This window comes from Sciurus carolinensis, chromosome 9 (genome assembly GCF_902686445.1).
Source record: "Sciurus carolinensis chromosome 9, mSciCar1.2, whole genome shotgun sequence".
In the NCBI taxonomy this organism is placed as follows: domain Eukaryota; kingdom Metazoa; phylum Chordata; class Mammalia; order Rodentia; family Sciuridae; genus Sciurus; species Sciurus carolinensis.
The window spans coordinates 4,980,259-5,117,439 of NC_062221.1; the positions used below are offsets into that span (position 1 = coordinate 4,980,259).

At 42.0% G+C, this 137,181-nt stretch overlaps 3 protein-coding genes and 1 non-coding gene across 10 annotated transcripts; 2 read left to right on the forward strand and 2 right to left on the reverse strand.

The window, feature by feature from the left end:
• Positions 1–11,212: 11,212 nt before the first annotated feature.
• Positions 11,213–27,999, reverse strand: C9H3orf33 (chromosome 9 C3orf33 homolog). 5 transcript variants are annotated; one of them, XM_047565334.1, is made up of 6 exons: positions 27,861–27,979; positions 27,377–27,456; positions 26,135–26,194; positions 18,574–18,721; positions 15,637–15,797; positions 11,213–12,654 (listed from the first exon to the last, which is right to left on the reverse strand). In XM_047565334.1, the coding sequence occupies exons 3-6, from the start codon at positions 26,177–26,179 to the stop codon at positions 12,253–12,255; spliced, it is 756 nt and encodes a 251-aa protein (XP_047421290.1). In that variant the 5' UTR covers positions 26,180–26,194; positions 27,377–27,456; positions 27,861–27,979; the 3' UTR covers positions 11,213–12,252. The 5 variants fall into 5 exon arrangements, with proteins under 5 accessions (XP_047421290.1, XP_047421289.1, XP_047421287.1 ...); XM_047565333.1 differs by lacking the exon at positions 27,377–27,456 and having other exon boundaries at positions 27,892–27,999; XM_047565331.1 differs by lacking the exon at positions 27,377–27,456 and having other exon boundaries at positions 27,861–27,993.
• Positions 28,000–31,735: 3,736 nt separating this feature from the next.
• Positions 31,736–52,595, reverse strand: Slc33a1 (solute carrier family 33 member 1). 3 transcript variants are annotated; one of them, XM_047563988.1, is made up of 7 exons: positions 51,412–52,593; positions 42,551–42,741; positions 39,580–39,764; positions 39,222–39,339; positions 36,871–37,086; positions 35,462–35,656; positions 31,736–34,147 (listed from the first exon to the last, which is right to left on the reverse strand). In XM_047563988.1, the coding sequence occupies exons 1-6, from the start codon at positions 52,184–52,186 to the stop codon at positions 35,489–35,491; spliced, it is 1,653 nt and encodes a 550-aa protein (XP_047419944.1). In that variant the 5' UTR covers positions 52,187–52,593; the 3' UTR covers positions 31,736–34,147; positions 35,462–35,488. The 3 variants fall into 3 exon arrangements, with proteins under 3 accessions (XP_047419944.1, XP_047419943.1, XP_047419945.1); XM_047563987.1 differs by having other exon boundaries at positions 31,736–35,656; XM_047563989.1 differs by lacking the exons at positions 39,222–39,339; positions 42,551–42,741 and having other exon boundaries at positions 31,736–35,656; positions 51,412–52,595.
• On the forward strand, positions 50,555–50,627 carry Trnaa-cgc (transfer RNA alanine (anticodon CGC)). Its single transcript has one exon. It is a non-coding gene; the product is annotated as a tRNA-Ala (tRNA).
• A 26,892-nt stretch (positions 52,596–79,487) lies between the features above and the next one.
• On the forward strand, positions 79,488–118,634 carry Gmps (guanine monophosphate synthase). The gene is made up of 16 exons (XM_047564997.1): positions 79,488–79,671; positions 87,419–87,600; positions 89,911–90,025; positions 94,651–94,748; positions 96,371–96,474; positions 98,844–99,037; positions 99,836–100,001; positions 101,802–101,953; positions 102,406–102,579; positions 104,353–104,458; positions 106,642–106,757; positions 111,734–111,859; positions 112,735–112,850; positions 116,344–116,474; positions 117,351–117,523; positions 118,512–118,634. Exons 1-16 carry the CDS (start codon positions 79,645–79,647, stop codon positions 118,611–118,613), a joined length of 2,082 nt encoding a protein of 693 aa, XP_047420953.1. The 5' UTR covers positions 79,488–79,644; the 3' UTR covers positions 118,614–118,634.
• The last annotated feature ends 18,547 nt before the right edge of the window (positions 118,635–137,181 follow it).

Below are 137,181 nucleotides of genomic sequence, written 5' to 3' on the forward strand. Positions count from 1 at the left end.
CTATCACCTTTGCCTTGATACAGAATGTACACTGACATCAGGATCACAGAAGATCCTGTACCACTTGCCTGATACACAGAAAGATGATTGATGTGCCTCATGGTGAGCCTACTGCGGAGGTGAGGGGGAGGTAAGAAAACTGCACTAGGGGTCACAGTGTTGGAATGAGATTGGTCTAGCTGTGCAAAAATGATGCTTTTTGTTGCAAAAATAGCCATGTTTAAGATACTCTGATTTCGCCAGCAATAATCTTCAGTTATATCCACGAGCAATAAAGTGGAGAAGATAAGTAACATCCCTATTTTAACCAATGCAAGAGAAAGTGGGGAAATCATGACCAAAGAGCTTGTTGAGGAGAAGCCACCCCTGTCCCAACACATATTTCCTGAGTGCTTGCCATGCCAGGCTCTGCTGAGGTAGTCAGTGTTAGGGTAACTGGTGCAAATATCCACTAGAGACACAGCTCTGAGTTCAAGCAAATGTTTGTTGACGGAGTCTGCCAGGCTGCCCCACTGCAAGAAGCAGCAGCCTGCAGCAAAAACTTCTAAACTACACAGTCATGTACAATGGAGTAGTTAAAAAATAACTGGTCTGGCCCTGTGACTGTTACTTGACATCTTTGCTGCAGTTTCAGTTATTGGGAGTCTTTTTTGGGGGTTGGGGGGCTACCGGAGAGGTTATGCCTGGGTGGGCAGGTGCCGTTTTTCAAAATGGAGTTACTTTGGCCTAAAGACAGTCAGTCTTGGCTGGAATGTAGAAAGCACTTTTGCTGCAGAGAGCAGACCTGTCCTTGTGGTTCTACTCTCCATGTTGGTTAAGACTTCTAAATGCAAATAAGAAAATTCCAAATCAAACTAGCTAAAAAATCAACAGATTGACCACTACCTTAAGTAGGGGAAAGGAAGCCAGGCATGGTGACCCAGACCTGTAATCCCAGCAACTCAGCAGGCTGAGGCAGGTGGAGGGCAAGTTCAAGGCCAGCCTGGGCAACTTAGTGAGACTCTGTCTCAAAATAAAAAATATAAAGGATTTGGAATGTGTCTCAGTGGTAGAGTGCCTCTGGGTTCAATCCCCAGTACCAAATTTTTTTTTTTAAAGGTGGGAGTGGTGATGAAGGGTGTGAAGAGCATTATTTGCCTCCTGGTAAGGAACAAATCATTCACCGACACCTATTAAGCATAGTAAGGAAGACTAATTTCAAGACCATGGCAGTAAGTGCGAGGACCACAATACCAGGGTCTTACAGTAGGGAAGAGCGATTGGCTCGACCTCACTCCAGCAGCAAGGGAAAATTCACAACCAAGGAGCAGTTGGGGGTCAGTGGACAGAAAATCATGAGGAGGAACAATCAAAAGTGAGAGGGACTCTGGCTAAACCTGGAAACAAGGCCAGGGCAATCAGACATCAAGGGATCCCAGTGGAGAGCAAGTATCCTGATCAGATATGGAGCACGATCAGATATTATTCAAGGTGGCAATTCTTACAGAACAAACTTGGGTTTTACAAGAAAGTGCAAAGATGGACCTGGGAGAAGGTTCAGAAACCTGACCAAAGTTTGGGCAGGCGCAGAATTTTTGTCAGTCTCATCCTTCCGACTCCTCCAATACGGGATTAAACCCCATAGCACTCTACCACTGAATGACATCCCCAGCTCTTTTTATTTTTTTATTTCAAAACAGGCCTCTATAAGTTGCCCAGACTGGCCTTGAACTTACGATCCTCCTGCCTCAGCCTCCTGAGTTGCCCTGATTTCAGGAGTGCAGCACCGGGCCTATCTCACTTTCATCTTCGCTCCTACTTCCTCTGCTTTTCTCAGTGTTTTGATCCTGTCTCTGCTGTACATTATGATCCTCCTCTGGAGGCTGACAGGGCCTGGGGGCCCATGACCAGGGACAGCTCCAGGTTCCCGGCATCTCAACTTGCGCCCTGGCCCTGGGGCCAGAGGTGGAGGGGAATCATTTTGCTTTAACCATCAGTAATTAAGATTGTAGGAAAGGATTTTAATTGACCTGGCTCCGATCAAGATCAATTGCTACCCTACAGAGAGTGCATGGGGGGCCAGACCTGGGTTATACACTGTGGCCACAGAAGTGGGTACTTTGAGTGGCAGTCCCGCCAGAACCACTTGGTCCGGAGTAAGGAAGTTGCTCTCACTCAGTGATGGTAGAAGGGAACTCTGCCAAAAGAAAAGACCAGAAGTGCACCTCCAGTGCTCCTTCCTCAGACACAAACACCTTTGTACATTTCATACGCATATATAACAGAGGTTTTTTAAAATGAGGTCAGGAGAGACATTTCCTGAGTCCATCAGGAAGTACCAGGGAGGGGATGGGGGCGGGCAGTGACCGAGAGTAAGGGACCCAATCCCTCCCTCCCATCAGGAGAGGCATGCTTCTCCCCATGTGGTCACCTGTCCTGCTGAGCTGGAGGCAGCAAGCCACCGGAGCATAAGCAGGAAAGGCCATCTCTGGAAGAGTCGTTTTGTTTTGGGTTTTGCACTGTTTATCAAAGCAGTTTTCATACATCCAGAAAAGTAGAATATGATAAGGAAGCCCTGCCCGTCTCCAGCCTCAACCATCATCAGTGTGTTGACAGCTTTATCCAGGAATGTGGAGAATTCACTGAGACCCATACATTTATATATTAACACTTTTTTTTGCAGTACTTTGATCTTGGTTATTGAAAGAAACGATGTCTCCAAAGCAACTCATTTAAATAAGGCCGCTGTACCTGATGATGACCTGGGCAAAATGCCTGGTATAAAAGGAGCTTCAAAATGTCAATTATTTTCACTGTTTTGTTGGCAACCCAGTTAAAGCTTTCAAACACTAACAAAGTCTTTATGTTGAACCACACTTGACAGACAAAGGAAAGGCATTTTTTCAAGGCTGCGCTCTGACTCTTCTTTCCTTACCAGCAGGCTACGACATCTTTAATCTTTAATTGATCCATTCTGAAATGGGCTATTCATATTTTTTCTAAAAAGAACCTATATGATTATTTTCCCTTTTCACATGGAAATGTCGAAATGTTACAAGCTAATACGACATTTCACCTTACAAATAAGGAGAAAATGCAGGTTAACTTGTCTCATGTAGAAATGAGTCCAGAGCATTCTGAACTCGGTGCTTTCCATTTTTGTATCTTGACAAAATATTTCATCCTGTGAATGCTGAATGAAGGTAAAATAGTGGAGCTGTGCCTCAGTTAAGTGCCATCAGTTCAACTCATATTCTCTTAACCCCACTTATACTTCTCAGAAAGTTTTCCTTTCTGGTACACAGTGAGTAGTTTTTAAAAGGCTGAAATTATGCTCAGTAAAGGGAACTTTTCCCGTCTTCTATTTTTCTCCAACGTGTTTCATTGCCTCCCACCCCCACGGAGGGAATAAGTATTTTAGAAGAAACAATAGAGTCAGAGAAGAACAGAGCCCCTTTTCCTTCCCGGAGAGCTTTGCGGTTCAGCTCTGAGCTTTTTGTTTCCAGAAAGACCTCCCACAACGTCAGTATCTGCAGCGATCTCGACGCTCACAGCTCCCTCACCCCAATGGGCAAGGTGTTTAATTGAACTGCTTTATATAGACAGGAAATAATGTGGGAAGTCGGAGACCCCAAGTTTCCTCCAGGAGCGCGCGGGACCCCTGCTCCAGTACTTCCGCAAACGCTCCTGCAGAATGCAGTACTGTAATTAAAAGAAAAACGAATCATCATCATCTGTTCAGTTGGGGACCACTCACCTAATAAAGCAAACCTTTTTCTAGACACTGAACAGAAACGTAGAAAGAGGAGCAGATTGTACTGTAGAGAGAAAATGAAGAAACTAGCGAACAGTTGGAATACAAATTCTAAAGCTTTGAAAAGTTAAAAAAAAAAAAAAAAAAAAAAAAAACCGCAATTTACAGCACAAGGAAAATTAGTCTCTTCCCCACTATTTGGAATTCTAAGGGCGTGTGCATTCCCTACTAACCCCTGTTGGCTTAATCAGAAAACAAATGATAGGATTTCCCCAACATAGTAAAAGGAAAATTTGCATTTAAAAAAAAACCCGTATGCTACTTTTTTGTTTTATTTGCTTATATATTAAAATGAAATCTGAATTTAGAGAGTTTGATGTATTCAAAATAAATGTTTTTAAATTTGACTAGCTTATAAAATGTTCTTTCAGATCATTTAAGGAAAACTAATCTTCATGGTACAGTGTTATGGAAATCATGGGGGGGAAATTAGATAAGAAAGATAGGTTCCGACCAAAATGAAAAGGCTTCTTTCATTCATTGATTTAACAAATATATATTTGGTTCACAGTAAGAAACTGGGCTAACTGCTGTGGAGGGAGTAAACATGATCCAAAATTTACACTATTTACAAAAAGTACTGTGTGATTTACAATTACTCCCTGTAACTTGGAGGAGAGAGAAGAGACAGATAAACACCACTACTTGGGCAGTGCCAAAACGGGTGTGAGTGCAGCCGTAGAACAGAAGAGGGCGCTAACCGCTTGGGTTCGGGGCAGGTACAAGGTTTTAAGACATTTACAAGCTGGGTTTTGATAAACAAAATAAAGCAGAAAACAGAAATGATCTTAGTATCTCAATTAAAAAAAACTTTATATCTGTCTTGATTACTCAACCTCCTCACTGTACAGATAGAAAATTATATTAAGGCTTTTTCATAAGAGTGTATTAGAAAAATCTAAAGAAACTTTCAGGAGCCTATGATATGATATTTTGAGTCAGGCACAGTGTGGGTGCCTGTAGCCCCAGATCCTAGGAAGGCTGAGGCAGGTGGTCACTTGGGCACTCAAGGCCAGTCTGGGCAACACAGCAGGACCCCACCTCTAAACATCTCAAAAAAAATTTTTTTGTTGTTTTTTGATTACTAGCCAGTACACACAAATTCAAATACTCTTAAAACAAAAAACAATTTTAACAAAATAACATGTATCTTGGCTGTGTGCAGTGCACTCGCAGGTATTTTATTCTTTTCATTCTTTTCTTCTTAAATTGCTGGCGGAACCCATTAAGCTGATTTCACATCTCACTGATAGATCACAGCCTACGGTTGAAAAATGATGTTCTACTGTGTCCTTTAAGAATGAAAAAGAATTCGTAGTTCCAGGACAGAACTAAAGGAGGACAGTAGTAGCCCAAAGGCACACATCCTGCCCACTAACCTGGTGGGCATGAGATTAAATCTCTGCCAGAAGAAAGGCCCAACCCTCTACCATCCCACACTTCCCAATCACATCAACAGAAAGGCCTCCCACATTGTCCAGAGCCCGGAGGGTGGATCTGCCCCCAGGCCTGTGTTTGAAGAGACCTTGCAGCATAAGGGCAACCTTGCAGCGGACAAAATAGGGCACTGCTATGGTTTGGAAAATGTCCCCAAAGGCCCAAGTGTGGAAGGGTTGGTCACCAGGTTGTGGAACTTTTAAGAGGTGGGCCTAGTGTCAGGAAGTTAGGTTACGGGGACGTGCCCTTGAAGGGGTTACTGGGGCCCCTGCTCCTTCCTGTCTTTCTGTGCTTCCCTGCCTTCATGAGGCCGTTTCCTCTGCCATGGGCTCCTGCTGCCACAGGCCAAAAGCAATAAGGTCAAGTGACCATGGTCTGAAACTTTTGAAACTGGAGCCAAAATAAATCTTTCCTTTAAAGTTCATTATCTCAGGCATTTTGTTACAGTAATGACAAGCTGACTAATACAGGCACCCAAATTGACTGACCAAGAAACACTGCCAGTACTGGGAGTTATAATAATTCCTGTCCCGCAAGTCAATGCATTCCTAGGACCTAATGATAGCCTATCTTCCCCATTATATACTGGAAACACTGGCCTTTAGCTTAGTCTTCCTGATGATGAGGATGACCTCTAGAACTGACCAAAAGGAATTCACATCACTCTGGGACCCCAAATCAGAGGATGAACTTTGGAGAACTTTATTGGGTAACCCAACCCCCTTAATTCTAGAATCATTAATATCTCAGTTCAAGTCCACTTCATCATATTGTCAAAACTAATTAATTAACGGTTGAATGTTCACCACATGTTCCGCCACTGATAGAAAGACAGTCACCCCTCAGTATCCTCAGGGAACCTGTTCTAGGACCCCAAGGATACCCAAGTCTGTGGAAGTTCCAGTCTCTCACATAAAATGGGGTGGCATTTGCATATGACCTGTGCACGGAATCTATACACTTTCTTTTTAAAGTTTTTAGTTGTAGATGGGCACAACATTTATGTGGTGCTGAGGATTGAACCCAGTGCCCCATGTACACGAGGCAAGTACTCTACCACTGAACCACAACCCCAGCCCGCTATATACTTTAAATCATCTCGAGATGACTTTTAACACCTAACACTATGTAACTAGTTGTTGTTGTTTAGGGAATAATGACAAGGAAAATATCTGTTCATGTTCCATGCAGACACCAATTTCTTTCTGGATAATTTTGATCTGCAGTTAGTTGAGTCTACAGGTGCAGAACCCATGGATATGGAGGGGGATCAAATGTACAATGCTGGGTGTGGTGGTGCATGCTTGTAATCCCAGCACCTCAGGAGGCTGAGGCAGGAGGATCAGAAGTTCAAAGCCAGCCTCAGCAAAAGTGAGGCACTAGCAACTCAGTGAGACCCTGTATCTAAGTAAAATACTAAAAAGACCAGGTTTGTGGCTCAGTGGTTAAGTGCCCCTGAGTTCAATCCCTGGTGTGAAAAAAAAAAAAAAAAAAAAAAAAAAAAAAAAACTGTACAATAGATTTTTTTTTTTTTATTTATCTTTGCAGTGCCGGGGATTGAATTCAGTGCCTTGTGCCTTGTGCATGCTAGGCAAGTGCACTACCAGTGAGCTGCATCCTCAGTTCTTTTTTATTTTATTCAGAGACAGGGTCTCCCTAAGTTGCTGCAGCTGGCCTGGAAATTGCCATCCTCCTGCCTCAACTTCCAAAGTAGCTGGGATTCTGATGTGCCACCACACCTACTAATTTTAAATATTTTTCATAGCCCTGCTTGGTGGTGCATGCCTATAATCCCAGCTACTCAGAAGGCTGAGGATCACAAGTTTGGGACCCGCCTGGTCAATTTAGCAAGACCCTGTCTCAAACTACAAATTTTAAAAAGGCCCGGGAATGTGGCTGAATGGGAGAGTTCTCACCTAGCATGTGCAAGACTCTGGGTTCAATCACCAGTACTCAATAAAAAAGTCTTTTTCATTATTTTACTTTTAAATTTCTGTTCTTGTCCATTTTAATTCTTAATCTCGAGTCTTCCATTTTCCTTAGTCCTTTCATCAATTGCATCACTTTCTCCCTGTGACTTGCCTTCACTGAAATAACTGCCTTGGTGGTGGCAGTGGAGAGGCTCCACACCACGGAGATGGGAACTCTTTCCCCCAGCAGGGCAGCAGCAGTAGCTGCTCACCCAGCGCATGCGCCACCCACTTTACAAGGGGTTAAACTATAAGGATTCTGCTGGCGCTCTGAACTTCTCAAATTCTTCTGCCATTTCTTGGCTTCTTAACCCAGTATTCAACTTATAAAAAGCCACTGGATTGGGACAGACTGTCGATATGCCCCTTGATAGCACAGGGGCTAGATTACCCCGAGGGAGGATTCGTATCTCAAAGGTGTAGTCCTATCTGTTGTGGAATCAAATGGTGCTGGAAAATGTTAGAAGAAAACTCTTGGCACACCATTTGCTTGCCTCAAATGCAGTTAATTCTCTGAAGTCAGTTTTTGCAGGTGTTAGGCCTGGAGTTAGGCAGTGCAGGAGCTCTCTCTACCAGACTTGGGAGTTGCCAGTGAGAGCAGAAGGAACAGGTATGCAGCCCTGCTGGGATCCAGGGCCCGGGTGTTCTACCACCTTCTAGCCAAGGTGTAAGAAAATGGCATTTCAGGCAGCAGACTTCCCAATCCTCCCCAGTGGTGGGAAAATCAAGCAGATCCAGGTTTCACAAGCACCTGGTGTAAGGAGATCTGGGAGTGAGAAGGAGGAGGATACAGTCTGTGAGCAGCAACAACCCTGCCTCCCCCATCCACATGGTGGAGGAGGAAGACTGGACTACTCTGCACTCCTTGTTTTAATCAGCTTTGCTAACTACGAAAGGTTAATTCTGATTCACAGTTGCAGAGATTCTGTTCATAGATGGCCAACTCCATTGCTCTGGGCCCAAGGTGAGGCTGAACATCATGGCGGAAAGATGTGGCAGAGGGAAGCTGCTCCCCTCAGGGCAGCTAAGGAGGGCCAGGGTGAGGGGAAGAGGCACAGGAAAGAACCACCCATCCAGGGAGCTCCCAGTGACCCATGCTCTAGCCACGCCCACCTGCCTTCAGTTACCACCACACAATTCATTCAAACTATGAGGGACTGCTTGGTGCCAGCTCTCACGATCACCATTTCACCTCCCAACATTCCTGCATTGACACAAGAGCTCTAGGGACATCTCACATCCAAACCACAACATTCCTCTTTTTATAAACTCAGGGGGCCTAGTATCTCACCAAGGTAACAAATAGTGATTGTCTCTTTTCTGAAACTTGCTAAGCCACTAGACCTGCCAGTACTTTGTTTTCCTGAGACCAGGAAAAAAGGCATTATGAAAAGAGTGAAGCAAAGAGAAGCCACCATTCCATCACTTAGCGAATACTATGGAAACCAGCAAGACTTAGGTAGAACTGCTCCACGACCCTCCCCTCTTGCGGATGCAATGATCCATCCAGCCATTTTCCCGAGCAGACTCCGGTGCCTTCTCACCCGGATTGTAGGCAGCCAGCATGTAGGGGCTGCAGGCTAGCCTGCTGTGGGAGCTGAGCAGAAGTGATGAGAAAGACAGAGGTGAGACTCCCCTGTGTGACCGGGAGCCACAGGAGGGCCCCCAGAGCTAGAACTGAATGTGCCCAAGAAGAGCCAACCCTGGAGGACTGTCAGGCATGGAGCCGACAGGGTCATCAAGCAGAGGTGGCTTTTCTGCTTCATCCTCTGGGTGTTGGCTGGAGCCTGGTTCTGTTTACTTTAGTTTTTAAATTAATTTTTAATTAATTTGCATTAAAATCGCACACAATAGAGGCTACATTGTGGCATCTTGGAATACGCTTTCAGCAGCCGAAGAGCAGGCGTGGAGCGCTGGCTGTGTGGGGGCAGTCCTCACTCTTCTCCTATTTTTTCCCCATTAATTACGATCGCACTGGTGATGCTGTCAATATGTCATGCGTAAGAATGCAATTGGAAGCCAGGTGCAATGGCGCATGCCTGTAATCCTGGGGCTTTGGACTGAGGCAAGGATCCCAGTTCAAAGCCAGCCTCAGCAACTTAGAGAGGCCCTAAGCGACCTAGTGAGACCATCTCTAAATAAAATATTAAAAAGTGCTGGGGATGTGGCTCAATGGTCAAGTGTCCCTGGGAGGGAGGGAGGAAAGTGGAAAATGAATGTCCCCCCAAAGGAAACATAAATCAAAAAGAAAATAGATTATGAAGGGCCAAAAAAATCCAGTCCATTAGAAATAAGAAAGCACTAAATTCATTTGATAAAACTACATTTAAGTAAGGCAAGTGGAATGAGCCTGTGGTCCTAGTACTGAGGAGGCTGAGGCAGGAGGATCACTCAAGCCGTGGAGTTCCAGGCCAGCCTGGGCAACATAGCTGTTGTGCCCAGATCACGAATCCCCAGAGACCTCCAGGGAGCTGTCTCTGATGCAAAAGCAAAAGGGTCTTTATTGCAAGCTCAAGCTCGGACTCACAGCGTTCACTGACTTCACTGACACAGCAGGTACTGGCTGAGAGTCCTGAGTCTCGATTCAGCAGGATTTTTATGAGCTCCACAGTACAGCGGGAAATTTGAACAAAGCAAAGTGCACGATTGGCTGATCTTTCAGCATGTGTGGTTTGGCATGTTTCCATTGGCTTGGGGTACCCAGGTCTTAACATATTGACATATATGGTTTGGAACGTTAGGCATTGGCTCCTTAGCTCCCGATAGAAACTTAGGCCTGAAATCTTTCATGCCCTAAATGGAGCCTGTCATGGCCGCAGTTCAGCTCCCTCTTCAATAGCAAGATCTCATCTCAAAAAAGAAAAAAGAAGAAGGTGGTGATCTGGGTACTGAGATCTATAAAAAGAAGGCCAAGAGGGAAAGAGTGGCCACGGGCCTGTTGTTTCAGACAGAAATCACAGGGAGGAAAGTGACCTTCTCCTTGCCCTTCACAAGGCCCACGGCACACCTGCCAGGACAAGGAATGTGAGCAAGAGCGCAGTGCCACCCACTTTATGTGCGTGTCACACGGGAGCCTCAGTAATGGGGCCCCAAGTCCAGGGGAAGGCGCACTTGGGTGGACAGTCACGAGACGAGCATCTGCGGGCAGGCAGCCTTGATCTGACCATGACAAATGAGGCCCAGCAAGGCCTGGTGGTACAGATTCTGCCCGGCCTGTGGCTGCAGGGCAGGAACCCCCCACCCACTCCAGGCAAGGCAGCTCAGAGAACTCTTTTTTTTTTTTTTTTTTTTTTTTTTTTTTTGCAGTGCTAGGGCTTAAACCCAGGGCCTTGTGCTTACAAGGCAAGCACTCTATCAACTGAGTTATATCCCCAGCCCTCAGAGAACTCTTTTATGGACCCTTCAGGGCAAAGGTGGGAGACGTCCCAGAGTGACTTCCTGTTTCTGCAGTCTTCTCAATTTCCTTTGACTTAAAATACTGGGTACACCAATGTGACATATTTTGGGTAATATGTTTTGAATCCCAAAAGGACTAAGAAGTAGTAAATCCTATCTTTGAAAAAGGCAAAGAACCTGAGCTTTGGTCAGAAATCTGGCCTCAAAGGGACTTTTTCACTTTTTCAAATGGCTGTTATGACCATGTCCTGTGACAAAGAGCCACCTTCTCTGCAGTCACCCAGCTAATCTTGCCCTCGGTCCATCAGACAAGCTGGTCTACAGTGTGGACAGTGATGAAGCCAAAAAGCAATGTCCTGAGCCCCAGCAAGGGCTGCCAATCGGTGGGTCTGACCGTCAGAGATCACCTGGCCTTCACAAAGGTGTCAACGCCACTGTCATTGGGACAGGCATCCCAAAGAGGTCCCCAGGAGGGAGATGGAACCCCACTCAGGCTGTGATGTCCTTGCGTAAAGTTAAGGATGGGTCAAAGGGAGACCCAGATGGAATCTACTAAGATAAAAATGTGGGGAGTGTAGCACAAAAAGGACAGGAAGCAGACTCAAAGGATCCCGGGAAGCTTTATTTATTCACGGACTCGGACACTTCCAGATGCAAACAATGGCCATCAGTTACAGAGGGGATTTAGTTTTATAGGGCACAGTTGGGATGATGTCATCACTGGAAGCCCCCACGAGCAGTTTTGACTGTCTGGAGCTAGCTAGCTGCACAGGTTAAAACCAGACCGGAGGGATGAGTACTCATGCCCATTGTTATTTGCTGTGCTTCTGTTTAGGACTAATTTGCCATGCGGGAGATCAAGGTCAGTATCCACCCCTTTCCTTTAGGGCCCTTTGTTATCAGGAAAGGGTGCACTGGGAGAGGTTTAATGCTTGGCCAAGTTCCCCTCCCTCCTCTGAGCCGAACCATCCCCCCATTTTTCTTGGGGCGCTGTCTTATAGGAATATTATTTCCCATCACCCCTAAGGGGGCCTTGCGGGAAGGAGGGCAGTTTGAGCATTGTGACTTCAGGAAGCAGCAATATCCTGAGGCATCTGGTTCGGTTCTTTCCATTCAGCACCTGGTTTCTTGTCCTCGTCCTCGGGATGTCCCTGCTTCTAACAGGGAGGAATGAGTCCCCCTTTATTACCAGAGTGGTCTCAGTGACCTCTCCTAGCACTGCCCCAAGTTCACAAGCAGCTAGAAAGCAGCTGGGAGGAGAGCAGCCTTGGACACAGGTGTGAAGAGCTCCTTTGTTACCTCATCATGAAAGCTGATAAAACTGGAAAAGTGTGCACAGACCCTTCAACAAAAATCACGTGTGGCTGCCCCAGACAACGCAACAGCCCGTAGTTAACTTTTTCTTTCTTTTCAAGCATTATATACAGCCTTCACCTTGGGAACCTTTTACAATGTTTTGTTTCCTGCGCATATTATAGTAATCATAACTTATTTAAATCAATTCTGAGAGCACACTTACAGCAGCAATGTTTTAATGTGTCAATGCCAAGAGACCCAACTTGGCTCATCTGGGGAAATTCCCATTCACTCAGAGAAGGGCCATATCTACACGTCTGCGTCCTCGCAGGTCACCTCTGGACCTCGTGGGAATTTGTTTCACCCTTTTCTCCGAAAGCGAATGCAACTGAGAAGTTCTCTGAGTTTGAGCACTACGGAGTGGTTGTTCACGCGGTCCTTCCACGTTTCACAGGTCCTTCTAAATCTGTCATGATAACTTTCTCTTTTCAAGTTGAAATCTGCTCCAGTTGTTTCCAAATAACTGTCTTTTTTCCATATTTCTCTCCAAGAGTCTTTGAATTTTTCCAAGTAACTTTTTTTTTCGGATTCTTCCTTCCATATTCCTTCTCCTTTTTTTAAGGCTGTTAATTCAGCTTTAAGTAAGTTTCTGTGAATTTTCCAATAGGTTTTGGTGTTATAATTTAACCCTTTAACAGGAACAGTTTTGCCCAGGCCTCTTCTCAAAATTTCTTCATTCAGATTCACACTAAAATAGCCACCCTTGAATTAAAAAAAAAAAGTACCAATTATTTAAGAAAATTGTTATCATACCCATAGTATCATATTTACATTAAAATCATTCATCAATTTTAGTCCTCCAGAAAAAAAGTCAAAATATTAAACAAAAGGGTCAAGAGCTTAAAATACCTATTGCTAAATTCAGGAACTGTATTACAGAAGAAAACCTTGCTTAAAGTCAACTGACTCCTTTAAAAGAGAATTCTCTGCGACTCCTTGGTCTCTAACCCAAATCGGTGCAGAGACAGCAAATTTAAAAAACACGCTTTCTTGGCTCAATGGTGCTCTTTGTTGGGAGAGTTGGGCAGGAGGCAGGCGCCTCAGTGAAAGAGAGTAAATGAAACTAAATACAGGCCAGGCTCAGTGATGCACACCTGTAATCCCAGCTGCTTGGGAGGCTGAGGCAGGAGGATCAAAGCCAGCCTCAGCAACTTAATGAGGAGACCCTATCTCAAAATAAAAACTAAGAAAGGGCTGGGGGTATGGTGGTTAAGCATCCCAGGGTTCAATCCTCAGTACAAAAAAAGAAATTTAAAAAGACAAATTGAAAATGCACTGAATCACTGTTAAATTAGATCCAGAATTCCAATGTTCAGGAGGGCGCTGGTATGTAAATACATTTTTAAAAGACCTCCCTCAAAATAATTAACATAAAAATGGTACTGCCTTTGAATCTTTATCCTTCAGGAAATTTCATCCCTCACTTCCTAAAGTAACCAGGTAAATGGATTTCCCCCTCAGTAATTCACAGTAATTTTTACAGTTCTTGTGGGATTTTAATCTAATAAAATAATCTTCACATTAGACAAGTAATTCACAGTTAAATTCTAAAAATGTAAAAATTCCATATTTTAAACTACGAAACATTTTCTAAGACCATATTAAAGAAATAAAGTAATATTTTCATTCATTCATTCATTCATTTAGTCTTACTGGGGATAGAACCCAAGAGTGCTCTACCACTGAGCTACATCCTCAGGGTTTTTATTTTTCATTTGGAAGCAGGTTCTCCCCAAACTGCTGAGGCTGGCCTTGAATTGGAGATCCTCCTGCCTCAGCCTCCCAAGTAGCTGGGATTATAGGTGTGTACCACCACAAGGGGTTTAAAATCGGAATCACTTTCCTATTTCCTTGTTCTAGATTATTTCCTGTTCTAGTTCGTTATACAACAACATCATGTCATATGATAGGGGATGTGACGACTAAGAAGCCCTGCTCTCTCCTGCCTCAGCACTCGGACCCCTTCATCTCTCCACATTCCCTTTTCATGAACACCCACATGCGCAGGCTCTGAAGACAGTCAGAAATCAGTCTGGGTACAATTCTGTATCCTGCTTTAAAAAAACAAATAAGCCATAAAATTTTCTGCATCACTGTGTTACTGGAATCGAAGGCTGTGCTGCTTGCAGCTCAGCCAAAGCTGGGGAGGCAGGGGCCACGCTTTCCTGGCTCAGATCTGCATCTGCAGGGGGCCCAGGGACGGTGGCCTTTAGAGGAGGAGGGGTACAGCAGGACACAGGCAGGAAAGCTCCTGTGCTGGGAGCTGGGCTGTGCCGCCCGGCAGGTCTGTCGCAGTCCCACTTTGCCGCTCGGCCCAGCAACCCAGTTCCTGGGTTCCCATTCTCAGCATGAGGAAACTCAGCTGCGGAAAAGCAATCCTCAGGGAGCTGGGGAGACAGGGCCGTGCTTTAAAGGGGTTCTCTGGTAGTCGCGATCTTCACGACTGTAATTTTTTTCAATTAGATAATCATAATTCTAATTCAACACCTGAATGTCACTGAAGTGATCAAGGAGTAAAAGCTAGCTTTTGCCCATCAAAAGAGAGCATGTCCCAGACCCTGGGACTGTGGTTCGGCAGAGAGGAGGCTAGGGAGCCCAGTCCCACAGGGCTGCCACCTGTCACACGGGTGAGAAAGCTCTGAGGCACCTCCTCAGGGGACTGGCCTCGGACCAGAAGCAGGCCTTACGAATGCTGGCTCTAGGGTCAAAAGGCACGGGTACCAGGTCATCTCTGCCAACTGTGACATCAAAAGGAAACCCACAGTAGAAGCCATGCTGAAAGACTGGAATCTGGAGGCTGTGGAGGTTGGAGTCTGGAGGTCATGGAGGCAGGGCCTACACAGGACCTGGCCACTGCCTGGGACCCCAGAGGCTCCAGAACACACTGAGGCTGTGCCAGAGGCAGCCTGCCCGCCCGTGGCCACGGCACCCTCTGCGGGCCCTGCTCTGTCTTCCGTGGTCACGCGGTCTCTGCCACAGGACCTGTCCTCAACCCAACAGAAGCTTCCCCTGGACAGGGTGCTCCTGCCTTGCAATAAACCACTCTCTGGGCTCAACACAAGCTCCCGCTTTCCCTGCCTTCCCCGGAAGGCTGATTTAGAGCTGACCGCGTCTGTTTCCAAACTGCCACGCCGAAGACCCACAGGAAGCCGTTTTCACTTGGGCAGTTTCTGGGTTTCCACTGGGGGACACAGCGGAGCACTGGACCGACTGAGCACTGCTGACCTGCAGAAGCACCCGTGCTGCTCCCAGCTGCCCGGACGCGCTCTGCAGGCTTTCCGATAGCACAGTGACATGACACACCTGTCTACGGAGGCCCGAGTACTTCCAATCACCAAGGCCCAAAGTCACTCATAACTAAAGGGGTTCGTAAACAAGTTTTCATTTTTTCAATCATGAGCATATTAGACAGGTAACACAAGTTTATAACATTTATATGTGAAACACCTGGCTCTTTACACACTATTTTTTTTTGCGGTGCTGGGGATTGAACCCAGGGCCTTGTGTTTGCAAGGCAAGCACTCTACCAACTGAGCTATCTCCCCAGCCCTCTTTACACACTATTAACCGCAGTTTGAAAAACCAAAATGTTCAGAGTCCCACACATACTGAAAGTTAGAGTTAATTACTTACGTACAAGTAATAACAGAAGACGGTCAATCACTGCTCACACTTCTTACTCACCTTATTCACCAGGAGGTAGCAGAAGAGTGTGGCGTTCTCCCTCCCCAGCAGCTGGAACCAGAGCAGCTGGGAAGGCCGCAGCTCCTCCTGCAGCCACTGCCTCCCTGGCCCAGTGAGGGCCACACCGGCCAGCCTCACCAGCAAGACGCCCTGGGGCTCCTCTGAGCAGGCCAGCAGAGGAGAGTCAGGGTTAGGAGCAGCTGCGAAAGCAAATCCCGCAGCCGCCCGCCCACCCCCAGGCGGGCACCACGCACTGTGCCGACCTATAAATACGGTTCGCCTATTTCTATATTCAAGTTTTCTTTTAGAATAAAACAAGTTATAATAACAGATGCAGGAATTTCAAAAACCCATTCCAGAAAGCTCCAGGGCTAGGAAGAGATTTAAATCACTTAACCTGGTCTTCAACCTTCCCAGGCATGCCTACAAATGTGTACATAAAGCTAGAGAAGGCTGTGCAGTTGAGGAACTTAGGAAGGGTTTCCCCAAACCCTTCATAAACTTCTAAGGAATGTAACTTTAATAACAAGATGCATTTATTTATTTATTTTTAGGTGACAGTGTCTCACTGGTGTCCTGGCTAGCCTGGAGCTCTGAGCTCAAGAGACGCTCCTGACTCAGCGTCCTCAGTGCTGGGAATATAGGTGTGTACCACCATGTCCTGTTCAGAGTTTTATTTTAGGAAAAAAATTTACAAATTTCCAAAAAGGAAATTAAAAATTGAGTGTCTTAAAAAAAAAAAACAAGAAATAATATAGTTAACATTTGTAGAGCACTTACCAAGTGATTGAAAGTAGAAAGTTATGCTCATCTAATCTCTAAGGAAAAAATAATATTTGCATTCAAGAAGATGTCCTAGAACCCTGTTATATGACACTGGAAATACATTTTCCTTCAAACATGGACTTCTTAAAATCTGTCCCTTTGGATTTTTGCAAAAGCCTTTGATACAGTAATACACCAATTAGATTAAGGCAGGACATGCAATGAAAAATTAGATGGCCCTCTATGCGCGAGGGAAATCCAAATATTCCCAGGTCTTCTCCAACTCCTAATGCAGCCACCACCACCAGCCACCTTCCCATAAAAGACCTCACAGTGGGAGACCAGAGACGTGAAGTGGATGGTCTGAATCAAATTTAACACTAGACCTTGGGTCCTCATGCCTAAGCCCTCCCGTGGTAAGGGTCACTGGGTTCCCTTTAACAGGGAAAGTCCCTATTGAGTATTTAAAATATGAAGTGGTCAGTAAGAACCGAACAATAAATCTTCCAGAAATAAATCTACTGAATAAGGCAAGACAGACCCATAATGTAGTTAACCCAAAATATTATATAAAGTTTTTTGGGAAAAGCAAATGTTACTTTTAAAAGTCTATGATTTCTGCGGGGTGTGGTGGCACACGCCTGTAATCCCAGTGGCTCAGAGGCTGAAACAGGAGGATGGAGAGTTCAAAACCAGCCTCAGCAACAGTGAGACACTAAGTAACTCAGTGAGACCCTATCTCTAAATAAAATACAAAACAGGGCTGGGGATGTGGCTCAGTGGCTGAGTTTAATCCGTGGTACCCCCACAAAAAAAAAAAAAAAACAAAACAAAAAAAAAAAAAAAACACCTATGATTTCTAATCATGACTTTTGAGGTTTTTTTTTTTTTTTTTTTAAGCATATTAAACAGGTTTTATTTAAAAGTAGTAATATTTGTGATGGGAACCCTTCTGTTTTCCCAGCCCTTCAACAAATCTTTTCTGCAAGCATCTTTCTAAAATTTTTTTTAGTTGTTGATGGACCTTTATTTTATTCATTTATTTATATGTGGTGCTGAGAATCAAACCCAGTACTTCACACATGTGAGGCAAGTGCTCCACCACTGAGCCACAACCCCAGACCCTCTGCAAGCATTTTTTTAAAAACCCAGTGCATCCTGGGTGGGCTGACACAGAAGATGCTGGAAGTTCAAGGGGAGAGCGATGTGGCTCCCGCAGAGCAGGCCAAGGGTGGGACCTGGGTCTTGTGAGTGAACAGAGGCAGGGCAGGAGCACGCAGTAGGTCAGGCAAAGGAAAGACCAGAGAGAAGCTGCCACCAAGGATCCACTACACTTCTGCTTCTGGAGGTGGGTAAGACTAGATCAGTTGGTAGAGCCCTTGCCTCTCAGGCACAAGGCCCTGGGTTCAATCCCCAGCACCACAAAAAAAAAAAAAAAAAAGAAAGAAAGAAAGAAACTGTGACTAAATATTTTTTAGATTTTTGGAAAAACAGCACCTGATATAAAAATGGATTTGTTGTAAACAACCTCAGCTGCTATAATTGTCATGACAGTATAAACGAATTCATGACGACAGACAGCTTCACGAGACGGGAGTTTCGTGCCAGTGCCATGTACTCAAGTCAATTTTTTTTAAACACCAATGCTAAGAGAAGCTTCGGGTAGCTTCCTTACAGCACTGCAGGTTGGGGAGGAGGCTGCCCACCACACACTGTGACTACACAGGAAAGGAGGCAAGCACCAGACGTCTGCCAAAGAGACCAAGTGTCCCAACGTTCAGGTCATGAAATATTATATTATTATATTATATTTGCTTGTTAAAATGATAATATTGGTGCATGTCAACTGCACAGCAGGCCGGGTTTTGTTGGACAATTTCACAGATGCACAGAACGTACTCTGGTCCCGTGGGTCCTTCTGTTTTTCTTTGCCTTCCTCCCTGCCCCGGCTCCCTTCCTTCCCTAGGGTCTCCCTTCTGCTTTGCTTCGAAGATCCTAAGCTGTGAGTGTGTTCGCACCTCAGGTCAGGGTTTCCACTTTCCCTCATGAACAATGGAGGGTAATCAGGAATTAAAATGACCTTTTTTGCTCTTTTCTAAATACCATCTAGTTATTTAACCTAATAGCAATAACTATAATAGTTACTTGGTCTTGTTCTCGCTTCTTACTTACTTTTCCATGAAGATATAAGAGGCAAAGTAATAGGAATATGTTCAATTTCCAAACCCTCCTCAGTTATCCGGTGTAATCGTCCACGGAGTTTAACATTCTTTCTTATAAATTCTACTGGGATATCTGAAGAGCGTGTAAATTTTGATGTCTGTTGATTTAGAAAGAAAGAAACACAACTTTTTATTATCATTTTAATTTAAAATCAAAACTCTGAAACTGTCATCTAAACATTTAACAAGAAGGCACATTGAAAAATTTAAATTTCATTCTTAATTTTATACTAATACTTTGGCATGATTTAGTCAAAAGTGTGCACAGGAACATCAGAACTCCGTATTCACTATTTTTCTCTTTCAAACTACTATATAAGAGACTTTACACCTAAAACCTAAACAAAGCTGGGTCAAATTAAATTAGAGCCTCAACCAACAAGATTTCTCACTTAAAAGCCAAAGTTTTCAAAAGAGAAAGGGAACAAAGGCCAACACTAGGAACCCACCTCCATCCCTACCACCAGGGAAAGCCCGGGGGCGGTGACACCTCTATGTTCCCAGTGTAACAGCCTCATCCACCTTCATGAGGAGTTAGGAACCTCCCCTGACAGAAAGGCAAGTTAGAACCCAGTTTCCTAAGACAGAGTCGCAGAACCAGCATCTTTGTAAAAATAAGAATGCAGCAGACAAGTCCAGAGTGTAGAGCAGCCTCAAGGATGAATGAGGTGTTTTCCCCACGAAATCAATGGCTTGAGGGAAATGGGGTTGTGTGTGTGTGTGTGTGTGTGTGTGTGTGTGTGTTATAAACAAACAAAGGAGACTTAAGAAATGCAATACAATAGATGGAACCCTGGGATCCTGATTTGGACAGATCGTCCTTTCTTATTTTATTTATTTATTTATTTTTGGTACCAGGTATCAGGGGCACTTAACCACTGAGTCACATTCCCTTTTTTTTTGCCTAAAAATCTTATATTTAATGACAGCACTTTACTGATTACAAAATTTTTTTCCATAATAGTGGAATAATAACCTTATTTGACCCTGCCAACAACTCTGTAATGTAAAAAGAGTAGGCGTCTTCAACCCTATTCTACAGACTAGGAACTTAAAGATTAGAAAATTGATGTGAATGTTTTCCAATTAACACACCAGGAGGTGAACTTGAAATTCAGAATGCAGAAATATTCAGAATCTAGCCTTCTTTCCAGTTAATGTGATACTTCCTGGGACCTAGATCATTTGTTTTAATAAACTGTTGACCAACATCTAAATCCAGTGAATAAAAGGAAAACTTCAGGGACAAAACAAAAAGTTAGATTTTTTTTTAAATGTATGAATCTTTTGCTAACCATCATTTTCACCCTTGCAGAAATTTAGTTGGTTGTTTTAGTTATTTTTCCATCACTCTGACAAAAGTGCCAGGAGTAAAGATTTATCTTGGCTCATGGTTTTATACCCTGGACACTTGGCCCCATTGCTATGGATCAATGGCGAGGCAGATCATCCTGTTGGAGAGAATATGACAGAGCAGACCTGATCATTTCATGGCAGCTGGGGAAGTCAGAGATCTTCTCTTATATTTAGCCTGATCAAAACTTAAAAAATCATACTGACCGGAGCAGCAGCCTCTGAGTCCGAATAGGCTTTTGAGATGCTCTACTATAAAATCCTGCCCTGGTGGCTTCACAACCCAAGGCTCCATGTCGCACCGTGGCCTCAGCCCCCAGCCCTTTTTATTTTTTATTTTGAAACAAGGTCTCGTTAAGTTGCTGAGGCTGGCCTTGAACTTGCAATCCTCCTGCCTCAGCTTCCCAAGCTGCTGGGATTACAGGCGCACATCACCATGCCTGGCTAGATCATCTATTTTACAAAGATGCCATGTGACAAGGAAATCTGGAATGTGCTGGGCTAGGTATTGGATACTGTTAATTACTGTTAATTTTATTAGGTCACAATATTATAGGACAAACTGGTGTTATGAATCTTGATGCAATAAAATAGAAAGTAATCACAACCTTCTTGGCAAAGTGTACACACTGAATTTAACAAGGAAACAGACAAATCCAGAACACGAGACATTCTACAAGACAACTGGCGTGGACTCCGTCAGTGTCGTGAGACAAAAACTGAAGGAAAAGCGAGCAGGAGCAATGTCCTAGAATCAGAGACCAATGAGACAGAATTGGTTACAAAGAATGATTCTCGATTGAATTTTGGAGTGAGGAAAAAGCAATAATAAAAGAAATTTTCGAGAAAATCAGAACGTGAACTGTATTTTAGAAAATATCACGACAAGAATGTTCCGCGTCTGAGCTGTGATGTGTCCACGTGCACACAGGGGAACATCCTTGCCCTTAGGAAGGACATGTGAAGAGGTCACGGGCAGACTTTCACGACATCCGCGCTTGTTTCCAAACGCTTTTGTGGAGGGACAGGGAACAAGTCTGGAACAGCATTAGTAAGAGGCAAATCTGGATCAAACGTCAATGAATGTTACAAAACCTATCAGAAGTTGGGAGGAAACATATTCTAGATCTACTGTCAACATTCACTTGAGAAAGTGGAATAAAACTGTAAATCTTATGTTTATAAAGGAAATCACTGTATGAGGAATGTGCAATGACTTATGTAAATAAAAGCCATCTTTAAAACAAAAAAAAAAAGAAGGTGGCATATGCAGAGTAAAATAAGAGGGAAGTATTAAATCAGACCCCAGAGTCCGGTCTCCCCACACAGGTGCTTAAGGCAGGCATGGGGACACCAGTGTGGGTCAGAGGTCGCCTGTCAGACGGCTCTGAGGCTGGGACATCACTCAGGGACTGCCATGAACAAACCACGGAATTCTAGCGAGGGTCTTTTCCAGTCTGACATGGTCACTAACCACCTGAGTGCTGCGTCAGGACCCAGCACCAGGGTGGGGGCTGGTGCGTGCAGGGACATGAACACCAGGCGCCTGGCCAGTGCTCAGGGGGTCCCAGCAACCAGAACCGCAGCCCGAATATGAATGACGGCCCTGTGCTCCCCAGGCTAGTGAAGAAGGAATGAGGGTTAATTAGGGTAGCAAATGGGGAAAGCTTCAGAGGCTTCGGAAACTGGAACTCAAAATGAGCAAGTGTGATAAAGACGCCAAGACAGAAAACAGCAAAAACAAACAAACGAAACGTGCAACCCCTCTCCTCTTCCAAAAGGAAGACCTTCCGCCTGGGGCGGCATCATCAGGAGCAGGATCCTGAGGGAGAGAAGTGACAGTGGACTCTGGGAACCAGCCCTCTGCTCCTCTCCCAGGATTCCGGTGCACAAAGGCTTTCACCAAGCAGAACAAGGTGGAGAGGAGGGACAGAGCTGGAAGCCACATCACTAGAGAGCCACGAGCATCCACCCAAGGCCACTAAGACGTTGGCTCACCAGCCGCACCTTAACTCTGAGGTGTCGCTGGTTCAGGACGTACAACTACAGTCCAAGGTGCCTTCATGTTTGGAGTCATCGCTATGGAGCTGAGGAGGGGACAGAAATAGAGCCCCATGTCCCCACTCTCAAGGAGCTCACGTCTATGTGAGAAAGACCTTCTGCCTCCGCTCCTCTGGGTCCCCCAGCAGCAGCAAGTTCAAGGTTGCGCTGCTGTGACAGGCCCACACAGAACAGCCAGGGAACAGCCGGGGAGCAGGAGATAAGCAGGTTTCAGACAAAGGACACGTGCGAAGGGGCCAAAAAGGGAAAGACCCAAAGGACAGGAACACAGGAGTATGCCCTGAAAGGAAGTGAGTCGCGAACTTGTGGTACACACTACCACTCTCCTGAAGACTCAGAAAGAGAAGCCACCACCAGCAGGCCGAGTCTGAGCTTCAGAGGGTGAAGGAGGTGTCCTAAGGACAAATGGATAAAGCTGGAAGCATCCCAGAGGGAGCAACTTAAGGGTTTCAAGGTCAAGAAGACACACATCTGAAATCCAGCCATGCGGGACGATCTTCCCTAAGCATCCACATAGCTTCTCATCTACACTGGCACCGGGTACAAGAATACCTTGTTCACAGGATTATTATAAGCATTAAATGAAACCATGTATACAAAACGTCAGAAGTTCTAGCCAGAGCAAACAGGCAAGATAAAGAAACATGCCAAATAGAAGCAGCGAGAGTGGGCCTCCTGGCCCGATGTAGGAGGAAAAGCTCTCAGTCTTTCACCACTATGTTGACATTCACTGTATGGCTTTTTTTATGTTTTCTATTCCTAGTTGTTGGGTGCTTTTTACCATGAGAGGGTGTTGAATTTTGCCAACTGCTATCCCTGCATCAACTGAGTTTTCCCCCCACAGTCTACATATGTGGTGTATTATACTGATTGATATTTGTATGCTGAACCATCTTTGCATTCCAGGAATAAATCCCACTTGTTTATGATGCACAATACTTTTAGTATGGGGTTGAATTTGGTTTGCTAGTACTCAGTTGAGGATATTTTTGCATAAGGTAAGGGACACAAGGAATATTAGTCTGTGGTTTTAACTCGTATTTTTCTTTGGTTTTTGGATCAGGGGAATGCTGGCTTCATAGAATGATTTAGGAAGTATTTATCCTCTTCAATTTTGAGGAAGAGTTTGAGAAGAATTGGTTAGTTCTTTAAATGCCTGATAGGATTCATGAGTGAAGACAACAAGTCCTTGCTTTTCTTTCTTGGAAGATTTGTGATTACTGATTTAACCTCCCTACTAGTTATAGGTCTATTTGGATTTTCTATTTATTCATGATTCAGTCTTAGAAGGCTTTGAGTTTTTAGAAATTTATCCATTTCATGTACATTACCCAATATGATGTATCATATTTGTGTGTGTGTGTGTGTGTGTGTGTGTGTGTGTGTGTGTTTGTGGGGACTGAACCCAGGGCCTTGTGCATGCTAGGTAAGCACTCTACCACTGAACCACATCCCCAGCTCCCTAGTGCTCTCTTATTTCTGTAGAATTGGTAGTAATACACTCACTTTCACTTCTGACTTTCATCCTTTGAGTCTGTTCTCTTTTTTCTTAGTTCATTTATCTACAAAAATTAATTAAAATGGATCAAAGATCTAAACAGAATACCTAAAACTTCAAAACTCTTAAAACAAAATATAGGGCCAAAAGCTTCGTGATATTGGATCGGCAATGATTTACCTCAGATGTGACTCCAAAGGCACAGGCGATACAGAAAAAAACAGACACATCAGATTGCATAGAAATGTTAGAACTGCCCCTGGCTGGAAGCTATCCACAGAGTGAAAAAGCAGCCTACAAAGCGGGGAACATCTGCAAACACCAGATGAGGGATGGATATTCAGAACACAGGCAAAACTCCTAAAACTCAGCGACAACAGAAACCAAGCACCCGGACTAGGAATGGGCAAAAATCCTACACACTTCTTCAAAGAAGATATATGAAAGACCAAAAATCCCACGGAAAGGCCTTCAACACACTAGGGAAACGCAAAAATTACCAGGGAAAGGCAAGTGCAAGTCGAAATCACAATGGAAAAAAATCACTGGTACCCACTAGGGTGGCTCCTATCAAAACAGCAGAAGATCACAAGTGCTGATGAGAATGTGCAGGAACGGGAAGTTCACTGCTGCTGGAGGGATCGCAGAGTGGCACAGCCACTACAGGAAACAGAACAACAGTTCTGTAACACACGATCCAGCACATTCACTACTGTGTACAGACCCGGAAGAACCAAAAGCAGGAGCACAAAGAGGTATTTGTCCCTGACTGATCAGAGCAGCGTTATTCACAATAGCTAACATGCTGAAGCAATCTGGTGCCATCAAGATTGCTTGATTGTGGCTAAACAAACGCGGTACACACATATGACCAGGATGACCAGTCTTAGAAAGGACAGAAATTTCAACATATGCTACCATATGGATGAACACAGAGAGCATCAGGCGAAGTAAATTAAGTCAATCTCAAAAAAAAAAAAAAAAAAGAAAGAAAGAAAGAAAAAAAAAAAAAACCAAATACAGTCTGGATCCATTTGAGGTCCTAGGGTAGTAAAGTCACAGACACAGAAAGAGGAATGACAGTCACCAGGGGCTGGGGGGAAGGGAATGAGAGTTACTGTTTAATGGGTGCAAGTTTCAGTTCTGCAAGATGAAGAGAGTTCTAAGTAGGGAAGCTGATGACCACCACACAACAATAGGAACGCACTTAATACCCCTAAATTTTTTGTACATTTAGAAGTGGTTAAGATGCCACAATTAAAAAAAAAAAAAAAAAACTGAAAAACAAAATATACTTGTAAAACTTGACTGATGTTATGATCTGGATGTGAGGTGTCCCCCAAAAGCTCCTGTGTTACTGCAGGAATGTTCGGCAGTGAAATGATTAGACTGTGAGAGCTGTAACGGAATCAGCCCATCCTAATCTGAATGGCCTGACTGGGTGGTGAGTGCAGGCAGGTGGGCTGTGGCAGGAGGAGGTGGGTCACTAGGGCCTGCCCTGGACGCTGCATCCTCCCCATGGCCCCGGCCCTCACTCTGCTTCCCAGTCACCATGAACAGAGCAGCTCCCCTCCACCACGCCCTTCCACCATGATGTTCTGCTTCACCTTGGGACCAGAGCAATGGTGTTGGCCTACCATGGACTGAACCTCTGAAACCATGAGCCAAACTAAACTTGTTCTTGTCAGATATTTTGGTCACAGAGATGAAAAGCTGACCAACACAACTTATCAAATGGATTTACACTATGTCTATGATTAAAGCATTGTCAAAAGGACCAAAATGACAACAAAATAAACACAAAAACAAAAAAAAATCAACTGAAAGCAAAAATTATTCAGTGCAAAGGGACATAATTAAACTAAAAATCACTTTTTAAGATATCTGAGTGTTTTCTGGGCATGGTGGTGCATGTCTGTAATTCCAGAAATATGGGAGGCTGAGGCAGGAGGACCACAAATTCAAAGCCAGTAGCAGCAAGTTGGTGAAGCCTAGGCAACTCAGCAAGACCCTGGCTCAAAATAAAATATAAAAAGTCTGGGGATGGGGTTCAGTGGTTAAGCACCCCTGGTTCAATCCTGTTCTAAAAAAAAGATATTTCAGTGTTTTGGAATATAAACTTAGTAATTAAAATATTTTAACAAATTAATCCTTTTTTCTCTCTTTTTTTTTTTGGATCCTGGGGATTGAACCCACAGGTGCTCTATCACTGAATTACATTCCCAGGCCTTTTTATTCTTTTTACTTTGAGACAGGGTCTTGCTAAGATGCTCAGGGCCTCAAAAAATTACTGAGGTTGGCCTCAAACTTGCAATCTCCTGCCTCAGTCTCCCGAGTCACTGAGATTAGAAGTGTGTGCCAAAACACCCAGCTCAGATTCATATGTAAATGAGAAAGAAGTGATTAAGTAAATATAGGCATACAATTACTTTTTGCAAAATCCTGTGCACGTTACTTTTGAACCAAGATCTTAACATATACCCACTGTTGTAAAATACTGAAGCTTCCAATGTAAATAACAAAATGATACACGATTTGAGATGAAAACTATTTAAAGTGACAATAAATTGCCTATTGCCTTTTTCTTTTTTTAACTCACCAGTCGAACACTTCTCACAAATAATATTATCCCAGCTATGGCCATTCCAGTGCTGACGTGCTACAGAAAAGAGATTTAATGATTAATTCTCAGTAGTTATCAGTCACAATAGTGAAAGTGCTAATTAGGAGGGGAAAGAGAAGACTCTCCTCCCTGTATCAAACAGTGTGGATAATACACACTCTCCCCACGACCACCCATTTCTTCCCAAAACTCTCCACCCATTACTCTCCGTCTTTTCCAGCAATCTCGCTTACACAATAACTAAACGGTATTACTTCACCGATGAATTCCTTGAACTGTGAAGAGTTCAACACTTCTGTTCTATGCCTGTAGTCCTAAGCATAACTTTGCATCCACGGTGAGAATTTAACTATTTGGTGGAAAACCTTAACACTAAAACCTTAAAATACAGCACCTTGGTAAAGATCTAGGGGTAAATGATTGGGGAAAACTTAATGATGCTTTTAAGTTAATTCATTTAAACTGAAGTAGACCTAAAGGACTTTAATGAAAAAAATAGAAATATGGCAACTCCCTCAAAAAGAGTAAGAATCTAACATACTTTCTCCAATAAAGGCAACTAGGTGCATAAGGAAAGAATGGAGATATTCACAGGGGTACATTTGGTCCTATGATTGAGTTACCTGGAGTAATCTACCTACATGCTAACTTAAACACTGCTTCCTCCCAAGATCCTTCTGAAGACAATTTGTGAGAGTGTGTGTGTGTACGCGCGTGTGTGCACACACTGGGGACTGAGACCAGGACCTTGCACATGCTAAGCACACACAATCCCTGAGCCTCATCCCCTCAGCCCTGAGGCCAATTTTTAGTTTGAAATAACTCACGCATCTATTCCCACTGAACCGCAAGAGACAAGGCCTCATCCACTCGGATCCACGTCAGATCCATTCACGAAAGCTAGGTCCACTTATCTAGCACTTAACAAGGGGCAGTCGAAGGACAGGGCTGCCCAGCAGTGTAGGCAGACACGGCCTGGGCGGCTCAGCTGCAGAGCCATCCAGCTTGACAACAGGGTTTTAGAGTTCACCATCCTTCCACAACCAGTTCTCACTCCTTCACTGGCCTTCTTGGTGCCGGCTCCTCCTCATCTTTCCCGGCCTCCTTCCCCTCCCCAGGTCAGGGCCCCGGTCTCAGTTCTGCAGCTGCGACCCCGGCTCCAGGATGCCCCTCAGGGGCACAGTAACCGCTTAGGTCCCATCGTCCAGACGGGGACACCTGTGAGGCTTGAACGGAGCCACAAACATCCCACGTAGGGCGACTTTTTAAGAAAGGCTGCTTTTGGAAAGGTCTGTTCTCTGGAGAAAAGTAACATGAATAATCAGAGCGTGTGAAACACTATACTTCGTATATACAAGAAAAATCAGAAAGGCTGTCCTGACTGGCTGGCTGCCATCCTGCTCCAGCGACCCCGCGTCGGTTCCCCACCGCGCCGGCCGCGCCGGGGCGCCGCAGGGAGGGCGCGGGTCTGCGCTCGCCGCGCGGGGTCCCGCCCAGCCCGGTCCCTGCACGCCCGGCCTGGGCGCCGCCGCTCCCGGGCCCCGCAGGGCTCGCCCCGCCCCGCGCCCGGCCTCCCGCGCGCCCGGCCGACGGCTGCCTCTGCCCGTGTCCCCGTCCCCGCCTCCCCGCTCCCGGGCGACATCGCGGAGCCCGGCCCAGCCCTCCCCGCGCAGGCCCCGCGCTCCCGACAGTGCCGCGGCACCTGGACGAGGCGCAGGTGGTCGTCCGCCCACCGAGAGACCCGCGCCACCGCGTTGGGCGCCGCCGCGCCGGGCTCGGGCGGCCGCGACGCGGGATCCGCGGGCCGCCCCGCCATGTCGCCCGCGGTGCTCCCGGGTGGCGGCAGGGGGCGCGCGCGGGCAATTCCTTCCGGGGCCGCGGTGCTCCTGGGAGGCGGCAGGGGGCGCGGGCGGGCGGGTCCCTCCGGGGCCGCGGTGCTCCTGGGCGGCGGCAGGGGGCGCGCGAGGGCTGGCCGCTCCTGCGGGCCTCGAGCGGGGTCAGCGTTTTCCCAAGGCCCAGGCTGCAGCGCTGAGAGCACTCCTGGTCACGCCCGGAAGGTGATCGGTTTGTGACCTCAGTTAAACCAGCCGCGGGGTGGTTTCCGCAGGTACCAGCAAGAAAGGAAACTGAAGCACTTAATTCCTTCCACCGCCTCCAAACATAACCACAGGCATGTATTTGAATTGTGCTTGACCCCAGACATGACCCATAAACGAAAATTGATGTTAGTTTTCACCAAAATGTAAAACTTTAGCTTCGTGAAAGACCCTGATAAGAGGCATGATTAAAACTATACACTGGGAGAAAACAGGCAAACCACATTTCTAATAAAGGACTCATATTTAGAATATAGAAAGTACACCTAAACCCAATAGTAAAAGAGCAGAAATGCAATTAGAATAAGAACAAGAGATGTGGTCAGTTCACCAAAGAGGTATGTACATATGCTATGACCGTACAGGGTGTCAGCATCACTGGCCATTAGGGAAATGCAAATTAAACTACACACCACTACCAACATCCGCGTCTTCTGTTAGGGTTCACTTTTGGTATTGCACAAATGTATACTGACCTTTCCATGCTTATAGTGCCACACAGAATATTTGCACTGCCCTAAAAATCCTCTGCCCCACCTAATTCATCCCTCCTTGCCTCCCTGTAATCTCTAGCAATGACTGATCTCTTCACCGTCTCCTTTGTTTCGACTTTTCTGGAATGTCATCTAGCTGGAATCACATGGTATGCGTCCTTCTCAGGTTGGCTGCTTTCACTTGGGAATATATATGTTACATGTCCACGTCATTGTGGCTTGATAACTCACTTTTTATTGCCTAATACTTTTCCATCGTATGACTGTGCCAGTTTGTTAGCATCTCCTTAAGGACTCTTGGTGGCTCTCAAGTCTTAATTACGGGTAAAGCTGCTCTCCACTCTGCGAGTTTTCACGTGGACATGGATTTTCAGTTCGTTTGGTGAGTACCAAGCAGTCCCAGTACAGGCTTTCCCCTGACCTGCTTTGTGCCATGGGAAAACAGCACTGACCTCTTCGCCGTCAGAGGACACAGCAGAAAGGCCCTCACGAGACCACGCATGCCAGCACCTTGATATTGGGCTTCCAGTATTGTGAGAAATAAATTTTGTTTATACATTTTCCCAGCTATAGAATTTTATTGCAGCAGCACAACTGGACCAAGATATCATTTCTTCCACGGATTGTGTTCAAGTTGTATCTCAAGAGTCATCACCTGACCCAAGGCCACCTATTGTCTTCCTCTTACATTCCAGGAGTTTTATAGTTTTGTGTTCACATGTGTTTAAGGTCCATTTTGAATCAATTTTGGTAAGAAGTTTAAGAACTGTGTCCACATTTTTCCTTTGAGGCTGTCCAGATGTTCCAGCAATGTTTATTGTAAAGACTGTTTTTCTCCATTGTATTGCTTTTCTTTTTTGTCAAAGACCAACTGACCACATTTGTGTGGGTTTAGTTTTGTTTTGTGTTTTTTCCAGTGATTTTTGTGGTCCTGGGGATTGGAGTCAGGGGCACTCTACCGCTGAGCTACACCCACAGCCTTTTGTATTTTTTGAGACAGGGTCTCACTAAGTTGTGAAGCCTAGCATTGAACTTGATTCTCCCGTACCAGGTCCCATCACGCTGTACATGGAGATGAGGCCCCTCAGGGGTGATTAGTGCGGGGCTCTAATTTGACAGGACTGTTATAAGAAGACACCAGAAATGCAAACACACAGAGGAAAGGTTACGTGAGGACACTGAAAAGGTGGCCGTCTCCAAACCATGGAGAGGGCTCAGGAGAAACCCAACCTTCTGACACCATGATCTTGGATTTCCAGCTCCAGAACTGTGAGGGGGAAAAAAAAAAATTTCCATAGTTTAAGCCACCAAGTCCGTGGTATTTTGTTTTGGCAGCCTACAAATGAATTTGTTCGTGATTGTTTCTATTTATGCAGTTATAATCTAACTTCAAAGACTTCTTTTTCAGCAAAGATTCCAAATTTAAGTAAAATTTGCTCCAATAGCACCAACTTGTACTGAAATATTTTTCTATGCATTTCCACTTTCCTTTAAAATTGTAATCAATGAAATAGCCAATATCCAAATACAAGTGTCTCAAAAATGAGATTTTGTAATAAAATGCCTCAGTGAAATTTTTTATGATCTCAAATTACCTATGTATCATCTCCTCTTAAAGGAAAGTATCATATACCTATCTGCCCTCCATTTTCTCAGGTTATAAATGACAGATAACTAGAGCCGAGGATGGCTTCATAAGAAAAAAAGAAATGTTTGGTGGTAAGCACATCACTTGAAATTACTGTAGTTGGTTCTAATTAAATAATGCCAATCTACTGTAATTTTAACAATAATATTAAGGTTAATTTAGCTATTAATTAAAATAAAAACAAGATATTTCATTAATGTTTTATTTTTTAGAGATTGATTGTATAACAATCATTTTAAACATTTAAATAATCCTTCATGTAAAAATCTGGATTTATAATTTATTCCAAATCCTAAAATACTGCATAAATATCAAAGTTTAATGCACGTTTTTTATTAAATTAACCAAACATAACTGAACATTTCACATACACTTGAAACACTTGAAACAACGCAAAATTATCAAGACTAATGCTAGCTCTTCCAAAAACGGTAATACAAATGGTTGTATGCTACACATTTGATTCAAAGTACTACATGGGTGCAACAACTTTGTAAAGGTTTCAATAATGACAGCTTTCGATATATATATATATTTCTTAATACTTTCATACATTTTTTTGGTGTGTGTGTATGCTACTGGGGACCAAATCCAGGGCCTTGAGCATGCTAGGCAAATGCAATACTCCTGAGCTACACCCACTACCCTTACATTAACTCTTGCAAGGCAATATCTGAGGACAATACATATAGAAATTTATCAAATATGTCAAATTAACTTTTAAAAATATCTAATTTTAATTTTACATTTTCCTAATTTTGTAGGTATATGTAATAAACTTTTATTTCAATAACTGTGACTATAAAACTTTCTCAACATTTTCACTTTAAGGAAAATAATAGCCCTTAATATTTATATTCTGTATTAGTGACTGATTCACTATAACTGAGAAGGGTATCAAAATTTAGAGATCTATGACAATTCCCTATGAAATGTACTAATACCTTATTCATGTCAATGATTATTCTTCACAAAAAAACTGTTATAAAGTTGTATTGTCAATATTGACAATAAAAAGCTATCCAAATGTAGCAGCCAGTCTTTTTTCTTCTTTTTAATGTACTGGGGATTGAACTGACTTACACCCTTGGCCTTTTTGTATATATGTTTATTTATTTATTTGTTGTAGATGGGCAGAACACTTTCATTTTATTTACTTTGTCAAACCCAGTGCTTCACATGTGCCAGGCAAGCGCCTCTACCACTGAACTACAGCCCCAGCCCCTTATTTTGTATTTTGAGACAGGGTCTTACTAAGTTGCCCAGGCTGACCTTAAAGTTGTGATCCTCCTGTCTTAGTCTCCCAAGTAGCTGGGACTACAGGTATGTGCCAAGGAACCTTTTTCTTTTTTTTTTTTTTTTTCTTTTTTTTTTTTTGGGTGCTGGGGATCGAACCCAGGGCCTTGTGCTTACAAGACAAGCACTCTACCGACTGAGCTATCTCCCCAGCCCCAGGAACCTTTTTCTAAATGATTCAAAACATCATGAGTCATGCAAATTAATTGCTAATATTTTAACATTATCTCTTTAATTATATACTTGGGTAAAAACTTTTTAAAGATTGAATATAATTATTATAAAATTTTCATTCTATGTAAAACTATTTTCTCCTACACACTATTTACTCCCCTCCCATACAATAAAACAAACCTCCTAAAGACAATTTTTATAACCCAATTATCAAAGAAACATTCCTATTTGATTAAGGAAGAGTTCTGCACATAAGTCTGTCCTGATACAGAACCTGCCTCCATCAGAACAGAATTCTAGGAACAAAAATGCACTCTCTTTGCCTATTCTATCTTTGCTAACAAATCAGTGAGGTAAAATGAACACCCTAACATCAGTTTTTACTTGTATGAATTCGAAGTCCCAAATCAAACAGTAATTACATTAAAAATTTAGCACTGTCAATTCAGCAGATACAAACTGAAATGGAACAGAATACTATGGTCTATCATAATATCTCACATCTTCTAAGAAAATAGAAAAATTATACCTTATCTAATAAAGGCATGGGTTAAAAAAGTCTCAGTAGCTATAATGCACAATATCACCTTTTCTAAAACTAAAATGTTTTTTATTAAATGTTAATCCTATCTATATTGAAACGATTTTTAAAGTTTATTTTCTTTCTCTAATACTATGGTAAAATATACTTTGGAAACCTGCATGGGACATTCCCAAGAGGTTGTTTCTTCATTTGTTAGCAGGCCTGTGCTTCACAGCTTCACTCACTCTTCTAACTACTTGGGAAAACATGATTCCCCAAAATGCAAAAACAAATCTGATCATCTGTTATGTGTAACAATGATCTCAATCATTTAATACACAGCAACATGCAAAAATAAAGGCCATGCATAGGGGAGATGGCTAGGAGATGACTTTTGTAGGACACAATCCACCACTGTGTCCTCTCTTCTATTAACAGTGCCTCATCTGCTCTCATTCTTTCAAGGTTCAAGTTCAGAACTATCCACGCAGCCATCTTCATGGTTCATCACAGATTCTTCTCTACATATTCTTTCCAAGATGCTTTGAACACATCTATAGCTATTACTTCAATTTTATGATTGTAATTCACAGTGCAGTCCACAATCAAGGCCAAGGCTATTACATGTTTTTGAACAGCAGCCTGTTCAAGATTTTAACAAAAGTTCTATCCAGAAATATAAAAAATTACACATTCAGACTTTTCTAAGCAATTCAAGGGTTTCAGGATCCCACTGACATCTGGTTAGGCTACAAACCCTTGAAACAAATGGATAAAATCCAACAATAGTTTTAGATTGAAGATTAGATTTCAAAAGTTTATTACAAAAAAGTTCTAGAGAAATCTGCTGAGGTGTTAAACTTTTTGCAACTGATAAGGAAATATTCATAAATGGACGGATTTTTCAGTTTTAGTCTTAGCTTATCTTGAATTCTTCAAATTGAGCTGTATTCAGATTGTAAACCATATGGAGATACTGACAAAAAGAGAGATATATTCAATCCATGATTAGCCAGTCAACATATATGCATTAGCTGGAAGACTTAATGCCCAGATTTGAAGGCAGAACCTGATTTATCAGGATCAACCAATCAAAAAACACACATAAAAATAAGGTAGCATTTTTCAGTACTATTAATTTACAATGAGATTCGGGTAAATCATTTTAAAATGCCATTCATGATCAATGTATGCAATACAGTTGCACATCACTATTAACAAGTCATTTTTTAGTATACATTAATGTTCCCAAATTACCAGAGACTGTAACTGAAAATAATTTTTGGTTCATTTCTAGAACAAATGCAATCAATGGCTTTCACCTTATAAAGGCTTAATATATGTTTTAAAACTTCAAGATATTAAAAACATATGGACTTAAAATTATGAAAGTGTGTTATGTGAAACATAAATATAAAGAAATCTGAGCTTAATCCAAAAATTAAAAATCAAAATTCATTTCACATGTGATAGTTAAGTGGATTTTCTTTATTCAAGTAAACATTTTGATTATAATACATAATAAGAGACAACCATGTCACAAAGTACTGCAGTCCCCGGCTTTGTGTAGCCTCCTTCCTTGACTCCAGGTGAGTATTTTTCCGGGTGATTCTTCAGGATCTGACTCTGACGCCCGACACAGGCTCCCCAACGGCAGTGCATGCATGCTAGAGGCCACCGCCCACCTTTCTTCAGGGTGCTGTTTATCCCACCCATTCATCCTCCATTACTTACAAAGACCCCTCTCTAAAAGTCAACCTATGTTATAAAATTAACAAAGTCAGGAGTTAGTATATATTTTCCCACAAAGATAAAACTACTAAGATTCATAACTCAATCTCTTTCCCCTAGCCTTTGAAGAAATTTTGTAATTTCTAAAGAGTCAGAGTAACAACCCAACATGTAATATGGAAAGAGCCGTATCCCTGGGTGCACATTATAGACTGGAAATCACTAGTGTACTCAGAGCTTAATTCTTCTGAATAGCAACTCTCCACTAGAAACTACAGTTCACAAATACAGTTTTAATAAATGAAAATACAGTACCTGATTTGGCATAAAGGAATCATGAGATATTTTCATTAGTAAAGTGCTTAAGAAACATTCAACTTTCTCCTACCACATTAATTTGTCAAAGGCACAAAATGTCTGTCTCTTTAAATATAATTTTAAAATATATTAAATTTCACTTAATTGGAAAGTTTTACTGTTTTTCCCCTTTCGATAATTAAAAAAAGAACTACTTGATTAATAACATTTAATTTTTTATTTTCAAACTTTGCCACAAACATACAAACAAGACTAAACTTGATCCCTTCTTTAGCCGTCTGTGTGCCACGAAGCACTTGTGACAAACTAAAACATATGTAAGCTTCAGAGTTAACAAGGAATCAAAATATTTTCCCCAAAATAGGAGCAGGAGAAATCAATAAATTAAAAACAGAATCATTTTATAAAAAATAGTTTGAATAATCTTATAAACCTTCAATGCTTACAAAAGCAGGAAATACATTTTAAAATAGTCTTTTTAACACAGATCCATTTGAAAAATGTGGATATGGTAAAAAAAAAAAAAAACAACTAAATGATGTTTCAGTAGTCTACATTCTCTTCTCAGCAAATTCCACATAAAACTTAACAAATTTATAATTCCGAATAAGACTTTAACTGCAACAAGGTCAGATTAGTTGTAGTTAGAACCTGAATACCAAGCTGTCTTCCTTCTAATATACTATACCAAGGTTTCAGCTCAATGACAGGTACTGATAATACTTGACTGTGTGGTTTCCACCAATGACTACTGCATTGCAGCTTAAAATATGCTTTGGTCAGTAAATTAAAAAGACATACATCAAAAAAAAGGCCAGAAGAGTTGTTTCAGAATCAATATCCTAGCCTTAAGAAAACTTTAAATACATTGAAAAGACAAGGAAAAAATATGATCATACATAAAGGTTACTACTTTTCAACATTTGGCATTTTATATTAATAATTCCCTTGCTTAAAATAATATTTTATACTCCTGTGCACTGATTATCATAGCTCTCTGAATTAAAACTAAACTATGGTTACCTTCTAGAATATCCAATAGTGTGTGCATTAATTGCCTCTTTTGCACTTCCATGAAGATGGTCCTTCATCCTGTAACTTTTTAAATTTGGGACCAAGAAAGAACCACCAACCAAATCCAATAAGAACACAAATAATGGATTCCACATAATAACCATCCAGTGCTGTAACACATGAGCCACCAAGTTTTTTGCAAAGCTGTTAAAAAAGAAATAATAAGAAGTATTCCACAATTTCAAAATGGAAGGTATCCAGTAAAGTTTCCACTTTTTAATTAAAAGGATTAATCAAAATACATTTTGTTAAAACATTTTAATATTTCACTCACTTCAAATGACAAAATATGCTAATGTATCTTAACCTAATACTACTAACAAGTAAAAATAATTTTCAGTTCTTGCTGTGAGCAATACTCATTTTCAAAATGAAGTTTTTCATATTTGGAAATGCAAATAAGTTTTCAATGAACTTACTCTAGAAGACGACTAATGTTACTTTGAAATAGTTTATCAACAAACTACTCACCATTCAGTTTTAGCTACGATTGTTATATGAATAGCCAGTGCAATTTTCCCTCTTTCCTATTATTATAAAACTTGGCTATTATTTATGTATTAGGACAGTTACCCTCATGGTGGAATGAGGGAGAAAGAGTTTCCCTTCTTTGCTTGTCTGATTGACAGACATTGTTACAACTCTCAGCTGTGACAGATAAACAACAGGCAAATTTCCATTTGCATTTTTTTTCTTTCTTTCTTTTTTGGTACCAAGGATTGAACCCAGGGCACTTAAGCACTGAGTCACATCCCCAGCCCATTTTTTATTTTTTATTTTATTATTATTTTTTTTTTTGGCGGTGCTGGGGAATCGAACCCAGGGTCTTGTGCTTGCAAGGTAAGCACTCTACCAACTGAGCTATCTCCCCAGTCCTTATTTTTTATTTTGAGACAGAGTTTAAGTTGCTTAGGGCCTCACTATGTTGCTGAGGCTGGCTTTGAACTTGCCTCAGTCTCCCAAGCCTCTGGGATTACAGGCATGCTCCAACATGCCTGGCTCCATTTGCATTTGCTAGAAACTACAGGCAAATATGATTTAAAAAAAAAAAAGATATGGGGGCCGGGGAGATAGCTCAGTCAGTAGAGTGCTTGCCTTGCAAGCACAAGGCCCTGGGTTCGATCCCCAGCACCGCAAAAAAAAAAAAAAAAAAAAAAAAAAAGATATGGTACATACTACTCCTAGAGGCAAACAAGAAAGTTATGTCTTAATATTCATTTTTTTTTTTTTTTTTTTTTAATGTGGTCTGGGGATTGAATCCAGGGCCTTGTGCATGCAAGGAAGGCACTCTACCCTCTACCAACTGAGCTATATCCCCAGCCCTGGTTTAATATTTTCTAATATTAAAACACACTTACCTCAACAGCATCAGGTGTTCGACAATTCTGGTTTGATGCTCCTACACACTCTTTCACTGTGAGGGGATCCACCAACCAAAGAGCAACTGTAGAGGGCCAGTTTCCTCCCAAATTGGATACAGTGTTTAAAAGGGTCATGTATGTTCCTCCAATAAGGGGATCACTGACCTTTGCATTGAAAGCCATTATAGAAACATACATGCTGTACAAAGTAATCTACAGGAAAAATGTAAAATTTTCAGTATGATTAGATATTTTCTTCTTTGATGTCAGGGATTGAGCCTGGAGCCTCACACATGCTGAGCACATGCTCTACCACTACACAACACCCCCACTCCTATGATTTTACCTATAAAGCTAAGAACATCAAAATTGGGCTAGGAATATAACTCAGTGGTAGCAGGCTTGGCCAGCATGTGTAAGGCCCCAACTTCCATCCCCAGTGCCACACACACACCAAAACAAGACAAACAAAACAAAAACATCAAAGTCATAATCCTGAAAACCAATTTTCATTATCTTACTGAACTCAATTAAAAAAACATTTATTGGGCACATAGTATAAGCAGGCTTTAAGATCATGGCAACACAAAGACAAATAAGAAACAGTCCTTTTGTGCCTGCAGAATGTGTGACAGATGAGGAACAAGGAATAAACAGCTGTGGTGAGTACAGTGTTGCACAGAAAAGTGCACTCGGGTTGCCCGGGGCTCAGACACCAGATATCAACTCCACCATGAGTAGTCAGGGAGCTCAACAGAGAAAGCGGCGGGTGCACTAAAGGGTGCAGACGGCAAAACGCAAAACGTCATTTCTATACCTAAATACATACTGTGTATGTGATTGTGTGTATATATGTGAGATTTATATGCATACCTGTGTTATACATGTAAACATCCAAAGAAACATAAAAATAGAACTTTTTTATCCTATACATACACATAAGGAAAATAACTTTTCAAAATTTATGTAACAAACTAAAGGGAAAAACCTTTGTCAGAGCAAAAAGAACTTAAAAGTCCTAAATTAACCCTCCATTTAGGAAGATGGAAACAGTGTTTCTAGGAGTACTCCTTCAAACACTGAGAGACAATAAGTTATTCACTCACTCATTCATTCACTTATCTGTACTTTAACCCCCAGTGTGCTTTGCCACTGAGCTATATCCCTAGCCCTGTTTATTTTTTGTTTTGAGACAGGGTCTCACTAAGTTTCTGAGGCTGGCCTCCAACTGTGATGCTCTTGCCTCAATCTCCCAAATCACTGGGATTACAGGCATGTGCCACCACACGTAGGCTAAAACACTTCTTTTAAGTTCCATTATGTGCCTAGCATTAACTAAGTACGGGCAAAACAGGGGGAAAAAGTCTAGCCTGGCCTCAATGATTTTGCAAACGATCTAACATGTTCCACTATTGGAATTCTCCTAAATGATTTAACTGTATGCAAACAACAACAACAAAACACCTTCAGATTAGTTGGTAGCCATATCTTTAGGTTTCCATGAAAAACTATATTAGGAAGTTAGTAAATATAACTTTCAAAAGGTTTAGGCTAGGTTTCATAGAAAAATCCAAAGTGACTTTGAAATATATGTTAGCAATAACTGCAGTTGAGTTCAAAGTTACTGCTAGGTGGGGCTCTGCCATTTACTCAAATCACTTGCATCCAAAACAAAAATACCTCATTTTGCAACAGTAGCTTAGGTGAAGCTAGAGCAAAGTGGAAATAGCTGCTTTTAGGGATTACAAACACAAGTAACAAAGCAAACCCAGCTCAACACACAGCTTCTGAAATCAGAGAGTAAACTGTAACTTTCAATACAGAAGCTAAATCATATCCTAGTGCCTTTAATCCAGTGGCCATCATTAGTTTTCAATACTTTGAGAAAGAAAAGATATTAGAAAATGAAGAAAGAAAGAACCCAAATCTAGGGACAGAGAGGAATACTTAACAAGAGTAAAATTAACTGGCTTTGGAATCAGTTCTAAATGTCATGGATTAGTTCCCAAATTTACTTGTCCTTATACCATTTTTCCCACAAAGTGTCTGGGTATCTGAATTTCTTTAATACACTTTAGAAACTCTCTAGTGAAATCTAAAGTCAAACAACACCTTTCTTAAAAGATGAATGAATCAATCAATGAAAAAATAAAAAGCTCCCTTTCCAGGAATAGAACTCATTAAATCAAAAGTTCTAAGTTTTAAAGTTCACCATTAGCTAATTTCTTCAGTGTGAGAACCATGCTGAAATATTAACATGCATTATTGTTTTAAGATAGCTGAAGAAAAACACCTTCGTGATTTGGCACAGAACAGCTCACTTCCTGGGAAAACCACAGCAAGCTCACCTGGTGTAAGGCATAACTCAGCAGCACTATGAAGTAGTAATACGGAGGGAATCCTCCCTGGTGCTCTACTTTAGGAGTCCACCAAACCAGGAGTGCATACTCCAATCCAAGCAGTAATCTACAAAAAAGGAGCACTAAGTTGATTTCCATTTGAGAATAAACAACCAAAAGAGAAATTCGTGTGCCTATCACATGAAAGAAGCCTGTAATCTAAAACCAGTTGAAGAGATGAAAGTGCATACAAATGACATTGACATTGAAGATGCTTTTCAAGCCTTTTCCCACACATGCTAAACTCAGATATCAGTGCTACTGATGAATGCTCCACTTTAACCTGTGGTTAAGTTTTCATTTTTACCTGTAAGGCATGGCCTTGTAAAATATATTTAATGGTTGTGGACCTGCAGTGTATTTGCTGATAATCAGAGGCAATATTATCTGTAAAGGAACCATTGGAACTGCCAGTAGGGCTAAATGTTCTTTGGGTACGCCCTCTTCTACCAATTTCAGTCCCGTTACTGCATCTGCTGCTGAAAAACCAATCTGGGGGGAAAAAAAAAGTATTTTAATTTGTCACTCATGAAATACTTTCTTTCACGCGCAGATTTTTTTAAGAACCCTCAATTTCATTATTGACCCATGACAGTTACAAGTAAGTATCATGTTATTATGTTTGGTACAATCAATTTATATAAGGTACACTTTACTCTATGTTTTACTAATGATATTTAATAAACAACAGAAAATTTAGTATCTGTAATAGTTATATAGGCTTTGATTACAATTAAATCTCTACTTCAAAAAAGTTCAATCTGTTGGAATGAACAGTATGAAAAATCCACACTTACTGAATTGTATATTTTAAGTTTAAAAGAAAAACTTTTAAATAACTACAAATAAGTCCGGTTGAAATGAGGTGTTGCTACTGCATGTATATATTTTTTATGATTTCTAACAATCACAATAAAGCTCCTGAGGTCATCTAATGTTTCACTGTAGTATAACAGAGAGTGAATAAAAATGGCAGTGGCGGTGGGCGGGGAGTGCAGTTAATTCTTAAAAACAACTAAAAGATAGGCACAGAGGTGCACACCTGTAATCCCAGTGATTTGGGAGGCTGAGGCAGGATGATCGCAAGTTCAAGGACAGCCTGGGCAATTTAGTGAGATCCTGTCTCAAAATAAAAGATAAAAGGGGCTGGAAATAGGTCAGTGGTAAAGTACCCTTGTTTAATTCCCAGTACCAAAAACAAATAAATATTAATGAGTAAACTGCACATACTGCACTATTGTGTTGAGTTGAAGAATACAAGCATCAGATTTTAGGATACACATTGTATAGTCCATTTATATATAAAACTTAAAAGCACGGAAAATAAATGTATAGTTTTAATTAATACTGGGAGAGATGTTACTTCTGGCGAGGTTTACCTTAAAAGGAGAATATAGGATGATTGCTTCTATAATTGAAGCAACTCCTTACACATAGCTAGGGACAGTAAAAATTAGTACAACCTTCTGAAAAGCAGTTTAGTAATCACATTCTCTGACCTACTAATTGCCCATTGCACAATCTATTAGAAAAAATAGTCAGAACACCAAATAAAGAGAAGCACAAAAATGGTGCATTTTATCATTAAAAAACATAAGCAAATTGAATACAAAACAAAAAAATGACTGAGTGGATTAGGGCAAATTGATACTACTATAGCCATTTTGTATCTATTAAAAAGTATGCTTTCGGGCTGGGGATATAGCTCAGTTGGTCGAGTGCCTGCCTCGCAAGCACAAGGCCCTGGGTTCAATCCCTAGCACCGGAGGAAAAAAAAAAAAAAAAAAAGGCATGCTTTCAATCATCACTTAATGATACAGGAATATATTATAAGATTAAAAGATTACATACCATACAATCCAATTCTACTTTTAAAGTATATTTGTAAATATACATTTGAAACATATTTATACATATATATATACATGTATACACATATAGAGAAAGAAAAAAAGGGTGCTAGAAGAAAAGATGCCAAAAATGCCAATAACTTTTATTTATTTATTTAGGTATTAGAAATTAAACCCAGGGGCGTTTAACCACTGAGCCACATCCCCAGTCCTTTTTTGTATTTTATTTAGAGACAGGGTCTTGCTAAATTGCTGAGGCTGACTATGAACTCGTGATCCTACTGCCTCAGCCTCCCAAGCCAGTAAGATTACAAGCATGTGCAATAAAATTCTAAATGATGTACCTAGGTAATGCTATCTTGCTTGAACTTTTCAGCATTTTTTCTTTTTTTTCACTTTTTAAAATGTGTTCTAATTAGTCTTTTCAGCATTTTCTAAACTTACTTTCTCTATCATCAAAGAGGAGGAAAAACTCACTATTTAAAATGAAAGCAAACCCAGACACATGGTGGTGCACCACGTAATCCCAGCTACTCTGGAGGTTTAGGCAGAAGGATCACAAGTTCAAGGCCAGCCTCAGCAACTTAGTGAGACCCTGTCTCAAAATGAAACTTTTAAAAAAGGCCGGGGATGTAGCTCAGTGGAAAAGCACTTGCCTAGTGGGAAGCCCTGGGTTCAATCCTAAGTACGGTGGAAAACAAAACAAAACAACAACAACAACAAAAAAAAAAAAAGAAGACAGCAATGAAGTTGTACTAATTCCTCTAGGGGAATCAAAAGATAGCAGTAAAGTGTTTGTGTGGATAGGTTTACATAGATAAAATATAAATTCTATAAGATTCCAGATTTAAGGAATATGAATCCCTCCAGTAGCAAAGCTCCCTCTAACAAACTACACTTACCTTTCTTTTAACATGATGTTGTAAATGTTCCAGAACTATAAAATGGAGACATCTTAATACAGAGTAAAAGTCACCAGTAATCTCATGTGTTTTATGGTTATTTCAATATTTTAAAAAACAATTCAATGGATTTTTAAAAAGATTTCTAATACTCATACACTTCCATACCTTTGTAAAACACATTCTCAGTAAATAATTTCACTACCCGAGAATTAATGGTATACTTGTTATAACAGTACAGAAAACTATTGCTTTTTTAAGGCATTCATTTCTACTCCCAGCATTAATGTCGTTAATTAAATAAATTAGTTCTTCACATTGATATAACTCTTTTCAAGATCCCCATTTAGCTTACTTTGAAATTATATTTGATATCATCACATGCTTTAAAATACATTTAATAAACAAATTTTTTATTGTTAAATTATAATGGTGGTAGAAAGGGACTATGAAAAGTTATTGAAACTATTCCATGATATTGGTAATTACATAATAGAATGGTACATTTGCTGTATCAGTTTCTTACCTTTGAAGTTAGAATCAGAAGGCAAAATGTCAGAACTGCTGGCATTTTTATAATTGCAAAAAGCAGCTTGTAAGTATCTGTGATTCCTTGTGTTTCTTCTTTTACTACCGATACTTCTTTGTTTTCTTTTTTCAGAAAGGCAACTAATGTTGTTGTTATTAAAAATATAGTTCCCCAGAAAAAAAGAAAATCTGAAATTAAGAATGTTTTAAATCTATAATTAACTTTTGAAATGACATAACTTCATTGATGCTAAATAATTCCATTTACAATTTTTCCTCAACTAAAAAAAAAAAAAAAAAAAATCAACTGACATTTACGTGTCTATCAGGCCTTCCACGAGGCACAGCAGGTAACAACAGTGCTATTTCTACTAAACCTGCATTAATTACACAGACCCAGAATAGACATTCAAGACTTAACATGGAAAAAGTGTAACTGAATTGAACAGATACAAGGATAGGGATAGGGGTAGATGACTTTCATATCCCAGAAGGTTCATCAGTAACATTTACACACACCATTTCAGCTCTTTATTACATTAATACAATGCAGACAATAATCAACAGATGATTATTATTTATATTAGATTTTCCATTTTTAAACTTTCCAATGTTTTTAATGTTTAAGAATAATCTCGGGGTTGGGGATATAGCTCAGTCGGTAGAGTGCTTGCCTTGCAAGCACAAGGCCCTGGGTTCAATCCCTGGCACCGCAAATAAAATAATAATAATAAAAAAATAAAAGAATAATCTCTATTATTATATTGTATGCACGTATGAATATTTAACAATAAATCCCATCACTGTGTACAACTGTAATACATCATCAAAACATGTGGAAAAAATAAATTAAAAAAAATTTTTTTAAATCTTCTTGCAAGGCATGATGGTGCATGACTACAATCCCAGAGAAAGAAGAATCATAAATTCAAAGCAAATCCAGGTAACTTAGTGAAACCCTGTTTCAAAATAAAAAATTAGCCAGGCACAGTGGTGCATACCTGTAATCCCAGCAACTCAGGAGCCCTGAAAAATATATATATTACTTTCACTGTGACCAGAAATTCCAATTAGTGGTTTCTATGTAAATCTTTAAAAATGTTTTCCAGTTATATACTACTTCAAGAGTTCTATTTCTCTAGGAACAAAACAAAACTGCTGCATCTATTTCCTGCCACTCTGACATTTGACACAGCTCTGTTGGAGTAGAGGATCCGACACTTGACATGGTCTGTTGGAATAGAGGACTCAACACTTGACACGGTTCTGTTGATCGCCCTCCCTCTTGGGGGCCATAGGCTTGGCATGTCTTCATGTGTGGTTGCTTTTTAATATTAATAATCAATATGTCATTTAGAAACTTATTGGACTGTATTGGGACACAAAATAGTGCACAATGAAAATTTAGCAGTAATACATAAATAAAATATATGAAAATAAACAATTGTAGCAGTGTTCAAGTTAAAAGGAGCCTGTGATTGCTTTAGTATAATAGATGGATAAAGAGACATTCCTCTGAGCTTGGATGCGGTGTTTAACCTTTGTTGCTTTCCTAGTTTTAATAGTTGATTCTAGAGATACTTTACATAATAAAAACATTTAGGTTAGTCATAAATATAAATTGTACTTTTCCTATGTTTAGTCTAATTCTTTGAGAATCAGAATAAGATTGTAGTCCGTCATTATATGAAATTAGAATAGACTAAATATTAATTATAAGTTGATTTCTTTGCCCTTTAATAACAGTAAAAGCTTTTCACTGTTAAACACTGGAGTTCATGGTGGGGGTGGTTTCTCAGACAATCTGGTGACATGTTTGTTCTGAAGGTTGAAGGCGGGCAGATCATGTGAGGCAGATCAGCCCTCAGTTTAGCTGGGAGACAAGGTTGTTTTAATCTAGCTGGCTGGGAAATAAGGTTGTTTTGGTCTGGGCTGTCATACAGAGAGAATGTGTACTTTGAGAAGCATAGATTATACTTTTGAAGGTTTTTCTTGTTTTAAACTAACCAAAAATGATATAATCATTACTAAAGAAAAATATCTATAAAAAGGCTGGCAGAAAAAATAAAGACAGATTCAGCCTCAGAACACTTGATGTCTCTGTCTCTGTGTGCTGTTTCTCCACAGTGCCGAGGCCTCCCATCCACCTAGGACTCCCGACCCCTGCTAGGGCTGGACTCAGGCACAAAACAAACAAATCCTCCCCACTCCTCAAAAAAAAGAAAAAAAAACCACCATGTTAATTTCTTTAGTATATTTTCCTTCCTCCTCACTTCCTGTTTCTTTCCTTTTTTCTTTTTTTGGTAGCGCTATGAACTAATCCATGGTCTCACATATACTAGGCAAGCACTCACTGTATCACTGAGCTACATCCTCAACCCTCTTTCATTTTGAGACAAGATCTTGCTAAATTGCCCAGGTTGGCTTTAAACTTGTGATCTTCCTGCTTCTGCCTCTGCCTCACAAGTATCTTGGATTACAAGTGTGGAACAAGAACAATCAAACAGATTTCAGTAATGCTTGCAGCTAAGATCATTTTTAATTTCTTTGTGCTATGAGGAAAAAAATAACAGTACACTGGAAAGGAAGTACAGACAATGGGTCCCTTAGAGCCTACTTCGAGGCTTTCCATACCTCACATAAACAAAAGAGTAAAAAACCAATAGCCAAGAAACAATTTGGACTCTCCCAGAAGTTTACAAATACTATTAGATTATTTATTTTAAAATAAATAATAATAAATAATGAATACAAATACTGACCATTAGATTATTTATTTTAAAAATTCATTTATTCATCCATTCATTTTGTGGTGCTGGGGATGGAATCCAGGGCCTCCCACATGCTAGGCAAGTGCTCTACCACTGAACTCTTTTTTTTTGACTTGGGGTTTCACTAAGTTGCCCAGGCTGCCTGGAACTTGTGACCCTCTTCCCAAGTGGCTGGGATTAAAAACATGCATCATTATGCCCAGCAAATCATTACTTACTAATCTTACTTTGATGTTAGAGAATATCCACAGCATGATATGCCAATCACTGCAAAAATATGTCATTACCAAAATATGTAAATACTGCATTAACAATTTGATTAATTCTGATACATGTGTTTTATCTACAAAAGTATTGATATATAAACATACGCTCCCGATGTCTAAGTTGATGTTCAAGTTTCATAAACATGATTTTTAAACAAACACCTTAAAAAGACTAAATATTGTAAAGTAGCTATAAGATCTTATCCAGCGTAACACCAATGCAAAAATTAAGGGCACGTAACAATTCATCAGAGACCAAAAACATACAAAAACTAGCACCTATTCTAAGCACAGGGAAAAAACACAGGATATCTCATTTAAATTTCAAAAACCTCTGACCAAGACAGGTATTATTATTCTTACTTTGTATGCAAACAAGATCATGAACCAGTACGTGCCAATGGTGGGATTCAAACTCAGGTCTAGTCTCAAAACGTGAGATCTAGGCTGGGGATGTAGCTCAGTAGTAGAGCACTTGCCTAGCATGTGTGAGGCACTGAGTTTGATCCTCAGCACAACATAAAAATAAATAAAATAAAGGTATTGTGTCTATCTATACCTCAAAAAAAAAAAAACAGATCCTCCTGCTTCAGCCTCCACAGAATACAGGCTTGAGCTACCAAACCCACTCCCAGCTTTCTTGATAATTTATAGGGAAATACTTCAATAAAAATATGTTGGAGAAAGCAAAACTACCAAGAGTTATGATAAAACATTAGACTTTGAAAAAACTTTACGCTTTAAGGGCTTCATTGAGGCCCTTGGGCCTTTGCAGTGTAGACGGACTCTTCCAGCCTCAGGAGAGAGAAGAATCCAGCAGACCTGACTGACAAACCTGCCTCCGGCTCAGCAACCCTCCCTGCAGCTCTCTCAAACAGTGCAGAGAGGAACGCCAGTCCTTCAGAAGCCTGTGGTGGGAAAGCAGAATGACACCTGCTGATCTAGTATCTGTTAGGTCTTCCTTTCCCCTTCTTGGTTTTGGCAAAGCTCTACTCTACCAGTCAGGGTATGAAGGGTTCTGAATATCCACCTTCTAGTTCGAGGCTCTCAATTTCACAGCAGAGGAAACTGAAGCAATAATATTATGGCCTGGCCCTGAGTCCCCACCTGAATTTTAGCAGAAATAAACCTTTCTTTTATTCCACAAATCTCTCCCTTAAGCTTTGCTAAAATACCCAAGCCACCGAAGAGAACTCACAGAAAACACCTGTGCTTATACATCACAGTCATGTCTTCCTAGGAGTTCAGTTTCTAAAAGATAGCATGTAATGCAAATATAGGGTAAATACAAGGTTAATTTAGAAATCTTCCTAATTTCTTATATTTCATAACCCAGTAGGAAGATGCCACTTATGCAATCACATATCATTTCATTAACTCCAAGAATGTCAGGTTTTCCTCCAGGGGTAGAAGAGATTGCTATTTCACTAGCCAAGCACCAGTTGAAGCAGCCAGCTTGCGATTAAGGGGCATGTTATTCCAAAATACTAGACTCAAACTAAGCCCAGTACACAAGACTGAGGTTAAGGGGCCAACATATTCAGTGCTTCCGAGTCATGTTAACTCTGGTGCTTTTATTACTGAATATATGCCAGTAAATCACTATTCTCGCCAGATACAAAATTCACAAAAACTAAAAACATACACCTCCATTCTGAAGCTTATGATACGAGGTTCTTGCATCAACTTTTGTACAACCTTTGTACAATGTGATATCCCTCAATCTTTTGGGCTGAATTCATATTTATAAAACTGTTGGCACTGCTTAAGAGTTTTTCAGCACTCATATCACATGAAGATGGGAGGTTGGAATCAGTAGTTGCAGTTCAGCAACTTAATTGTCTTCAGACAGTAATTATTCCATGTTATTTTATTACAACTTACACTATGCTATAAAATTAACAGACTATACAACTATCAGACCAACTAAAATAAAAAGCAGCAAGAGCACTAATGCTGGCAAGGATGGAGAGAAGCTGGATCGCTCATTCATTGCTGGCAGGAAGATTAAATGATACGGCTACTATGGAAAATAGTTTGGCAGGGCCTTTCAAAACTAAAAATGAACTTTCCATACAACCTACCATCTGTTATCTTAGACATTTATTCCAGGGAAAGGAAGACTTATCTTCAGACAGTAGAATCAAAAACTAGAAACTAACTAAACTCCTTCGTGGATCTATGGTGGAAAAGCCTGTGGTATGTCTAACAAATATTTTTGCAGGACACGGTCGTACATTCCTGTAATACCAGTTACGTGGGAGGCTGAGGTAGGAGGATCATGAGTTCAAGGCCAGCCTGGACAATTTAGTGAGACACTCTGTCTCAAAAAAAAAAAAAACAAAACAAAAAAAAAAAACAATTAAAAAGGGGCTGGAGATATAGCTCAGTTGGTAGAGTGCTTGCCTTGCAAGCCCGAGGCCCTGGGTTCAATCCCCAGCACCGCCAAAAAAAGTTAAGGGTTGGGGGATGTTTTTCAGAGATAAAACACTACTGGGTTCAATTTCAAGTACTGTTTATAAAAAAGTAAATAAAATACTTTTCATTAATAAAAAGAAACAAACAATATATACAACTTTGATAAACCTCAAAACAATCACACTGGACAAAAAAAAAGTCTGTTTCCAAAGGATACATACTGAATGATTTCATTTATGAAATAACAATTATAAAGTTAAAAAGGGAGCTAAACTCAAGGATTTTATATCATTATACTTTGAATGACATTAGTTTTCCAGATAATGAATGAGGTTTTTTAAAGTTTTTTAAAAATACATTTTACTTTTAAATTATTACACATTAAAACTGAACTTTTAGGGGGCTGGGGAAATAGCTCAGTTGGTAGAGTGCTTGCCTTGCAAGCACAAGGCCCTGAGTTCAATCCCCAGTACCGCAAAAAAAAAAAAAAAAAAAAACCTGAACTTTTAGGTATAGAGCTGTATGAATTTTAACACATGTACAGATTTCAAATTACCACCACCACACCCAAGATACAGAACAGGCCAGGGATAGTGGTACACAACCATAATACCAGCTACTTCAGAGGCTGAGGCAGGAGGCTCACAAGTTGGAGGTCAGCCTGGACAATGTAGAGAGACCCTGTCTCAAACTATAAAAAGTAAACAAGGCTGGGGATGTAGCTCAGTGGTAGAATGTTCCTGGGTCCATTCCCCAGTACAGGGGGAAAACATACAGAACAATTTTATCACCTCCCAAACTCCCTCATGCAATCCATTAATACTTACCTATCTTCTCCCCACCCACACCCCTAAGAACTGCAGATCTGTTCTCCACTTGTATACTTCTGCCTTTTGGAGAACACAAGGTAATGTTTTAAGCTTAGATATGGATGTTAAGTGATGTATAACAACTGATATAGCTAGTCTATATAACTGTGCCAATTAGTCCTGCCTAAATTCTAAAAAGCAGGTCTAGTTGCACAAAGGGAATTTCCAGCTTTTCTTGAATATATATAAGATCTAGTAATCCTGGGATCCTACTGCCACAAGACAACAACTGATTGGAGTTGAGCTCTTACCTTTACAGGGTCATGGGTTTTCATGTCATCATTGTTCCCTCCAATTCACAAACTGTCACACCAACTCAGTTGACTCATTTACATTATCCATTTACCCACTTCATCACTGTGGTTCACAAATCTTCACTATAAACTGAGTTCCTTGGAAGCAGAAAATTCCTGGGTTTTATTAAATCATTAACACCTACCACCTGGCTAGCACCAAACTGGCATTCAGTGCTGAGTAAATGGCCTAGGTCAGTTAAAAAATTAAAACAAAAACTTCAATCTGTGATTTCTGGAGTCAGGCTTTCTACAGCAGGCTGTTTAGACCTCAGGAATCACAGTGTTGCTTTTCTCTGGTAGAAAAACCCAGTCAGCAAATGATTATGTTTAGGTTTCAAGGTTTTTCCTGCCTATCCTGCCAACCTTAGGAAAAGCACCAGATAAGGAGCCAGGAAACAAACTACCAGTATATGTCTAGCTCTAATTAGTCACTTGACTAATTATATAATTCCTCATATATAAGAATAAAGAGTCAGGCACAGTGGTGCACACAAGTAATCCCAGCGGCTTGAGAAGTTGAGGCAGGAAGATATGGAGTTCATATCATATCAGCCTCAGCAACAGGGAGGTGCTAAGCAACTTAGTGAGAACCTGTCTCTAAATAAAATACAAAATAGGGCTGGGGATGTGGTTCAGTGGTTGAGTGCCCCCAAGTTCAATCCCCAGAACAACAACAAAAAAAATTGAAATATATGATCTTTTCAAGTAATAAAACTTAATGTTGTAATCTTTTTTCTTCTGGGTTCCTTTCATCATTTCATTATTATTGATATTTTATATATATATGTATATATATATATATATATATTTAGTGTAGATGGACATAATATCTTTCTTTTATTTATTTATTTTTATATGGTGCTGAGGATTGAACTCAGTGCCTCAGGCATGCTAGGCAAGTGCTCTACCACTGAGCCACAACCCCAGCCCCCTTTCATCATTTCTTGCAGCTTAAAAGTTCTCGCTTTGCCTCTAGGGATTCTTGAAAAACATAAAGTCTATTTCTTAAGTTCAGGATTATTCTGGATCCCAGAAGGTATGAAATCTCAGCATAATAAGGCTTTCTTTCTAAGGGGTTCTACTCTCATCCTAGCTTTCTGTTCTAAATTTACTATTTACAGTACTACTTTGCAATCAGAGAACATATTAATAATTTTTAAAAATTATGCTTCCTTTTAATACTCAGATTTTCTAAACAGTGCCTCTATGTTTGGCTCTTCTTTAATTATCTAAGCAATGTTTATTTCGTGATTCTTTCTCTACTCTAAGTTCCTTGAAATTATTGATTTAGGGCAAGGGTCCTAGCTAGCTCAGTGGTAAAGCACTTACCTAACAAGCATAAACTATCACAAAAAAAACAAAAACAAAAAAATACTGGAGCTGGGGGTATAGCTCAGTTGGTAGAGTGCCTGCCTCGCAAGCACAAGGCCCTGGGTTCAATCCCCAGCACCCCCCCCCCAAAAAAAATACGCTGCAAAAACTTAAAGGAGAATAAAGCTAAAATGTTTGACCCCAAAATAGAAGCAGATAAGTTAAATCAAAAAGTAAACTATTTTTAGACTCTCCTGAAGAAAAAAGTTCAAATTCCACAGTTATTAAAACAGCTATTCAAAAGAACAAGTCAGTCTAAATATTTTTATATATCCAACTAAGAACAAAGTTAACCGCTATCTGCAATGCAAAGCCTGATTCCGGAGGCAGTCAAGGGCCAGCAACTCCAGGCTCCCCAAGATGGACCATCTCCCCATTCCTGGGCCAGGGGACAGTGTCTTATTCACAGAAGGTCCTTTGAATCCTGTCACATGAGCGCCTCCCTGTGTGAATGAATGAACCCTGCTCCATTCACCAGAAGGCTAGATGAGGACAACTGGCACAGGACTAGGGGTGGAAATGGATCTGAAAGCAGGGAGTCAGAAATCTCAATCCAACAAAACAAAGAGGAAAAATGTTAGCCCCAGGAGTTTGGAAAAAGGTGCATCTGTGACTCAGCAAGTGCCCCAGGATCCCCAGACTGAGAGTTTTGTTATTTTCCGGGTTGCCGCTCCCTGTCCACGGCAGGGTACTGACAACAGCTTTACCGATGCCTCAAAGCCCACTTTAATGAGACAGAAAACACCGCGAGTCGTCTCCCGCAAACACTTCCAGCAAATTAAATAATGAGCTTCCCTGCAACGTCCCACGCTCCGAAGGACTCACACACGGAAGAGAAACCTGACAGCGCAGGAGTTCAATACCCTACCTGAAAGAGTAACAATTCCCCTCGGCTGAGGCTGAAACCGCAAATATTTGTTACAAAAGTCGGCTGATTCAAGGGCCAAAAACAAAACATTGCCCAAAAAGTAGCCTGCCGTTTGGCCCACGGAGTTGCAGGTGGAAGCATAGCCCACGTTTTCTCGGGACAACATAGTCAACGCCCAGCCATCCACGGCGATGTCCTGAGTGGCGGCCAGGAATTCAAACAGAAAGAATGTCACAGTGAGGGCAAGCACGTCGGGGGTCCTGCCGTCCGCATTCCCGAGCAAGCGGTCCACCTGGGTGGACAGATAGATCATGAAGAGTCCCAGTATGTACTGTGTGGGCACCAGCCAGGATTTGCGCCGGCCGAAGTTCTTAAGGTAGACCGCGTCGACCAACGGGGCCCAGAGCAACTTGAGGCTGAAGGGCCAAAAGACGAAGCTGAAGAACGCCTGGTCGGTGTAGCTGACGTTTTTGCTCTGCAAGATGAGCGGGATGCTTCCCGCCAGGCCGAGCGGGATGCCCTGGAGAACGTAAAGGAAGAGCAGCAGCAAAATGCTGCTGAGCTCCGCCCGGCAGCCGCGCGGGGCTTTGGGGAAGTCTGCGGGGCCGGCGTCCCTCAGCAGGGCCTCCCGGTCCCCCTCCCCGCCCGCCGAGGCCGGGTGACTGTCGTCCCAGCTGCCCGGGGGCAGGGGGCCGCTCTTCATGTCCAGAGCGTGGCTGAAAGTCCCTGGCCGCCGCTGCCGACTGCTGTCCTTGTGGGAGAGGGTGGGCGACATGTCAGAGACGAGGCAGAGCCCCGCCTGCGGCGGGCCGGGGCTGAGCGTGTTGGCTCCGTCTAGACTCAGGTCCAAAGCAGGCGCTCAGGACCCGGGCCTCGGGCTTCCAGGACAGGCGGCGGGGGTCCTTCCCACTGCCGCCCCGAGCGCCCAACAGCACAGCCCGTCCCCCGGCCGGTCGGCGCCGACGCCTGGGGAGGCGCTCCTCGGAGCCGCTTCAGGGATCCCGGAGGAGCCCCCCGGGCGGCCGCGCCGGGCTCGGGGCTGGAGGAGGCGGCCGTGGTGCTGCGTGAACCGACGGCCGGCTCCCCGCCACCTCCAGCCCTCGCCGCCACCAGCGCGGCAGAGAGCACTTTCTCCGCTGGACTCCCAAGGAACAGGTAACTTCCTGCCTCGCGCTTCAGGAAGCGGTCCCTCTCTCAAATAGGTCCCCTCCCCGCCTCCAGAGCGAGCCAATCAGGACCCGCTCCCGCGGTCAAGCTCGGAAACAACGCTCCGTGGGAACCCTTATTTCCTGCGGCCCGGATCTTCGGGGGGCAGTAACGCCAACGTACCGCGGCGGCTCTGTGAGCGCATGCGGCCGTCTGGATCGCGTGGGTCTCGCTCATTGGGTTGCGCCGTCACGTGAAGGGCACGCTAGGCGGTGCTGGCGGCGGGGCGAGAACGCGGGTTGGGTTCCGGACGCAGCGTGTGTATTAAGTTATCTGTGGTGCTTGCGTGGACCGGACGAGAGAGGACCTGAGGACACCAAGAGTGGTGGCAGGACGCCAGGTCGCTCCGCGCCCCAGAGCCGTGGGAGAGGGCCTGGCCGAGTGGCATTTGCGGAGTGCCGGCCGCCGTCCCCCGCGGCGGAAGACGTACCAGGAACCCGAGAGCGGTCTCCGGCCTCGGCGGGCGGGCCGGCCGAGCCGGGGCTGCTTCCGAGACACTCCACACCCCTCGGTGTGCCGCTGTGGAAGGACCTGGGAGCTATCGGGTGGCAGCCTCGATGCGTTCTAAGTGGCTCCCCTTTCTTAGAACTCTTGGCAAAGTGGATTTCTCGGTATCTCCACCTCCACCTCTCGGAGATACCGAGAAATCAGATTTAATAGTTCAGTGATGCCCGAGAGATAGGTTTTCCAAGAATTTTATGGAATCCCCATTTGTGTGTATTTCAGGCATTGCTTAACCTGTTCTGGTACTAATACTACATTTTTTCCACTTTAATACTTTACTTTTTTTTCTGTGGTGCTGGGGATAATACTTCACGTTTTATTTTGTAATTTTATACGCATGCTGCCTGTACATGTGCACTTCCAACCACTGATTATTCCTTTTTAACTGTTTCGCTATTTCCCCCTTAGGAATTTCGAGTCTTTTTTATTTAGCAACAGAAAATGACAGCTATAAAATCCTCTAAATTTTGTCAAATAGAAGAATATTTTACAATGTCAAGTAAGTGAGACCGATCAGGATTTAGTTTAAACACCCATGAGTCGGGTATACAACATTGCTCTAAGAGCCTTAGACGATTACCTATCCTAGTCTCAATTTCAATGAATTTGAAAGTTTGTAACATTTCCAAGTCATCGGGAAGGTTAAAGAATGCAACATATGAAGCCATGAACAGTCAGCAGATGGTTTTATTTTCAAAGATAAGAAAATATTTAATGAGCTAGTGTTTCTTGTCTCCCCCCCCCCAAAAAAAAAAAAAAAAAAAAAAAAACTCCTTATTTTTAAGTAATCCTGAACTCTCAGGAAATTGCAAATTCAGCAGAGTCCCATGTACCTGTTCACCTAACTTCCCCCAGGGGAAGTTACATACCTATAGTACAACAAACTCAGGAAGTTAACATCTGTAAAACATTAACTGGACTAATAACTAGCCTTATTTAGATTGCATCAATTTTTATATGCACTAGTTGGTGGTATGTCCCTTGTTCCACATTTTTAAGTGTTCTGCCTTTATGGTACCACACTTTTATAGTTGCACCAAACTGTTCTCATTATTTGAAAATCACTAATCTGTTCCATTTTGTTCTTTGAAGAATGTTGTATACTGGATGCAATGATGCATGCTTGTAATCCCAGCCACTCAGAAGGCTGAGGCAGAAGGATCACAAATTCCAGCCAGCCTGTGCAACTTAGCAAGACTGTCTCAAAATAAAAAGGGCTGGGGCTGTGTAGCACAGTGGATTAAATCCCCCTCAAAAAATACAAGTGGAATCACAGTGTGTAACCTATGGGATTAGCTTCTTTTTTTATGTCCTTGAGATCCATCCAAGATGTTAATATATTTGTTTCAATAGATGTCCACTATCCTTTTAATTATGTACTAGTAGACCATTTAATGATGTCATGTCCATGTTTAAATAAAGAATCTCTTTTTCCAAGTATTTCTCTTTGCATAGAAGACGGATCCCTCTAGTTGTTAAATCTCTGGATCCAAATAGGCCAAAATTACAAACAATAGGAAAAGTTATTAGAGATAAATATTGGAAAAATTTTCTTTCATTAACCCAAGTCAATGTGTACACATTATTCAAATGATAAGGGGGGAAAAACCTTAGGGGACAAATAGCATTATCTGTAATGCACAGAAAATACATCACCTATAAACAACCTTATAAAATATGTACATTATATGTATGCTATTTTCCTCAGTAGATAGCAGTAATTAAATACCAATGGGAAAAACACTGTAAAAGTGAGCCTACAATGAGCTTTATCTCATTTAAAACATAAATCATGTTTTTGCATTGTCTTAGTCCATTTAGGCTGTTACAAAGATATAGACCTGATGACTTGCTTATAAAGAACAAATTTCTCAGTTCTGGAGGCTGAGAACTTCAAGATCAAGTTGTTAGCAGATCTAGTTCCTGGTTCATAGACAGCCATTTTCTTTGTCATCTTGTGTTCTCACCTGGGGATAGGGATGAGGGAGCTCTCTGGAATGTTTAATAAGGGCACTCATGACCTAATTACCTCCAAATACCATCACACTGGGGATTAGGTCTCAGGATATGAGTTTTGAGGTACACAAACATTCAATCTGTTGCATTCCACCCTGACTCCCTTTTCACGTGCAAAATGCATACGTTCCATCCTAATAGCCCCCAAAGACTTGTTTTAGCACCACCTTTAAATCCAAAGGCTGTATGCTGGGGTCCAGCCCTCGCAGTCATGGGGGCGGGGTTACTAGGTGAATGGGAGGCGTTGGCGCGTTGGAGAAACAGCAGACAGAGACACCAAGTGTTCTGAGACTGAGTCTGAATCTTTATTGTTCACAGAATCTTTTTGTATGTTTTTTCTTTGGTATTGATTACATCATTTCATGGTTAATACAATGAAATGTTAAGTAAAAAATCTTCAAGAGTATAATTAATGATCTTATTTTAGAAACATGTTCTTATTGTATGATAGCTTTAATAAAAAGAAAAACAGGTCCCAGCAAGGTAGAGGGCACCATGCTCCATTTAGTTTTAATTTCCCTAAAAGAATACATCATTAAGTTTCTATAGAAGTTACCCCTTTCCAAGAACTCTAATGTTAGTTATTAACAGTGGAAAGTTTTTGTTATTACTAACAGAGAAAGAGGAATCATTTTATAGTTAATATTTATTCTATTTCATGTACTCAATGGCAGACTAAAACTATTTTGATCTTTAAAGAACTAGACATAGGAAGAATACAAATTGTACTTATGATCAACCTATTTATTTTTTTATTAAATGGGAAAAAATCCTTAAACTTAATCATAAACCCTAAGAAAGCAATGAAGACCAAACACCACATCAAAGCTCAGAGGAATATACTCTCATATACCTATATATAACTTTTAGAGACTTTGTATTCTAAAAGAAATCACAGGCTCCTTACACATTTGAGCAAATCATAATTGCTTATTTATGATTTCATCTAAGTATTAATATTAAACTTTATGTTACTTTGTGTCCCAGCACTGTGAAATCTCCCCAGTATTCTCTATAATCTGAATCTAAGGATATATTGATTATTAATATTAAAAGCAACTGCACATGGAGACATACCACGCCTATGGCCCCCAAGAGGGAGGATGATCTTTCAACAGAACCGTGTTGAGATGTGTCAAATGTTGCATCCTCTACTCCAACAGCACTGTGTCAAGTGTTGGAGTGGTAGGAAGTAGATGCAGCAGCTATAAACATATCTAGGGCTGGGGATATAGCTCAGTTGGATTGACCCCAGCACCAAGGGGGAAAAAAAAAAACCAAATATCTAATTCTGATTTGGGTAAGATTCAAGCAATCATTCATTCTGAAGCAAATTGCTCTTCAGCTGTGAACCTGTGAGACCAAGCATGTTATGTGAGACCAAGCATGTTATGCGCTTCCAAAATATGTCAGTGGGATGTGTTAGGGTAACTGGTGCAAATATCCACGAGAGACACAGCTCTGAGTTCAAGCAAAGGTCTATTGACAGAGTCTGCCAGGCTGCCCCTCTGCAAGGAGCAGCAACCTGCAGGAAAAACTTCTAAACTATGGTCATGTACCATGGAGTAGTTAAAAAATAACCCGTCTGGCCCTGTGACTGTTACTTTACGTCTTTGCTGTCATTTTGGTTATTGGGACTCTTTTGGGATGGGCCTACCAGGAAGGTGTGGCCCTGTGACTGTTACTTGACATTTTTGCTGTGGTTTTGCTTATTGGGACTTTTTTTTTTTTGGCGGGGCATGGGGGCCACTACCGGGAAGTTTTGCCTCCATGGGCAGGTGCTGTTTTTCAAAATGGAGTTACTTTGGCCTAAAAGACCTAACAGGATGGGCATGGTGTGACTGTTTCCAATCCCACAGAAATGAGAAAGGGGAAAGGGATGATAGGTACCAAGTAAAACCAGATTACAAGGCAGATTACATGAGATCTTTATTCTTGGAATTTAGAATTTTCACCAGGCTATATGCTTTTCTATTAATCTTGTTAAACATTTATTAGACCATTTTGGAAGAAAGTTCCCAGCATTTCTTGAATTTAGGGAAATTTTGAAGAATAATGTCTTTTTCCTTTTCCCCCTCTTTTTTAACTACTGAAAATCCTAATAAGCTTATATTTTATTTACTGGAGAATCTTACTAAAGGATAGTGATGGTCTCTCAGAATCAGTGGAAAGACGGGGACACCTGACTTGGCAAAAACACAGACACCAAGGAGCTACAGGCTAGACAGCAGGAGTGTCAGCTGTGGACTTACAAGAACTTTTCCAAAACAGGTCTCCACTGCTGGCTTGCCATGTGAACAGTCTCTCCCGTCCTCTATTACAAGCACCAATGCCACCATCTAGCGGCTCCTTCCTGTACTTAGGTCTGGTTTGACATTTCCCCATAAATCCAAGATCACCTGAACAGTATTGTCTATGATTCTGAACTGTTATTGTCCTCATAATTTTCATTTTGCTTTTATTAGTGCATTATAATTATACATAGTATTGGGTTTATTGTGACATGACCGTACATATCTGAAATTTACTTTGTTCCATTTCAGTCCCTAGTGCCTCCTCTCTCCCTTCCTCCTTTCCCCTATTTTCCTTCCTCTGCTCTAGTAGTCTTCCTTCTGTGTATCTATTTATTTTTAATTGGTGGTTTATCGATATACAGAAAGGTAGACTTCACTGTGGTATATTTATGCGTGCACACGGTGTCATTTTGTCAAATTCATTCCGCATTCCCTCCCTCCCCCGTCTTCTACTCTACTGATCTTCCCTGCATTATCATGAAATCTAACCCTCTGCCTTTTCTACCTTATTTTGCTCTATCTTCTGCATATGAGAGAAAATATTTGACTATTAATTTGCTAAGTCTGATTTATTTACTTAGCATGATGTTCTCCCTTTCCATCCCTTTATATAATTTCATTCTTCTTTATGGGTAAATGAAACTCCATTGTGTATATATACCTCATTTTATTAATCCTTTTATCTATTGAAGAGCACCTGGGCTGGTTCCATAACTTGGCTATTGTAAATTGTGCTGCTCTAAACATTCTATGCATGTATCCCTGTAGTGTATGCTGACTTTAGTTCTTTTGGATAAACACGAAGGAGTGGGATGCCTGGGTTATATGCTGGTTCCTTTTTTTTTTTTTTTTTTTTTTTTTTTTTTGTAACAGGGATTAAACTCAGGAGCACTAAGTCACTGATCCTCCTGCCTCAGCCTTCTGAGATGCTAGGATTACACACACCCCATCACGCCTGGTTCCCCATTTCTAATTTTTGAAGAATCTTTTTACTGCTTTTCAGAGTGACTGTCCTAATTTGCAGTTCAACCAACAATGTATTAGTGTACCTTTTCCCCCACATTCTTACCAGCATATATTTGTATTTTCAGTAATTGCCATTATGGATGGAGTAAGATGAAATATCAATGTAGTTTTTTAAATTTTTTAGTTGTAGATGGACACAATACCTTCATTTTGTTTGTTTATTTTTATGTGGTGCTGAGGATTGAGCCCAGTGCCTCACACATTCTAGGCAAGTGCTCTTACCACTGAGCCACAACCCCAGCCCCTCAATGTGGTTTTGATTTGCATTGCCCTGATCACTGGGAATGTTGAACATTTTTTCAGATATTTGTGTGTCATTTGTTCCTGCTTTTGGGAAATGTCTGCTTAACTCTTATTTCCAATTATTGATTGGGTTATTTGGGTGTTTTTTTCTTTCTTTGGTGTTCAGCTTTATGAACTCTTTATGTGTATTGGGAATATTAATGCCCTTCAGACAAGGAGCTGCAAAGATCTTTTCCCATTCTGTAAGTTCTCTCTTCACACTCATTTCCTTTGCTGTGCAGAACTTTTTAATTTCATGCTGTCCCACGTGTTGATTCTTGACTGTATTTCCTGAGCTTTGGGGCCTTGCTAAGGAAGTGAGTGCCTGTGCCAGTATGTTGGGGTGCTCACCTCATGTCTTCCTCTAGCAGTTGCAGAAATTCTGCTCTAATGCCTAAGCCTTTGGTCCACTTCGAGTTGACTTTAGTACAGGGTGAAAGATAGGGACCAAGTTTCACTCTTCTACTGATGGATATCCAGTTCCCCAGCACCATTTGTTAAAAAGGCTGTCTTTTCTTAAGCATACATTTTGGGACCTGTCAAGTATCAGATGACTAAGTATGTGGGCTTGTCTCTGTGACTTCTATTCCATTGTCTTCATGTCTACTTTGATGCTAATACCATACTGATTTTGCTACCATACTTCAGTATATAATTTAAAATCAGGTATTGTGATGCTTCGGCATTATTCTTCTGACTCAAGATTGCTTTGGCTATTCTGGGTCTTTTATTCTTCCAAATGAATTTTTTGACTATTTTATTTTCTAGTTCTGTGAAGAATGTCATTGGTATTTTGATGGAGATTAAATCAAATCTGTATAATGCTTTTGGCAGTATGACCATTTTGATATTAATTCTGCCTATCCAAGAACATGGGAGGTCCTTCTAAGGAAGATCTTCTAAGGCCTTATTCAGTTTCTTCTTTAAGTTTTCTAGTTTTTATGTAGAGGTTTTTCACCTCCTTAGTTAGATGAATTCCCAAGTTTTTTTATGTTGTTTTGATAGTTTTCCTGATTTCTTTCTCAGCAAAATCACTGTTGGAGTATAGGAAAGTTATTGATTTGTGAATGTTGGTCTTCTATCCTGCTACTTTGCTAGAAGTCTAATGGTGGATTTTTTGGGTCTTCTAGATATAGGATCCTGTAGTCAGCAAACAGAGCTAATTTGACTTCTTTTCCTATTTGTATCCTTTTAATTCCTTTCTCTTTCATGATTGCTCTGGTTTGAGTTTCAAGAACTGTATTGGAGTCATGAGAGTGGACATTTTTGTCTTGTTCCTGATTTTAGAGGAAATACTTTCAGTTTTTCTCCATTCAGTATGATGTTGAATTTGGGTTTGTCATATATAGCCTTTATAATGTAGTAAGTTCCGTCTATCCCTAGTTTCTCTAACTTTTTTTTTTTTTTTTTTTTTTGGTTCCAGGGATTGAGCCCAGGGGCACTTAACCACTGAGTCACATCCCCAGCCCTTTTTATATTTTTCATTTTGAGGCAGGGTCTTATGAGATTGCTTGCAGCCTCGCTAAGTTGTTGAGGCTGTCTTTAAACCTGTAATCCTCCCGAGCCACTGAGATTACAAGGGTGTGCCACCGTGCCTGGCTTTCCAGCATTTTTAACATGAATGGACACTGGATTATCAAAGGCTTTTTCTGCATCTATTGATCATATTATTCTTGCCCTTAATTCTATGTAAGTGGTGAATTGCATTGATTGATTTGCCTTTATTGATCATTCCTCCTTGCATCCCTGGGATGAAACCTACTTGATTATGGTGTACCTTCTTCTTGATATGTTTTTTAATGTGGTTTGTTAAAATTTTTATTAAGAATTTTTGCATCTATGTTCATCAGGGATATAGGTCTTTGGTTTTCTTTCCTTAATGTATCTTTGTCTGGCTTTGGTATCAGGGTTACACTGGCTTCATAGAATGTATTTGAGAGTGTTCCTTCCCTTTCATTTTCTTGGGATAATTTGGGAAAGACTAGTGTTAAGTTATTTTTTTAATATGTTTTTTAGTTGTAGATGGACACAATACCTTTATCAATCTTTATGTGTTTAGTTTTATGTGGTGCTGAGGATCGAGCTCAGTGTCTCTCATGTGCCAGGCAAGTGCTCCACCACTGAGCCACAACCCCAGCCTCCTGTTGTTAGTTCTGTTTTGAAGGTCTGGTATAACTCAGCTGAGAATACATCTGGTCCTGGACTTTTTTTTGGTGGAAGGTTTTTAATTGCTGTTTCAAATTCATTGCTTGATATTGGTCTCTTTAGGTTTTCTATATCTTCCTGGGTTCATTTGGGCAAGTTATATGTGTCTAGAAATTGTTGTCAGTGTATTTTAGGATTTTCAGTTTATTGGAGTATAAATTTTCAGAATAGTTTCTAATGATCCTCTGGATTTCAGAAAATGTCTCTGATGATATTTCCTTTTTTTATCTGTTAATTTTGTAATTTGAGTCTTCTTTTTTGGTTATTTTGGTTAAGGGTTTGTCAATTTTGTTTATCTTTAAAACAAGCCAATATTTTATTTCATTGATCCTTTGTAATTTTTTTAAAATTCTGAATGTCTTTAATTTTGGCTCTTAATTATCTTATTTTAATTTTGGATCTTAATTATTTCCTGTCTTCTGGTTTTGGAATTATTTTGTCCTTCCTTTTCTAAGGCCTTGAGGTATAGCATCAGATTATTTATTTGGGATCTTTTAATTTTTTTAATGTAGGCACTAAATGCTATAAACTTTCTTCTTAGGACTTTCATATTGCTCCAGGAATTTTGATATGCTGCATCTTTGTTGTCATTTTTGTAAGATTTTTAAATTTCTTCTCTCATTCTTCAATGATCCATTCTTCATTTAAAATAGTATTGTTGAATCTTTATGTGTTTATGTATTTTCTCTCTTTTACTTGCTATTTATTTCTAGTTTTATTTCATTATGAACTGATAGGATCCTTGGGATGATGGGGATGATTTTTTTTTTTTTTTTGTATTTGCTAAGACTTACATTGTAACCTAGAATATGGTATATTTAGGAAAAGTTCCCTTGAGCTGCTGCTAAAAAAGTGAATTCAGCTGTTTTTTTGAGTGAAATATTCTGTAGATGTCTGTTAGATTCATTTGATTTATTGTATTATTTAGGTTGGAAATATCTTTATTAATTTTATATTTGGATAACTAGTCTATTGGTGAAGGGGGTGTGTTGAAATCACCCAGTATTATTGTATTGGGGTCTATGGGTGACTTAGAAGCATTTTTTTTAATGTAATTAAGTGCACTGATGTTTTGGGCATAAATATTTACTTTTATTATATCTTCTTATTGGCTTATTCCCTTTACCAGTATGTAGTAACTTTCTTTGTCTCTTCTGATTAATTTTTGCTTGAAATATGCTTTGTCAGATATAAGAATAACTACTCCTGTTTGTTTTAGACTCTTTTTGCATGGAATTATTTTTTTCATCCTTTTACTTTTAACCTGTAGTGTCTCTTTGCCCAAGAGATTAGTCTCTTGTAAATAGCATGTAGCTGGATCTTATCTTTTTTTAATCCATTCTGCCAATCTATGTTTTTTAACTGGAGAGCCAAGACCATTTACATTCAGTGTTACATGGATAGGTATTTGTAATTTCCTGCCATTGTGGTTTGTTTGCTGTATTTAAGTTGGTCTTACTCTTATAGTGAGCATCATTTGGGAGGTTTGGGATTTGTTTTTTACTTCTCCTATAGGTAGTATATATTTATCCTTTGTAGTGTTGGCTTAGTGGTCATGAATTGTTTGTTTATCCTTATCATGGAAAGTTTTCATCACTGAGTCTGAAAGATAGCTTAACAGAATATAGTAATCTTGGCTGCCAATTGTTTTCTTTTAGAGCTTGGAATAACTTTTTCTGAGCTCTCCTTACTTTGTGGTCTTATTTGAGAATTTAGAAGTGAGCCTTATTGGTTTACTTGTAAATTGACCTGATATTTTTCTTTTACATCTTTTAATATTCTTTCCTTATTTTCAATGTTAGGCATTTTTATTTATTATGATGTATCTTCTATATAAAATCAAAGAAATTCTTTTTTGATATTGTCTATTTGGGATTCCATATGCATCTTGCAAGTGAATGTCTATCTCTAATGTCTGTCAATTCTAAGGTTAGGAAAATTTTCTGCTATTATTTCTCTGAAGAGGTTCTTAATGACTTTAGCTTGTACTTCCATGTTCCTTCCATCCTAATGATTCTCAGGTTGGTCTCTTGATGTTGTCCCAGAGTTATTGTATATTTTGATCATGGTCTTTTATCTTATTTTTTTTCTTTATTATATACTAAGTATTCAAGTCCCCACGTCCTGTCTTTAAGGCCTGAAGTTTTATTTTCTATGCAATCTAATTTGTTGGTGATAATTCTAAGCAAATTTTTCATTTGTTCTTTGTGTCTTTCATTTCCAGGAGTTCTGATTAGCTTCTTTTCAATATTCTATTATTTTATTGAAATGGTCTTTCACCTTCTGTATTTGTTCCTTAGATCTGGTTTTAGTTCATTGAACATTTTAATAATTAGTTTTCTGTAGGCTTTCTCAGGAGATTTGACCCACAACCCCTGTTGCTGAGGATATCTCTTCTGGACCTTTGGATCTCAGGGGCTTCCCCAAAATTCTCCTTTTAAAGTGAGGAGTCAGCCTCCACAGGAATCACATTCATGGTCCAAGGTAATATCTCTTATTATATGTCCAAAGTTTCTAACCTTAGTCTCTATGGCTATTTTACCAACCAGGGCTGAACTGCAGTGAGTCCCTAGTCAGTCACGTGGCCAAGGGCAGCTTCCTGCTGCTCAGGAACGGGCGCCTTCCTCCCAGGGCCATCTTCAGACTCCTCCTCTTCCTCAGTCTTTGGTTTTGGGGCATGGGGTAGAGAAAGAGGTTTATTGAGGCATCTTAGTGAGTGGGCGTAGGCTTAGGAGGGCAGTGTGAAGTGTCTCCTGTCAGGAAGAGCAGTCCCTAAGTAAAGTCTGGCCATGCTGCTTGTCATGGTTTGGATAAGAAACACCCCCAAAGACTCGTGTGTTGAGGGCTCTGTCCCCAGTGCAGCCATGTTCACAGGTGGGGATTTTGGAAAGCGAATGGAACATGAGAGCTCCGACCTCATCAGTGGATCAGTCCGCTGCTGGGCTCATGATTTCTTGGCATTATTGTAAGGTAGTGGAAATTGTAGAAGATGGGCCTCCTGAGAGGAAGCAGGTTACTGGGGGCATGCTCTGGAAGGTGATGTCGTGTCCCTAGTCCTTTCCTTTTCTCTCTCTCTGCTTCCTGGCTGCCATGCGGGGTTACTCCTCCAGACTCTACCACGGTGCTGTGCCTCACTATATTCCCAGAAACGATGGAGTCAGCTCACCATAGACAAAAACCTCTGAGACCACAAGTTAAAATAAATCTTTCCTTTTCAAGTTGCTTTTCTCGGGTATTTTGTCACCATGACAAAAAATTGATCAATACCCTGTTCTTTTCTAGCCAGCTCAAATTTGTGGTATCTTGATTGAATTGAGGCCTTTGAATATAGAGTTCAATGTTAGGAAATGTATGTAATGTATAAAGCTGCTCTCCCGCCCGTCAGGTACAACTATTTTCCCCGCCTCCCACCCACTTGTCAATCTGGTTCATCAGTCAGCTTGCAAGTGTCCTTCTCCGATACTGGTCCCCTGTTAGCCCCGCGGAATTCAACTGTTTTACTGTGGCTTCCCCGCCGTCTTTTCCATTCTTCTGTCTGTCCTACTCACTTTTCTCTATCCTACTGGCTTTCCACTCTCTCTAGTGCGCCCTTTCTTTTCCTTTCTATTTTCCTCTTTTTCTCTCTTACCCTGCAGGGAGACACTCTGTTTGCTTAATAAATTCCCTTATGTGATTTCCCGTGTCAGGCGTGGTTTCATGGGATTTCCTTACAATGTAGACATTTTAAAACATCAAGCTATTGATTACAAATTGATTCTATACTCATATATTATGATGCCTATTGCCAGAATATGAAATTCATGAATATCATGTGAAGCTGTGATTTTAATATATGAAAACAGTTTTAAGTTCCTAAAATTTAGAATTCTATATAAAGTGTCATCATTATTCACGTAAAAATAGAACACATACTACATTCAAACCCTGGTGGGCTTCATTTTATTCACATTCACTGTATGCTACTTTATAAATTAACATGTTTCATTCTTATATTTTCTGTATTTAATATGTAACATCTCAGCAATTACACTATTCGCAATCAGGTGAAAGCAACCCACATGTTCATTGATGGATGAATGGATGAACAAAATGTGATATACACACACATTTGGCTTAATATATACATATATATGGCATAGTATTATTATACCTTAAAAAGGAAGGAAACCCTAGTATCTTGTCACATACTACAATATGGATGAACATTGAGATATTATACTAAGTGAAGTAATTCAGTCACAAAAAAGACAAATTCTGGGTTGGGGATGTAGCTCAGTGGTAGAGTGTTTGCCTGACGTCTGTGAAGTCCTGAGTTTGATCCCCAGCACCACACACACATAATAGATGCTGTATTCTACTTATATATCTAAAGTAGTTAAATTCATAGAAAACACAAATAGAATGGTTGTTTCCAGGGACTGGGAAAAGGGGGGAAATAAGGAGTTGCTATTCAATGGGTCTAGTTTCAAAATGAAAAAGTTACAGAAATCAATTGTACAAAATATGCATATGCCTAATTTTACTTAATGGTATTCTTAAAAATGATTAAGAGGACAAATCTTTTTTTCCATAATTAAAAAGAAACTTTAAACATACCTAATCAATGAATTATGCCGTCAATTTTGTCAAGGATAATCAATTTAAAAATCCATCAAAGTCAGGCACAGTGGCACATGCCTGTAATCCCAGCTGCTTGAGAGGCTCAGGAAGGAGGATCACAAGTTCAAAGCCAACATCAGCAACTTAGCAAGGCCCTAAGCAACTTAGATCCTGTCTCAAAATAAAAAATAAATAAAAAGGGCTGGGGTTGTGGCTCAGTGGTTAAATGTTCCTGGGTTCAATCTGTGGTACAAAAAAAAAAAAAAAAAAACCATCAAGAGCTAGGTGTGGTGGTGCACACCTGTATTCCCAGTGACTCAGGAGCCTAAAGTAGAAGGATTGCAAGTTCAAGGCCAGTCTAAACAATTTAGCAAGACCTTGTTTCAAAAAAAGCGGGCCTGAGGTCTTGGAATGTAGCTCAGTGGTAGAGAATCCTTGGGTTCAGCCCAGTACTGCCAAAAAAACAAAACCAAACAGAAACCCTCATTAATATCATAGTATTGGAGGCTGGGGGTATAACTCAGTGGTAGAGTGGTTGTATAGCATGCATGAGGCCCTGGGATTCAACACCTAGCACTGTAAAAAATAAATGCATAAAATCATGGTACTGGAAATGGATAAAAGGGATAGTGATAACAAGACATTTTCCTCTGCCTTAAAATGTCCCCAGTGATACCTCAGCCTTCAGAGATTACCTTGGTAAAGTAGTTTGAATGTTTAAGAAGCAATAAGAGCCAGACACAGTGACACACTCCTGTAATCTCAGCAGCTCAGGAAACTAAGGCAAGAGTGTCACAAGTTCAAAGCCAGCCTCCGCAATTCAGCAAGACCTTGTCACTAAATAAAATATAAAAATGGGCTGGGGATGTGGCTCAGTGGTTGAGGGACCCTGAGTTCAATCCCTAGTACCAAAAAAAAAAAAAAGCAATAAGAAGGCTAAAGTCAGTTGGCATGATTTGAGTCCCCATTCTTTGGTGTACTGGCTGTATGATCTTGGACCAGTTAATTTCCCTACTGTTTCTCAATCTTAAAAGAGTGACAAGGGGATAATAATGATGTCTGCCTTTCAGGACTGCTGTGAAGATTAAATGACTTAATGTATATGAGAATTTCAAGTAGGCCTTGGCACATGGTTTACTACCACCACCACCACCTTCACACCTCTACCATCACCATCAGCACCTTCACCACTACCACCATCGCCACCACCACCTTCCCCACTATCACTATCACCACCACCACCACCACTTCCCCACTACCACCATCACCATCACCACCACCTCTACCACACCTCAACCACCACCACCACCACCTTCACCACCACCTTCACACCTCTACCATCACCATCAGCATCTTCACCATTACCACCATCATCACCACCACTACCACCATCATACCTCTACCATCACACCTCCACCACACCAGAAACACCACCACCACCTTCACCACCACCATCACACCTCTATCATCACCATCAGCACCTTCCCCACTACCACCATCACCATCACCACTACCTCCACCACACCTCAGCCACCACCACCACCACCTTCACAACTACCATCATCATCACCATCACTACCACCATCACACCTCTACCATCACCACACCTCCACCACACCTCTACCATCACCATCACCACCATCACACCTCAACTATCACCACCACCACCTTCACCACTGTCACACCTCTACCATCACCATCACCACCTTCATCACTACCACCTCCACCTTCACCACTACCACCATCACCATCATACCTCAACCATCCCCACCACCACCACCATCACCACCACCACTATCACACCTCAACCATCACCACTGCCACCATTACCACCACCATGACCTTCATTACCATCATCACCACCATCACACCTCAACTATCACCACACCACCTTCACCATTGTCACACCTCTACCATCACCATCACCACCTTCTCCATTACCATCACCACCACCATCATCACCACTACCATCTCCACCTTCACTACTACCACCATCACCATCACCACAACCACCACTATCACACCTCAACCATAACCATCACCATCACACCACCACCACCACCACCACCATGACCTTCATTTCCACCATCACCATCACCACTACCCCTACTATTGTTGAGTTTATGCATCACCAGATTTAGAAACTTTTCAAAGGCAGGACAACAAAGTTGTTTTCCTCTTTTTCTTAGAAATGAAGAAGGGACTGGATTTGACTGAATAATTTTTCACCATGTGAATCAGTTTAACTTTAAGAAAAGGTGACCAAATTTGAAAGCATAGTTGGGACAGCAAATTTAACAGGAATAATCAAAGAAAATATTATAATACTAATAATATCTGATGGTCTTCAGCTTTAATAAAATATTAAAATGTGAATGCATCATATTTGGGACTTGGGTGTTTATTATATAAGCAGTAATTCCTTTCTGAAAGGATTAACCATAAGATTTTTAAGCAATGAATTTTATGATTTTTTTACATTTCCATATTCCTTCCCCTAAGGAAGCCATTCAAGTTTTCCAACAGTCCCAAAAAGATCCTTTGTAGCAAACAGATACAGGCCAGTATCATGTATTCTGCCCACTGGTCCAGGGTGCGCCCTTCAGTCTGGGAGAGCTCCTGTCCTGCCTTGACCTTCACTTAACAAATACTTACTGTGGCTAATGGTATTTTTCAAGCATTGTGCCAAATTTCCAGTTCTACTGTTCTTCCAGAACCCTCTCCTTGAATCTGAGCTGGAATGAATGGAATGGAGGGAAGTAAATCTGTGTGACATCTAAGGCTAGACTAGAAACGCTGCCGTTACCAACTGGCTCTCGCACACACACCCAAATGCCCTCCCTGGGGGTCCTGAGATAAGGTGAGAAATCCAGTTTCCTGAAGTGATGGAGAGGTGCCCTGGAGGTGGAGAGCCATGAGGGTGCCAGCTGTCCTAGCCGGGTGTCAGAGGTGTGGCTGTGCAGGCCTGGAGGCAAACCCAGATCCCTGCTAGTGAGCCACCCAACTGAGGCCTGGTGAGCCAGGCTAGGGGTGTACCAGCTGTCACAACAGGGCAGAGAGAAGCTGCCCCTGCTGAACCCTGTCCAAATTGCAGCCAAATAGTTTTGCTGTTTTAAGCCATGCATGTTTTTAGAAGTGTTTGTTACAGAGCTATAGATAACTGGCACAACTGCAAGCCTGTTATTTTGTGGAATTTGCCTCCCTTTGGGTGTGCCTGGGGTTTGCTCATTAGATTCAGGCTATGCATTTTGGGCACAGAACTATTGGAATAGTGCTGTGTTTTTCTCACTGCACCCACAGTGACAGGTGATGTGGATCTGTTTCTTTACTATTGATCACTTGAGTAAGGAGATGCTGCCACTGTAAAGTTACTCTTTTGCCTTGTATAATTAATAATTGTTTTGTAGGGAGATACTCTGAGACAATGTAAATAAAACCTGTTCCTCATCCAACTTTCATTCACTGATTTTACCAATTTCATTGATATTTCTTGACTGAATTTAGTATTATCATCATTTGCAGTACCAGAGATTGAATCCAGGGTCTTGGGCACACCAGGCAAGCATTCTACCACTGAGCTACATCCCCAACCCTTTTTATTTTATTTTGAGGCAGAGTCTTACTAAATTGGCCAGGCTGACCTTGAACTTGTTATCCTCCTGCCTCACTCAGCCCTGAGTAGCTGGGATTATAGGTGTACACCACTGTTCCTGGTCTAAATTTATTATTTTCATGACGGGAGCCAGCCTGAGCAACTCGGAGGGTCCCCGAAGAATGGATGGAGTCAGTGCAGAGAAACGACATGAACCCCTGGAGCAACCTGAAGCAAGTGCTGCTCAGATTTATGTTAGCTCTTCTTTTATAATATAAAGCAGGATTAAACAAGATACAAGTTATAGAGAAATTACCACAAGATTTGTCATTAACCGCACTTTCCAGCAGGTATCTAACACATAGCAGGTGCATTAAGGTCAACTTTCTATATTTACTTAAAGTTACTCACATAAGCAAATTACAGTGAAAGGTATTTTCCTCTTTCCTACTGGCCTTTGTTTAAACTTTGGTGTCAGACCTACTGTCAGCATAATGACTCTATTTTGTTTTAAGCTAATTTTACCAAACTGCTAAGCAGAACATACACTTAATCTTTACCTCATATTATTATGTTTTTGATTTAACCTTAAAGGTCTACTCTATTACCTAAACAAGCTCAGTTAAAACTAAGGTTGTTTACTGCCAAACAAACAGTGTGAGTGCTTAATTTTTATCCTAATATTCTTTACGTTATTGATTTATTGTCTACCTACTGTAATACATATGTGAGACCTAAGCCAGCATAAACTACTCATAACCAGTTAACTTGCAGAGGCATTTGATCTTAAGATAATATTTTTCTAGTTGTTTGCCTATGCTGTTTCTTTGTTCTTTAGTCTTACATTTCCAGGGTGGCCCTTCATGTCCAAGCCTTTGAAGGAAGGACAAATATTGGACATTTGTCCATTTACCGTTAATATTAATTATTCATTCACCATTTTCATTGCACACGCCTGTTTAGGGAAGAGGTGGATCTGTGGGAGGTGGGTCCTTATACTTATTCACTTGTTTCCCTCTAGGTGGATACCACAAATGTCCCCCAATCTTGTAAGTTAAGTAGGGCGGTCCTAGTGCTATGGGGACAAGTCTCCTGTTCTGTGTGTCAGGCTGTTTTGCTGGTAAAGCATTAACTGGGGCAGGTGGGGGTCAGCATAGGAGCAAGCAATTCCTGTAACTGTAGTTTCCTGAAGAACTCCTCAAACTCTGTACCTTCAGACTTATTATGTGTGATATTGGTACATTTTTAAAGCACTCCTCATCCTCCCCCAAGCTCCACAGACTCATTGAGGTTAAATTCTTATCACAACACTCCAGGGAATAAGATTTGCAGTTGCATAGTTATGATAATTACAAGAAAACACCCAATTCCTGGGAGAGATGATGGGCAATTTCCTAGGATGGTGGCCTTGCCAACCCCTTCCCCATGCCCGGACCTTGTCAAGCCACAGGGCGGAAACGTCCCCGCCTTTTCATGTTTTTGAGGTGCCGGTAATTGAACCCAGGGCCTTGTTCTTGCTAGGCAGGTGTTCTACCACTGAGCTATAACCCAGCCCTGAACTTTTTTTTTTTTATAATGGTTGTGAAATGATGATTCTCTGGCTCATTTATTCTCTCTGCCTTTGTTAGCTGACATTCCAGTGTAAGAGAAGCTTTTCTCTCCTTTTAATCATTCGTTCATTTATAGGGTGTAGACTAATGGATTCCTAACTGATTCTGTGGATATGTTTACTGTTTATCTTGTTACATTATCTCGGATTTGACCAGCAAAACTTTCAAACTGACTTCTGTGTCCTCGGACATATCCCCATCATTCTCTGGCGCTTCTTTACTTCCTGGCACAAACAGATCTTCCCTAGTCACCTTACCTCGTCTCTGCCTTGGTCTTGGATTCTGCCATTTCTCCAAGAAGCCCTGGTTCCTCTTACTGGACAGTAGTGTTTAGAAATGTGTGTTTGGGTTATGGATTTGCTCATTGCTGCTGAGTGACAGAGACCTGCTTCCAGGGCTTGTCTGTGGACAGAGACGAGTGAACACATAAATGCAGCAGAGACCGGTGAGCAATAACGCTGGGGGGGCTGGGTTGTGGCTCAGTGGTAGAGCGCTTGCCTAGCATGTGTGAGGCACTGGGTTCAATCCTCAGCACCACACATAAATAAATGAATAAAATAAAGGTTCATCAACCACTAACAAAAATTAAAAATAAAATAAAATAAAATAATGCTGGGGAAAGATTACAGGAGCCCAGAGGCGGAGGAGACATGTAACCCAAGAGTCAGAGTTATGGGAAGGGGAACGGAAGTATTCCAGAGAGAAGGTATTTATGGCAAAAGACCTGAGTCAAGAGAACATGTCCTGATTAAGGAACTGAAAGCCCTGTAATGTGGGTAGAGATTGGAGTGAGGGGCAGTGGTAAGAGAGCAGGCTGCAAGGGAAACAGGCACAGCCACAGATCCAAGAACCCAGGGAGCAACGTGAGATGTCTGGAGTTCATCCTGAGAGCAGGGGAGACCATTCAAAAGGCTCTCAGTAAAGGACGTGGTGAGGTTCACGATTATCTTCAAGTAAAAACTTACAGATCGCCCGAAAAGAATTTTGAAAAACCATGTGCCTCCTTCCACATTTTAAGTTAACACCTAATATCTTTCATAAATTGAAAAGTTGTTTACTTATTTTTGGTTAATGGGAGGTTGAAAATATTAAGCATTTTGAAAGACGAAATAAAATAACTATGGGTTATATCTGAAATAAATATTTCATGACATGTTACAAATCTGAAGAGTCATATAAAACTTCTGTGGGTTTTATTAAACATATCTTGAAAAATGTTATGATCCCAGAACCATATGGTTACCTGGTTACCTCTAGCTCAGTAGTAGAGCACTTGTCTAGCATGCACATGGCCCTGGGTTCAGTCCCCAGCATCAAACACACACACACACACACACATACACACACACACAGCATCACTATCCTATGCTGCATAAGTTGAATTACTCTGAATTCAGGGCAGTTCTCACTTTAAAAATATCTACATGACAGGTAAGGAAAGAAAGAACTTATACATTTAAAATGTCTCAATTAATTATTAAAAGAGGTTTCCAGACTTCTGTGAAGATGTAGTAATGGACTGGATTATCCTCTTGCCTAAAACAGCCAACTCAGACAAAATATATGGAACAATGGTTTCAAGGTATTGAACAATAGGCAACAAAAGACAGCAATCCCTGATAGGAAATAAAAAAAGGAGAGCCCTTTGATTGCTCTAGCTGACTTCCCCAACAGTCTCCAGATCACAAACATAACCCTTATCATATCAGTAATCATGTTAAATATAAATGGTCTTAGCAGGCCAATTAAAAGAAATTGATAGAGAAATTAAAAAACAAGACCCAACTACGGACTGCCAATAAGAAACACTTTCATCAAAAAGATACGAACAGGTTAAAGGAATGCAGGAGTGCAGGAGACACACCAAGCCAACAATAAGAAAGCACAGCTTGGTAAGGTGCCATCGGGACTCTGCAGCAGGAGTACAAGTTCAAGGCCAGCCTCAGTAACTTAGTGAGACCCTGTCTCAAAACAGAGGGTTGGGGAGGTAGCTTGGTGGTACCCAGCATATGGTATGTGCAGGGCCCTGGGTTCCATCCCCAGACAGGAAAAAAAAAAAAAAAAAAAGCAGGCATTGCTATTTTTTTAATATATTTTTTAAATTGTAGGTGGACACAATACCTTTATTTTATTTTTATGTGGTTCTGAGGATCGAACCCAGGACCTCAGGCTATACCACTGAGCCACAACCACAGCCCAGCATTGCTATTTTAATATTGAGCAAAGTAGATGTTGAGTAAATAATATCACCAGGGATCAAGATCAAGAACATCATTTCATGATGATAACATGGTCAATAAGAATGCTAAACATTTAGTACTCCTAATAACAAAGGTTCAAAATAAATGAAGCAAACACTGATAAGAAAAGTCACAATTACAGCTGGAGATTTCAATGTCCCTCTCTTAACCAATGAGTAGAAACAGAATGTCAGCAGTTGTTATGAGCAGGACCATCAACCAAGTCCATGCATTCGCCATTTGTAGAACATTCCACACAGCAGTGCAATGCACATTCTTTTCAAGTACACGCAGAACATTCACCAAAATTGTCTGGATTCTGAGCCATGAAATAGGCTCAAGACATTTAAAGGGTTCGAATTGTATAAAATATATTCTATGATCACAGTAGAAGTAAATTAGAAACAAACAACATACATATAGCCAGAAAATCTCCAAATCTTTGGAAATTAAATAATGTGTTTCTAGGTAACCCAGGGGTCAAAGAAGAAATCAAAAGGCAAATCAGACACTAATTCGAACTCAAAAAAAAATTAAAAGACAATATAGTGAATTTATTGCTAAAGCGGGCCATGGAAGGAAATGTATGGAGGCAAATCTGTATGTTAGAAAAGGAGAAAGGTCTTAAACCAGTGATCTTGGATCCTAACCTAGGAAACAAGAGCAAATAAACTGGGAGCGGTGACCCATGCCTGTAACTCCAGGGCTCAGGAGGCTGAGACAGGAGGTTGGAGAGTTCAAAGTCAGCCTCAGCAAAAGTGAGGTGCTAAGAAACTCAGTGAGTCCCTGTCTCTGAATAAAATACAAAATAGGGCTGGGATGTGGCTGAGTGGTCGAGTGCCCCTGAGTCCAAGCTCTGGTACCCCAAAAGTAAAAAAATAAAAAGTTTTAATAAAAAGAACAAACAAACACTAAGTAAGAAGAAAGGAAATAATAAAAATCAAAGTGGTAATAGATGAAATAAAAATTAGAAAAATGGATAAAATGAAACAAAGAAATGATTTTTTTGAGAACATAAATAAAATTGACAATCCTCTGGCCATACTGATGGGGAAGAATGGACAGAAAACAGAATTTACCAATATCAGGAGTGAGAAAGTTGACATCACTAGTTTTTAGATATTAAAAGAATAAGGGAACATTATGAACAACCTATGTCTATGCATTTGACAAACTAGGCAAAAGGAACAGATTCTCTACATGTCAGATGGCCAAATCCCACTCAAGAAAAAATAGGAAATGTGAGTAGCTGTATATGCTTTATTTTTTTTTTTCCTTTCTGTGTTGTTGGGGATCAAACTAAGAGCCCAAAGAACCTCAGATAAGTGCCCCACCACAGAGCCACATTTCTAGCACTATATATGCATTTTTAAAAATGGAATTAATAGTTAAAAGCCTTATCAAAAAGAAGATTCCAGGTCCAGTCTGGCACGGTGGTGCACACTTGGGAGGCTGAGGCAGAAGGATCACAAGTTCAAAGCCAACCTCAGCAAAAGGGAGGGGCGGTTATGCTCCTTTTGTGTACAATGTGTCAGAATGCATTCTACTGTCACGGATAACCAGTTAAAAAAAGAGGTTAGGCACTAAGCACCTCAGTGAGACCCTGTCTCTAAAAATGCAAAGTAGGACTGGGGATGTGGCATTGTGGTCAAGCGCCCCTGAGTTCAATCCCTAGTACCCCCTCCCAAAAAAAAAAAAACAAAATGACTTCAGGTCCAGATGGTTTCTTTGGTGAGTTCGACTAAACATTTAAGGAAGAAACAAAACTAATTATAAATTAGTTCTTTCAGAAGCAACAAATCTACATAAACACTCAATTTTTCTTTAAGGGCAGCATTACCCTGATACCAAATCAAAGACGTTACAAGAAAACTATAAACCATATTCCTCTTAAGCATCGTTGTGGTTTGAATATGAGGTGTCCCCCCAAAGCTCCCGTTAGTGCAGGAATATTCAGAGGTGAAATGATTAGACCGTGAGAGCTGTGACCTCATGAGTCCATCCTAGTTTGAAAGGACTGACCAGGCTGCAAGTGTAGTGGGGGGAGGGGCCTGGAGGAGGGGCCACCAGGAGCTGCGCGGGACTTTCCCTCTTTCCTGGCTGCCCGGAGCAGGGCAGCTTTCCTTCACCACCACCTTCCCCCACGTTCTGCCTCTCCTTGGGCCCAGAGCAATGGAGTTGGCCTGTCACAGGAGAGAAGATGTCTCTGAGGAAACGTCCAAGGAATTCCCAGAGGAGAGGGGGAATTGAACTCAGGACCAGTGGGGTTCTTGACGTCCGGGATGGAAAAGAATGTCAGCATGAGCCAGGCAAAGACAGAGTTTATTTAGGAAGGTAGAGCCACATTCAAGGGAGAATGCTGTCTTGAGAGTGAGAAGCAGCCCTGACTTGGGCTGAAGTGTCCAATATTTACAGTGGGGCTGTACCAGGGGCCGACTGGAGGTGGATCCAGGGTAGAACTGCTTAATTTCAGGCCAGTTTTCTCTGCCTTTGCGTATTTCCCTAATTTTACAAGGGCAAGGGCCAAGGGTATGGGCCAGTGGCATGTTGCTCAAGATTTACAGCTGTGCTTTCTCTATCTCAGTGGCTTGTGGGTGTTTCCTTTAAGATTCCGTATTTCTCTCCTTTTATCCTAAATCTCTATCTCAGGTCCAATTGACCCTCTGAAACCATGAGCCAAAATAAACTTTTCCTTCTCTGAGTTATTCTTGTCAGGTATTTTGGGCACAGTGACAAAACAAAGGTAGATGCAAAAATTCAAACCAGAATTTTTGCAAATTAAGACCAATGTATAAAAACAAAAAAAAAATATCAAGATTTATTGAAGTTTATACCCAAAATGCAGGACCGGTTTAATAGTCAAAAATCAATAACCATATTTACCACATTAACAAAATGAAAACAAATAAAACTACACAGTTATCTGTGGCTACAGAAACAGAATTGGACATCAGTCTCTTTTCTTCTGTGGTCCTGGGGATGGGAGGTAGTGCCTCCCGCATGCTAGACAAGTGCTCTACCTCTGAGCTATATTCCAAGCCCCTGATATTCTAAAATCTTATTTATTTTTCCATTCTGGGGATTGAACCTGGCAGGACTCTATTACGGAGCTACAGCCCAGTCCTTTTTATTTTTTATTTTGAGACAGGGTCTCGCTAAGTTGCCCAGGCTGGTCTGGAACTTTCAGTCTTCCTGCCTCAGTGTCCTGAGTTGCTGGGATTACAGGTGTGTGTCCCCAAGCCCAGCACAATGTCCATTCTTGATTAAAAACTCCGTAAGGAATGTCCTCAACTTGATAAAGGGTCTTTTAATGAGAAATCTACTTCTTGGTGAAAAACTAAATGTTTTCCTCCCAATATTATAACAGTGGTTCACTTTATGCTTTCAATAGACCCCTGGCTGCTTTACCACAGCAATTTATTTTTAAAACAGACGTGTTTCTTTCTCGTCCTTTCTCCCTCCTCCTCCCTCATCTCTCCCTCTCCCTAATCTCAAGGAAACAGGATTACCTTTCTTCCCCATTCTAAGCAGTTATCTGGCCTTGGGCACACACTTGCCACAGCAACGAAGTAATTGAGACTTAAGAGATGGCACCAGAAAATTTAAGAAATGATTGTCTCTCAAATTAACAAGTGAATTACAAAGCCGAACAGGGAACACCAGGAATGTAGCCTTTGAATCACCTCTTTAAAAACCCTGTTTCCCCTGATGGAGAGAATCACCTCTGGGACAGGAGTCTCCTGTGTTTCTCCTTTGCTTGCAAAGCAATGACACTTAGTTTATTTATGTATTCATTTTTGGTACTAGGGACTGAATCCAGGGGTACTTAACCACTGAGTCACATTCCCAGCCCTTTTTAATTTTGGGGGGGTATGGGGGGAGGACCAGGGTGTGAACTCAGGAGCACTCAACCACTGAGCCACATCCCTAGCCCTATTTTGTATATTATATAGAGACAGGGTCTCACTGAGTTGCTTAGCATCTCGTTTTTGCTGAGGTTGACTTTGAACTTGTGACCCTCCTGCCTCAGCCTCCCGGGTTGCTGAGATTACAGACGTGCCCTGCTGCGCCCGGCTTTAATTTTTTATTTTGAGATAGGTTCTCCCTAAGGGTCTTGCTAAATTGCTGAGGCTGACTTTGAACCTGTGATCTTCTTGCCTCTGCCTTTTGAGCCGCTGAGATGACAGGTCTGCACCACTGCGCTTGGCAATACAACTTTTTCCTTTTTCTCAAAACTGTGTCCTTGTTATTGGATTGGCGCTGGGGATAAGGACTGAGCTTTTGGTAATATCATGGTGCCAATGAGAGTAGGCACAAAAATTTGGGGAGAGAAAGAAGTATGTTCGTATTTGTTATATTTTTGGGGGTCCAAAATAATGTTAAATGGATCTGGAGCTCAGAAAAGAGATGTCTGTAGCCTCTTAGGGGTATTTAATTTTAAAACCAGTGCCCAAAGGAAATACAGGTGAGGAGTTAAGTTGAGAAGAGAGCCAGAAATGCAAATACTGAAGAACACATTATTTAAAACTAGGAAAGATATGGAAAGGGGGGGAAAATGCATTAAGAGGAATCACAGTATAAACAGACACCACTATGGAGCAGTGTAAGGGAAATAGTTTCAAGAGAGCAGGGATCAACAGAGTCCAAAGTTGAAGAGGACCTTGAACAGGGATCCTAGTGCATGCTAAAATTCTTAATAAACATGTGACCTCTAGAATTTATTTAAAGTAGACATTATCGAATATGGATGAGAGCTAGCCAATCCTCAGTGCCAGCACATCGCATCACATTCCATTCCCTCAGGGGTGGATGTTTAGACAAGTTGAGGCTCTCCTATTGGCTACCAGAGACTTCTCTAGACTGTTCATACAGACGCACCAAGACAACCCAGTATCCATGACTTTGGAGGGCTCCAATATTCATTTTTTTGCTCAAAAAAAGGTAAGTGAAATACTTTGAGTCTAAAACCTTTGGGTCCTTTGTTCCAGTAAATGTTTTGCTAATAAGACATCTATTCTTTCCCAGGTTGGGTAGCCTTTACTTCTGTACTGAGAAGCACATTAATGCATTCAGCGATGATTTTCTCCTTGTAACAGGTGGATAGAAACTCCAAATCTTTTTTATTTTTAAAAACTTTTTTTGGTACTGGGGATTGAACCCAGGGCAAGCTACATCCTCAGTCCATTTTATTTTTTATTTTAAGACAGGGTCTCCATAAGTTGCTTAGGGCCTGGCTAAGGTGCTGAGGCTGGCCTGGAACTTGCTATTATCTTTTCTCACTCTTGCAGGTATGCTCACCATGCCAGGCTAAGAACTCCAATTCCACCTCACTACTCTCACTGAACAGGTTAGATTAAAGTGGATTTTATAAGCATGGGCATTTCATTCTGGATCCTTTTTTTTTTTTCCTGTACCAGGGATTGAACCCAGGGACACTTGACCACTGAGCCACATCCCCATCTTTTTCAAATTTTTTATTTTGAAACAGGGTCTTGCTAAATTGCTGAGGCTGGCTTTGAACTTGTGATCCTCCTGCCTCAGTCTCCCAGCAGCTGGGATTACAGGAGTGTGCCACCTTGCCAGGCTGAATTCCTAATATTTGAATTAGAGTCTGGGAACAGAGCATGAGCACCCTGTATTGTAAGACCTGAGTATTTGTAGAAAGGTTTTGTTAGGGGAAACATTTGAAGAGAGTCAGTGTTGTTTCTCACCCAGATTTAGGTCCTGGGGTAACGAAATTCAAGGTAATACTTGTTTTGATAGGTAGCTAGAGGGACTGCTGCTCCTTCCCTCCAAAAAATCCTAATAAAAAGCTTGTTTGCTATGCAAACAGAGCTGCAAGACCAGTCTCTTGGCCCAGCAGCCTATCTAGCAGCGGCTTGCCTCTCCTGCTGTAGATGCTTCTCTAGCCCCGTCACCCTGGGGGATTGAACCCAGGGGCGCTTTACCACTGTCATATCCAGCGCTTTTTATTTGGAAACAGGGTCTCTCTACATTGCTGAGGCTGACCTTGAACTTGCGATCCTCCTGCCTCATCTCCCGAGTCTCTGGGATTACAGGGGTGCGCCACCGCTCCTGGCTGTGGGACTTCTGAAGGATCGAAACGGTCCAATCCCACACTGAGGCCCCCTGACTGTGACAACGAAACTTTTCGAAGCAGGAAGCAGCCAGGGCCCCTCCTATACGCGTCAGGCTGAGCCTAGGCCGCGTTGCCGCGGAGCGCCACGCGGTGCAGCTCTGCAGAGGCTGCTCCTCCGGGTCCGCCACCGTGCGCCGGGTTCTGATTGTGGTTGGGCAGCTCCCGCGCCTCCGGGCTAGAGGGGCTGAGGCGCCCGCGAGCAGGATCCTCCTCTAGGCGGAGGCGAGGGACGCGAGGGCCAGCGGACTCCTCCCCAGGGCGGTCTGGAGACCCGCTTCCTCGCGGCCGCTCGGTCGGCCCTGGCGGTGACTCCTCCCACCAGAGGGCGTGGCCCGATCTGGCCCCGCCCCAGCTCCGCCCCGCGGCCAGGCGGAAGCGAGCGAGGCGCGCGGCGGCGCTGCTCTCCCGTGGCGCTGGGCCCGCGCGCGGCTCTGGCTCTACACTCTCCGCCTCCAGGCCTCGCGCTCGGCCTCGTTCCGCGGCGTCCGCTCCTCCAGCAGCTCACACCGCCGCGGCCCCGATGGCTCTGTGCAACGGAGACTCCAAGGTCAGCCTCGGGCGCGCTGGTCGCTTCCCGCCCGCTGCGGCGCGGGGCCCGACCCGGGGCCTCGGCGGACTCCCTCCTCCCGCACCCGGGCCCGGCGCCCGGCAGCCCCCCGGCCGCCCCGCTCGCCCGCCGCGTGCCTGCGCCAGGAGCGGCGGCGCTTTGTTGGTTCCGCCTGCGCGTCGGGGCGGCGAGTTCCCGCCTGGAGGCGCGGGGGCCGGCTGAGGCCCGCGGAGACCGGCCGAGGCCCTCGGAGGCCGGGCCCTGGCGGGGTCGCGGCAGCAGGCGGGCCTCGCGCCTGGCACTGCCCGCCGCCCCCGGCCGCCCCGCCCCTCCGGGCCGGCCGCGGCCGGCAGGTGAGCCGGGGCCGTCCCGTCCGCGCGCCCGCTCGGGAACCGGCCTCCTGCCCCGCGGGCCGCCGCCTCGCCCGGCCGGGGAGCCCTCCCGCGGGGTCGCCGCGGGTCCGAGGGCGCCGCACCTGAGCCAGGTGTGCTGCCGCCGCCGCCGTGGCCGGCCTTCGGGAGCACGTGGCGGGATGTCGTTGGAGGGCGGGGAGGTGGCCTCGCGTGGGGACGAGTCGTGCTGCAGTGCCTGTCCCGGCGGCGCGACCTGCGGGGCGGTTCGCGGGGGTCGCGCTGCACCTGGTGACACCTGCGAGCCACGAGGCAGGGAGACTGAGGCGGGCTCGGACCTCGCAGCCGCGCGGACCGGTCGCAGACCCTGCAACTCGCCGTCGTTATGCGGGGAGGCGATCAGCTCTTGGCAGTAGAAGGACCCAGACCTGGTCTCCGGGCTTCGGAGTTACATAGTGCGTCCAGAAGATGTTCTCGCAAAATTCAGTGGACGTTAGGAGGTTGGCGATTCGTTTCCAAATTATTTTTTTATTTGTCTCAGACGGACATTGAGATAGCGTCCCCCCCGCTTGCGTTTACTTGACTCGGAATTTGTAAGAAAATCTTGATCCGTTTGATAGGTGTGAGCCCAAGGTGAACCAAGTTTTATTTAAAGGCCCTTTATACCTTTATGGTGGAAATGAAGCATTTTACAAAAGTATTTCAACGATTAGGTGTGGATCAAATTGGAAGCATTTTCAAGAGGAGCTGTTGGGGAACTATCGTATTTAATCATATCTATGATTTTTATGTACCCCCAAGGGCGGGAAAATGCCCGACAAACCAGCAATCTAAATACTTAAAGATATGTTAAATATAGGGAAATATGCACAGTGTAAATAATTGAAGTAAGATTTTCTAAGAGGCTCACCTGGAAGTCTGAGTAGTAGTCCCTTTTCCGTAGTCCACACTGAACCACTTTCCCATGGGAGTAAAGTACCAGTGGTCTAGACTGGCTCAAGGTACTGTTAATTGTGCTTCTGTACGTTGTGTGTACATTCTAGTTCATAAATTAAAATTTGGGAAAGGGCCAGCTTTGATTCCTATTTCTGGTACATTTATCAGGGTTTTCTAAAATGGCATTTTTGTACAGTAGAAACTAGGAGTGACCTAAATGCTGTAAAAGAATTGGGATATTTTCTTTGATCTCATACACAGTATTTTAGAGCTGGGAAGACCTGTATGTCATAGCTGGGATTAGAATCTAGCTTTTTTTTTTTTTCCTTCCGGGCTACTTGGTTAACCATCCAAGGTGGACTAGTATTTTTTAGTTAAGGAATTGATGTAATATTAAGTTAAAGGTCTCATTTCATATCAACACAAGCATAAAGAGTCAGCTTTTCTTGAAATACTTTTTCCAACTATGGCAAGGTTCTGTGTGACATAATTCCAGTTTTATTGAGAAGGCAGTGTTATCAGTGGGCTGTTTGTGTGATTTGTCTAGTTTACTGCTGTTTGTTCCCTTGTCTAAGCCGAAGCCTCTTGGTTGGAGTAGGATGGTACTTTCCCTAGATGTTATTTGGCAAGGTGTATCATGCTTGAATTAAAGGTGTTATCTACTGATGGTGTGTAATATAGACTCTTGAATGGTATTGAACAGTTTTAATTTCTTTTTCTTTTCTTTTTTCTTTTTTTTTTTTTTTTCTTTTTTCAGTGCTGGGTAATGAACCTAGGACCTTGTGCATGCTAGGCAAGCACTCTACCACTGAGCTATATGCCCAGCCCTAATGATGTTAATTTTAAAATTGAAACTTCCAACACTAAGGTTTTTAATTTAATGGAATTATAACTTGGAATATTTATCTGGGATGCATGGGAATTAAATAATTATCACCTTTTATAACTGTTTTGTGAACAAAATTCAAAGATGAATTTTTTTCCCTTCATATTTTGTTCTGTAATTATATTGCAAATGGAATGGTTTTTCTTGTAGTATGTTTTTAAATTTGAAAGGTTCTGAAATTTCTCCAGGAACCTCAGATGACTTTACCTTTAGAATAGGCCAACTTTTCTCTTGGAAAAATAATTGTCTTTTTAAGAAAATTGTGTGTGTGCATGTGTGTGTGTGGTACTGGGATTGAACAAGAAGGTATGTGTGTAGTCAGGTGCTTTACCAGTGAGTTAAATCTCCAACCCAAGAACTGTGCCCTTTATTTTTACTTTTATTTATTTTTTGGTACTGGGGATTGAACTTGGATGCTTTACCACTGAGCTGCATCCCCAGCTCTCTTTATTTTTTATATTGAGACGAGGTTTCATTAAGTTGCTTAGGGCCTTGCCAAGTTGCTGAGGCTAGCTTTGAACTTGCGATCCTCCTGCCTTAGCCTTCCAAGTTGCTGGGATTACTAGCATCTGCCACAGCTCCTGGCGTGTTTTTTAAATACAGACTTATCCTATACTTGTTCACATGTATCTTATACTTATTTTTAAGATTACTTACTGAAGTATAATCCAGAGGATACTGTTTGAAGTAAGGAATGATTATTTGCTGTGCAAAATATAAACTCTTCTTGTTATGGTACTTTGTTTTTATGCCTCTGTCTAAACTGTGTAGATGCTTAACATGAGCGAAGCCCTCGGGGTTAATATATAATTCTGAAGCACTTTGTGAATCAAGGAAGGAATTGTTTCGTAGAGTTTTAAATCTTGCATATATGTAATGCCAATTTAGGTAGAATATTATTTTTTTCCATGCTTAGTGTGGAATAAAGACATTTTTGTATTTGTTCAAAAAAGTCACAGTGGTTTGAAAAATGCTTTGCTCTAGTAATACCTCGACAGTTGGTTTTCTTGTTGCTGGATCCTTGCCACGGCTTCAGGTTCATGGTTTTGAGAACCCACGAGATACTTTTATGTTAAGTCTTTATACTGGAGATTCTCATTATAATGTTCTAGGAAGGAAGTGTTTGGTTGTAGCAGCATGACCAACCATAAGTGCCTAATGGAGTGCCTAAACGGAGACATGTGAGCATAAAAGGAAGTCTGAAAAATAATAAATATTACTTCAAAATAAAATGTTACCAAACAAATAATTGTGGATTTACACAATTCAGTAAATAAGTAAATGGCAGAACACCTGTAGCAAGAGTGTTTGGTTTACCCTACACACCACGCTCAGGAGCGTTCATCATCTTTCCTGTGTATCTCAGATGACTGACCTTGTCTGCTCCACCCAGCTCATGATGACAGCCTAGAGGGTTTGTGTATCTTGCAAACTGCAGAATGTCTGGGGCACAACTGGTACGTGGACCAAGTCTGGTGGGCACTGCAACTTCTTTTGTGTATCCATTGTCACCTGAGACTGCATAGCTAGCACCCCTGGTGTGGTGCCAGTTTCCAAGTGTGCTGAATTGTATCCAGAAAGAGACTTGTTCTCTGTGTTTGGCTCTCAGAGCCTGAAGAAGTTGAGAGAACTCTGCAGCCCACAGGGTACTAGCCAAGGCAGTGGCAGAGGTGGAAATGTAGAGCGAAAGTCTAATAAACTCATCCCCTCCTGCCTTAATGTAATTTTGCATGATAATTTTTTTTTTTTTTTTTTTTTTTTTTTGCGATGCTGGGGATCGAACCCAGGGCCTTGTGCTTGCAAGGCAAGCACTCTACTGACTGAGCTATCTCCCCAGCCCTGATAATATGTTGTTAAATGAAAGATCTGAGACCAAAGTTGGGCGATACACTGGAACAGTAATGAAAATTAGGACAGTCCTGACCAACTGGTCTGTGTAGTCCATTCACCCTTGGACCCTTTGCTGTTCTGAGTTTGGCTCTGATTTTTAGTGATGTGTATTTACAGTTGGGCGAAAATTCAAGCCTAATGTATATACATTAAGATTTTTTTGAGCTAATAATTGTGCTAATAACAAGGCTATTATAAAATCTTGAAATTGTCATGTTACCCATTTTAAAAATTAATTTTTATTGGTGCATTACACACAATAGTGGGATTCATTATGACTTCACACTTGCATATATTTGATCAATTTTATCCCCCAGCACCTCCCTTTGCCTTGCCTCCTTTCTGTTTTCATGAGAGTCTTCTCTCCTTGTATATATTTTGTTCTCTAGCTTCCTTCCATGTTTGAGAGAAAACATACAATTCTTAACTTTGAGTTAGGCCTGTTTTGCTTAATATAATGCTCTCAAGTTCTGTCCATTTTCCTGCAAATGCCATAATTTCATTTCTTTTTGGCTGAATAAAACTCCCTTGTGTGCATTTCCTTCTTGTCCTTTATCCATTCATCTGTGGACAGACACCTAGGCTGGTTCCATAACTTGGCTGTTGTGGATTGTGCTGCTGTAAACATGGTGTGCATGTATCATTATAGTATGCTGCCTTTAAAATTTTTTTTTAAAAAATAATAAATGGAATTTTTGTCTGTGTGTGTGTGTGTGTGTGTGTGTGTGTGTGAGATATGGGGGTTGTACCCAGTGTGTGTGTGTGTGTGTGTGTGATATGGGGGTTGTACCCAGAGTCACTCTTCCACTCAGTTACATCCTCAACCCTTTTTATTTTGAGACTCGGTCTTTCTAAATTGCCCAGGCTTGCCTCAGATTTGGAATCTTCCTGACTCAGCTTCCTGAGTAGGTGGGATTGGAGGTGTGTGCCACTGCACTCTTGCTTGCTTTTCATTCTTTTTGATAAACAATGAGGAGTGGCAGGGCTGGGTCATCTGGTGGTTCCATTCCTAGTCTCTTGAGGAACCCCATGCTGATGTCCTAGTGGTTGTACTAATTCACAGTCCCACTTGCAGTGTGTAAGTGTGCCTTTCTCCCTTCATCTTCACCGGCAGTTATTTGTATTCTGGATTTTTGCCATTTTGACTGAAGTGAGTTGAAATCTCAGTGTAGTTTTGATTTGCATTTCCCTGATTGCTAAAGATTAACATTTAAAATATTGAACATTTCTCAAATATTTGTGTTTTTTTTTTTTTTTTTTTGAGAAGAGTCTCTTTGGTTCATTTGTCCGTATGTTGATTTTTTTTTTTTTTTTTTTTTTGTGATAAATTTTTTGAGCTTATATATTCTGGACATTAATCCTTTGAAGAGTGGCAAAGATTTCCTCCCATTCTGTAGGCTCTTCTCATTCTTTGTTTCCTTGCCGTGCAGAAGCTTTTTAATTTGATGATGCCATCTCTTTATTAATTCTTAATATTATTTCTTAAGCTTTAAGAGAACTGTTGAGGGCTTCATTACCTAGCTCATATGTTGGCGTGTTGACCTTATGTTTTCTACTAGCAGTTGCAAAATTTCTGGTTTAATTAATTCCTGGGTCATTGATGGACTTTGATTTGATTTTTGTGCAGGATGAGAGATAGGGCTCTAGTCTTTCTTTTCTTTTTTTTTTCCTGTGGTGCTGGAGATTGAACCCAGGACCTTGTGCATGCCAGGCAAGTTCTCTATCAACTGAGCTACATTCCAGCCCACCTAGTCTCTTTCTTCTACATATGGATAATCAATTTTCCCAGCACCGTTTGTTAGAAAGGCTGTTTTTTCTCTAGAAAAACAGAGTGTGTTTGGGGCACCTTTGCAAGCATCTGATGATTGGTTTATTTATTTGTTTTTTTTGCAAGCAAGTTAATGTTTGCTTTTCTTTTTCTTTCTTTTGGTACTGGGATTGAACCAGGGTCCCTTTACCACTGCTCTACATCGCAGCCTTCCCTACCTTTTTTCCCCTTGTTTTGCTCTAGCTTCCCCACCTGACAGAAAACGTATGACCTTTTATTTCCCAGTCTGGCTTATTTCACTTAGCATGGTGTTCTCTATTTCCTTTCATTTACTGGCAAATACCATAATTTCATTCTTTATGATGACCTAAAACTCCATTGTGTATTTATACCACAGTTTCTTAATTCGTTCATCTATTGATGGGCATCTGGGCTGATTCTATAATTCAGCTATTGTGAATCTCACTGTTATAAACATTGATGTTCTGGGCAGTTGTGGTGGTCCACATCTGTAATCCCAGAGACTTGGGAGGGTAGGGTGGGAGGATTGCAAGTTTGAGCCCAGCAATTTAGTGGGTCCCTGTCTCAAAATGAAAAATAGAAAGGGCTGGGGATAATGCCAAAACAAACAAAAATTGATGTTCCTATATCACTATAGTATGGCAATTTTAGTTCTTTCGGAGGAGTTGGATAGCTGGATCACATCATGGTGATTCCATTCTTAGTCTTTTTTTTTTTTTTTTTTTTGGTTCTAGGGGCACTTAACCACTGAGCCACATCCCCATCCCTTTTACATATTTTATTTAGAGACCTCTAAATAAAACTAGGACCTCCCTAAGTTGCTGAGACTGGCTTTGAATTTGTAATCCTGCCTCAGCCTCCCAAGCCACTGGGATTACAGGAGTGTGCTACCATGTCCGGCTCCATTCTTAGTGGTTTGTAGAAGCTCCCTATTGCTTTCCAGACTGGTTGTACTAATTTGTAGTTCCACCAACATTGTATGAGTGTACCTTTTCTCCCTTATCCTTGCCAGCATTTTTTTATTTGTATTCTTCATAATTGCCATTCTGACTGGAGTGAGATGAAATTTCCATGTAATTTTGATTTGCATTTCCCTTGTTGCTAGAGATGTTGAACTTTTTTTACATATACTTGTTGGCCATTGTATTTCTTCTTTTGAGAAATGTTTGCTTAGGTCTTTTGTCCAATTATTGATTGGGTTATTTATTAATTTTGGTGTTAAGATTTTTGGGTTCTTTATATATTCTGGATATTAATCCCCTCTCATAGGAGTAGCTGGCAATGATTTTCTCCCATTCTGTAGGTTTTCTCTTCATGTACTTGTTTCCTTTTCTGTGCAGAAGCTTTTTAATTTGATGCTGTCCCACTTACTGATTCTTGATTTTATTTCTTGAGTTTAAGGGATCTTATTAAGGAAATCAGTAGTCACTACTTCTACCAGTATATTGTTGTGTTCACTCTGTTTTCTTCTAGAAGTTGCAGTTTCTGGTCTAATTCCTAGGTCTTTGATGCACTATGAGATGACTTTTGTGTAGGGTGCTAGTTTCCTTCTTCCACATATGGATATCTAGTTTTTTTAGCACCATTTGTTAAAAAGACTGTCTTTTCTCCAACACGTTTTTGGCACCTTTGTTGAGCATCAGATGACTATCTGTGAGCTTGTCGCCGTGTCTTCTGTTCTCTTCCACTGGTCGTCATGTCCGGTTTGACGCTAGTAACATGGATATGTATTAAAGTCTTCCCTTTAAAAGAAGTGGTTTGAATTGACGACTCAGTGTCCTGAGATAATGGTTCTCCTTTCTGCGTGTTTTTGGAACTGACGGTGATCCTGTTTTTTATTTGTATTTTTAAGTAGCTGTATTCTCATAATTAAGCTGTTTGTGTTAATGTTTGCAGCTGGAGAATGCTGGAGGAGACCTTAAGGATGGCTGCCACCACTATGAAGGCGCTGTTGTCATCCTGGATGCTGGTGCTCAGTATGGGAAGGTCATAGACCGAAGAGTGAGGGAACTCTTCGTGCAGTCTGAAATATTCCCCTTGGAAACACCAGCATTTGCCATAAAGGAACAAGGATTCCGGTAGACTTTTCATTGATGTTTTTAAGAGGAGATCAGATTTACAGCGGGCAATATTTTGTTACTTATTAGTTTGCTTGGGCACTGAATTTTTTTTTAATGAAAACCATGAAGATCAGTTTTACAAGAAGTTTCCCATGACTTTGATTTGGGGTAAAAGCCAGGAAAAAAATTGAAAGCTTTGTCTGATATAAGGGCTGATTCCCACAGCTTGTGCCTGTGCTCAAGCAGCGCTGGCTCCCTCCAACCTGGTGTCTCCTCAGCAGTCACTCTGCTGAGGGCCGTGCTTTCCTCACGACTTGCTCTCCTCTCTTGGCTGTCTTCCAGAAGCAGGCAACTGCAGTTCTTACCAGAACTGTCCTTCAGCTCAGTATCGGAGGTGCTGTGCTTCTCCCTAGATGTGTTTTATTTTCCTTAAAAACTTAATTTTTTCAAGTGAAAAAATGGTTAAAAGAATTTTTGAAGACCTCACAGATACGTATACACTATCCTGTGAGATTTTTGGTTTCTGAAGTAGAATGAATTGGAAATCAAAAAGGCAGACTGAAACTTAACCTTGTTCTAGTCTTAGGATACAGATTAAAGACAGCTCTCTGAAATGGTAGGGCTGTAGAGTAAGAAGGAATCTTTGAGTTCATCCAACTCTGCTGTCTTTGATTTATCAGTAAGAAATCGAACCATTCTCTGTCATACCCAAGCTTCATTGAAACACCCATTGAAAACATTGAAGCTTGCTTGAAACACACAGAAAAACACCCCGTTAAATTAACCCCACTGAAGGTTTTAAAATGCAGAGACCCAGGTGCTTGACCACTGGACGCTAAGCAGGCTTCCTAGCAGGTGCCAGGTGCAGCTGCCTGCTGCTCTCCGCAGTAGGAGAGGAGCTACAGCACCGGGCTTTCTCGTGACTGCCAGCCGTCCTGCTGGCAGGCTCTCTGACCACCTTTCTACACTAAGTGCTACTTTTGTACCACGAAGACATCCGAACATGCTTATGTGAAGAACCTTGGTCTGCCTGATGTATAGCATCGATATTCGGAATGACTTGTGGCTTGTTGGGCCTTATTATTGCAAATTAGTTTCAAAATAGACTAGGAATTGAGGACTCAGAAAGGTAAATTAACTCTTCTCAAGATTTATTGAGATAAAGACTTTTCATAATTGGTTTAAGCACTGCTTGAGTTTTATCCTGGATTAGGCTATCATATATTTTTAATAGTACTAACTCTGAGTTGTTCAGTAGGTTAAAGAAGGATCACAGGCGGTCCCACGGTGGTTATCCTTTACAAAACTAAACATACTGATCATCTAGAAGTCTTGATTATTGAAGGTTAAAGGCGTTTTATAGAATTTAACTTTTATATTTTTAAGGATCTAGGTTATGGTCCACCTTCAGGGCTACTCCCACACCCCTTCTCTTTTGCCCTCTGAGTAGGTTGTTTTCCATCTCTCTTGCAGGAAACATTGAATACCATATCTCATCTTACCTACAGAGTTCAGAGGGTGCTTTTGAACTCAAAAAGATTATTGTTTATATATATATATATATATATATATATATATATATTTTTTTTTTTTTTTTTTTTTTTTTTGTATGCCCTCACTTGCTGAATTGCTTTTTTATGTTTGACTTTTTTGTTTTGAATTATTAGAAGCCTAGCAGTACATTTGATGTCTTAATGCACTAGCAGCCTCTATCTAAAGAGTAAATTTTAACCCAGGTTTATTTTAAGTAGATTTTTGATTAGATCTTGCTATTCATCTTACTTTGAGATTAGATTAATTAGAATTAGATTTGTCTGTTGAGTACCTTCCATTGCACACAGGGTGTGTGTGTGCCTTGGTTGTGAGTCACCATGTGTGACTGAAGCGCACATGCAGTCTGAAGGTGCAAAGCCACTATGACTACAGCTCTTCATAGCCTGTAGAGTGGGGCCTGGTGTTGTCAGATTTTTTTTCCCTAAAGGAAATAAAGAAATAGGAATGTACATATGATATTCCTATTATTAAAATGATTTAATTTCTTTGAGTGAATGTCGAGGGCCAAATAAGATCAGTGTCCAAATGAGGAACATAGGCCTGAATTTGTACCTCTTCTTTATTCATGAAGTTCCTCAGGTAAGTAAACCCAGAGGATTCTCTGCAAGTTGTAATGTAGCCAAATGACAGTACTGGCCTGAATTCTGAGAGCCACCAGACAAAACTGATCTTGGCTCCCTCTCCTGGATCTCAGGGGAAATTGCTGAGGATATTAACTTGTTAAAGAGTAGACTTTTTAAGAGAGTGTTCACTGACTCTTCCTTAAATCTGCAGTGCCATTATCATCTCTGGAGGACCTAATTCTGTGTATGCAGAAGATGCTCCCTGGTTTGACCCAGCAATATTCACCATTGGCAAGCCTGTTCTTGGAATTTGCTATGGCATGCAGGTACATCTGTAAATTTGCTTTGAATAGTCCATGTTTATCTTATTCTTTTCATGACTTATATTTCTCTCTCTAAGATATGTAGTTGGGTATGCATGTAACTGCTCTCTGTGAATTGCTATACTAGTGGACAGAATGGACCTGATAGGAAATCAGTTTACCGAAGAGTAACCACTTTACTTGTAACAGCACTATTCAGTTTTTAAATGAATCTGTGCCACATTCTTGCCAGCATTTGGTGGTGTATGTGTTCTAGCCTTTATAGCTTGCTCTGAATTTATACAGTTATATGTTTACCTGATAAGTTCAATGTCATTGGTTAGGGTGTTAGAAAGATAAAAATGAGCCAGTAACATGCTGAATTCTCACTGATCAGAGATAATTTTGTTCAATAAGATCTGTTTAGGACTGTGGCAGTAGCTCAGTGGTAGAGCACTTGCCTCACATGTGTGAGGCACTGGGTTTGATCCTAGGCACCACGTAACAATAAATACATAAAAAAAAATCTATTTATGAGGGGATAGGAATATAAATTGCTAAGTTTAAGAAAAGTTATCACTGATGGTTATAACAAATTATTATCTAGTAAAGAGATAACTTTTAATAATGCATCTTATTTGACAAGATCATCTTAAAATTGAGTTAGCAAGGAAACTAGTTCCTCAGTTTTTTTATTATCAGTTGACATGTTACAGTGTTTTGCCTTTTCTAAAGTCAGAAGCAAGACATTTTATTTTTTAAAGTCAGGATTTTCTGTTATGCTAAAAATACCAAGTAAGTATAGATAGCTACAGATTGACTTGTTTTCTTTGTGATTGTCTTGGCTTCTTTTCCCTTTTGTCCACTTTTTGATTTTAGAATGTAATGAAATAAAAGACAGGCCTGGTCAGAGCAGAAGTGGAGTTGATCTGTGAGACCCTAAATTGACAAAAATGAAATTGCTGTTAAAGTACCAAGGTTTTAATTTTCTCTTGATATTCTGATCATCCCTGATTGACTTGAGAATTACCTGTTAATTTTCAGATTCTTGCATGTGTGACCTAATAATAATAACATTGTATTCATTTCTCCCAATGATTCAGTTAAGTCCTTGGATTAAGGATAATTTGAAACTTCAGTAAGTGGGCAAAATAGAGGAAGTTGTTCTTTTTGTTTTTAAACAAACAGTGTCACTATTGTGCTTTAACATGAATATTGCATAAAGGGAAATTGTTTAAAAAGCACAAAGTGAATAGATCCATGTCTTTTCTTTGAACTGACTCTGGAGCTTTCAGTGAAAGGAGGAAAAATATTAATCAGTGTTTATTTAAGAAGGTTGACTATTTTTATTAAACCCAGGGGCACTTAATCCCTGAGCCACATCCCCAGCTCTTTTTATCTTTTATTTTGAGACAGAATCTCCCTAAGTTGCTGAGACTGACTTTGAACTTTCGATCCTCCTGCCTCAACCTCCCTAGCTGCAGGGATTACAGGCTTGTGCACCATGCCCAGCCTGTAAGCGGAAATAACCTCAAATGGGAGCAGACCTCAGATCAGCAAGCTGTCTTTATCAAGCAGCCGTGGAGTGGTGCACTTTCAGGGGAGAAAATGGTGACAGGTTACAAAAGGGCTCTGTTTTTTATAGAGCTTAATGAGAGTTAATCATAACAGAACGTTCAGTGTGACTTAATCATTAGAGACTTGGGACATGCTGGCTGGGCAGTCAGGAAATTAGTTGTGCAGATTAAAAATCTAACTCAGGAAAACAGTTATAAAAGCTTGAAACTCATTGTTACTGGGATAAAAATACAGAGCCTAGATCCCATTTGTTTGCCTTCCCCTCCAGGACTCATTGCCACTGGGAAGAGTTGAAAGTCCTGGGCCCACAGCCTAATGTTTACCTTCTCTCTCCTGGGACTCATTGTCCTCCCTGGGGGCTATCATTCCCCTTTTTTTGGGAGGGTGTTATTTTCCATATCCTTCACAGCCTCTTATTCCCTGTTCTGGACACAAGAGCAGAATATTAGAAAGAAGTTGGCCAATAGAATGGCTATACTGGGTTTGGTTTCTTTAAATTATTTGTTATGGTTTTCCCCTTTGATTTAGAGAAAACACTGGTCACTAAATATATGTACAATACAAAATCTACAGCATTTTCTTCTAGTCAATTAGCATATCCTAGTAAAAGGCTGTTACCTTCCTCCTTGATTTTTTTTTTTTTGGTGGTGGTACACGGGAATCAATCTAGGGGTGCTTTACCACTGAGCTACGTGCCCAGCAGGGTTTTCATTGTTGTTATGCTGAGATAAATCTCCCTAGGTTGCCTTGAGCTTGCCATCCTCCTGCCTCAGTTCCCACAGGCCACTATGTACCCACTATTTTTTTCCCTTTTGATATTCTCTGAAAAGTCCATCTGTAGTCTTAGAAGAGCCTACATCCTAATTAAGTTGAATATTGGAAATTGACTGTTTTCTTTCTGTAATATGCCTTTGTCCCAGCTTGATGTTTTGATCTCCCATCCTGAGTGGTCAGCTTTAACCATGTAGTACTAATAATTAATAATTAAGTGAAATGGCTGCTGGAATGTTGGGGGGTTACAACATTCCACAAGGCCTTTTTTAAGATCTGCTTGTCATGAAATCTGTCTAGACAATGATCCCTTAATGTAAGAGACAGTGGCTTCATACTTCCCCATTATGTCAGTTTTCTGTATAATTACAAGACCAGATTTTTCTGTCATTGATTAGCTAGAGCCAGGCCTGCTGATGTAAAATGTATTGTCTTTATGATCATCTGCACTTTGCATAGTACGATAGTCTGATGTTGGTCTTTTGGGTAGAAATTTAAAATAGCTGTATGTACTATTACAAACCCTGGACTTTGTAGAAATCTTTGAGACTCTTAAATTATGTAGAGTTCCAACAGTCTTGGTTTTTGTGATTTTTCAATTATCTTCTAATTACAGTTGCAAATTATGGGAGGCAGAAGTACAGTGAGGTTCCTTGAGGCTAAAGAAGAAAGTATTCATTTCCATTTAGCAAAGTTAAATGACAGCTCTGGGCCATGTACATTAATAGGCCCCTGGGGCTGAGAAGAGACCTGAAGATCATTTTACTAGTTTCTGTGGATTAGAGAATGAGGGGAGATAAGAAGTGAAACCAAAGATAAGTCAGCTTTTTGTTATTCTGACTGGAGGACGTGACAAGAACAACTTAGAGGAGGAAAAGTTTATTTTGACTCTTGGTTTCAGAGGTTCAGTCCAGGGTCAGTCAGTTCCATTGCTCTGGGTCTTAGATGGGGCAGGACATCATGGCGAAAAGGTGTGATGGAGGAAAGGAGCTCAAGACATGGCACCCAGAAAGCAGAGAGAGCTCTCCATCTGCTCATCAGGGACAAAATAGAAACCCCAAAGGCACTACCAGTGTTCCCTAAATTGCATGTTAATCTGCTGTAGAAAGTTTTATGTCTGAGTTTTTAGTTCGAAAAATCCCAGGTTAGGCAAAGATGAGCATGTTTCTTTACTGCTAGACTTAACCCAAATCTTTAGTGTGACTCCCTAGAAGAGAATGTAGAGGTGGCGGCATTTGCTAAGGGTTTTGAAGAATATGCCTTTCTGAGTTTCAGGAAGGAACGTTTTCTTAGCCCTCCAACCGCTTCTCTGTTGGGGCCTGGTCAGCCTGCTTGCCTTTCCTACCTTGCAGGGTAGATCTCTGTGGCTCATGGCAGGCCACCATCTTAAGCTTCTGTTGTGCAGCAAGCAAACTGAGTTGAAGTGGTTCTGGCAGTGCAGACTTGAGGCTTACAACCATCTTGTGTGTGTTTAATGTGGATGGAGGGTTTGGGTTATGTGGGAAGATAAGTAAGAATGCTCGCCATGGTGGTGCACACCTGTAATTCCAGCAGCTTGGGAGGGTGAGGCAGGAGGATCCCAAGTTCAAGGCCAGCCTCAGCAATTTAGCGAGACCCTAAGCCATTTAGTGAGACCCTGTCTCAAAGTAAAAAGGACCGAGGATGTGGCTCAGTAGTTAAGCACCCCTGGGTTAAATCCTCGATACCAAGAAAATAAAAGGTGAACATAAGGAAGGGTGGAATGAAGAGAGCATTTGAAATAAGAGTCTATAGGCGAATGGGATTTGAACAGATGACTGATTGAAAGGCCGGATTTTCTTGCTGACCCCATCTGCAGCACAGTTCCTGCAGGCTTTCAGGCTGTTCCTTTGGGGCCAAAGAATTAAAAGCTTGGAGGAATTTACACTTGTCTAAATTCCTGACTTAGTACCACAGTTCTTTTTGTCTTCTTTGGCTTTTCTTCTAAGCTCAAAGTCACTTTTTAAATTAAACTGATGTAAGTACTAAAGAAATTTCTATTTTTAAAAGATGAATTAATTATACCAAATAGAAAATCTTCCAGTGTTTAACAGAAATTAACCTCAGGTCAAATTTCTAATCCAATTTTGTGTTATAATCATGCTTCTTAATGACTATAATTATATGTAATAATACCAAGTTATCTACATTTATCAAACTCCCTATGTTTTGGGATACAAATATAACAGGGATCCCGAGAAAAGAATGTAAATGATTAAATCAACATAACAATGGGTGTTTTTCTTTTCATATTAAGGTTAATTCATTTTCTCTTTGAACAGATGATGAATAAGGTATTTGGAGGTACTGTGCACAAAAAAAGTGTCAGAGAAGATGGCGTCTTCAACATCAGTGTGGATAACACATGTTCATTATTCAGGTATCATATTTTTAGATGAATAAGAACAGTTTTAGATTAACTAAAACGTTGGTACTGTTGTTTTTTAAAATCAAAGACTGTGTGATTCACACCGTGAGGACCCCAGTGTGCTTGCTGTGTGTGTCCTCGAGGTGCCTGTCAAGGCAGCACAGGCTGGCCGGAGGCCGTCAACAGTGAGGAGGGCATTCGGGAAGGGCCCCAAGGCTCCTGTGCGGTCAGCGCCTTGTCTTGTGGTGCCCGCGTTTGTAGATCTTACATGTGGTGTGCCACACGTGGCAAGGGGTCAGAGCCGGAACTGCCCTGTGTCTACTGGACGCAGGCGCTCCTGCTCCTGCACCCCTTTCTTTCTGGGTGCTTGGCAAGCCATTCATTTGTGGACTCATTACTAAATGTCTTTTATTTTCTTCCCCCTCACCTTTTCTGTGTGGAGGCAGAACTGTGGTCTGCTGTACAGTCTTCTTAATGCGATGAGTGAAATTGGCTTCATTGCTGATCTGACACTTGATGAACGATGGCTGCTGGTGCAGCTTGTTGGCGAGGGTGTGCTTGATGTGCAGTCTTGGGTTCAAGCCACAAAAAAGTGAACGAGCCGTTTATAAGTTTGCTCAAATTGATTGGCTTGACATTTCATTGTTTTTTAAAAGACCAGACACTTAAATTTTAGTCTCTCTCCTTTCCTTTTTGGATTTTCTGTGCTCTGTGCTGACCACAGAAGGTTTTATACATAAAGATCTCTTAATATTTAATGCTTTTCTGTCTTTCTAGTTCATGTGCTATTCCTTACCATTATTTAATACCAAGTCCTCATTCACATTTTCCTGTATCATAAGCAGTATCTTTTCATGGTTGGTCTAACTCAGAGTCCAGAGAAGGTCTGCACGTTATATGTGTGTAATGTTACCTAAGTCTCTTTTGGTCTGTAATAGCTCCTCCCCCTTAATTAAATGTCACTGATTTACTTGGCACTCAAGCTCCATGTTGCTGTGAGTTTGTTACTGTTTGTAGGACTTTTCAGTGAGTGGAGTGAGGCAGTGTGTTTAAGAAGGAGAAAATTGTTAGCATATATAATTTCCAGTTAAAATGAAAGATTATAGAGTTTTTATCTAACTCCTTCAATTTTTTTTTTTGTATCTCCTTACTCTTAAAGTGAACATTGCAACTACTAATTGCAATAGTTATTGTTTGTTTTAACTGACAATACTTGTATATTTGTATTGGCACAGCTGTAGGATATTAGTACTGTCATTCTTGGTATGACTACCATGACTGCTGAATAAAATGTGAAGGTCTTTGAAATGTTTCTCTTCTTAAGATAAACCCCATTTGTGTTGTAATGTTGAAATTATTATTTCATAGACTTAGAAATTAGTTTTTTGGTATGGTTATACTGCCAAATTCATATATTTGTTTTCAATTTTGTATGGATTTCCTCTTTTTTTTGAGATTTAATATCCTTTATTTGCCTATGTATAATAACATAAATTTGAATTCCAACTGTGTTGCACTGCTACATACTAACATCTGTTTTCTTGTACACATATGTCAAGCTTATATTTCTAAAGCAAAAGAGCCTGTTAATCACTTTTAATTGAGATTTGTAATGTTTTACTTTTTATGTTTAGGGGCCTTCAGAAGGAAGAAATTGTTCTACTTACTCATGGAGATAGTGTTGACAAAGTAGCTGATGGATTCAAGGTTGTGGCACGTTCTGGGAACATTGTAGCAGGTAGAAATTATAAATTTTGTAGATTTCTCTGAAATATCTGCAAAATGTGCATGTTTCTGTGTGTTATCCTCTTTGATTTTAAAGATATTTCAAATGTGATAAGATCAACTGTTAATTAGTGAAGGGAATTTAATATTAGAAGAATTATCCAGAAGTCACATATTGGCTTACTTTAAAATACTTGGACAAAATCTATCCCAATATAAGCTTTCAAACATAAATTACTGTACTTCATAACTCAGGAAAATTTTGAGAGCAGTTTCTCTTATTTCTATAGTTTTTGTTTTTAATGCCATTATTATATGTATGTCTTTGATTTTTGCAAAATACCAAAGCATTCAAGATGTTTTTCTCAACCAGAGTTGGCCAGTTATTACTTGTGTTTTGGCATGTCCATATAAGAATGGTTTTTTTGTATTAGTAATGGGCTTTAATAAAACATAGAAACCCCATGTGTCCCACAAATTCTAAAACTTTAATTCAGTGTATTGTCCTTTCTAGAAACTATTTTTGTTGTCAACTTTTTTTGAGGAAGAGGGATTTTGGCAGTTTGGGGTTTGGACTTGCTTACTTAAAAACTGTAATGTAGGACTGGGGTTGTGGCTCAGCACTTGCCTAGCATGTGTGAGGCACTGGGTTCAATTTTCAGCACCACATAATAAATAAATAAAATAAAGGTCCATCCACAACTAAAAAAAAAATTAAAAATATCAAAAATAAACTGTAATGTAAATAATCACTAATATCCCTGAAAATCAGTAAAAGAAAAAAATGGGTTTGTCACTAAAGCTCTTTATGTTTGCGTTGCCAAACCTGATCGGTAAGTTGAAAAAAGATTTGGCATGGATAAACTGAGTTGAGTAGTCTGTCTGCAGTTACTCAAAAAGCTAGTACTTTAGCAGAGGAGTGATGGGGAGTGTTGTTATCCTGAAAGACCTGTTCATGTAAGAGGTGTGCATTGGGGATGGGCTCAGTGTGCTTATTCATTTAACAAATCTGACTGCCTGTTTTGTGTCAGGCACTTTCTAGGTGTCAGGGATTAGGAATGAACAACATGGGCAGAAACTGGGGAGTGGGGATGGTAGATGACTCAAGTACAGACTATGTCAGATGTCAGTGGTGTTGACATTGAGAACGGTGGTGTGGAGCCGGAGTGACAGAATACGCAATTGGAATGCTGCTGATTTGTTTTGAGGTGCTAGGATGGAGCCTAGGGCCTCACACACTAGGCAAATGGCTCTGCCACTCAGTTACATCCCCACCTAGTTTTAAAATTTTATTTTGAGACAGGATCTTGCTACATTGCACAGGCTGGCCTCCAGCTTGCGATCCTTCTGCCACAGCCTCCTAAGTAGCTGGAATTCCAGGCATGCGCGTTTTATCTAGGATGTTCAGAGAAGGTATTCCTATAAGACGGAGTGGACCTGAAGAAGATAAATGCTGACTCCTCCTCATATTTGGTGAAGGAAAAAACAGTAGTAGAGAGACCCTGGGATGGGACCACATTTAAGACAACACAGAGCAGCTGGGTGCAATGGCACACACCTGTGATCCCAGTAGCTCAGGAGGCTAAGGCGGAAGGATCACAAGTTCAAAGCCAGCCTCAGCAAAAACGAGGCACTAAGCAACTCAGTGAGACCCTGTCTCTAAATAAAATACCAAATAGGGCTGGGGACATGACACAGTGGTTAGTGCCCCTTGAGTGCCCCTGAGTTTAAGCCCCAGCATGTCCCCCCCCCCCAAAAAAAAAAAAAAAAAAGACAACAATGACAATATAGAGCAGAGTGCAGGTAGAGGACGTGGCAGGAGATGGAGTTAGGTAGTTGTGGTCCACAGCACAGGACTTTTGGTCCATTGCAGTCTTCCACTTTATTCTTAGTTGGGGCTTTGAACAAAGGAGAGACTTGATCTAATTTCAGGGTTACAGTGCAGAGAGGAGAAGAGTGGGTCAAAGACTGACACCTGAATAGTGTCCCAGGGAGAAGCCCGGAGAGCGTCCTGAAATGCCGATTGTGAGATTCTTTTAGATAGGAGGTTGGTCATTGCACATGGTATGTGAAAGGCACGTGGGACCGAGAACTAAGCTGAGTCATGGCATTACATGTGCGTGCAGTTGCACTGGGGAGAAGGAGAAGGCGGTGAGACAACCTGAAGGCTGCTGCAGTGCCCTCAGCCTGTCCATTATCATATGAAGGGGAAGCCTTGAAGATTATGGCAGTGCCATCTTGTTTTATGCTTTGTCTTTCCATGTAACTAAAAAAATCCACTAAACTATAGTAGTTTAGACAGAGAGATTTTGGGGAATGAATTGTGGGTATTAGTTGAGTCTTTTCAACCTGAAAAGTTTTGTGATGATTTTCTCTATAAAGGTATAGCAAATGAGTCTAAGAAATTATACGGAGCACAGTTCCATCCTGAAGTTGGCCTTACAGAAAATGGGAAAGTAATACTGAAGAACTTCCTTTATGATATTGCTGGGTGCAGCGGGACCTTCACGGTGCAGAACAGAGAACGCGAGTGCATTCGGGAGATCAAGGAGCAGGTTGGCTCCTCCAAGGTCTTGGTGAGCAGCTTATCCTCTGGCAGGCTGTGTGGTCATGTCAGTAGTGTTGGAACCCAGAGCTGGGCTCCTGAACGCGGGGTGAGCTTTGGGCATTGTGTTGCTCCTGAGCTTTGATACAAACAGTCCTTTTAGGGATGACCTGACGAGGGTATGGTGTTTATTTATTTATTTATTTTTTATTTTTTAATTTATTTTTATTGTAAACAAATGGGATACATGTTGTTTCTCTGTACATGAAGTAAAGGCATACCATTTGTGTAATCATACATTTACATAGGGAAATGGTGTTTGATTCATTCTGTTATTTTTTCCTTCCCCCCCACCCCTCCCACCCCTCTTTTCCTTCTATACAATTCCTCCTTTCTCAATTCTTGCCCCCCTCCCACCCCCCATTATGTGTCATCATCTGCTTATCAACAAGATCATTCGTCCTTTGGATTTTTGAGATTGACTTATCTCACTTAACATGATATTCTCCAATTTCATCCATTTGCCTGCAAATGCCATAATTTTATCATTCTTTATGGCTGAGTAATATTCCATTGTACATATATACCACAGTTTCTTTATCCATTCATCAACTGAAGGGCATCTAGGTTGGTTCCACAATCTGGCTATTGTGAATTGAGCAGCTATGAACATTGATGTGGCTGTATCACTGTAGTATGCTGATTTTAAGTTCTTTGGGTATAGGCCAAGGAGTGGGATAACTGGGTCAAATGGTGTGTTTATTTTCTTTATGCTTATTTTGCTTGGTTTTTTTTTTTTTTTTTTTTTTTTACCTATTTTACCTTGTAGGTTTTGCTCAGTGGTGGTGTAGACTCAACGGTTTGTACAGCTTTGTTGAATCGCGCATTAAACCAAGATCAAGTCATTGCTGTGCACATAGACAATGGCTTCATGCGGAAACGAGAAAGCCAGTCTGTGGAAGAGGCCCTCAGAAAGCTTGGCATCCAGGTCAAAGGTATTAGTGGGCCGTAGAAAAGTGAATTTATATGTTAGGACTTGTTTAATGGGATCAAGCTTTGTGGCTTAAGTGATCACATTGCCTTAACCATTTGTAGTTTTTCCCATGAGCTTGAAGTTGAAAATGATTTTTTATTTTTACATTATAATTACCTTGGGTTCAAGAGTGTTCCCTATATAAATTTCAACTGTTTATTATTCCTACAGTCATGCTTAAATTGTAAGTTAACAATTTTCCAACTGTTCTCTCCTAGTCATGCTCTTGTATAGAGAAGGAGGATTTAGGTCTGTAGTCATCCAGGCACTGTGGTATGCACCTGTAGTCTGAGCTACTTAGAAGGCTGAGGTAGGAGGATCATTTGAGCCCAGGAGTTTGAAACCAACTTGGGCAAACAGCAAGACTCCTTCTTTGGGGAGGAAAAAAAAAGTCCACAGTCACTTACACTTGAGAGGGCGATTGTAACCAGTAGTAGACTTCTAGTCCTTAGTGATACTGACATTTGTGGATATCATTTATACTCAAGGTATAATTGATGGATACAGTGAAGTGAGGTCAGTAGTTTAATAATACAAATTGTACATATTATTTAATTAATTAGAATTGAAGGCAAAAGACTGTAAAATGAAGACTTGTAGGTAAGTATGAAGTAGACACAGTATTTTTGCTTTTTCAAAATTCACTAAAATAGGGCTGGGGCTATGGCTCAGTGGTGGAGTGCTTGGGTGTGAGGCACTGGGTTCAATTCTCAGCACCACAGAAATAAGTGTATCTGTCAACATCTTAAAAGTATTTAAAAAAATTCACGTAAAATAGCAGTGCAGGCATAAAGCAAGTACAGTGTTGTAAGACAAGGAACAGGTATAGCAGACAGGTTTTTAGCAAAGTGTTGGATGGTAGAAAACAGAGGCCTAGCTGGTTTTTCTCAGCTAAGCTAATGAAGTTCAAGCTTGAGAACCCCTGACTTGTCAGCCCTCTTCAAAGTCCTGGGAAGGAAGGCCCCAGCAGCATCTTCACATGATCGTGTTTTTGTGAAATTGGCAAATCCTTTAGTAATTTGTATTTGGTTGACTTTAGGCTCTCTGGATGAGCCTAAATAGGAGTTGGTTTACAATAGGAGAAGCACATCTTTTTTCTGAACACAGGAGCAGATGTCACTGCCCTTCTGCATTGTAAGACTGGGTTGTTTTCTCTGGGGAGGCTCTGGCCTTGGTGTACTAGCGCTGGGTGTAGTTGAGGATGGAGGCCGGGTTCCCTGTGAAGAGGATGAAGTAGAATGTGTGTGCTGGAGACTGACTCCTGCCTCACGTCCTCTGTTCAACAGCCGGAGTGCTGATAGGCAGGAGTTTGGAGGTGTCTTCGCTCAGGTAATGGGCCAGCTTAAGGGAAAGGCCTACAGATTGACTGATGGACTTGTGCCCGACTGCGGACTGTGTGGACTGCTGTGCTGTTACTCCCGCAATAGAGCTGTGCTCGCTCCCCCTTGTCTTCTTTCTGGTACTAGGGATCGAACCGGGGGTGCTCTACCTCTGAGGTACATCCCCAGCCCTTTTTATTTTTTATTTGGAGACAGGGTCTTGCTAAGTCACCCCACCTGGCCTCCCAACTGGCAATCCTCCTGCCTCAGCTTCCTGAGCCGCTGGGATCATAGGCTTGCACCACCACGCCTGGCTTGACCGTTCTTGAATAAGTAGGCAGGTTGGGGAGATCAGTGGATCCACCTAGGTTTTCTTTCTATTTAACTTGTTACTTATAATTTTTGAAGTCTGCCAGTTAAAATGCTTCTCTCATTTCTCACAGTGATTAATGCTGCTCATTCCTTCTACAATGGAACAACTACTTTACCAATCTCAGATGAAGATAGGACCCCTCGAAAAAGAATTAGCAAAACATTAAATATGACAACAAGTCCAGAGGAGAAAAGAAAAATCATTGGTGACACTTTTGTTAAGGTACCTTTCTTTTTGGTGTCCTCGAACTGTTCTTTATGTGGATCATAGTTTTTTGTCTTTTTTTTTGTCATTATGTCAGATAACAAAATTTGCTAATTTCGGATGTCTGTTTTTGTGGCTGAGACTTTACGTATTGTTTTTACAAACTCTTAGAAACTCTTTTGATGTTTAAAAAACATGTATGTTGCTAGGTTATTGTTCAAAATTTAAAAGTAGATGTTTTCAGATGATATTGAATTTTAATTTATTGGGTAACTCTGGTTAGATTTCAGGTTCTTGAAGGGAATATTCACATACCTTTTGAATCATGAGAAAGCATGTATTCTTAGGGGCTAGTGAATTTGATATCCTGGTTGGTTTTGCAAAAAGACTGAAACATTCAGCTTAAGTATAAAATACTGCTGTCTGTTTAGGAAGATTCATCTCTAAAGCTGTTTTACTATTGGTTATAGATTGCCAATGAGGTGATTGGAGAGATGAATCTGAAGCCAGAAGAGGTTTTCCTTGCCCAAGGTACTTTACGACCTGATCTAATTGAAAGTGCATCCCTCGTTGCCAGTGGTAAAGCTGAGCTAATCAAAACCCATCACAACGACACAGAGCTCATCAGAAAGTTGAGAGAGGAGGTAAGTGTGATGGGAATGCTGACATAAAGTGGACCCATGGAACTTCTACATCCTCCCCTTCCCTTCCTCCAGAATTCCCAGTGTTGACAGGCCTGTACAGTAGCCATCACCACAATCCAATTTGAGAATATTTTTGTTACCTCCAAAAGAAACCTTATGCTTTTAGATAACCACTAATTTATTTCCGTCTCTGCAGTTTTGCCCTTTGTGGATGATCAAATCAGGCAACATGCAGTCTTCTGTGATTGCTTCTTTCACTCACGTTATATTTTCAGGGTTCATTCATGGTGAAGTGTTTCAGAGCTTTACTTTCATTGCTAAATAATATTCCATCGTGTGGAATTTCATTTATTCATGCATCAGCTGGTGGACATTTGGGTTATTCCTGCTTTTTAGCTGTTAAAAGTGATATGGCTGTGAACATTGCTTACAGGTTTTTGTGACTGTGTATTTCTTTTCTTTTCAGAGTGTACCCACTAGTAGAATTGCTAGGTCGTATGTAACTTAGCATTCTGGTGAACTGCCAGGCTGCTGTCCACAGTGGTTTACCATTTACCTTCTCACTGTCAGTGAGGGTTCCAGTTTCTCCAAATATTCAACAAGATTTGTTCTTATATATCTTTTTTTGTGTTTGATAGAAAACACATAAAATCTACCATCTTAACCATTTTTAGGTATACAGTTCAGTAGAGTTGAGTATGTTCACATAGTTGTGAATCAGGTCTGCAGAACTGACACAATGTTCTTAAGGGTTATCTGTGTTGCAGGGTGTGACAGAATCGTCTTTGTCTTTGTGTCTGGATAGCACACATTGTATGCATGTGTTCCATTTTGTTTATTTAATCATTGGTGGATATCTGGGTTACTCCATCTGTCAGATGCTGTCAATGAATTTGCTGTTTGAACATGTACATACAGTGGTGTCTTTCAGTTGTTTTGCGTATATATACCGAGAAGGGAGATTGCTGGATCATGGTAGTCCTATTTTTAACTATTTTCCATAGCAGTTACCCCGTTTTACAACCCAACTAAAATCATAGAAGGATTCTAATTTCTCCACATCATCACCAGCATTTGTCTTTTGGTAGTAGCCATCCTGCTGGGTGTGTTCCTGTTGATTTTCTTCATCCCAGTGGATGTGAAGTGTTATCTAATTGTGATTTTGACTTGCATTTTTCCAATTGCTAGTGATATTAAATGCTTTTTCTTGGATATATTGGTTATTTGTATATCTTGGAGAAATGACTGTTCATGTTCTTTGTTCATTTTTAATTGGCCTTTGTTAAGTTACTGATTTGTAAGTGTTCCTTATATATCCCGGTTACAAGTCTTAATAGATTTTTCTCCCATTTTGTGAGCTGATGTTTCACCTTATTTTGAGAATTTGAATATTGAAATATTCTGTGATATTTTCTAATTGCCTTGAGAACTAGATCAGTGATGGTGGATGTGTTCAACCTGGTTTAATTTTAATTAAAAGGTTTTTAAGTTTTAAATGTACTTCCCAGAAAAATACAAAAACCACTAAAATACTGGAGGAAATACTTCAAGAAGCAAGTTTGTGTTTTTGTTTTTGTGGTACTCGGAATTGAACCCAGACCCTTGCATATACTAGGCAGGTGATCTACTTGCCAAAAAGATGAATTTTTTATTAAAGACAATGCTTTAAGCTAAGGAAAATGCCAACAAGAAAAGATGATTACTTATTTCCCATTGTTTTCTGTGTCATTTTGATTGCTAACTTGTGTTGTTTGGCTTTTTCCCTTCCTTTAGGGAAAAGTAATAGAACCTCTGAAAGATTTTCATAAAGATGAAGTGAGAATTTTAGGCAGAGAACTTGGACTTCCAGAAGAATTAGTTTCCAGACATCCATTTCCAGGTAAAAAATAGAATTGATTTTACTTGATTTGTCTTTAGACCTTCATGATGAAGAGAAATCAATTCTGACAATTCTGAATAATTTATCATCTTGAGGAGTTTGAAATATAAGAAAAGAATGAACAAATTCTATTGCATACCTACTGAGCTTATTTTATTAAATGCTCATTTTCTACTGTATTTATATTTAGATATTAAATGATCCTTGGGAGTCCAGCATATTTTATTTATTTATTTATTTACTTATTTGCGGTGCTGGGGATTGAACCCAGGGCCTTGTGCTTGCGAGGCAAGCACTCTACCAACCAAGCTATATCCCTAGCCCTCCAGCATATTTTAATAACTTTGCCACTCAATTCTTAGTGGTTGAGCTAGGATTTGTGTGTTCTTCATACTGTATACCCTGATATGTTCCACAGAAGTGAGAATAAAACTTGATTTTCATCATGTTGCCCAGGCTGGGATGATAGGCATGTGTCACTGTGCCTGGCTCGGTGCTCCTACATTTTTCAGGTCTGAATTCTCTGAACGGATGAACCATTCTGTTCACCCGCACAGCACTTTGCACAGTGCTCTGTGTAACTAATTCACGAACAGCAATAAAATTCTAGGTAGTCATTTGACTTGCATACCAAAAAAAATTAGAAAGAGGTATTTGTGAGGACTGAGAGTCTTAACCTATTTTGTTTTGAGCTTGGGCAAGTCTTGAACCTCAGTTTTAGCTCTCTGTAGTGGTGTGTAGGTGATATGTTGGGAGAGTGGTCTAATTTAAAAACATAGTAATAGCTACCATTTCATGAGTACTTGTAATGTGCTAAATACTTTAAACATTCTTATTTGATCCTCATAGTTGAAAATAGTATTATCTTGTTTTACAGATGAGGACACTAGGGATGAGGCTAATTTGCTATAAGTTATGTAGAATAGAAGCTATAGTGCCAGGATTATATCCCCAGTAATGTCTGCCTCAGAGTTTGTTCTTAAGCACCATATTGCCTCCGTAAACAGGGTTACAAGTGTCTAACCTATGTGGTGATGAGCACATTATCAAGCTTAGCAATTAAAGACCTTCAGTCCCTAAACTATATGCTGCTGAAAGATGATTGATTAATATTAGTGGAGGGAGGTCAATAGTCCTAGGTCCTTGATCATCCATTTCAGCTAGGCTCATTTGCTTTTCTTAAAGTCTGCTTTATATGTTGTGTTTTCTGTACTTTAAGATTTCACTGGGAAAAGGGTTTTGCTGCTTTAAAACTACTTAAAATAAGCTGAGGAATGAGAATAAGGGTGATTAATAGTATTGTAGGATTTCACCTAGAACCAGACATCTTAAGTCACGTTTTTGTTTTTGTTTTTGTTTTTTTTGGGGGGGTTGAGGAAAGCAACAGAATCTAGTTTTTCTGGGATCCATGCATACCTGTGTTTTTATCAACTGTTAAATATTTGGTAAACTAGAAGTACTACTGGTTCACAACTCTTGGAATTAAACACTTTATTTTAAAGAGCATACTACTTTAGTAGTCGAAGTTGAATGATGAGTATTAGGTGGTTCCTTACAGTGTTCTCTAATTTTGTGTGTTAGAAAATTCCTTTCTTAAAAATTTTTAAACGGTATATATAGTGTGGATTAAAAATACTTACTGGAAAATTTTGTGACATTTAATCAGGGGACTATAAAAATAGGATAGGACTGTTGATGTAACTCTGTAATAGAGTACTTGCCCAATATGTGCCAGACCCTAGATTTGACTCTAGGCACTGCAGAAATTGATACAAATTAAAAAAAAAATGAAGATAGGAGATATAAGCTATTGATCCATATGAAGAGAATTGAAACATTCTAAAAAATGAGTTGGATGGGAAATTAATAGCTACATTTTGAAATTTATTTTCTGGAACTGGGTATTGAACCCAAGACCTTAGACAGATGCTAAGCATGAGCTCTATTATTGAGCTGTACCTCCAGTCTTGAAATTGAATTCTTTAAAACTTTGCTTGGGACAGGGATGTAGCTCAGTGGCAGAGTACTCGCCTATTGTGTGGGGATCTGTGTTTGCTGCCCAGCACTGAAAAACAAAACAAAAACTTAGGGTTTTTATGTTTTTGGAATAGTGCCTTTTTAATTTTTTTGGCATTTTTGTATTAAATGTAAAATTTATATTAAATGCCATTGTTATTCTGTAGGTCCTGGCCTGGCAATCAGAGTGATATGTGCTGAAGAACCTTATATTTGTAAGGACTTTCCTGAAACCAACAATATTCTAAAAATAGTAGCTGATTTTTCTGCAAGTGTTAAGAAGGTAATAATTTGACACATCTATATGGTACCGGAATTGAATGTCATACTCTTATATTTACAATTAAGTAGAGTTTCTTTATTTGGAAATTAAGAGTAACAGGATATGAAATCAACATACATAATCAATAGCTTTCCTACACACCAATAACAGATCTGTTGAGAAAGAAACTAGGAAAATAATCCTATTCAAAATAGCCTCAAAAAAACCCCCCAAATTAGGAATTAAAACAAAACAAAACATGAAAGAGGTAAAAGTTCTCTACAATGAGAACTGTTAGAAGTCTGAGGACCCTGAAGATGATTCTGGAAGATGATGGAGAGACCTGCCATGGTCCTGGATAAGCAGGTCAGTACTGCTGAAATGCCATGTCACCAAAGTAATATGCAGATTCAGTGCCGTTGCAATCAGAATACCAACGACAGTCTTCACAGAGCTAGGAAAAACAGTCCTCTAAGATTCATTTGGAAGAATAAAAGATGCTGGATAGACAGAGTAATCCTAAGCCAAAAAAGCAGCGTTGCAGGCATCCCAATACCCAGCTTCAAATTACACTACAGAGCTATGGTGACAAAAACTGCATGCATACAAACAGACCAGTGGTACAGAGTGGAAGACACAGACAAATCCACACATCTGTTCATCTGACCCTTGATAAAGGTACCAAAAACAGACCCAGGAGAAAAACACAACCTTTTTAAACAAATGGTACTGGGGAAACTGGATATCCTTGTTTAGAAGAATGAAACTAGATTTCTATCTAACCCTGCACAAAAATCAACTCAAAATACATCAAAGACCTAGAAATTAGATGAGAAACTTTGAAACTCTTAGAAGAAAATGTGGGGTCAACACTTCAATGTATGGCCGCAGGTATTGACTTCCTCAATAGGACTCTGGCTGAGGAAATAATACCAGGAATTAGTGAGTGTGATGGCATCAAATTAGAAAGCTTCTACCCAGCAAAAGAAACAAGATTGTGAAGAGAGAACCTAACCAATAGGAGAAAATTTTGCTAGCTACTCTTGTGACAAGAGTATTAAGAATAATCTTCAGAGTATACAAAGAACTCAAAAAACAAATAGGTCAATTGGTAAATGAGCAAATAAACTAAATAAACACTTTTCATAAAAAGAAATAGAAATAGCCAAAAAAATACATGACAGTCAAAGAAATGCAAATCCAAACTACATCGAGAGCTGGTTGTGGTAGTGCACTCCTGAATCCCAGTAGCTCAGGAGGCTGAGATAGAGGATGGCAAGTTCAAAGCCAGTCTCAGCAACTTAGCGAGACTCTGTCTCAAATAAAATGCAAAACTGGGCTGGGGCTGTTGCTCAGTGGTTAAGTGCCTCTGATTTCAATCTCTAGTACAGAAAACAAAACAAAAGAAAAAAAACCCTACTCTGAGATTTGCTCTCCCTCCAGTTAGAATGGCAGCCATCAAGAATACAAAAAATAACCGGGCATGGTGGTATGAGAAGAGGGCATGTCCAGGCTAGCCTCAGCTGCTTGGCAAGACCTTGTCTGAAAAAGGACTAGGGATGTAGCTCAGTGGTAATGTGGTATCCTTAGGTTCAGTCCTGCCACATCCACACCCAGTACAAACAATGATAAATGCTCGAGAGACTGTGGAGAGAAAGGAACACTTTACACTGTAAATTAGTACAACCACTGTGGTAATCAGTAAGGGCGTTCCTGTAAAGCCTAGTCATGGAACCACCCTGTGAAGCAGCTTTCCCACTTTTCTATTTATCTAGAAGAATTAAATTCATCATACTGTAGGAACACACACATACCTATGTTTATAGCAGTATAGTTCACAGTAGCCAAATTATGAAACCAGCCTAGGTGTCTGTCAGTGGATGAATAAAGAAATTGTGGTATGTGCACACATTGGAGTTTTATTCAACCACACGGGAATGAAATTACGGCATTTGCAGGCAAGTGGATGGAACTGGAGAGCATTATCTTAGGCAAAATATGCCGTACTCAGAAAGTTAAGGGCGGTATGCTTTCTCTCCTGTGTGGAAGCTAGAAAGGAAAGGAAGGTCATGGAGCAGGAGCAGGAGGGAGTCTCTTGAAACCAAAGGAAGACCCACACAACAGAGGAAAGGGCCGGCAGGGGAGCACAAGGGGAATTACTGGGATCAGTATTGACCAAATTACATTGTTATATGATGTCATGTATGAATGTATGAAGATGAATCTATTATGTCTATAATGCACATAAGAAGAAAATTCAGAATAATATCTTTGAAATGACTGAGAAAGTATTCTACAGAGACTCTTAGGTACAGATTTTTCCCTCCCAAATAAAATGGTATTCTTATTCCCTAAAAATACTGAAATATTATGAAACATTCTTTCATATGTATTGGAAAAAAATTGTAAAGAAAAAAACTGAGTCAGGAATGAATTGGAAGCATCAGTTCAAGAAGCCAAAGCTGTCTCCTCCTTTGAAGGCAACCAGTAATCCCTTGTGATCGGGGCTTTGGTTTTAACTGCCCTTCGTGAATGGGTTTCTGAATGGGAGAACTGGGTCCGTGAAGACTGGGAAGTGGATCAGGTCTTCACACTGAGCAACACTTTTGCTCCAAATTAAGGACCATAGAAAAGTCTCTTAGTTCTGCAGTTTTGGGATATTAAAGGATACACTGTTCTCAAAACTTCAGGATAAGAATTTTAATTTGAAGCAGACCTGGTTTGGTAGTACTTCCAGAAATAATTTGAATTCTCCTTGGAATGATCTTTAGCTGTTCACCAAAAAATTCTCACAGAGTTCCAACAAGTATGAGCTTACCATAAAAAACCTACCAAATATGTATAGAAGTCAGGCACCATGAATGAGAGCAGAAATACTAGCAGCACAAGAGCCTCCGACACTCTGATACTGAATTAGCAACAGTGTATAAAATGAATAGAAATCACTGATAAGAATAGGGAATAATGATGACACATAATGGAGGGTGGGAGGGGGGCAAGAATGGAGGAAGGAGGGACTGTATAGAGGGAAAAGAGGGGTGGGGGGGTCTGGGGGAGGAAAAAATAACAGACTGAATCAAACATCATTAGCCTATGTAAATGTATGATTATGCAAACAGTATGCTGTTACTCCATGTACAAACAGAAACAAAATGTACCCCACTTGTTTACAATAAAAATAAATTAAAAAAAAAAAAGAATAGGGAATAAGAGCCTGGCTACTTAATATGGGTAGATTAAAAAGAAACAAAAACCCAAGTTCCAGAAGTGAAAATAATAACTGGAATTAACAACAGACGAGAGAATTCATGAATTCAAAGGTGGATGGATGTTAGGAAGTTGTCCAAAAATAGGACCACTCATCAAAAAGAAATATGGGCTAGAAGAGAAAGAGAGAGCAGGCAAACATGAGTTAATTTGTCCTAGCTGGTGGAAGACGCCATCTCAGATTGAGCATGGGAACACATCTCAGGCAGAGTGAATGCATGGAGCAGAGCTGACACTGAGGAGGCACGTCCCAGTGCAGGTGAAACTGCAGAGAAGATAGCTACAGAGGAAGACCCTATACTGAAAGCAAGAGTAACAGCGAGACTTCAGAGTGCCTACAGAAGTTATTAACTAGTGTGCCCCACTAAGCTGTCTTTTAAGAAGAGAGCAAAATAAAGTCATTTTCAGATAAGTAGAATTTTTTTTTTTTTAAACCAACAGTCCCTTACTTAAGGAATTAAAAGCAGTATTTCTCACCCTGGCTTTGTATTAGAATCATCTGGGGAGAACTTTTGAAGTGTACTCTGACCATTCTTCCTACAATTTCTTATTTTTTTGATCCGGAATGGGATCTGAGCATCCCAAGTAACTTGCCTCTGCAGCTGTGGTGTGAACAAATGATTTAAGTACTGAGTACAGGAGATGCAGAGGGCTCCCAGGAGAGAGGTCTTAGGTAGGCAAGGATTGGTGGGCAAGGAAAATGGGAAGTGGGAAGGTTGAAACAAACATGTGCTGTGTAAAATACTAAAAAGGATCTCTCCTTTATGTTGTTGATTAAAAGGTGTGCAAGAATATGTAAAGCATCAAAAAATAGTTGAATTGTTTGCCAGGACCTAGAAATTGATGCTCTTGTTAAATATATTGTTAACACTTGAGACAAACTACTACAATAGAGGAATTAACTTCAGCTCATTTTGTACCATTATCCTAGATGTAGAACCCCTATAGAAATGTAAATTGAGCAACAAATCTGCTACTTATGGCAACTTTGAAGTAATATTTGAATTATTTATTATGTTTGCTGAATTGAAAACATGGGCCTTAATAGGTTAAAGCCAACCAGTAAGGCTGTGAACCTGACTGGGGATTGCGTGCTTGCCTCCGCATGAGGCTTGGGACTTGATCCTGGTACCATGCTGGACCACGCACACCCAGCAGTGGAGAACCAGCCAAGAGGAATTCCCAGTTCAGAAGAGCGAAAAAGGAAAACTAGACATAAAAATGGACAGATGAAAACTGCAGGATAGATGTTGGAAAGAAGGACTAAAATCTCTAGTTAATATAGATTATCAAACTAAGTTGAAAACTATAGTCTGTTGAGCATGAGCAGTAAATCTGAAAAGTATTGTGTTTATAAGATATTACTATTTCTAGAGAAGAAGTGAAATTAAAAAGTAGAAAGACATGCTAAGTAAATAGAGGAAGTGGGGAGAGCTGTATTAATTTAAGAAAAAAATTGATCTCATGGCAAAAGTTATTAGGGATAAGTTGAAAGTTGAACTCAGGTGTATCACTTGCTGGTGACTTGAGGGGTGTCAATTTCATCTGTGTTTTACACCTGAGGCCTCCCTTCTTCATGGCCCCAGCCCTCAGGAATGAGTTCATGCGCAGTCAGGAGACGCCACGTGTGAGCTCTGAGAAGCTGGTCAGTATAGATGTGCAGGAGAGTTGTGGAGACCTAAGAATGATTGCCTTTGTCCTGAAGCCTGAATGCCTGTCTGCACTTCCAGCCTCATACACTGCTACAAAGAGTCAAGGCCTGCACGACAGAAGAGGATCAGGAGAAGCTGATGCAGATCACCAGCCTGCATTCCCTGAGCGCCTTCTTGCTGCCCATTAAAACTGTGGGCGTGCAGGTGAGTTGTCCCATATGTTGGCTGTTTTCATTATTCACTTTTCTTTTCTTTTTTTTGGTACTGGGGATTGAACCCAGGGGCACTCAACCACTGAGCCACATCCCCAGCCCTTTTTTATATTTTATTTAGAAACAGGGTTTTACTAAGTTGCTTAAGGCCTTGCTAAGTTTCTGAGGCTGACTTTGAACTGGTGATCCTCCTGCCTCAGCCTCCCAAGCTGCTGGGACTATAGGCGTGTGCCACCATGCCAGGCTATTATTATTATTATTTTTTTTTTTAATATATATTTTAGTTTTTTAGTTGTAGGTAGACATAATTCTCTTATTTTTATGTGGTGCTGAGGATTGAACCCAGTGCCTCACACGTGCTAGGCAAGTGGTCTACTACTGAGCCACGACTCCAGCCCTGTTCACTTATTTTTGTGTTAACATTTTAAGCTCATTTTAAAACAAACTGATAAATAAATGTTTACAAATTTTTTTTGTCTCCCATTTAAGAATCCTTAATCTACCCATAAGTGTGGGTAGATGTTGTCTGCCAAATTAAAAGCAAGCTTCCTCTCCATAGTTGTGTGGCCATTTGGAATGAAATCCCAGTGGACCTCTGGCATAGTTTGAGTAAATTTTTGAAATCACCATGGTGTTGTCTTTAAACTGATTCAGATGGGATTTAATATGGGATTTATGCATATCTTTAAAGAACCATCTAGAATATAATTTTATTTGTAAATATGTTCTTTTTTTTGTAAATATGTTCTTAAAAAACAAAAATAACAAAAACAAAGAAATGCTATTAGTGTCATCATATATAAAATATTTTCCAGCCCACTTTTTGATAAAGCTGCTAAAAATGATGGATTGCATTTCTCTTCTCAGGGTGACTGTCGGTCCTACAGTTACGTGTGTGGAATCTCCAGTAAAGATGAACCGGACTGGGAATCACTCATCTTCCTTGCGAGGCTCATTCCTCGGATGTGTCACAATATTAACAGGTAATCTGCAGAGTAGGTAGGGTGGGGAACACAGTGAAGTACAACGAAAGGATGGTTTTTTGAGACTTCCTATTAGTGAAAGACAAAAGGCTCAAGTGTAGATAAAGAAAAGGAAGCAACTCTGTTTATATTTCAGTTATATACTTTGGTTATGGTTAAGTAGATATTAAATATCTTGTGTTTTGATCATCCCAATGTAATCATCTATTTATTTTAAAATATAATTTAAAGTAGAAATAGGAAGGATTTTAATTTTAGTATAAAATATTAAAGGTAGCTTTAAAGCATATTGTTTTAGTCAGCTTTGTGTCACTGTGACCAAAAGACCTGAAAAGGACAATGTAGAGGAGGAAAAGTTTATTTTGACTCATGGTTTCAGAGGTTCAGTCCATGGCCAATGCTCTGGGCCTGAGGTGAGGCAGAACATCATGGTGGAGGAGTGTGGAGGAGGAGAGCAGCTCAGGACATGACACCAGGCGAGAGCTCTGCTCACATGGACAAAACATCAATCCCAAAGGCACACCCCGCAGTGACCTACCTCCTCCAGCCACCCCCTACCTGCCTACAGTCACCGCCCAGTTAATCCATATCAGTGGATTAATCAGATGATAGATGGAGGCTCTCAGATCATTTCGTCTGCGAACATTCTTGCATTGTCTCACACGTGAACTTTGCGGTGACACCTCATAGCTAAACATAACGCATGTCTCCAGATTAGTGGTGTGAGCTTGGCTTCATGGTAACATGCTGTTTTCCAGAGGGATTGAAAAAAATTTTGTATGGGTTCTAGAATTACATATCTGGATTGGCAAGTCAAAGAAAAGAAATAGGCATGTGGCAGATACCATTAAAATAGCTATATTTAAATGTGTGATTGACAGTTTTCAGACCTTGTTTTCCTTTCATTTTACATTAATTTCTTAACATTAGAAATACCAACAGATGGCTTATAAATTATTTCTAATACTCCTACAGTTTAAAACTGTCACTTGTTTAGTACTGGATTACTAATTAAATGTTTTTATTTCACAGTTGTTAACACTTTCCAATTTTTTTATGGGTATTAGGCAGTTAACAAACCAAAATAATCACTTGAGATTTCATTTTCCTCAAGTTTGCTGTAGAAATGAGAAAACTCCCAGTTAGCTTTAACCTACCTGAGTCTGCATAATTATAAGGAATTACAGGGAAAGCAGCTCAAGGTATCATAATTATCTTCTGAAGAATGCTAATATCAATGTCTCCTTAAACTTTGTATGTCAGACATTTTCTTTTTTGTTTTTTGGCACAGTGTGCCGGGGTTTGAACTCAGGGCACTCAACCACTGAGCCACATCCCCTGCCCTATGTTGTGTTTTTTATTTAGAGACAGGGTCTCACTGAGTTGCTTAGTGCCTCGCCATTGCTGAAGCTGGCTTTGAACTCCAGATCCTCCTGTCTCAGCCTCCCAAGCTGCTCCCATGCCCTGCCCGACTGCTTTTAATAAACAGCACGTTTCCCATTCCACAAGTCTCATCTCTTGTTTTCTTTAACAAAGCACATTCACCTGTGCTTAATAAGCTTCATCCTCTCAGGGGCTGCTTTCTCCTTTTCCCCTTGTCTTTCCTTCCTTTCTCAATCTTCCTTTCCTCCTCAGAAAAAGAAAAAGGTCAGTAAGTTGACAACTAGATCTTAAAACATGAACCCAGCAAGCCCTTGAGAGAGTCTCGGTGGTCTACATGCTTTGCCAAGGTCCTTTTTGGGAATTGGAATTTTAAAGTATTTTTCTGTTTTTGTGAAGTTTTTTCCTAATTAACCTTTGTCCAGGGAGGGACTGTTCCAGTTTTACTCCTCTGTTCAGTGTGGGTGTCTGTTTCCACGTACACTGTCACAGTCTCTCCGGTAAGAGGAGAAGGTGGGAAGGGCAGGTTTGAGGTGCTCTTCCCAGTCCCGCTCTCCTTGGGGATGGTCTGTGGGCGTTCAGTGTTTACAAGCGGTACGGCCTGCTTTCTAGGGACAAAACCTTCCTGTGGCCATGTGTTTGGAGGGAGTCAGTGAGGTAGTTGGGTTGCAGTGGTTTTCATCTAAAGTTTTCTTTTGTATATTTTACCGTGAGTAGGCATTAAGCAAAGACGTTAAACTTTTATTTTCTTTGCTTAAGGTAGCCAGGGCTGAGGACCAGCGACAGTTATCTTCTGCTGTGGTTGGAGTAGGGAGAACTGGGTGCACTCAGATCTGCCTGATTCCCTCATTTCCCCAGCGAAGGCTGTGACGTGAAAGCTTGCAGTTCATGGCAAGGCCCACCCAGAGTTGTTAAAATTGTCTGATGCTGCTTTCTTCAGGTTATGTTCCCAACTCTTGCTAACACTCGCAGCACCTTCATGTCTTTCATTTCTGTTTTTTTTTTTTTTTTTTTTTTTTGTGGTGCTGGGGATCGAACCCAGGGCCTTGGGCTTGCGGGGCAAGCACTCTACCAACTGAGCTATCTCCCCAGCCCTCCTTCATGTCTTTCAAATGGACATTTACTTAACAGCATCAGTGAGGCATTCCTGTGAGAAATTTGTAGTAGGATACTAAGTACTATTTTAGTGGCGTTTTTAATAAGGTAGAAATAAGAATCTTTCTAGGATCACTGCTTCTCACTGTGCGGGTGAAAACGTGGGCCAACTAGGTTTAAGAAATGTGTTTTGGTCTTACCTAGAGCTTTCCAGTGCACGTTAGCATGTTATAATTTCTGAAGTCCCATCATAAAGAAACTTACTTATTTGTTAACTGTGTGTTGATTTCCTGGGACTACCCATAATAAATTACCACAGACTGGGGGTCTTAACCTAGCAGGTGTTTATCCTTTTAGAGGCCAGAGCCTGAGATCAGGGTGCTGGCTAGACTGTGTTCTCTGTGTCAGCTCCAGGGAAGGTTCTGCCCTCGCCTCTTGAGCGTGGCTGTGCGTCCCTGTAGTCTCAGCTCGTGGCAGCATCGCCCAATTTCTTCTCCACATTCACGTGGAGTCTGTGTGTGTCTGTTTCCAAACTGCCTGTTCTTGGGCTGGGGAGGCAGCTCAGTGGTAGAATGCTCTCCAAGCATGGGGAAGGCCCTGGGTTTGATCCCTCGCACTGTAAACAAAACAAAAATCCCTGAACAACCCCAAACCAGATTTCCCTGTTCTTATAAGGATACTGGTCACTGGAATAGGGCCCACCATAGTCCAGTACAACTTCATCTTAACTTGATCACGTCTGCACACCTGTTTTCACCCACTGGTTCTGGCTGGTTATGAATCTTGGGAATGTTCAAACCCAGTACATTATGTGAAAAAGTGGTAGTGGTTACACACACCTGTGCACACTGAGTGCTGGTATCCAGGCAGCACACTGGGAGGGAGGTGCGTGAGACCCTGCGCCGGTCCTGCCCGTGGGAGCTGGAGCCAGTAGGAGGGCGGGGGCGAATGAAGAGGTAGTGTACTTGTGTCTCCTTTCTCCTGCTGATCTCTGACCTCGAACTTGGTTTCCTTCTAGAGTCGTCTACATCTTTGGCCCACCAGTTAAGGAACCTCCTACCGACGTGACGCCCACTTTCCTGACGACAGGGGTGCTTAGTACTTTGCGCCAAGCTGACTTCGAGGCCCACAACATCCTCAGAGAGTCAGGTGAGTTGCTCGTTCTGTTGGTTACTGCACTGACGCGTTTTTGGAAGCTTGGCCTTATGGTGTCTAGCAGGAGGACGTAGCTTTTGATTTTCAGATACTTTTGATGGTTCGTTAATGTTGCCTTTAAATAAACTGTGTTTACCTTTGTGGCCATTTGCAGACCCGCCCAGAGTGGCTAAAATGAAGTGCTGCTCCTGCCCAGGGCAGCCGAGGCGGCAGCCCGCGCTCTGCCCCTCCTCGCTCAGGCAGTGAGTGGGCGTCCTCTCCTCTCGCACTGTGACTGTGCCATGCTCTTTGCGTTTTCATGCTTTGCTAAATGACTTTGCTATTTAAAGTCACCCTCGGCACATGCTAGAGTGCTCTCACAGTCCTGAACACAGGAGACTGGTGCCCTCTGAGAAAACCTGTGTGTTAGGTGAGTTTTGTGAGGCACAAATAACAATGTTGTTGGCGTTAATTTTAATGTTGTAAATGAATCTACAGTAATCAACAGAGACACACATAAAACATGGTCACGTGTCCTGAGTTGATGCAAATGTGACCAACAGCTTGGAGGCATCTTGCTGTTTTGCCCAGGAGTGCTAAGTCCTTGTTTGCAGATTCAGGGTCTGAGGCTAGGACAACGGCGTGACTGCCTTGGATAGGAGGATCCACTCTCCCTCTCTAGCTACCCCTTCTCTGGAACTTTGCTGCAGGGGTCAGATTTTGTCTTTGTATTTGTGGTCCAACCTGCAGTACTGCGGGAGGGACCCTGTGCCTAAAGACTGTCCTGCCAGGGGTGCTCATGCCGACCTTGTGTGGGCGGAGTCATGGAACTAGCTCGGAGGGAGGGCTGTTCCTTGTGTGTGGATGGGTTCTGCATGTCCGTTTCCGTAGGGTACGCTGGGAAAATCAGCCAGATGCCAGTGATTTTGACACCCTTACACTTCGATCGGGACCCGCTTCAGAAGCAGCCTTCCTGCCAGAGGTCTGTGGTCATTCGAACCTTCATCACGAGTGACTTCATGACAGGTGTACCCGCGACACCTGGCAGCGAGATCCCCGTGGAGGTGACGCATGCTACTTCTTTCTAATGTGCTTTTCAGTACCTCATGATTCTATCGTACAGGGACTGGAATAGGCTTTGACAAAGTTGCTGTTTGGGGGTTGCTTCTCTGTTCTTTTTTTCTGACTGCATTTATCTGACCATTTAATATACAGCAGCAGAAAAAGCCCTGAAATTTAGTATACCCTGCAGACGTCTGATTACTGTGTACAAAGTAGCCAACTGTAATCTATGATTTATCTAACCTTGCCAGCCCTATACTTCTCCAAGGGAAGGAAACCCTAGGAGTGACGAAGAGTTTTTTGTAAGGATGAGATTTGATGGTGTTATGGCCAGGCATACATGAATTGCCTAATGTTCTGCCTTTGTCATTCCAGTTTCAGTTTTGATCAAATTTGATCCTTTACCCTTCTGCCTCTCCACCAAGGTGTGCCAAAGGAGCCATTTAATAATGGCAGCTGAAAATCAAACTCAGACTTTAATGTGAGGCCCTGGTTCTAGCTGAATAGCTGACTTTTGGGGAATGTGGCTTAAATTTGCTGAATTTTTGGCCAGTCAAGTGACCAGGCCATCCTCTCCTCATGTGTACTTTAAAGTGACCGATGATAGTGCATCCATGGCACCTGGGTGGCTCAGTTGCATGCATGAGCCACAGGTGACTCATAGAACCGCATGCTTGGATGCTGTGGCAGTGCCAGGTCACCATATGTTTAGGTACTTGTGAACTAGAGGCAGGCATGTCTTGTCCTCCAGCCTCTGTTTGGGGATTGTACTCTGAATAGTACTGATTTGAAGATACTCAGTCACTATTATCTATTATAGAGTGAAACAGGTTCACTATGTAAGATTAATCAGAGACCATTCCATGTACATGGAGGATGGTAGTAAAACTAGATGACATTTTAATTTTAAATTGCAAATGCAAGCCCTCTAGGACTGTTGGACGTGCAGTGGATCCTGACTCTTGTATTTGTAATCTGTTTTTATCACAGGTGGTGTTAAAGATGGTCACTGAGATTAAGAAGATTCCTGGTATTTCTCGAATTATGTATGATTTAACTTCAAAGCCCCCAGGAACTACTGAGTGGGAGTAATAAACTTCTTGTTCTGTTAAAGTACCGTGTGCAGTTTAAATTGATTAGAAATCATTCTCATTATTGACATACAGTACTGTGAAAAAAGTTAACTGGATCAGCTACATCACATCCAAGTTCTCCACAGCAAAAAAATCTATGGCTCCAGTGCTGAGTTGTGGATAACTAAACAGGACTGAAGAGTTTGGGCAGATGGTCCAAGCACTGTTGCCTGCACTCAGATCGGTACTGCTTTTGCCTCTGCCTCATGTGTTCTTATGTAGAGACTCAAAGCTGCTATGGTGTCTCTTTCTATGAAGATGGATGAGGGTGGGTGATTTGGGGATAGCAGTGGGCCTGTCTCCTTGCCAGTTTCTCAGAGGTGTTAGAAACAACCAGTGATTATCAGTGTGACTGTGTATACCTTTTGGAGAATCTTGGTTTTCCTGTAAGTGACATTATTTCTAAAAGCTGAGGAAGAGATAAAACAGAGCAGACGAAGACACAGGTGAGCTGATCCAGCCACTTTTGCAAGATACTGGAGCTGTAAAACGTAAGCTACGGTGAGATGGAAAAACACCTGGAATTTGCAGAAGTACATTAGGATCTTGTGACATCCCAGCTGTGGCAGGCTGAAGCTCTGAATGGCTCGAGTGTGTATGAATGGACAGTGTTTTCAGACCTTGTTCCCTGTCGGTGCCGTGTTCCTCATGCCAGCCTTTTAACTCGTAAGGAGCTCTGTCCTCCCAGCCCGTGCTGCCCACTCCCACAGCCTTGCCTGGAGTTTGTGTTCTCTCTACCGAAGAGGCTGTCTCCGTGATGTCCGGCGTAGTGCAGATGGAGCTCACGAGGAGAGTTCAAGTCCTTGTTTGACTGGTCAGAGGAGTTGCCCCAGGGCACGGAAGCCATGATGCAAGCCTGCAGCCTATGAGGGAGAGGAAGATGCTTTTGTCATCAAGTAAAGAGCTGCAAAATGACCTTTTAGATCTGTGCTTAACAGATGCATTACTTGCTGCTCAATCTGTGGCCAGTGTTGGCCCATGCAAGCTATTTGCCAAACCTTGTGATCCTTTCTCCTGTCTAACCTGTAGGAGAAAATTCAAGAACTGATGCTTGCTGGCCATTGCTGCCAGTTGCTAAACTGATCCCTTATAGCCTTCATGTAAGCATGACAGAAACCTACAGTCGTAGACTTCAGTTCTGCAGCTGCTTCTCTCACTTTTTAGCTAAGGATGCTGCCCTGTTTCTTTACCAATCTAACCTTGGGTTGCTGCCTCTTACCTAGTTTAGCTCTTGCCTAATAATCAGATACAAATTTTGTTTGAGATTCAGAGTTAGGAAAGAACCCTCTGCGTGGAGAAGTCATCTCTTCATTGTGGCTGGTCCAGAGGCCATCTGGAAGCTGCTGCTGACCAACAGGGCAGAGCTCTTGGTTTTAACAGACATCCTTGCCCAAAGCAACATTCCCCGTCCTGCTGAGGAGGTAGTACCATGGCCTTCCGGGAGGGAGGATGTGATAGTGACCTGGTCTTCAGGAATTTTAACAGTGACTTCAGAGCTAGAATAGACCAGCTAGCAATTGCTCACCAGCATGCGTTCATACATGTTGATAAAAAAACAAAACACAAAAACTTTTGCAAAGGTGTCTTATGGTTTTGTATTCAAGCACATAGTGGGAATTGGGAAGAATATGTAGTAAGACTGCTTCCCCCACTGGGGTTGGTCCCACAGAGTGCTGTCCACTGTGGTGTGAGAATGGCTGGGGATCCCATAGGTCCGAAGTGCCATTCACTGGTCCTTGGATCCTGGACCTTCATAGTCAATGATACATTCAAAGCTCTGAGAAATTCAAAGTTAAAAAATAGTTTTTAAAGTTTGCCTCACTTAGTGTTTTTGTGATATTTTCTCCTTAAACGTCTTTTTATATGACCCCTCCACCCCCTACTGGGGATCCAGCCCAGGGCCCCCCACATGCTAGGCTTGTGCTCTACCACTGAGCTACCCCACCTTCCCCATATAACCCTTCTTATCACTGGAAAGGTGGTTTCTCCAGAACACCTTCACGTGGTATAGTTTAATTTTTAAAATTTCCTGGAATTCAGAACTTCCCTATTTGATATCTGTCTTCCTTTGCACAACACCTTTTTCTTCATGCCAAACAGTGTTTCCCTAGATCTTTACAGTATTCACCAAGCCACCATGAAAAGGAAAGGTTACAGTTCCATCTACAGCTGAGGAAATAAGCTCAACTCAGGAATGGTTACCTAATAAATTTAAGAATTAATGCCAGGTTTCCTTAGTCCCAGTGTCCTTTCATTCGCGTTTTCTGACATCTACAATTACATAAGCTTACACGTTGGGTTGCTTTGTGCCAGTGCTCGGATGACCTGCCTCCAAGCATGTCACTAGTTATCCTGGGCAGATCATAGCTCGCCCCCCCACCTGGGATACCTCCCTAATTAAGTATATTTGTTGTTTTGTTCCCATTAGAGGAAGTCAGGTCAATGAAAATGTAATTTACTCCAAAGATTGGGAGGCACAAAATCATTTTAAAATAAAGACCAAGTACCCAGTCCTGCCCGAGGAAGATTGGTCATCAGCTGTCTTCACATTAACACCTGGCGAAGTGTCCGAAACTGTTTTCAGGTATACCCAGGAGATAGATTTGCTGTCTTCTCTCTCCCATACGTATCTTAAATAGCTGCGTGCATGTGACCAGGCAAGCTTGTGTTGGTTTCCTGCCTGGACTTGAGTCTCCCTCCTGATGACCTGGTTCTGAACAACTGGACTTTCTTCTCAAGAGAGGGCATTCAGAGGAAGCAGGCTGCCCTGCCATTGACAGCGGGTCAACGTGAACAAGTCTTTGTTTCTTTTGCTGTAAGATGAGAAAACCGGATGAAATTTCCAACATCAAATCCAGCTCTAAATTTTTTTTTTTTTTTTTTTTTTTGTGGTGCTGGGAATCAAACCCATGGCCTTGTGCTTGCAAGGCAAGCACTTTACTGACTGAGCTACATCCCCAGCCCCAAGTTTTTTTTTTTTTTTTTTTTTTTTTCCTACCCTACCCCGACCTTAAGTTCTTAGGAAATAATATGAAAAAGCAGGTGCCACAATGAGGACACTGAATAGTTGTTTTGTTTTTTTTTTTAAGCATCCAGTCAAAAATAAAGTATTACTTTTGTTTTGTATTTGAAGCTGTTGTATAGACCAGCAAGATACAACCACTTGAGAAGCCACCAGCATGTTCCTGGTGGCTGTATCTCCTGTGTGTTTTGAAGTGCTGGCAGGACGTGCTTGGTCTCGGACGAGGGAAAGCCTTCCCCAGCAGCAGCTACAGCCAGTCCTTGGAGCCAGGTCCGGGCTCTGTGATTCTCTGCACTGAACAAGTGACCCTCTGCAGGCCTCAAGGCAGGGCTTGGCAGGAACATCTCTGCACAGCCTTCAGGCAAATGGTCTCTGACTACATGAGTTTCTGGAGACTGCACTGTTCTAGAAGTTTTTTCTGACATCTTCACGCCCAGTGTTGGAACCCTGCCCCTTCCCATCTTCCACGCCATTCCTGTGCTCTCCTTGACACACTCCCCTTTTTTGGGATTTTCACTGGAATGTGGTGAGACTGGTCTTCATCCCAGTGGATGATCCCTCCCTTGGCCCAGATCCCGGATGTAACTGGAACAGCACAAATGGATGTCCCTCTTGGATGCACCCTTTGGTCCTTACTGAGGTGACTTGGCTAGCCCAGGTGGTGCAGCACCTAGAGTATCTTTCCCCACCGTGTGGTCATGGCAGAGGCCCAGATGCTCCACTGAGCTCAGCTGGTGGTCAGGGACCTCCACCTTGGTTGCCTGTTATTACTACCTGAGGAGTTAGAACAACAACACCAAAAACAATGCCCAGACCTCCAGTAGACTCAGTTGGAACCTCAGGGTGAAGCCTAAGCATTTCCAGTTTTAAATCTCACAGCTGGAATAAATGGTTACTGGGGGACATACAGGGCCCGTCTAGTCTGGCTTAAAGTCCTAGTCATACCTGTAAGTGAGAACTGTAGACTGCAGGACTGTCTTCCCCACAGATCCGTTCAGATCTAGGGACCAGATTTGGGTGGGTCTGCCTATGCCACAATGTAGGGCAGAGACTTGGGCAGCGATTTGGGTATTGTTAAGGACCACTGTGAGATCGCTGCCCCTGTTGAGATCTGTCAGCAACTGCAGACTGAACCTCTTCTTACTCCTTGCTCTTCCCTCAGAAGTCCATCCCTGAGCTACAGCCACCCCGGTTCTGACACTAGCTCGGCCACAAACCTGAGCCGACTTTACTGCACCACCAGAGGAGGCTGCCTGCGACTGTCATTTGAGCACAAGTCTTTAAGTACTAGAGATGAGCCACGTGTCACCCAAGTTTCCTGAAGTAGAACCATCAAGCAGCGCCATGTTCACTTACCATCAGGTCCTTGTTCTTGGGTGAATCCTAGGGCACCTATGGGGAACTTGTGGAGGGCCCTTGGTTACCTGATCATAAGACCTCCGGGAGACTGGTTATTTCTTGGCGACGCCAAGATCCTGAGTTGTCCAGGAAGCCTGAACCTTGAGTAATCCAAGTAGAGTACTTGTCTTTGCAGAACAGATGTTCAAGATAATTTTCTGTGTTTGCATCTACTATGATCTTTGTTACAATCATATAATACATGAAGAAGTGAATGTAAACCTCTTCTTGCACAGATTTTTATAAAGAAATATTTTGTTAATTGGAGCAGGTAGCAGTTGTGAAATCACCAATTGTGGTATGTTGGCAGTGTGTATATTGTAATAACTTTGGCATAAAATGGCTTTGCTAAAATGAATGCGAAATGACTGATCTTTTTTGTCTTGAGTGTGCTTCATAAAGGAGGAAATATGACTTTTATAAGTCATTAGGCCTCAGTGTTTTATCAGAAGATCCAAGAAGTCAGAGCAAAGAGGACAGACGTTTTCAGAATATGTGAAATAACTTGTATGCACTATCAGGGACTTCTTGAAAACAGCTTACATTTTTGGGAGTGTCAGCATTTTGCCCAATGTTAACAGTTTACGTAAAATACTCCCTAGCTTTTCAGTTTAGTTGTCGCCTAAAGATGTTTGTATGCTTGTGTGCTTTCAAAATCAGTCATGTGCATATGTATATGCACAAATGTGACTTCCTGTGGTTCATTTATATTTGATGAAGTCTTTTCTCAGTTTCTCAAAACATAAATTACTTTTATGATTTTGGTATGTAACTTAAGTTCTTTTAATTGGAACTGTGTTATCAGAGTAGATGTTTGTATAAGTAAAGATTAGAGGAGATAACTATGCTTATTTTTTAATTTTTTATTTATTTTGAGGGGACCCAGGTATACTTAACCACATAAACCACATCCCAGGCCCTTTTTATTTTTATTTGACACAGGTTCTCACTGAGTTGCTTAGGGCCTTGCTAAGTTGCTCAGGTTGACCTCAAACTTGCAATCCTCCTGCCTCAGGCTCCCCAGCTGCTGGGATTACAGTGTGCATTATTGTGCTGCAGTAACCATGTTTAGAAACAATTCATTAATTACTTTCAGATAGCCACGTTGCTCTGGCCTGTTTTCTTTCAGATCATTGACCTGGTTAGGCATTCTCTCTGAGAAGTGTATTTTGAAAACTTTTTTTTTTTTAAACATTTTAACACAGGTTAACACAAAAATATTAGTTTTTATCTTGAAATCTTAGAAGTTAAAGCTATTATACCTTTTAAAAATACTTCTTTTATCAAAAACTATATCAGGTAATTTTTAAAAAAAATTGTAGATTATTAGTGAATTATTCTAAAGAGTTTATGTAGAGTGTAAGGGGAAAAAATGCAGCTCAACTTGAGCAGCCACAGCGGTAGCCACCGCTGCACGCTCCCGAGATGTAAGGCAGCTGCCACTCGCTCGCTTGGCTCAGTTGTGGCTCGCCAATAGCTCCCAGAAAAAATGATCCGCAGACACGAGATCTCATGCAAGAGACTTTATTTATGCGGACCATTAGCGCTTCCGCTCAGGGCGAAAAGAAGAGGCAAAAGAGAAAGATGGCGCGTGGCTTCTCCCAGGTATTGGAATCTCGCGGGCTGGAAGGAACCAATAGCGGAGGAGAATTCTTGCAAGCTGACTGATGAACCAATAGCATGTTAGGAGGTAACGTGGGAAGCAGGAAAATGGCGGCAGCGTAAGCTGGAAATTCCTGTAAACAGAAGAGGCGGGCAGAGTACAGATTGACAAGTGGTGGGGAGGCTGGAAATTCCTGTAACGGAAAAGGTGGGCGGAGTGCAGATTGACAAGTGGCGGGGAGGCTGGAAATTCCTGTAACAGGAGAGGCGAGCGACTTTATACATTACATTCCCCCATTTCCTTTTTTATAAAAAAATATTTTTTGGGGTACATGAATGAAGGTCAGTCTTCTGTAATTACTTCCTGCTGAGTGTGGACGTAGAGCTGATTCAGGGGAGAGATATCATTGTGGCAGGAAGAGTTGGGGACTTGATAGTTCCTCTGGGGGCACACCTGTAGCTGGGCTCCGATTTTTGTAAGATCCTGATATTTTCTGTAATACAAGCTGATTAGTTGACATGGAAGTAAAAGATGGGGCGCCCCTTTTCAGCTGGCATTCTATTGGAAAAAAAAATTCAGTGATTAGGAAAATTACAAACAAGAATCCAGTCCTCATGACTGGGCGTGGTCTGGTGTTTCAGTCGTCCGGCTCCCAATTTCTGGAATGGGAGAAAGGGTGGAGGGCTTTATGATCTTCAGTCTGAGATGAAGGGGTCCCACAGGAGTGGCCGAGTATCGGTTGGAAGAAGCCTGTAGATTAGGTGCTGGAGAAGGGTTAGTGGACCGAGAATAGAGCTTAACCCGAGAAATGTGCAGCCATCCTGGTAGATTTTGTACCTTGACAGCTGTTGGCATGGCCAGGATCACTGTGTGGGGTCCCTGCCACTTGGGAGTAAGAGGGATTGTAGCTTCCTGAGGAGGAGAAATAAGAACTTGGCCTCCTATTTGAAGAGGTTGGGTAAGGAGGCCAGATAAAGGTTTAGGTAGGGTGGAGTCAGCATAACCCCATAGAAATGCTCGAATGTGATTTAGGAGAGGAATGGATATTTGAGAAGGAAGAAGGGAAGGAAGGGGCACTATCCTGGGGACAGGATGGGACGACCGTACATTAACTCAAAAGGGGAAATATTAGTTGGTTTCTTTGGGAGTGAGCGAAGACGCAGAAGAGCAAGGGGCAGGAGTTTAACCCAGTCGAGGTGAAGTTCTAAAGAGAGCTTGGTTAAAACATTTTTAAGAGTTCGGTTTGCTCTTTCTACTTTGCCTGATGACTTTGGGTGAAAGGGAATGTGGAAATGCCAAGGGACCCCGAGAGCCTTGGCAAATTGTTGGGTGACTTGGGAAATGAATTCAGGTCCATTATCTGACTGGAAGGAAGTAGGCACTCCAAAGCGAGGAATGATTTCATGAAGGATGAAGGTAGAGACAGTGCCCTTTTGTTGGAGGTGGGGATGGCTTCAATCCATCCCGAGAAGGTGTCCACCATCACCAATAGGTATTTAGATTTTCTTACTGTGGGCATGTGAGTGAAATCAAGTTGCCAGTCTACCCCTGGAATGGTGCCACGGGCTTGGTGAGTTGGAAAAATGGGGGCTCTGACAGCTGTAGGATTTGTTCGCAGGCAGACTTCACATGAGGAGGAGAGTTCCTTCAGAAATGAGATGTCAGAGGAGGAGAGTTGCAGATGAATCTTAGCAAATTGTAAGAGTGAAGAAAGGTTGGGGTGAAACAGACGACGGAGATAGGAAAGTATTTCCCTGTTGTGGGGTGGTGGAGGCAAAGGATCATGGAGAGCCATAATAGGGGCCGGCATGGATGAGAGGACAGCCCTTTTAGCCTCCTCATCTGCCTTGTTATTACCTGAAGAGATGAATGATTGATGTGTTTGATGAGCTTTGCAATGTACAAGGCCTATAGTTGCTGGGGGGCGAACAGCCTCAAGGAGTTTTAGAATGTAACTAGAGTTGGTGTTGGAGTTTCCTTTTGTAGTCTCGGAAACCCTGTGGGAGAACTGTCCAGGTCAGCTGAGAAGAAACTTGAGTGAAAGGGTCAGTCCAAGTAAAAGCAAAGAGAGCCTGTGAATTAGGGTGAAGTGGGACAGTAAAAAATGCATCCTTCAAATCTAGCACTGAAAAGTATGGGGTGGAAGGATTGGATACAGTGGGAAAGATGGGGACCACTGCTGAGTTAATGATGCGGAGGTCTTGCACTAGACTGTAAGATCCATTAGGTTTCCTAACAGCCAGGATGGGAGTGTTATAAGGTGAGTTGGCAGGGCGCAGGAAGCCTTTCTGTCTTAAATCCTGGATGATTGGTTGAAGTCCTATAAGGCTCCTTCGGGGAAGGGGATATTGGGCCTGGGCTGGGTAGGATGTTGTGTCCTTTATATGAAGGAGTACAGGTGAGCATTTAGCTACAGAGGGTGTATGAGTGTCCCAGACCTTGGGGTCAACCAGGGAGGGAGGGAGGGGATATGAGGACTCTGTTTGAGCTGTATATTCCTGTAGAGTCATAAGGAGAGGAATAGCAGAGGAGTCTTGGCTAAGGTGCATGGTGAGTGAGAAGGAAATACAGGCACCCAATTTGGTTAGGACGTCCCTTCCCAGAAGGGGAATGGGACATGAAGGAATTATTAAAAAGGAAAGAGTAAAGCCAATTTGTCCTATATGGCAGCTTATTGGAGGGGTTTGTAAGAGGTTATATGGTTTTCCCTCTACCCCGACAATTGAGGATTTGGCAGGGGAAGTGGGTCCCCCAAACTCCCGCAGCACTGAGAAGGTGGCTCCAGTGTCTATAAGGAAAGGGATCTGCCTGCTGCCACCGTAAGGGTCACCTGGGGCTCCTGAGTGGTGATAGTCATCGGGTGCAGAAGTCCCGGGCCCCTTCATTCATCCATTGCCAATCCCAGCAAGTCGCCGGAGGGAGGGGCCAAGGATGACCTGGCACTTCTCTGAGCACCAGGGCAATCCATTGCCCAATGTCCCAGTTGGTGGCATTTTGGACAAGGACTTGGGGGCTGCTGGGGGTTGGGGCAGGTTCATGCCCAGAGGCCCTCTTGCCCGCACTTGAGGCATGAGCTTGGAGGTCTTCTGGCAGCTTGGGCGCCCCTAGCAGTGGACAGTTGGGCAGGTCTAGCTGGCTGAAAGGCTTTGGCCAGCATTTGGTATTTTAATTTTTGTTTTTTTTCTTCCCTTCCATTATAAACCTTGAATGCCACTGCTAGAACCTGTGGCTGTGGGGTAAGGGGCCCCCTATCCAACTGCCTCAATTTAACCTTTATGTCAGGGTAACTTTGGGAAGAGTAATAAGTCATAAGTAGTTGCCGTCCCTCCTGGGTTTCAGGATCCTGGTTAGTGTACCTGAGCATGGCCTCTGTGAGGCTTAGAAATGCTGACGGGTTTTCATCTCTGTCCTGTATTACTTCCTGAAGTTTGTCATAGTTAATGGGTTTAATAGCAGCCTTTCGTAGACCTGCAAGGATGCAGGTTTGAAACCTATCCCGCTGTAGACACCCAGCCTCGGTATTATAGTTCCATAGGGGCTCCCTATCCGGTACTGCTTCAGCCCCAATGGGGTGGGTTGGGGTCGATTGATGAATCTCATCTGCATAATTGCGCGCCTGTTCCCAAACTCTCCTGCGCTCCTTAGGGGTTAGGGTGTTGGACATGATCATGTAAATGTCATGCCAGGTAAGGTTATAAGACTGGGTAAGGTACTGAAATTCCTTAATGAAGGTTGCAGAGTTGGAGGTGAAGGAGCCTAGCCGCTTCTCTATTTGAGACAGATCAGACAGTGAAAAGGGGACATGGACTGATTACTCCCTCTGCACCAGCCACCTCCCGTAAAGGAGCTAGGACATGTGCACGAGACCGCGTGGTGGGAGGACTTGGTGGGCTGAGTGAGGAGCAGGAGGAGAAACAGAATGAGGCAACGGAGCGGAATGAACAGGGGCTTCCGCAGTAGGAGGCCTGAAAGGAGATGATTCATCAGCTGGATCAAACTCAGAAGAGAAAGAAGGGTTAAAAGGGGGAGGAGAAGCCAAGAGAACATGTTCAGGTTTTTGAGGAGAGCAGAGATTAGGTTTAGCCTGAGAGAAAGGAAAAACACAAAGGGGAAAAGTCTCTTTCCATTCACCAGGTCGCCCACATATGTACTTAATTATAACTAGTATAATTATGCACATAATTATACCTAGTATAAAGCTAGAATTTAGGGTGTCATAAATAGACCATTCTGACTTACTATCTAAAGGACAGTTTAGCTCTAATGCAGGGAACAGGTGAAGGTGTTTGAGATTGTTTAATAAACATCTCAGGGGCAAGTTTGCCGGGGTGGAAGTCCTAGATCCCATGATGAAGACTGAGATCCGCCTAAGTTGGTGACCACGTGTTAGGCAATGAGAAGGTTAGTACACAGGTCTGGTCGTCACACAGTACCAGTGTCTACCAGGCATTAGCCGAGAGAGTTTGAGGACCTGGCCAGGATTTCGAGTGAGACGAAAAAATATAAGATGAGCCTCAAACCCTGAGAGAGAATCTCAGCACCATAAAATCAGGAATCCACCCAGCAATTAGGACAACTATAGGGACCAACTGTAACTTTGAAAGTCGTGGTTGGAGGCAACCCCACACCTCGGTAGTCTTGAGAGCCCTGGATATTCAACGGCTGCTTCTCAGATCAGCCGAGATGTGTTTAAGTGGTCTAGGGGACCTGCCTAAGGGGAACTCACCAATTTGGGGTCCGGTGTTGCATGCAGAAAACTGGGCATCCAGGTAAATAGAAGGTAAGCCTCTATCTGCGGGCGCTGGGGCTATTGGATGGGATTCCACTTGCTTAGTGGAAGGACCCATCCCGGGTTTCAGCACCAGATGTAAGGGGAAAAAATGCAGCTCAACTTGGGCAGCCACAGCGGTAGCCACCGCTGTGCGCTCCCGAGATGTAAGGCAGCTGCCGCTTGCTCACTTGGCTCAGTTGTGGCTCGCCAATAGCTCCCAGAAAAAACGCTCCGCAGACACGCAATCTCATCAAGAGACTTTATTTATGCGGACGATTAGCGTGTCAGCTCAGGGCAAAAAGAAGGGGCAAAAGAGAAAGATGGCGTGTGGCTTCTCCCAGATATTGGAATCTCGCGGGCTGGAAGGAACCAATAGCGGAGGAGAATTCTTGCAAGCTGACTGATGAACCAATAGCATATTAGGAGGTAACGTGGGAAGCAGGAAAATGGCGGCAGCGTAAGCTGGAAATTCCTGTAAACGTAAGAGGGGGCAGAGCGCAGACTTGACAGGTGGTGGGGAGGCCGAAAATTCCTGTAAGGGGAGAGGCGGGCGGCTTTATACATTACATAGAGTAGATCCTAAGAAAAGCAATTAGAAATCTGATCACTTTGATTTTTTTTTTTTTTTTGAAACAGCACGTTTGCTTTAATTTTATTAAGCAACTAACAAAGACATACAAAAGAGGTGGGGAGGGAACCCCAATGGCTTTCTGGGGAATAACAATTCAGTGCTGGAGACAGAAGCCTGGAGAGGGGTTTAATTCCCATGACACACAAAATCAATGGGCAGTGAACTCGCTGTCCACCGGCAACACAAGGACAAACTTAAAGGGGGACAAATTCCAAGGACTGAGCACCTCTGCTCGTCCGCTTTACCCAGGCCACAGGACCGGAGAGGAAATGAGAAAGCCGTGAGGGCTGCCCGTCAGCACAAGGCCGCCCGCACCTGCCAAGTGTTCATGGAAGCAGCTGTCAGCCTCCCCAGCGCAGGGTCCAGACGCATGGAGGCAGGGCTGGAGGCAGGGCTGGAGGCTGGGCTGGAGGCTGCTCTCCGCTGGGCACCGCAGGCGCCGGCCGGCCTCACTTGCCGCAGCTCTGCCACCCAGGCCCCGATGTCCGGTAGAAGGCGGTTTCTGTTCTTGGTGACGGTAATGAAGCATCAGTACCCAACTCTGGACAGAGGCCCCCGAGCACCAAAGTGAGGACATCGAATCCTGCCCCTCTTCCTCCCTGCCTGACTTCTTCTGTATAAAATCCATCCACAGGCACCGCAGAGGACTTTAAAACCTCACTGGCTTTCTGGATCAAGGTCGTTTTTCCAACCCCTGGTGGCCCGGTCAGGAACACGTGGCGCACCATGCCGCCGCCGCCTCACTTTGATTTTGATATTGCCATATAATCTGTCAAATTCTAATTATTAAATGCTTTTAATATTTCAGAGTCCTGTTCCATATGCATATATTACTGTCTTCGTAAACAATATGTAACCTGCCAAAACATTTTTTTCTCAATTTTAAGTAAATGTTAGAACAATGTTAAAAATTTCCCCCATGGCTGTATAAAACTGTGGGAACAAGGGCCTTTTGTCAAGATGCTTTTGGGTAATTGTGTGAGAACAGCCAGTATTCGCTCTAAACAAGACAGGTTTGTGGATTAAAAAATATTTAGCAAAGTGCAGGAAAACCCCATCTTGCTGAATCTTTTGGAAAGCAACTTGTTTCATTTTGGGTGGTGAGGATGTAATGAATTGAGCTACCAGGAACTGTGTAAATACTTTAACTTATATTATGACTGCTATTTGTTCAGTGATGTTAAAGGTTTGAAAAATTTCAAGCATACACGGAAGAAGAATAGTACAATTAGCCCAGTCCATATTCCTGTCCTAAGATTCAAGAATTAGAATAAGACTTTTCCTTAAGGACTGAGTAACCACGGAATCCACAGTGAAGATCTCTCCAGAGTCACAAGTACTGAGATTTAAATCGTGTGATGCGAGTATTTTTTCTTAAGTAATTCAGTTTTTAACACTGCTCTGCTAACCCGTTTTCTGTCAGTTTGCTGCTTCAAGAGAAAGTGCCGAGGCTTCTCCACTGCATAGGAAGCTTTCTGAGTGATCTTTTCGACTGTCACCCTTTCCTGGTCAGGCTCTTAGAGTATCTTCTATGGATTTAGTGAAGAGGTTCCCAGGGGTTCTCCTCTCAGTTTTAGTTTACTTTTTCACAGATCTCATAGGTTGACATAAAGATCAGCGAAGGCCCTCTCTGAGTTCAGAGTTTAGAGAAGCTGTTTGGTAAGACAAAGGGAATCAGCCCCGCACAGTCTGGAGCCACGTTGAACTTGAGAGGCTTAATAAAGAAGCACAGCTCTTTATTCTTTCACTCTTGTGTGCTTCATGGGAAGCAGGAGTGAGCCAGCTGTGAACTCCTGAGTGTCCATGGCAGGATAGATTCCTGGTTGAACTGTTAGGTTTAACTTCCCCAGTTTTACCAGTGTTTTTAACATGAATGGGCGCTGGATTTTATCAAAGTCTTTTCCTGCATCTATTGAGATGATTATATTATTCTTGTCCTTATTTCTATATAAGTGGTGAATTGCATTGATTGACTTGCCTATATGTTGAACTAACCTTGCATCCCTGGGATGAAACCCACTTGATCATGGTGTAGTATCTTCTGTGTGTGTGTGTGTGTGTGTGTGTGTGTGTGTGTTACCAGGAATTAAACCTAGGGGCACATAATCACTGAGCCACATCCCCAGCCCTTTTTATTTTTTATTTTGAGACAGGGTCTCACTAAGTTGCTGAAGCTGCCTTGAACTTGAAATCCTTCTGCCTCAGCCTCCCAAACTGCTGGGATTGAATGTGTTTTTGAATGTAATTTGTTATCAAATTAGGGATTTTTACAACTATGTTCATCAGGGATATTGGTCTATAGTATTCCTTCCTTGATATATCTTTGTCTGGTTTTGGTATCAGTTATACTGGTTTTATAGAATGTATTTGGGAGTGTTCCCTCCATTTGAGTTTAATTGAATAATTTGAGGAAGACTGGTGATAGTTCATTTGAGGAAGACTGGTGATAGTTCTTTGAAGATCTGGTAGAACTTAACTGAGAGTCTATCTGGTCCTGGACTTTTCTCTGTTGGAAGGCTTTATCTTATTTTATTTTTGTTTCTTTAAAATGTCTATTTACTTAGAATGTGTTGGAAGGCTTTTAATTGTGTTCAATTTCATTACTTGATATGGTCTATTTAAGTTTTCTACGTCTTCCTGGTTCAATGTGGGCAGGTCATATGTGTTTAGAAATTTCTGCCATCTTCTCTCTCATTCTGCTCAGTCTTTTAATGCTATTAGGCGCCTGGAAGCAGAACACCACAGGACTCTCGGGTCTGTGGCTCTGACTGCCGGTGGTCCAAACAGTTGATCTGGTGCTTATGTCCAGACTGGCCACTTGCAGTTCAGGTTTCATCTAGAAAGTCTCTAATTCTCTGGACAGGTTTGCAAGTAGTAGTCTTTGTCCCAGAGGTCAGCCAAGTGTTAGGAAAGGCTAGCAGTTCACTCTCAGGGTCCAGGGTCTTAGCTTTCGTAGCAGGGGCACACTGCTCACAGAAGTGGAGCTGGATGGTGTTATGAGGTCTTTCTTTGAGCACCGAGTGCCGTTGAGTGGCCTGGTGAATGGGCAGCCACAGGCTGCGTGGATTTTGTGGTTTCATAGTACAAGAGCAGGAGAGATTTATTGTCCATCGTGATGATTACTTTGCACGTTTTGCACTTGTTTCTCTGTAAGGAGAGGGTGTGTATAACCTCCAGCTGCCATGAGGTCACGTGTGGCATTTGCTCTTGGTGGCACCTCTGGCTGGCCCTGATGGGGACTGCAGAGAGAGCAAGGCCGTGAGTCAGGTGGAGGACATGTGAGTTTGACCCCAGCAGGTGCCTCTGCACACCCGGTTCGTGCTCAGATCAGTGTTCCTCCTCCAGCACTTCCACCTGTTCCTTTCCTAAGATGTGTCCTTAGCCTGCTCCTTCTCCAGGTCCCACCTCAGTGCAGACCCTCAGGTGTCCGCCTGGCTTATGGCAAAGTCAGCCTAGGGGTCTGTCTGCTCGTTTTTCTCCAGGCTGGTAGGTCTGCTTCAGAACACAGGTTACAGCCTGGTGAGTTGTGGTCTCCTCGTTCCTCTGCTTGGAGCACCTGGCTGACCTCTTGCCCCTGGGATGATGCCCAGGCTTCACCTGGATATAGCTGCTCTTCCACCTTTAAGACCATGCCCTGCAGCCACTGGGTCCTTGAGACCTCAGGCTTCTCTGTCCCCATCCGTGCTTCCTGAGGGCGGAGGTACCCCCTCAACCACGTGATGTGGGCCTGCCCCAGTTGGCCCTTTTGGACGCTTCCTTCATTGCTCTAAGGCAGAACATCGGCTGCTCCCCTTCCAGAGCAGTCCACATCTGTCAGCATCTGTCACCGCACTTACATTGCTTGCCTTGCAGTTACTCACCTGCTCCCAAACTCATTTGCAGACTGCGCGTCCTTTGGGTCCTGTCCGCACCTGTAGCGGCTTACAGAGCCCTGAATGCTCCATCCCGCGCATTACGTGTAATTGCTTGCCTTTCGGGCAGCAGGCCTCGTTCTAGGTCGTTGGTGCTTATTAGGGAAACGGCTCTTGTCATCCAGCCTTGTCGGGGGCAGGTAGGGGAGGCGGAGGCAGTTTGTACCTGGCAGGCAGGTCAACAGGGCAGAAGCCACTGGGATGTGAAGGTAAAGACTGCTTGAGGTTGCTCTGCAGCGACACCAGGTATGAGCTGTGTGACCTCGGCAAGTTCCTCTTCCTGGACCTTTTCCCTCACTTGTGATGTGAGGGGAATCTCATCTGCTAAGGTGGTTACAGCCACACCGGCACCGACTCAGACTCCCTGAGCCTCAGAGCTGAGCAGTCTTTGGTTTTAGAGGTCGCAGCCGACCAGTGCTGGCACACGGGTTCTTCAGGGAACAGCAGTCACTGGCGCTGCCAGCTCTGGGCCTCTGTCTCCCCGGCAGATGGCTTTTGCTTTGCATCACCCTGCACAGGCTGTGCCGCAGTGACGGCAGCTGACAGGCTGGTTGCCCATGGGCTTCCTGACTGAGACCTGGCCTGGTCTGCAGGGCCTGCCCGGTGAGCTGGTCCTTGTTTCCTGCCCTGGGAGTGTGTGCCGGGGCCTTCTGGACGACCGAGCGTACAGCCCGTGGACTAAGCTTCAGGGAGATGAGCGGGTCCCCAGGCTGTGCCAGCACCATGGGAGCTAGGTGGGCGGGTGGGGCCGGGTGGTCCAGCGAGGGCAGAGGAAGCAGGGATGCCCAGGGGACGGCGGGATTTCCTACCACCGGGGGAAGCGGCATCCTGTGGCTTGCTGCTCCTGTGTCTCCCAGGGCTGTGACAGGCCAGCTAATCAGGAGGCTCAGCGAGCCTGAGAGCTGGTGCCTGGTGTATGCTGCACGCACGCCTGTTCCCGGGGACCGTCCAGGGTGTGCCTCAAAGTCCACCTGCCCCAGCACTCGGTGCTTTCAGACCTGGAGGTTGGCAGGAGCCGAGTTTGTTCCCCTGGAGGCTCCAAAGTGCCACTGGGGCACCAGGGCATGGGGTGCTGCATGTCAGTGCCAGTCAGGACTCCTGTGATGGACAGGATCCGCCATTGGTACCCAAAAGAACCTAGCAGAGAGTGGGACCAGAGTTCACAGTCGATGCCGAGTGAACAAAACGAGGCTGGGGTGCTGAGAATGAGCGGCAGAGAAGGACCGTAGCTCAGTCCCACGGTGCAGGCAGGGACACCTGGCCAGTAATTAAAGCCATCTCCTTGGCCTTGTAGATCAGAACCAGTGTTAAGGTTTACCTGAGGCTCTTTGCCTGACAAAGGTCCAACATTCCCAGATCTCCAGCTCTTCTTTCCACCCAGCGAGGCATGAAGCCACTTGCTGATGAAGTTCCTATTGTAATTTGTTCCTTTTCTTTTTCCTCCTTTACCCCAGAGTTATCCCACTTCAATGTAAATATATATTTGCAGCCAGATGCTGGTGCGGGGTGAGATCAGTTTTTCTGTATCAGCACTTTCGTCACTCCAGGAACCTCGTGGCTTCCTGGGACACACTGCAGCGAGATGGCGAGCGCAGGCCCATGGAGCTCACGGAGCGTGCTTTGGTTCACTTGTGAGCAAAGTGCAAGATGCTTTCTGATGCCCCTCCATCACTCAGCTATGTGTCCAGAGTACACCCCTCCACCTGTCTCCATGTTTGTTTAAATGTCAATCTGCTTCTTACCTTTGTCACTGGGAATGAAAGGCACGGGAGCACACTAGAGTTTTCATAACTTCAGCCTAAACGAGTTGAGGGCGGGAGAAAACACTGTTGGCCTTGAGGGTATTTGAGGCTTATCTCTCTACAGGTCTCTGGAGCATGAGACGTGACAAGGACCCAGGAGGCCAGTTTCCACTTACATGATCCTGTAGGGCAGCCGCTGACTAATGCTGGAGCAGTGTGGGCACCCGCCCTGGGACTCCCGCCTGGGTGCACCTCCCGCCACGTCAGAAGGAGCCTGCCCAGACAGGCCGATTGTCAGGCTTGGCCTGCTCCTGCCCCTCTTAGAGCAAGTGCCTGGTCCCTTAGTTGGTCTTGTCTTGGCTCACTGCAGTGTCCCCACCAAGTTGGTTTTAAATGAGACACCAACCTGCTTCCTCCTTAGAAAGCAAGCCCAGAGTCAGCAGAGAGCACAGCTGGTCACGGTCTTCCTCCTCCAGACTGGTGTGGCAGGCTGACCCTAGGGCTGGTTTTTCAATCTTAGAGGTCATTTTGGAAAGCAGAGTTTAACTTTTTAGCTGTATGAAGAAAAGACAAATTTTACTGCCTTCCGAAGTCAATCGATTTATTTATCTAGCCAGCCACCGAATACCCGCTCTGTGCTTCAGTCATCTGAGGCCGACAGAAGAGAGTCGTAACATGAATTTCAGATACTTTGATTCTGCTTTATGTTTTAATCAATTTCTCCACAGCAATGAGTTGAGCAATTTTTTAAACTTATGCAGCGTTTTGGTGAGGCCTCCTGGGACCTCATGGTAGGTCTGGAGGAGAAAGATGAGCCTTTAATATAAGGACCAGTGTAAGGAAAAAAAAATGCTCAGCTTGGGACCCGCAGCGATTCCAGCCGCCGCTGCATACTCCCGCTGAACGGCAACCCGCTCGCTCGTCTCAGTTGCGGCTCGCCAATAGCTCCCAGAAAAATGCACCACGGACACGAGGCCTCACGCAAGAGACTTTATTATGCGGACAACTAACACGTCTGCTCCACGGTGGAAAGAAAGGAAAAAAGAGAAAGATGGCGTGTAGCTTCTCCCAGATATTGGAATCTTGCGGGCTGGGAGGAACCAATAGCGGAGGAGAATACTTGCAAGCTGACTGGTGAACCAATAGCTATCTAGCATGTTAGGACGTAAAGTGGGAAGCAGGAAAATGGCAGCAGTGTAAGCCGGAAATTCCTGTAAAGTAAGAGGTGGGCAGAGCTCAGATTGACAGGTGGTTGGGAGGCGGGGTATCAGCTTTATATTACAACCAGGGTTAAGAAACTAGCCTGGTTTAGGATGGTCCCCAAGCTCCACATGTCCATGAATCCAAGCCACAGTATAGGAGGTGGTCTCAGGCCAAAATGGCTCCCTAAGCGGGAGAATATAAGATCCTCTAGTAGAGCTGCAAAGAGGCAGTGTAGTTCAGTGGTTA

Bases quoted from the DNA above. Each gene is read 5' to 3' on its own strand.
- C9H3orf33 (XM_047565331.1), bottom strand. From the start codon at position 27,974: ATGGCGGGGCGGCCCGCGGATCCCGCGTCGCGGCCGCCCGAGCCCGGC. The intron at 18,722-26,134 runs GTGAGTTAAAAA...CTAAATCAACAG, and splicing joins TTGTGAGAAGTGTTCGACTG to ACATCAAAATTTACACGCTC. The intron at 15,798-18,573 runs GTAAGTAAGAAG...TGGCCTGCTCAG, and splicing joins TCTTATATCTTCATGGAAAA to AGGAGCCCCAGGGCGTCTTG.
- Slc33a1 (XM_047563988.1), bottom strand. From the start codon at position 52,186: ATGTCGCCCACCCTCTCCCACAAGGACAGCAGTCGGCAGCGGCGGCCA. The intron at 39,340-39,579 runs GTAAAAATGAAA...CCTTTTTTGTAG, and splicing joins TACAAGGCCATGCCTTACAG to ATTACTGCTTGGATTGGAGT. The intron at 37,087-39,221 runs GTGAGCTTGCTG...TTTTTCCTGTAG, and splicing joins TGAGTTATGCCTTACACCAG to ATTACTTTGTACAGCATGTA.
- Gmps (XM_047564997.1), top strand. From the start codon at position 79,645: ATGGCTCTGTGCAACGGAGACTCCAAG. The intron at 104,459-106,641 runs GTAAAAAATAGA...GTTATTCTGTAG, and splicing joins TTCCAGACATCCATTTCCAG to GTCCTGGCCTGGCAATCAGA. The intron at 117,524-118,511 runs GTGACGCATGCT...TTTTTATCACAG, and splicing joins GCAGCGAGATCCCCGTGGAG to GTGGTGTTAAAGATGGTCAC.